Source organism: Phyllobates terribilis, unplaced genomic scaffold (genome assembly GCF_046119375.1).
Source record: "Phyllobates terribilis strain yellow unplaced genomic scaffold, ASM4611937v1 Scaffold_2__4_contigs__length_985480577, whole genome shotgun sequence".
Classification (NCBI taxonomy): domain Eukaryota; kingdom Metazoa; phylum Chordata; class Amphibia; order Anura; family Dendrobatidae; genus Phyllobates; species Phyllobates terribilis.
The window spans coordinates 47,364,019-47,500,540 of record NW_027362762.1 but is presented as its reverse complement, the minus strand read 5'-3'; the positions used below and the strand labels follow the sequence as shown (position 1 = coordinate 47,500,540).

At 43.7% G+C, this 136,522-nt stretch overlaps 1 protein-coding gene across 1 annotated transcript; it reads left to right on the top strand.

The window, feature by feature from the left end:
• Positions 1-15,177: 15,177 nt before the first annotated feature.
• Positions 15,178-98,032, top strand: LRRC32 (leucine rich repeat containing 32). Its single transcript, XM_073669605.1, has 3 exons — positions 15,178-15,357; positions 54,998-55,091; positions 95,871-98,032. Exons 2-3 carry the CDS (start codon positions 55,002-55,004, stop codon positions 97,761-97,763), a joined length of 1,983 nt encoding a protein of 660 aa, XP_073525706.1. The 5' UTR covers positions 15,178-15,357; positions 54,998-55,001; the 3' UTR covers positions 97,764-98,032.
• Positions 98,033-136,522: the final 38,490 nt, after the last annotated feature.

Below are 136,522 nucleotides of genomic sequence, written 5' to 3'. Positions count from 1 at the left end.
CTGGTTTGGCGTGAGGGTGCTGGTTTGTCATGATGGGACAGGTTTGGCATGAAGGGGGACTGGTATGACAGAACAAGGCTAGTATGGCATGAATGGACTGGTTTGGCATGAACGGTCTGGTTTGGCACAATGGGGTTGGTTTGACATAAAGGGGTTGGTTGAGCATGATGAGGTTGATTTGGAATGAAAGAGCTGGTTTGGCATGATGGTGTCACGGATGTGTCAGATATGACAGACAGTCGCCCTGCAGTTGGTTGCAGGAGATCTCTTCGTTTGGCATTACAGACACCTTCTTAGATATGTCTCACTCTAGGACCCAGCGGCTACCTCCCTCTTGCTGATTAACACCCTGGCCTGGGTGTTTAAATACTTTCAGCTTGCAATAGGGAGGGGCCGGTGATATTCACATGTTTCCTGCAAAGGCTTGGAACTGGTGCAGTCTGGTTACTTCCTCTCTGGTGCAAAGAGGACGTGTGTGTAATCTCTCTGAAGTCGGCTCAGCTAAGTTACTTTCCCTCGTGTCTGTCTACCTTGTTGTCTTTAGTTGTTAGTGGAGACTGACTAGTGTTCATTCCCTCTTTCCCTAACCAGGCCCTAGCTCTAGGGAGATACAGGGTTTTAGGTTCCTATGCGGTGATTGGTGAGGAACCAATATAAGGATGATAGGGGAGACAAGGTGATATCAGATCAGCCTAGGAGATCTCCACCCCCCCTTTTCTCTAGTGTCTGGGCTCCCTTTCCCTCATCCCTTCGTGTTGCACTTAATATTTCCCACACCTTGTGTGACAGATGGGTCTGGTTTGACATGATGCACTGGTTTGGCATAAAGGGTCTGGTTTGATATGAAGGGGCTGGTTTGACATGAAGTGGTTGCTTGGACATGAAGGATCTGGTTTGATGTGAAGGGGCTGGTTTGACATGAAGTAGCTGGTTGGACATGAAGGATCTGGTTTGTTGTGAAGGGGCTGGTTGGACATGAAGGGGCTGGTTGGACATGAAGGATCTGGTTTGATGTAAAGGGGCTGGTTTAACATGAAGGGGCTGGTTTGGCATGACGGTGCTGGTTTGATATGACAGGGCTGGTTTGATATGAAGGGTCTGGTTTGGTATGATGGCGCTGATTTGGCATGATGGGGTTGGTTTGGGCCACATTACTACTTCCCCTTAATTTATGTGGCACCCTGCTACACAGGTACCACAGGACCCAAAAGGGTGCATGGATGGACTTCTCCACAAGAGGCCCTCATTACAAACAAACACCTCCACCCTTCCACCTCAAACCACCAGAGGGAGCCCTGTTAGGGATATATATATGGAGGGTGGAGCCAGGCAGTTCAGTCAGACTGTTTAGTCTGAAGAGAGTGTGCTGCCACTGAGAGCAGTGAAGACGCAGCACGTCTGCTGCTGTATTGAGGGCCCCGAGTGTGGCCGAGGAGAGAGGAGTTGAGGGGGCAGAGGAGTATCATAGGTTCACCCCAAGACACAAACTGGACACCGTGTCCGCGCCTACAGGGTCCTCTATACCCAGTAGGGACTACCGGCATACCAGGAGGCTTCCAGACCCCTGGTCATCCTGAAGCTACCAGCAATAACAGGACTAGGAACCACGAAGGCCCCGGCATCCAGGGATAGTGGTTACCAAAGAAAGGTCCTACTACCAAGCGGTCAGGTGAGAGAGCAACATAACACAGAAGCTAGGCCAAGTTCCAGGCTGGCTAGAAGCTTAGAGAGAGGGAGACACGGATCAGGAGGCCTTATACCCGCTCACTGGGGAGAAGTCCTGAAGTGCACCCTTCCTAGCAAGTACCCTGGACCATACCTGCCGTTACATCAGTAAAGGTACTGAAGCGAATCCCCTGTGTGCGTGTCCGTAATTCCCCCTTACCTGGCCATCTCTCACCTGCATCCCTTCCATCAACTCTGACCCGGGGGTCCGCTCCGCCTGTGGGGAGCAGAAACATCCCAGCTGCCATCTCATCACCCCCGGAGGTCTGCAGCAGCGCCGGTAACCATTTCGTGACACAGGTGGTGTCACGAAACAAACTGTACACTAAAACCCCGTTTTCAAGAGAGACCCCAGAGTACGGGCCCGGGAGCTGACTGCCGTGACATCCTAAGCAAGGTAAAAGGCCCGAGTACCGAGTCCCCTATATCCCCCTGGGCGACACATTTACACATATGTATAAAAAAGCCCAATTCTTGTTCGCAAATTGCGACATATAATTTCCGCCGCTACATCCAATCAAATGTAGTCAGAGGCTAAACAAATAATTAATGATCAAAAGGCTTCAATCTTCCGACCTGGAACAAAAAGATTCGGTTACATCAACAGCCGTCCACATCTGCACCGCCTTCCTGAGGGCGCTCCTCGGTTTTGTAACGCTTGATCTCTCTCAGGTGTTTCTATATGAGGGGAATCCCATGGAGCAGAGAGTGGGAAAATTACAGGGTAAAACCTCCAGGCTTGATTTAGGAATTTCAGATGTGGCAGAGCTGGATTTGCCAATTAACCCTTTCAGGTTGCATTCCTTGAGCATGCCATAAATTTACCTGCCATCCTATAACATGTTGTAATATCAGTAAGAAGTGTGCCACGCAGGAGATCAGCTCTGCTACATCTGCTTGTCATATACTAACTACAGCCCCAGATTGTAATTGATTGAGTGATACAACAAGTAAATTACATCCAAAGATTTGGGGTCGATTCACTATTGCATTTGCGCCTTTTTGTCCAGTTTTTCGCAAGTTTTTTGCCGTTTTTCGTTTGTACCTTACTCTTCTTTTCATTTGTTCATTTGGAAGTTTTCTTTATATCTGTTCTATACATAGTTTTTTTTATATTCGTCATTTTCAGATATTTTCATCTGATTCATCAATTACAACTTTTTAAAAAGTCACAAACTTTTTGTGCAAATGTACTTCAGTCCCCTCTACCGCCAGAGTGGGGTTATATACGTCAGAATTAATCGCTCTCTCCCACCACCATCAAATATTGCGATACTTTTGATATTATAGCAAGAGCAACTTTTGCACTAAAAAATTGCAAAAAAAAAAGGTTAAAGAGAAAAATGAAGAGCTTTTTGGATTTTGCAAAAAAATTCATGAACCACGTTTGCCATTTTGAAGAAAACACCCCTGAGGAAGTTGTCTTGGTATGGCGATACGCGTGGGGTAACGTCTCCCCCACACTATTATTTGGATGCAAACTTCATATCACATTTTCTATTTGGCAGTTACTCCATAAATACATGATTTATTTTTTTTTTTTTATGTTTTGGTAATAGTTTTCCTGCTTTTACTAGTCTTTATGCACCGATTTCTTTTTATCTTTCTTACTGCATTGTGAATTTTTATGGCGATTCCTGCATGATCTCTATTACCCTCTTTGTCATGTTTGCATCCTATACGTTGTTCATCATTTTGTGCCGGGAGTTTTTTGGCCCATATAGTTTTGGGGCCAATATTTCGAGTCTCCTACTTTTTAATTTGCTTCTTTATTAGATTTTCCTTAATTTTCCATTTTTCATTATATCAGGTGTGCAGCTACTTATTTGTGTGTAACTTTTTCTTTATTGTGAAATATTTTGAAGAATTTCGCACAAAAAACATCAACGAGTGCAACAAAACAAAAAAAAAGGGAATGTGACCACAAAAAAGCAAGTTATGAATCTTTGACTATATTTCTGAACTTGTACAAGAACCACGGGTCACAATTTTGTAGATATCTTTTTTCCTACTTTGAAGCTGCACATAATGCATATGGTTTATATGTACTGCTGCCGTTATTCCCATCTGTTCCGAGCCCAGTAATGATAACATCCTGTCCATCAATCACCTGATGCTGCAGCCAATCAGAAACCACAACAGTCAAACGAGTGGTGGATGGAACGTCATCATTTCCAGTTTTGGAATAGAACACCAGAGTAACAGCCTGTAGGTCAGGGGATTGATTAAAAATCCCATTCGCTCTTTGAAAGTCTTAGAAAACCCCTATAAATAAAACTCCCATATAGTGTCCATATAATACCACCGTATAAATCTATGCAGAGCAGTACGCAAAGAGGTCAGGGTTGGTGAAATTTTATGCCTATGCTGCTGTGTGAGTGCAGGAACTAACAACAGGGTGGAATATTTTTAGCTCCTTCTTGGGGTCCTATATCAGAGGCCACTTAGAATCAGCCCCCTTGTGTTTCGATGTCCTTCCCCAAACTTTGACCTGAGTGTGGTCTATACAACTTAGGTATATGTTTTCAACTTTGTATAGGTGCATCATTTATAGATGATATATATGGACCGCGCTAACAAAACGGAGATCCATGGAGATGTGAAACGTTTTCTAACACAGGGGTACAGTTTAGTGGAAAGTCAGGGCTGGTTCTACCTGCGGTTTCCTTTTTGGTTTAGCAATAAGACTTCTGGTCAAAGGGTCTCCAGGGATTCCATTCATTAAGCAATTAGATGGCATGAAGAACAAGGAAAAGTATTCTCTGATCAAACGAAACCCCTGTTTAAAGCGAGACTCCCACATCTGGCACCGAGCATGCTCATGAGTAACACGAGGCATGCCAAACCCACAAGGGTTGTTAACATACATGGGGAACCAATTATCAGATGTTTGAACAGCAGATTTTCTGCTCTGATTACAATTCTTCACTTTCCTTTGCAGAACTGATATCCGGATCAGACTTAAACATTACAACCATTAGTTTACTGAATATGTCAGCATTTGGGGTACCGCTGTGCACTATATGGTTAATTTATAGAGATTTTATTTGTAGCTGGTTCAAGGAACGGCATTTTATGGCACCACTGTCATTGAATTATAATTAGAGTTCTGCAAAAAGATCCGCAGGACCCTGATATTTTTGTATAAATTTTGCAACATTTTAGCGCAAAAAACGGTAAAAAGCAAAATTGGAGAAAGCTTTTGATTTTGCACAAAATTAACGAACCAAGTGCGCCATCAATGAATGGCACAAGACAAAAAAAGAAAAGCGACTTATACCCGCAAATGGTGAATTCGGCACATTGTAGCCAATACTACTGCACCTCGTCTTAGTTCATGTCTCTGAAATGGGCTAAACGGAATTGCTGCAAGAGTGGAACAAAAAGATTTGCCGGACCCTGGTCCAACGACCACGTCAGAAATGCATGGCCACCAGACGAGAGCCCTGCGCACTTTTTCCTACCAGTCAGCATCCCCGGTTTCACTCTTCTGCCCAATCACAATTGATGAATCGGCTGAAAACATCTCAGATCCATAAACCCCACTAACAATGGCGAATATTTAAAAAAAACATAAAACAGGAGAACATATAAAATAGATGCACAAAAATAGCAAAGTAAAAGAAGAATAAGATGTAAATAAAAGCAGGAGAAAAACACCAAAACCTAGAGCGATAAAGAAGGCACAAACGTAATAATTAATTGGACTCAATATTTTCAAGTATCAAGACAATAGTAGCCTCACCAAAATGGGCCTAATGGGGTATTTTGGTAGAGGGCATTCAGGGACAGTTGTCCCTTTTATTGGCCAAGATTTATTACCAGAACACTGATGTCATTTATCCTAATGACATCATCAATGGTCCAGCTCGGAATGGCACCTGATGGCCATATACAAAATATATTAAGAATCAGCATGACTCCTACATGACCAAAGTCTCTTAGCTTCCAGTGTTATAGGTATGATGGAAGTAAGGGGTAAATATGTCCATAGTCCACCAGCTATCCCAGTCTGTGAACAGAATCCAACCCAAGGAAGAAGGTGGCAGCTTGGACACAGTCAACGATTTCTTATGTTTTTACATCTTCATACTTATTCTAGCTAAGATGGATTAGGGTAGTTCAGGACATCTTCATTCGCTATCCTTGATGCATAAAGAAGGGGACTGGAGAACCACTTTAGACTATGCAAAATGGTTCTCAGAGGGTTTCCACATTTTTCCCAGACGAGGGTAACATCTATACACTGCAGGATCTAAACACCCGATTGATTTCACTGATGGTCATGGCTCCTTTGTGCTCGGCATCCACTCATTAATAAGTCATAGTATACATTAGCAGCACATCCTGATATCACTTGACCATTAATATCAAGTTGGCGAAAATTTCAACAGATTATCGTTAACATTAGCGATGAACAAATATGCTATAAAATCCACCAGCAATCCACAATCGACTTCTAAAGTTTTGACCAAAACAGTTGTTGGCCCTCATTGACCACATATGCTATGGTGGTAACCTCTGCTTTTGCACCCCCTATACTTGCACCCTTCTGCAATGCTCCTTATAGATATCACATTTTTTATTTCGGAAAACAACCAATTTAGACCAGATCCACCAACAGTGGCAGACCCATGCTTCACAGATGACACTTCAAGACATAGGGGTAAACCAAGTTTGATTTGATTAGACCTGTTGCATTGAATAAAAGGCTCCAGAGGTGTCTTATCAACCGCATATCCTACACTGGGCGGATGATTTTGATTGATGGAAGTGATGCCAAGTCTATGGTCAACGAAGATGTCCTAAACAGCTCTAATTCTTGGCAGTAAGGTCTAATATTCTACTAAATGTTACTTTCTCCCATTGTTCATACGTAGTTTATAAAATCTGTTTTCTGTTACAATGTATGTTGCAATTTTGAGATTGACTTCAAGAATTCCTCAACTACCTGATGTTCCAACATTCTCCATTTGGGAATCGTTTTACGAGACTCTTCTCCACGGGTTCCGCTATACCCAGCGCTTGCTAAACTCCGCAGAAGAGTTCTACTCAAAAGATAGGGAAAATCAAATAAAAGTGTCCAGAAACAACAACGTAGAGCGGAATACCTTACAGATGTCAGGGCTATAATTTTTAATGGATAGCAGCTCCTCGCTGGGTAATGGAGATGTGTTTTTCTTTCCGATCACCTCCCATAATTCAACAACCTTCATGTCAGGTCATTGGTATTGGAACAATGACCTGCTCATAGAAAAATGAATCCGAGTTACTGCGAAGTTGTAGTGAGTAAATGTGGTAGGAATCCCTATAGAAAAGCAAATGGGACGTTCTCCAGATTTTATATCAGATTCTTGGCAGCTCTTCTAATGACCAAAATCAAAACCATCACCATCATCATCATGTTCTCAGTACATTAAAAGGGAACCCTAAGAACTCCATAAAACCTTAAAACTGAACACAATGGTGAAAGTATTAATCCTATAAAGTTATCACATATACAAAGACCAATGAATGACATTATTACTGGGTCATGTCACCATCAAGTGCAGAGGATATCAGCAAATCAAGAATACCCAACTCCTGAGAGGAAGCAAAATGCAGATATCAGACACATTATTTTCAGTATTATAGAAGTTATATTCTTGTACATAGGAGGCAGTATTATAGTAGTTATATTCTTGTACATAGGAGGCAGTATTATAGTAGTTATATTCTTGTACATAGGGGCAGTATTATAGTAGTTATATTCTTGTACATAGGAGGCAGTATTATAGTGGTTATATTCTTGCACATAGGAGGCAGTATTATAGCAGTTATACTCTTGTACATAGGGGCAGTATTATAGTAGTTATATTCTTGTACATAGTGGGCAGTATTATAGTAGTTATATTCTTGTACATAGGGGGCAGTATTATAGTAGTTATATTCCTGTACATAGGAGCAGTATTATAGTAGTTATATTCTTGTACATAGGAGCAGTATTATAGTAGCTATATTCCTGTACATAGGGGCAGTATTATAGTAGTTATATTCTTGTACATAGGAGCAGTATTATAGTAGTTATATTCTTGTACATAGGGGGCAGTATTATAGTGGTTATATACTTGTACACAGGGGGCAGTATTATAGTAGTTATATTCTTGTACATAGGGAGCAGTATTATAGTAGTTATATTCTTGTATATAGGGGCAGTATTATAGTAGTTATATTCTTGTACATAGGATGCAGTATTATAGTAGTTATATTCTTGTACATAGGGGGCAGTATTATAGTAGTTATATTCTTGTACATAGGGGGCAGTATTATAGTAGTTATATTCTTGTACATAGGAGCAGTATTATAGTAGTTATATTCTTGTACATAGGAGCAGTATTATAGTTGTTATATTCTTGTATATAGGGGGCAGTATTATAGTAGTTATATTCTTGTACATAGGAGCAGTATTATAGTAGTTATATTCTTGTATATAGGGGGTAGTATTATAGTAGTTATATTCTTGTACATAGGGGCAATTTTATAGTAGTTATATTCTTGTACATAGGATGCAGTATTATAGTAATTATATTCTTGTACATAGGAGCAGTATTATAGTAGTTTTATTCTTGTTCATAGAGGGCAGTATTATAGTAGTTATATTCTTGTACATAGAGGACAGTATTATAGTAGTTATATTCTTTTACATAGGAGCAGTATTATAGTAGTTATATTCTTGTATATAGGGAGCAGTATTATAGTAGTTATATTCTTGTACATAGGAGCAGTATTATAGTTGTTATATTCTTGTAGATAGGAGCAGTATTATAGTAGTTATGTTCTTGTACATAGGAGCAGTATTATAGTAGTTATATTCTTGTATATAGGGGGTAGTATTATAGTAGTTATATTCTTGTACATAGGGAGCAGTATTATAGTAGTTATGTTCTTGTACATAGGAGCAGTATTATAGTAGTTATGTTCTTGTACATAGGGGCAGTATTATAGTAGTTATATTCTTGTACATAGGGAGCAGTATTATAGTAGTTATGTTCTTGTACATAGGGGCAGTATTATAGTAGTTATATTCTTGTATATAAGGGGCAGTATTATAGTAGTTATATTCTTGTACATAGGGGGCAGTATTATAGTAGTTATGTTCTTGTACATAGGAGCAGTATTATAGTAGTTATATTCTTGTATATAGGGGCAGTATTATAGTAGTTATATTCTTGTATATAGGGAGCAGTATTATAGTAGTTATATTCTTGTACATAGGAGCAGTATTATAGTAGCTATATTCCTGTACATAGGGGCAGTATTATAGTAGTTATATTCTTGTACATAGGAGCAGTATTATAGTAGTTATATTCTTGTACATAGGAGGCAGTATTATAGTAGTTATATTCTTGTACATAGGAGCAGTATTATAGTAGTTATATTCTTGTATATAGGGGGTAGTATTATAGTAGTTATATTCTTGTACATAGGGGGCAGTATTATAGTAGTTATATTCTTGTACATAGGGGGCAGTATTATAGTAGTTATATTCTTGTATATAGGAGCAGTATTATAGTAGTTATATTCTTGTACATAGGGGGCAGTATTATAGTAGTTATATTCTTGTACATAGAGGCAGTATTATAGTAGTTATATTCTTATACATAGGAACAGTATTATAGTAGTTATATTCTTGTACATAGGGGGCAGTATTATAGTAGTTATATTCTTGTATATAGGAGCAGTATTATAGTAGTTATACTCTTGTACATAGGAGCAGTATTATAGTAGTTATATTCTTGTACATAGGAGCAGTATTATAGTAGTTATATTCTTGTACATAGGAGCAGTATTATAGTAGTTATATTCTTGTATATAGGAGCAGTATTATAGTAGTTATATTCTTGTACATAGGGGGTAGTATTATAGTAGTTATATTCTTGTACATAGAGGCAGTATTATAGTAGTTATATTCTTATACATTGGAGCAGTATTATAGTAGGTATATTCTTATTTTTTACTTTTAGATAGCTAGATAGAGATAGATAGAAAATAGATAAATAGATAGATAGATAAATGTAGATCTGCAGGATCCTGACATGGTATTGCTAAAGAAGACTGCTGCTGTAGATATGAAATGTATGCACTACCCCTTTTTTCCCCCCATACAAAACTTGCTCCCAAATCAGGTCCCTCGTATCTTCTGTTCACACACCCCATCAGTTAGACTACTGTGTCTGTACTTGTTCAAATACTGGTTGGTGACTGGTTCATTTAGAATTATGTGATTACCCTTCTTTTTTTTTTTACATTGATGGCTGACCGTACAGTACAAGCAACTGCTACCATCCACCTTTTGTGTTTCCCCTATTTCTTCATAGGTTGTAGCTTGCGAGCAGCAGGGCCCTCACTCCTCTTTGTATCTGTTGATTTATGTGATTATTGTTATTCTGTAATGTCTTTATTGTCTGTACAAGTCCCCTCTAAAATGTAAAGTGCTGTGGAATATGTTGGCGCTATAGAAATAAAAATTATTATTAAATTAGAAATTATTATGTGCTGTGCAGCATTGACATAAAAGTACAGATCCTTAAACAGCAGAGGGCAGCAGTGAGATATGCAGTGCTATAGCCTGAGCGTTAATATGATCACAGCATAATGCTGCATGCTGCTCTGGACATGGCATACACCAAATCCCAGTAACTCCTGGCTTGGCCACATCCTAGCAGAATATTGAATGCAGCTCTGGAGTAAATTACATGATGTGACTCAGGATCAGTAAAATAATGATTGTACACAGTGACTGCACCAGCAGAATAGTGAGTGCAGCTCTGGAGTATAATACAGGATGTAACTCAGGATCAGTAACGTAATGTATGTACACAGTGACTGCACCAGCAGAATAGTGAGTGCAGCTCTGGAGTATAATACAGGATGTAACTCAGGATCAGTAATGTAATGTATGTACACCGTGACTGCACCAGCAGAATAGTGAGTGCAGCTCTGGAGTATAATACAGGATGTAACTCAGGATCAGTAATGTAATGTATGTACACCGTGACTGCACCAGCAGAATAGTGAGTGCAGCTCTGGGGTATAATACAGGAGGTAACTCAGGATCAGTAACGTAATGTATGTACACAGTGACTGCACCAGCAGAATAGTGAGTGCAGCACTGGGGTATAATACAGGATGTAACTCAGGATCAGTAATGTAATGTATGTACACCATGACTGCACCAGCAGAATAGTGAGTGCAGCTCTGGAGTATAATACAGGATGTAACTCAGGATCAGTAATGTAATGTATGTACACCGTGACTGCACCAGCACAATAGTGAGTGCAGCTCTGGGGTATAATACAGGAGGTAACTCAGGATCAGTAACGTAATGTATGTACACAGTGACTGCACCAGCAGAATAGTGAGTGCAGCACTGGGGTATAATACAGGATGTAACTCAGGATCAGTAATGTAATGTATGTACACAGTGACTGCACCAGCAGAATAGTGAGTGCAGCTCTGGAGTATAATACAGGATGTAACTCAGGATCAGTAATGTAATGTATGTACACAGTGACTGCACCAGCAGAATAGTGAGTGCAGCTCTGGGGTATAATACAGGATGTAACTCAGGATCAGTAATGTAATGTATGTACACAGTGACAGCACCAGCAGAATAGTGAGTGCAGCTCTGGAGTATAATACAGGATGTAACTCAGGATCAGTAATGTAATGTATGTACACAGTGACTGCACCAGCAGAATAGTGAGTGCAGCTCTGGGGTATAATACAGGATGTAACTCAGGATCAGTAATGTAATGTATGTACACAGTGACTGCACCAGCAGAATAGTGAGTGCAGCTCTGGAGTATAATACAGGATGTAACTCAGGATCAGTAACGTAATGTATGTACACAGTGACTGCACCAGCAGAATAGTGAGTGCAGCTCTGGGGTATAATACAGGATGTAACTCAGGATCAGTAATGTAATGTATGTACACAGTGACTGCACCAGCAGAATAGTGAGTGCAGCTCTGGAGTATAATACAGGATGTAACTCAGGATCAGTAATGTAATGTATGTACACAGCGACTGCACCAGCAGAATAGTGAGTGCAGCTCTGGAGTATAATACAGGATGTAACTCAGGATCAGTACAGGATCAGTAATGTAATGTATGTACACAGTGACTGCACCAGCAGAATAGTGAGTGCAGCTCTGGAGTATAATACAGGATGTAACTCAGGATCAGTAATGTAATGTATGTACACAGTGACTGCACCAGCAGAATAGTGAGTGCAGCTCTGGAGTATAATACAGGATGTAACTCAGGATCAGTACAGGATCAGTAATGTAATGTATGTACACAGCGACTGCACCAGCAGAATAGTGAGTGCAGCTCTGGAGTATAATACAGGATGTAACTCAGGATCAGTACAGGATCAGTAATGTAATGTATGTACACAGTGACTGCACCAGCAGAATAGTGAGCGCAGCTCTGGAGTATAATACAGGATGTAACTCAGGATCAGTAATGTAATGTATGTTCACAGTGACTGCACCAGCAGAATAGTGAGTGCAGCTCTGGAGTATAATACAGGATGTAACTCAGGATCAGTAATGTAATGTATGTACACAGTGACTGCACCAGCAGAATAGTGAGTGCAGCTCTGGAGTATAATACAGGATGTAACTCAGGATCAGTAATGTAATGTATGTACACAGTGACTGCACCAGCAGAATAGTGAGTGCAGCTCTGGAGTATAATACAGGATGTAACTCAGGATCAGTAATGTAATGTATGTACACAGCGACTGCACCAGCAGAATAGTGAGTGCAGCTCTGGGGTATAATACAGGACGTAACTCAGGATCAATAATGTAATGTATGTACACAGCGACTGCACCAGCAGAATAGTGAGTGCAGCTATGGAGTATAATACAGGATGTAACTCAGGATCAGTAATGTAATGTATGTACACAGTGACTGCAGCAGCAGAATAGTGAGTGCAGCTCTGGAGTATAATACAGGTGTAACTCAGGATCAGTAATGTAATGTATGTACACAGTGACTGCACCAGCAGAATAGTGAGTGCAGCTCTGGGGTATAATACAGGATGTAACTCAGGATCAGTACAGGATCAGTAATGTAATATATGTACACAGTGACTGCACCAGCAGAATAGTGAGTGCAGCTCTGGAGTATAATACAGGATGTAACTCAGGATCAGTAATGTAATGTATGAACACAGTGACTGCACCAGCAGAATAGTGAGTGCAGCTCTGGAGTATAATACAGGATGTAACGATGTAACTCAGGATCAGTAATGTAATGTATGTACACAGTGACTGCACCAGCAGAATAGTGAGCGCAGCTCTGGAGTATAATACAGGATGTAACGATGTAACTCAGGATCAGTAATGTAATGTATGTACACAGTGACTGCACCAGCAGAATGGTGAGTGCAGCTCTGGAGTATAATACAGGATGTAACTCAGGATCAGTACAGGATCAGTAATGTAATGTATGTACACAGTGACTCCACCAGCAGAATAGTGAGTGCAGCTCTGGAGTTTAATGCAGGAAGTAACTCAGGATCAGTAATGTAATGTATGTACACAGTGACTGCACCAGCAGAATAGTGAGTGCAGCTCTGGAGTATAATACAGGAGGTAACTCAGGATCAGTACAGGATCCGTAATGTAATGTATGTACACAGTGACTCCACCAGCAGAATAGTGAGTGCAGCTCTGGAGTATAATACAGGAGGTAACTCAGGATCAGTAATGTAATATATGTACAGTGACTGCACCAGCAGAATAGTGAGTGCAGCTCTGGGGTATAATACAGGATGTAACTCAGGATCAGTAATGTAATGTATGTACACAGTGACTGCACCAGCAGAATAGTGAGTGTAGCTCTGGAGTTTAATGCAGGAAGTAACTCAGGATCAGTAATGTAATGTATGTACACAGTGACTGCACCAGCAGAATAGTGAGTGCAGCTCTGGAGGATAATTAAGGATGTAACTCAGGATCAGTAATGTAATGTATGTACACAGTGACTGCACCAGCAGAACAGTGAGTGCAGCTCTGGAGTATAATACAGAATGTAACTCAGGATCAGTACAGGATCAGTAATGTAATGAATGTACACAGTGACTGCACCAGCAGAATAGTGAGTGCAGCTCTGGAGTATAATACAGGATGTAACTCAGGATCAGTAATGTAATGTATGTACACAGTGACTGCACCAGCAGAATAGTGAGTGCAGCACTGGGGTATAATACAGGATGTAACTCAGGATCAGTAATGTAATGTATGTACACAGTGACTGCACCAGCAGAATAGTGAGTGCAGCTCTGGAGTATAATACAGGATGTAACGATGTAACTCAGGATCAGTAATGTAATGTATGTACACAGTGACTGCACCAGCAGAATAGTGAGTGCAGCTCTGGAGTATAATACAGGATGTAACTCAGGATCAGTACAGGATCAGTAATGTAATGTATGTACACAGTGACTCCACCAGCAGAATAGTGAGTGCAGCTCTGGAGTTTAATGCAGGAAGTAACTCAGGATCACTAATGTAATGTATGTACACAGTGACTCCACCAGCAGAATAGTGAGTGCAGCTCTGGGGTATAATACAGGATGTAACTTAGGATCAGTAATGTAATGTATGTACACAGTGACTGCACCAGCAGAATAGTGAGTGCAGCTCTGGAGTATAATACAGGACGTAACTCAGGATCAGTACAGGATCAGTAATGTAATGTATGTACACAGTGACTGCACCAGCAGAATAGTGAGTGCAGCTCTGGAGTATAATACAGGATGTAACTCAGGATCAGTACAGGATCAGTAATGTAATGTATGTACACAGTGACTGCACCAGCAGAATAGTGAGTGCAGCTCTGGAGTATAATACAGGATGTAACTCAGGATCAGTAATGTAATGTATGTGCACAGTGACTGCACCAGCAGAATAGTGAGTGCAGCTCTGGAGTATAATACAGGATGTATCTCAGGATCAGTAATGTAATGTATGTGCACAGTGACTGCACAAGCAGAATAGTGAGTGCAGCTCTGGAGTATAATGCAGGAAGTAACTCAGGATCAGTAATGTAATGTATGTACACAGTGACTGCACCAGCAGAATAGTGAGTGCAGCTCTGGAGTATAATGCAGGAAGTAACTCAGGATCAGTAATGTAATGTATGTACACAGTGACTGCACCAGCAGAATAGTGAGTGCAGCTCTGGAGTTTAATGCAGGAAGTAACTCAGGATCAGTACAGGATTCCTGCACTCTCTTCTTTGGGCAGCCCATTGACAGAAAGAAATAATAAGTAAAACTGATATAAAGGATGAGATAGTCGCTCTCGCTGTTGCTGATACTTTCCTGATAAAACCCATTAACATTACTAGCACTAAGACCTGAGTCCCGCCCCGCAGTTCACAGCAGAGTCCCATATAAGGATCGCAGGATATTTCCCTGAAAATGTCTTTAGTTCCTGTTCAGTTTTGCAAAGTTTCCAGAGACGCTTTCCACATAGGAACAGCAAGGCACAGTGATGAATGACTTCAAGGAACTGGCAAAAGCCTTTTTTCTTAGAAAGCCAAGGAATCCAATCATCTTCCACTTAATATAAGGTAACAGAAGAAATTAGAGAGAAAAAAAGTGACAAATGTAGCAGAGCTGAGTTTGTCACCCTGTTCTGACAGTTTTGTTTTGTTGCACTAAAAGTAAACTTCTAGTAAGTTCTCATGACGCAAACAAGATACAGCAACTCGACCAGGTCAGCTCTGCTGCATCTGTGCCATAGACTCTGCTGTCTTCATAGGGTTAATTTGCCTTAGGGCTTGTAATGTAATATATTATCACAGCTCCTCCTAGTGCTTAGGGTTGATTATTATTTTACCATCACTAGATGTCATGATGATTATTCACTTTTCCTTTTTGTAATGTTTCTGGTAGTAGCTACAGATACAGATGTAGTAGAGCCGAACGTGTCCTGTATGTTCTATCCAGGAGGATAAGTGGTAGATTAGTGCAAACAAACTCAGCTCTGCTGCATGATGTTTAAGGCTGCATTTTCTGTGCATGTTGACAGCTGTTCGGATAATATTAGATAGATAAATAAATAAATAGCCAAAAAATTCTGTAATATTTTCCATTGCATCACTCAGTGTATCCTGCTGAGACTTGTAGTTCTTCTGCAGCATTGTCCTGGCTGGTGGCTCTGGCAGTTGTTTTCATGTAGCAGTAACAATGTGTCAGTGTCAGCTGAGATAACAATCCCCAGCAGGATACATTGTAGCAGTGTACAGTGCAGAGAAGATAAGGATCAGATAGATATCATGTTACAGCAGCCAGAGGTGGACACTGCTCTGGTCACACACGGTATATACTGTATACAGTCAGTGCCGGGGTCCAGCAGGGCAGGACATCTTGTAGCTTCTGTCCTCCAGCTGTAAGCGCTTCTCTCCAGCTGCTGCATCTGACCCTGATGTGAACAGTCCCTGTACACATTGGCCATATATTGGTAGATTTCACCAATTTAGTTGGTCGCCTGTAAATGTAATATCACCAGAAATATTAGATCCCAACACAGATGGGGTAAAGGTGGACTGGGAAGGAACAATGACTGTGACGTCATGTGGCCGAGGACAGCAGCGCATCTCTCCCTGTCTCTGTCTTTCAATGCATCAAATTTATAAAAACATTGTGCAACAGTTTGTAAATTTGGAGCAAAATCCGATGACTTTGAACTCTGTTCACTTGTCCATTTTTGACTTCCATGCAGCATAAAACATCATTTCACCCGACAAACATTTCATTTATTTGTCGGGTGATCGGCAGCCTGGTTACACTGCACGATTATCAGAAACTCGGCGATCTCGGGAACACGATCACAATAATCTTTCAGTGTAAATGGAGCTTAACAGTTACTAAACAAAGTCTTGAAAATGCCCCTGATAATAAATCATTATCTATCTATTATCTATCTATCAAACTATCATCTATCTATTTATAATCTATGTATCTATTATCGATCTATTATCTATCTATATCTATATTTCACCTACTTCTTACATTACATGAGTGATATCTATTGTAAATTCTACAATACTATACATATAGTGTAATGCACAGCCTATAGTCCTCCATACAGTATAATGCACAGTCCATAGTCCTCCATACAGTATAATGCACAGTCCATAGTCCTCCATGTAGTATAATGCACAGCCCATAGTCCTCCATACAGTATAATGCACAGTCCATAGTCCTCCATACAGTATAATGCACAGCTCATAGTCATCCATGTAGTATAATGCACAGTCCATAGTCATCCATGCAGTATAATGCACAGCCCATAGTCATCCATGTAGTATAATGCACAGCCCATAGTCATCCATGTAGTATAATGCACAGCCCACAGTCATCCATGTAGTATAATGCACAGCCCATAGTCATCCATGCAGTATAATGCACAGCCCATAGTCCTCCATGTAGTATAATGCACAGCCCACATTCATCCATGTAGTATAATGCACAGCCCATAGTCCTCCATGTAGTATAATGCACAGCCCATAGTCCTCCATATAGTATAATGCACAGCCCATAGTCCTCCATGTAGTATAATGCACAGCCCATAGTCCTCCATGTAGTATAATGCACAGCCCACATTCATCCATGTAGTATAATGCACAGCCCATAGTCCTCCATATAGTATAATGCACAGCCCATAGTCCTCCATGTAGTATAATGCACAGCCCATAGTCCTCAATGTAGTATAATGCACAGCCCACATTCATCCATGTAGTATAATGCACAGCCCATAGTCATCCATGTAGTATAATGCACAGCCCACAGTCATCCATGTAGTATAATGCACAGCCCACATTCATCCATGTAGTATAATGCACAGCCCATAGTCCTCCATGTAGTATAATGCACAGCCCATAGTCCTCCATGTAGTATAATGCACAGCCCATAGTCCTCCATGTAGTATAATGCACAGCCCATAGTCCTCCATGTAGTATAATGCACAGCCCATAGTCATCCATGTAGTATAATGCACAGCCCATAGTCATCCATGTAGTATAATGCACAGCCCATAGTCATCCATGTAGTATAATGCACAGCCCATAGTCATCCATGTAGTATAATGCACAGCCCATAGTCATCCATGTAGTATAATGCACATCCCATAGTCATCCATGTAGTATAATGCACAGCCCATAGTCATCCATGTAGTATAATGCACAGCCCATAGTCATCCATGTAGTATAATGCACAGCCCACATTCATCCATGTAGTATAATGCACATCCCATAGTCATCCATGTAGTATAATGCACAGTCCATAGTCCTCCATACAGTATAATGCACAGCCCATAGTCCTCCATGTAGTATAATGCACAGCCCATAGTCATCCATGTAGTATAATGCACAGCCCACATTCATCCATGTAGTATAATGCACAGCCCATAGTCATCCATGTAGTATAATGCACAGTCCATAGTCCTCCATGTAGTATAATGCACAGCCCATAGTCCTCCATGTAGTATAATGCACAGCCCATAGTCCTCCATGTAGTATAATGCACAGCCCATAGTCATCCATGTAGTATAATGCACAGCCCATAGTCATCCATGTAGTATAATGCACAGTCCATAGTCCTCCATACAGTATAATGCACAGCCCATAGTCCTCCATGTAGTATAATGCACAGTCCATAGTCCTCCATGTAGTATAATGCACAGCCCATAGTCCTCCATATAGTATAATGCACAGCCCATAGTCCTCCATGTAGTATAATGCACAGTCCATAGTCCTCCATACAGTATAATGCACAGCCCATAGTCCTCCATGTAGTATAATGCACAGCCCATAGTCATCCATGTAGTATAATGCACAGCCCATAGTCCTCCATATAGTATAATGCACAGCCCACATTCATCCATGTAGTATAATGCACAGCTCATAGTCCTCCATGTAGTATAATGCACAGCCCATAGTCATCCATGTAGTATAATGCACAGCCCATAGTCATCCATGTAGTATAATGCACAGCCCATAGCCCTCCATGTAGTATAATGCACAGGCCATAGTCATCCATGTAGTATAATGCACAGCCCATAGTCATCCATGTAGTATAATGCACAGCCCACAGTCCTCCATGTAGTATAATGCACAGCCCATAGTCATCCATATAGTGTAATACACAGCCCACAGTCCTCCATGTAGTATAATGTACAGCCCACAGTCACCCATGTAGTATAATGCACAGCCCATAGTCCTCCATGTAGTATAATGCACAGCCCATAGTCATCCATATAGTGTAATACACAGCCCACAGTCCTCCATGTAGTATAATGTACAGCCCACAGTCACCCATGTAGTATAATGCACAGCCCATAGTCCTCCATGTAGTATAATGCACAGTCCATAGTCCTCCATATAGTATAATGCACAGCCCATAGTCATCCATGTAGTATAATGCACAGCCCATAGTCATCCATAGAGTATAATGCACAGCCCATAGTCATCCATAGAGTATAATGCACAGCCCATAGTCATCCATAGAGTATAATGCACAGCCCATAGTCATCCATGTAGTATAATGCACAGCCCATAGTCCGTACACGTAGTATAATGCACAGTCCATAGTCCTCCATATAGTATAATGCACAGCCCACAGTCATCCATGTAGTATAATGTACAGCCCACAGTCACCCATGTAGAATAATGAACAACCCATAGTTATCCATACATTATAATGCACAGTCCATAGTCCTCCATATAGTTTAATGCACAGCCCATAGTCCTCCATACAGTATAATGCACAGCCCGTAGTCATCCATGTAGTATAATGCACAGCCCATAGTCATCCATGTAGTATAATGCACAGCCTATAGTCCTCCATATAGTATAATGCACAGCCCATAGTCATCCATACAGTATAATGCACAGCCCATAGTCACCCATGTAGAATAATGCACAACCCATAGTTATCCATATAGTATAATGCACAGTCCATAGTCCTCCATACAGTATAATGCACAGCCCATAGTCCTCCATACAGTATAATGCACAGCCCATAGTCATCCATACAGTATAATGCACAGCCCATAGTCATCCATACAGTATAATGCACAGCCCATAGTCACCCATGTAGCATAATGCACAGCCCATAGTTATCCATACATTATAATGCACAGCCCATATTCATCCATGTAGTATAATGCACAGCCCATAGTCCTCCATGTAGTATAATGCACAGCCCATAGTCCTCCATACAGTATAATGCACAGCCCATAGTCATCCATGTAGTATAATGCACAGCCCATAGTCATCCATGTAGCATAATTCACAGCCCATAGTTATCCATGTAGTATAATGCACAGCCCATATTCCTCAATATAGTATAATGCACCTTCATATATAATGCCCAGTCCATAGTCATCCATGTAGTATAATGCACAGCCCACATTCCTCAATATAGTATAATGCACCTTCATATATAATTCCCAGTCCATAGTCATCCATATAGTGTAATGCACAGTCCATAGTCATCCATGCAGTATAATGCACAGCCCATAGTCATCCATGTAGTATAATGCACAGCCCATAGTCATCCATGTAGTATAATGCACATCCCATAGTCATCCATGTAGTATAATGCACAGCCCATATTCCTCAATATAGTATAATGCTCCTTCATATATAATGCCCAGTCCATAGTCATCCATATAGTGTAATGCACAGTCCATAGTCATCCATGCAGTATAATGCACAGCCCATAGTCATCCATGTAGTATAATGCACAGCCCATAGTCATCCATGTAGTATAATGCACAGCCCATAGTCATCCATGTAGTATAATGCACAGCCCATAGTCATCCATATAGTATAATGCACAGCCCATAGTCCTCCATATAGTATAATGCACAGCCCATAGTCCTCCATATAGTATAATGCACAGCCCATAGTCATCCATGTAGTATAATGCACAGCCCATAGTCATCCATGTAGTATAATGCACAGCCCATAGTCATCCATGTAGTATAATGCACAGCCCATAGTCATCCATGTAGTATAATGCACAGCCCATAGTCATCCATGTAGTATAATGCACAGCCCATAGTCATCCATGTAGTATAATGCACAGCCCATAGTCATCCATACAGTATAATGCACAGCCCATAGTCACCCATGTAGCATAATGCACAACCCATAGTTATCCATACATTATAATGCACAGCCCATAGTCCTCCATGTAGTATAATGCACAGCCCATAGTCCTCCATACAGTATAATGCACAGCCCATAGTCATCCATGTAGTATAATGCACAGCCCATAGTCCTCCATATAGTATAATGCACAGCCCATAGTCCCCCATATAGTATAATGCACAGCCCATAGTCATCCATGTAGTATAATGCACAGCCCATAGTCCTCCATATAGTATAATGCACAGCCCATAGTCCTTCATATAGTATAATGCACAGCCCATAGTCATCCATGTAGTATAATGCACAGCCCATAGTCCTCCATATAGTATAATGCACAACCCATAGTTATCCATACATTATAATGCACAGTCCATAGTCCTCCATATAGTATAATGCACAGCCCATAGTCCTCCATATAGTATAATGCACAGCCCATAGTCATCCATGTAGTATAATGCACAGCCCATAGTCATCCATGTAGTATAATGCACAGCCCATAGTCATCCATGTAGTATAATGCACAGCCCATAGTCATCCATGTAGTATAATGCACAGCCCATAGTCATCCATGTAGTATAATGCACAGCCCATAGTCCTCCATATAGTATAATGCACAGCCCATAGTCCTCCATATAGTATAATGCACAGCCCATAGTCCTCCATATAGTATAATGCACAGCCCATAGTCATCCATGTAGTATAATGCACAGCCCATAGTCATCCATATAGTATAATGCACAGCCCATAGTCATCCATGTAGTATAATGCACAGCCCATAGTCATCCATGTAGTATAATGCACAGCCCATAGTCCTCCATGTAGTATAATGCACAGCCCATAGTCATCCATGTAGTATAATGCACAGCCCATAGTCATCCATGTAGTATAATGCACAGCCCATAGTCATCCATGTAGTATAATGCACAGCCCATAGTCATCCATGTAGTATAATGCACAGCCCATAGTCATCCATGTAGTATAATGCACAGCCCATAGTCATCCATGTAGTATAATGCACAGCCCATAGTCATCCATGTAGTATAATGCACAGCCCATAGTCATCCATGTAGTATAATGCACAGCCCATAGTCATCCATACAGTATAATGCACAGCCCATAGTCACCCATGTAGCATAATGCACAACCCATAGTTATCCATACATTATAATGCACAGCCCATAGTCCTCCATGTAGTATAATGCACAGCCCATAGTCCTCCATACAGTATAATGCACAGCCCATAGTCATCCATGTAGTATAATGCACAGCCCATAGTCCTCCATATAGTATAATGCACAGCCCATAGTCCTCCATATAGTATAATGCACAGCCCATAGTCATCCATGTAGTATAATGCACAGCCCATAGTCCTCCATATAGTATAATGCACAGCCCATAGTCCTCCATATAGTATAATGCACAGCCCATAGTCATCCATGTAGTATAATGCACAGCCCATAGTCCTCCATATAGTATAATGCACAACCCATAGTTATCCATACATTATAATGCACAGTCCATAGTCCTCCATATAGTATAATGCACAGCCCATAGTCCTCCATATAGTATAATGCACAGCCCATAGTCATCCATGTAGTATAATGCACAGCCCATAGTCATCCATGTAGTATAATGCACAGCCCATAGTCATCCATGTAGTATAATGCACAGCCCATAGTCATCCATGTAGTATAATGCACAGCCCATAGTCATCCATGTAGTATAATGCACAGCCCATAGTCCTCCATATAGTATAATGCACAGCCCATAGTCCTCCATATAGTATAATGCACAGCCCATAGTCCTCCATATAGTATAATGCACAGCCCATAGTCATCCATGTAGTATAATGCACAGCCCATAGTCATCCATATAGTATAATGCACAGCCCATAGTCATCCATGTAGTATAATGCACAGCCCATAGTCATCCATGTAGTATAATGCACAGCCCATAGTCCTCCATGTAGTATAATGCACAGCCCATAGTCATCCATGTAGTATAATGCACAGCCCATAGTCATCCATGTAGTATAATGCACAGCCCATAGTCATCCATGTAGTATAATGCACAGCCCATAGTCCTCCATGTAGTATAATGCACAGCCCACAGTCATCCATGTAGTATAATGCACAGGCCATAGTCATCCATGTAGTATAATGCACAGCCCATAGTCATCCATATAGTATAATGCACAGCCCATAGTCCTCCATATAGTATAATGCACAGCCCATAGTCCTCCATATAGTATAATGCACAGCTCATAGTCATCCATGTAGTATAATGCACAGCCCATAGTCCTCCATATAGTATAATGCACAGCCCATAGTCATCCATGTAGTATAATGCACAGCCCATAGTCATCCATGTAGTATAATGCACAGCCCATAGTCCTCCATATAGTATAATGCACAGCCCATAGTCCTCCATATAGTATAATGCACAGCCCATAGTCATCCATGTAGTATAATGCACAGCCCATAGTCATCCATGTAGTATAATGCACAGCCCACAGTCATCCATGTAGTATAATGCACAGCCCATAGTCATCCATGCAGTATAATGCACAGCCCATAGTCCTCCATGTAGTATAATGCACAGCCCACATTCATCCATGTAGTATAATGCACAGCCCATAGTCCTCCATGTAGTATAATGCACAGCCCATAGTCCTCCATATAGTATAATGCACAGCCCATAGTCCTCCATGTAGTATAATGCACAGCCCATAGTCCTCCATGTAGTATAATGCACAGCCCACATTCATCCATGTAGTATAATGCACAGCCCATAATCCTCCATATAGTATAATGCACAGCCCATAGTCCTCCATGTAGTATAATGCACAGCCCATAGTCCTCAATGTAGTATAATGCACAGCCCACATTCATCCATGTAGTATAATGCACAGCCCATAGTCATCCATGTAGTATAATGCACAGCCCACAGTCATCCATGTAGTATAATGCACAGCCCACATTCATCCATGTAGTATAATGCACAGCCCATAGTCCTCCATGTAGTATAATGCACAGCCCATAGTCCTCCATGTAGTATAATGCACAGCCCATAGTCCTCCATGTAGTATAATGCACAGCCCATAGTCCTCCATGTAGTATAATGCACAGCCCATAGTCATCCATGTAGTATAATGCACAGCCCATAGTCATCCATGTAGTATAATGCACAGCCCATAGTCATCCATGTAGTATAATGCACAGCCCATAGTCATCCATGTAGTATAATGCACAGCCCATAGTCATCCATGTAGTATAATGCACATCCCATAGTCATCCATGTAGTATAATGCACAGCCCATAGTCATCCATGTAGTATAATGCACAGCCCATAGTCATCCATGTAGTATAATGCACAGCCCACATTCATCCATGTAGTATAATGCACATCCCATAGTCATCCATGTAGTATAATGCACAGTCCATAGTCCTCCATACAGTATAATGCACAGCCCATAGTCCTCCATGTAGTATAATGCACAGCCCATAGTCATCCATGTAGTATAATGCACAGCCCACATTCATCCATGTAGTATAATGCACAGCCCATAGTCATCCATGTAGTATAATGCACAGTCCATAGTCCTCCATGTAGTATAATGCACAGCCCATAGTCCTCCATGTAGTATAATGCACAGCCCATAGTCCTCCATGTAGTATAATGCACAGCCCATAGTCATCCATGTAGTATAATGCACAGCCCATAGTCATCCATGTAGTATAATGCACAGTCCATAGTCCTCCATACAGTATAATGCACAGCCCATAGTCCTCCATGTAGTATAATGCACAGTCCATAGTCCTCCATGTAGTATAATGCACAGCCCATAGTCCTCCATATAGTATAATGCACAGCCCATAGTCCTCCATGTAGTATAATGCACAGTCCATAGTCCTCCATACAGTATAATGCACAGCCCATAGTCCTCCATGTAGTATAATGCACAGCCCATAGTCATCCATGTAGTATAATGCACAGCCCATAGTCCTCCATATAGTATAATGCACAGCCCACATTCATCCATGTAGTATAATGCACAGCTCATAGTCCTCCATGTAGTATAATGCACAGCCCATAGTCATCCATGTAGTATAATGCACAGCCCATAGTCATCCATGTAGTATAATGCACAGCCCATAGCCCTCCATGTAGTATAATGCACAGGCCATAGTCATCCATGTAGTATAATGCACAGCCCATAGTCATCCATGTAGTATAATGCACAGCCCACAGTCCTCCATGTAGTATAATGCACAGCCCATAGTCATCCATATAGTGTAATACACAGCCCACAGTCCTCCATGTAGTATAATGTACAGCCCACAGTCACCCATGTAGTATAATGCACAGCCCATAGTCCTCCATGTAGTATAATGCACAGCCCATAGTCATCCATATAGTGTAATACACAGCCCACAGTCCTCCATGTAGTATAATGTACAGCCCACAGTCACCCATGTAGTATAATGCACAGCCCATAGTCCTCCATGTAGTATAATGCACAGTCCATAGTCCTCCATATAGTATAATGCACAGCCCATAGTCATCCATGTAGTATAATGCACAGCCCATAGTCATCCATAGAGTATAATGCACAGCCCATAGTCATCCATAGAGTATAATGCACAGCCCATAGTCATCCATAGAGTATAATGCACAGCCCATAGTCATCCATGTAGTATAATGCACAGCCCATAGTCCGTACACGTAGTATAATGCACAGTCCATAGTCCTCCATATAGTATAATGCACAGCCCACAGTCATCCATGTAGTATAATGTACAGCCCACAGTCACCCATGTAGAATAATGAACAACCCATAGTTATCCATACATTATAATGCACAGTCCATAGTCCTCCATATAGTTTAATGCACAGCCCATAGTCCTCCATACAGTATAATGCACAGCCCGTAGTCATCCATGTAGTATAATGCACAGCCCATAGTCATCCATGTAGTATAATGCACAGCCTATAGTCCTCCATATAGTATAATGCACAGCCCATAGTCATCCATACAGTATAATGCACAGCCCATAGTCACCCATGTAGAATAATGCACAACCCATAGTTATCCATATAGTATAATGCACAGTCCATAGTCCTCCATACAGTATAATGCACAGCCCATAGTCCTCCATACAGTATAATGCACAGCCCATAGTCATCCATACAGTATAATGCACAGCCCATAGTCATCCATACAGTATAATGCACAGCCCATAGTCACCCATGTAGCATAATGCACAGCCCATAGTTATCCATACATTATAATGCACAGCCCATATTCATCCATGTAGTATAATGCACAGCCCATAGTCCTCCATGTAGTATAATGCACAGCCCATAGTCCTCCATACAGTATAATGCACAGCCCATAGTCATCCATGTAGTATAATGCACAGCCCATAGTCATCCATGTAGCATAATTCACAGCCCATAGTTATCCATGTAGTATAATGCACAGCCCATATTCCTCAATATAGTATAATGCACCTTCATATATAATGCCCAGTCCATAGTCATCCATGTAGTATAATGCACAGCCCACATTCCTCAATATAGTATAATGCACCTTCATATATAATTCCCAGTCCATAGTCATCCATATAGTGTAATGCACAGTCCATAGTCATCCATGCAGTATAATGCACAGCCCATAGTCATCCATGTAGTATAATGCACAGCCCATAGTCATCCATGTAGTATAATGCACATCCCATAGTCATCCATGTAGTATAATGCACAGCCCATATTCCTCAATATAGTATAATGCTCCTTCATATATAATGCCCAGTCCATAGTCATCCATATAGTGTAATGCACAGTCCATAGTCATCCATGCAGTATAATGCACAGCCCATAGTCATCCATGTAGTATAATGCACAGCCCATAGTCATCCATGTAGTATAATGCACAGCCCATAGTCATCCATGTAGTATAATGCACAGCCCATAGTCATCCATATAGTATAATGCACAGCCCATAGTCCTCCATATAGTATAATGCACAGCCCATAGTCCTCCATATAGTATAATGCACAGCCCATAGTCATCCATGTAGTATAATGCACAGCCCATAGTCATCCATGTAGTATAATGCACAGCCCATAGTCATCCATGTAGTATAATGCACAGCCCATAGTCATCCATGTAGTATAATGCACAGCCCATAGTCATCCATGTAGTATAATGCACAGCCCATAGTCATCCATGTAGTATAATGCACAGCCCATAGTCATCCATACAGTATAATGCACAGCCCATAGTCACCCATGTAGCATAATGCACAACCCATAGTTATCCATACATTATAATGCACAGCCCATAGTCCTCCATGTAGTATAATGCACAGCCCATAGTCCTCCATACAGTATAATGCACAGCCCATAGTCATCCATGTAGTATAATGCACAGCCCATAGTCCTCCATATAGTATAATGCACAGCCCATAGTCCCCCATATAGTATAATGCACAGCCCATAGTCATCCATGTAGTATAATGCACAGCCCATAGTCCTCCATATAGTATAATGCACAGCCCATAGTCCTTCATATAGTATAATGCACAGCCCATAGTCATCCATGTAGTATAATGCACAGCCCATAGTCCTCCATATAGTATAATGCACAACCCATAGTTATCCATACATTATAATGCACAGTCCATAGTCCTCCATATAGTATAATGCACAGCCCATAGTCCTCCATATAGTATAATGCACAGCCCATAGTCATCCATGTAGTATAATGCACAGCCCATAGTCATCCATGTAGTATAATGCACAGCCCATAGTCATCCATGTAGTATAATGCACAGCCCATAGTCATCCATGTAGTATAATGCACAGCCCATAGTCATCCATGTAGTATAATGCACAGCCCATAGTCCTCCATATAGTATAATGCACAGCCCATAGTCCTCCATATAGTATAATGCACAGCCCATAGTCCTCCATATAGTATAATGCACAGCCCATAGTCATCCATGTAGTATAATGCACAGCCCATAGTCATCCATATAGTATAATGCACAGCCCATAGTCATCCATGTAGTATAATGCACAGCCCATAGTCATCCATGTAGTATAATGCACAGCCCATAGTCCTCCATGTAGTATAATGCACAGCCCATAGTCATCCATGTAGTATAATGCACAGCCCATAGTCATCCATGTAGTATAATGCACAGCCCATAGTCATCCATGTAGTATAATGCACAGCCCATAGTCATCCATGTAGTATAATGCACAGCCCATAGTCATCCATGTAGTATAATGCACAGCCCATAGTCATCCATGTAGTATAATGCACAGCCCATAGTCATCCATGTAGTATAATGCACAGCCCATAGTCATCCATGTAGTATAATGCACAGCCCATAGTCATCCATACAGTATAATGCACAGCCCATAGTCACCCATGTAGCATAATGCACAACCCATAGTTATCCATACATTATAATGCACAGCCCATAGTCCTCCATGTAGTATAATGCACAGCCCATAGTCCTCCATACAGTATAATGCACAGCCCATAGTCATCCATGTAGTATAATGCACAGCCCAAAGTCCTCCATATAGTATAATGCACAGCCCATAGTCCTCCATATAGTATAATGCACAGCCCATAGTCATCCATGTAGTATAATGCACAGCCCATAGTCCTCCATATAGTATAATGCACAGCCCATAGTCCTCCATATAGTATAATGCACAGCCCATAGTCATCCATGTAGTATAATGCACAGCCCATAGTCCTCCATATAGTATAATGCACAACCCATAGTTATCCATACATTATAATGCACAGTCCATAGTCCTCCATATAGTATAATGCACAGCCCATAGTCCTCCATATAGTATAATGCACAGCCCATAGTCATCCATGTAGTATAATGCACAGCCCATAGTCATCCATGTAGTATAATGCACAGCCCATAGTCATCCATGTAGTATAATGCACAGCCCATAGTCATCCATGTAGTATAATGCACAGCCCATAGTCATCCATGTAGTATAATGCACAGCCCATAGTCCTCCATATAGTATAATGCACAGCCCATAGTCCTCCATATAGTATAATGCACAGCCCATAGTCCTCCATATAGTATAATGCACAGCCCATAGTCATCCATGTAGTATAATGCACAGCCCATAGTCATCCATATAGTATAATGCACAGCCCATAGTCATCCATGTAGTATAATGCACAGCCCATAGTCATCCATGTAGTATAATGCACAGCCCATAGTCCTCCATGTAGTATAATGCACAGCCCATAGTCATCCATGTAGTATAATGCACAGCCCATAGTCATCCATGTAGTATAATGCACAGCCCATAGTCATCCATGTAGTATAATGCACAGCCCATAGTCCTCCATGTAGTATAATGCACAGCCCACAGTCATCCATGTAGTATAATGCACAGGCCATAGTCATCCATGTAGTATAATGCACAGCCCATAGTCATCCATATAGTATAATGCACAGCCCATAGTCCTCCATATAGTATAATGCACAGCCCATAGTCCTCCATATAGTATAATGCACAGCTCATAGTCATCCATGTAGTATAATGCACAGCCCATAGTCCTCCATATAGTATAATGCACAGCCCATAGTCATCCATGTAGTATAATGCACAGCCCATAGTCATCCATGTAGTATAATGCACAGCCCATAGTCCTCCATATAGTATAATGCACAGCCCATAGTCCTCCATATAGTATAATGCACAGCCCATAGTCATCCATGTAGTATAATGCACAGCCCATAGTCATCCATGTAGTATAATGCACAGCCCATAGTCATCCATGTAGTATAATGCACAGCCCATAGTCATCCATGTAGTATAATGCACAGCCCATAGTCATCCATGTAGTATAATGCACAGCCCATAGTCATCCATGTAGTATAATGCACAGCCCATAGTCCTCCATATAGTATAATGCACAGCCCATAGTCCTCCATATAGTATAATGCACAGCCCATAGTCCTCCATATAGTATAATGCACAGCCCATAGTCATCCATGTAGTATAATGCACAGCCCATAGTCATCCATATAGTATAATGCACAGCCCATAGTCATCCATGTAGTATAATGCACAGCCCATAGTCATCCATGTAGTATAATGCACAGCCCATAGTCCTCCATGTAGTATAATGCACAGCCCATAGTCATCCATGTAGTATAATGCACAGCCCATAGTCATCCATGTAGTATAATGCACAGCCCATAGTCATCCATGTAGTATAATGCACAGACAGCCCATAGTCCTCCATGTAGTATAATGCACAGCCCACAGTCATCCATGTAGTATAATGCACAGGCCATAGTCATCCATGTAGTATAATGCACAGCCCATAGTCATCCATATAGTATAATGCACAGCCCATAGTCCTCCATATAGTATAATGCACAGCCCATAGTCCTCCATATAGTATAATGCACAGCTCATAGTCATCCATGTAGTATAATGCACAGCCCATAGTCCTCCATATAGTATAATGCACAGCCCATAGTCATCCATGTAGTATAATGCACAGCCCATAGTCATCCATGTAGTATAATGCACAGCCCATAGTCCTCCATATAGTATAATGCACAGCCCATAGTCCTCCATATAGTATAATGCACAGCCCATAGTCATCCATGTAGTATAATGCACAGCCCATAGTCATCCATGTAGTATAATGCACAGCCCATAGTCATCCATGTAGTATAATGCACAGCCCATAGTCATCCATGTAGTATAATGCACAGCCCATAGTCATCCATGTAGTATAATGCACAGCCCATAGTCATCCATGTAGTATAATGCACAGCCCATAGTCATCCATGCAGTAGTATGGCCATCGCGTACTCACTGATGTACCCAAAAAAAAATACTCGCCTTCCCTCCGCTCCCCCACCACACGGTGTCCTCTTCTGAAAGCCACCAGATGACTTGCAAGCGACGGAAGTGTATGTCATCACTGCCATGTGCCCCCGGTCACGTGCACGCTGACATCATTTATCTATCTCATATCTATCTTTCTGTCTTTCTTTCTAATTATCTAATTATCTATCTAATTATCTATGTATCTATTTATCTATTAAATTATCAATCTATCTAATTATCTATGCATCTATCTATCTCCAGTCCAATCAGTGATATTTCTCATATTACAATAATGGAGAGTAAAAGGTGGTCCAAAACTCAACCCCATTAGAGGGGAGAGCCAGTGTTAGTTTTGGAAAAATATGAGCAATTGTTCTAGTTTGTCTCCAAGTAAAACATTTCTACATATAATTGACAAGCTCAGAACAAGGAACCATGATTATCTTCACATGGGTCTGATTGGGAAAAGTGCAGGGGTGTCAGCAATTCTGTGCTTTTAAATTTGGCCAAGGTCGAACTTTTGATGTTTCGGGAGGTTTTTATGGAGATGAAAATTCTTTATTTTGATTATTATCCATACTTGGACTGGACAAGGAGCAGAGGGAGCCAAGTATAAGGAGATAACAGCCAACTATATGCTGGCATAGGCAGGTATCTTTCTACTCTTAGGCCCCCATTCGTCAAAGCTTTTATTCCATAATTCTGGCGTGAAAAACGTTCATTTTTTTCAAAATAACTGCGCGATGTGAGGCTGTGCAAAAATGTCGCAACCTTTGGCTTTTTTCATGCCATTTTCACACAGATCTGACAAAGTGGGCAGAGATGGGGCAGGACGGGGACACTTTTTTTGCCAGTGGCCCTACAAGGATCTAATCTCCCTTTCCTGACCATTTAGGAAGGATTCCTCCTCAGCGACTAACTTTCTAATATATGGGAGGAATTTATCACCTGATTTGAACTGTTTTGTTTTTTTTTCATTTTTTTGTTAATATTCGTAAATGAATAAAAAGTCGCAAATTAAAATACAAATCTCGATCTTTGCTTTCTGTGATTGAGAACAATCTTGTTTCCATTCAGAGGCTCTAAACTGATCCCCACTGATCTTATATTGATGTTTTATCCTTAGGATAGGGCATCAATATAAAGGGCTGGACAACTCATTTAAAGGCTTTCACATGGAAAAATGTTAATAGTTACCTTTAGGTAATAAAATTGCACTGAGTTTCAGTCTGCAATCTTTACTCCTTCATTTGCTCGTCTAATTCCCAAATATTCAGTTTACAGACCACGAGTTTCAGATTTATCTCTTGTGGGAGTTTCTTTCGAAGTAATATAGGCTGGATGTGAGGTCTGTGTGTGTCTCCCAGTAATACAGGTTGGATGTAAGGTTTGTATGACCCAGTAATATAGGCTGCATGTGAGGTCTGTCTGTCTTTCCCAAATAATATAGGCAGGGTGTGAGGTCTAAGCATTTTCCCAGTAATACAGACTGGATTTGAGCTCTTTGTATCTCTCCCAGTAATATAGGCTGGATGTGAGGTCTGTGTGTCTCTCCCAGTAATATAGGCTGGATGTGAGGTCTGTGTGTCTCTCCCAGTAATATAGGCTGGATGTGAGGTCTGTGTGTCCCTCCCAGTAATATAGGCTGGATGTGAGGTCTGTGTGTCTCTCCCAGTAATATAGGCTGGATGTGAGGTCTGTGTGTCTCTCCCAGTAATATAGGCTGGATGTGAGGTCTGTGTGTCTCTCCCAGTAATATAGGCTGGATGTGAGGTCTGTGTGTGTCTCTCCCAGTAATATAGGCTGGATGTGAGGTCTGTGTGTCTCTCCCAGTAATATAGGCTGCATGTGAGGTTTACAGTGGTGGCCAAAAGTATTGGCACCCCTGCAATTCTGTCAGATAATACTCAGTTTCTTCCTGAAAATGATTGCAATCACAAATTCTTTGGTATTATCTTCATTTAATTTGTCTTCAATGAAAAAACACAAAAAGAATTGTCCTAAAGCCAAATTGGATATAATTCCACACCAAACCTAAAAAAGTGGGTGGACAAAAGTATTGACACTGTTTGAAAAATCATGTGATGCTTCTCTAATTGGTGTAATTAACAGCACCTGTAACTTACCTGTGGCACCTAACAGGTGTTGGCAATAACTAAATCACACTTGCAGCCAGTTAACATGGATTAAAGTTGACTCAACCTCTGTCCTGTGTCCTTGTGTGTACCACATTGAGCATGGAGAAAAGAAAGAAGACCAAAGAACAGTCTGAGGACTTGAGAAACCAAATTGTGAGGAAGCATGAGCAATCTCAAGGCTACATCTCCAAAGACCTGAATGTTCCTGTGTCTTCCGTGCGCAGTGTCATCTAGAAGTGTAAAGCCCATGGCACTGTGGCTAACCTCCCTAGATGTGGACGGAAAAGAAAAATTGACGAGAGATTGCAACGCAAGATTGTGCAGATGGTGGATAAAGAACCTCGACTAACATCCAAACAAGTTCAAGCTGTCCTGCAGTCCGAGGGTACACCAGTGTCAACCCGTACTATCCGTCGGCGTCTGAATGAAAAGGGACTGTATGGTAGGATACCCAGGAAGACCCCACTTCTTACCCCGAGACATAAAAAAGCCAGGCTGGAGTTTGCCAATACTTACCTGAGAAAGCCTAAAACGTTTTGGAAGAATGTTTTCTGGTCAGATGAGACAAATGTAGAGGTTTTTGGGAAAAAGCATCAACATAGAGGGTACAGGAAAAAAAAGAGGCATTCAAAGAAAAGAACACGGTCCCTACAGTCAAACATGGCGGAGGTTCCCTGATGTTTTGGGGTTGCTTTGCTGCCTCTGGCACTGGACTGCTTGACCGTGTGCATGGCATTATGAAGTCTGAAGACTACCAACAAATTTTGCAGCATAATGTAGGGCCCAGTGTGAGAAAGCTGGGTCTCCCTCAGAGGTCATGGGTCTTCCAGCAGGACAATGGCCCAAAACACACTTCCAAAAGCACTATAAAATGGTTTGAGAGAAAGCACTGGAGACTTCTAAGGTGGCCAGCAATGAGTCCAGACCTGAATCCCATAGAACACCTGTGGAGAGATCTCAAAATGGCAGTTTGGAGAAGGCACCCTTCAAATATCAGGGACCTGGAGCAGTTTGCCAAAGAAGAATGGTCTACAATTCCAGCAGAGCATTGTAAGAAACTCATTGATGGTTACCGGAAGCGGTTGTTCGCAGTTATTTTGGCTAAAGGTTGTGCAACCAAGTATTAGGCTGAGGGTGCCAATACTTTTGTCCTGCCCTTTTTTGGAGTTTTGTGTGAAATGATGAATGATTTGATTTTTGCTTCATTCTCTTTTGTGTTTTTTCCTTGCAAGCAAATTAAATGAAGATAATAAGACCAAAGAATTTGTGATTGCAATCATTTTCAGGAAGAAACTGAGTATTATCTGACAGAATTGCAGGGGTGCCAATTCTTTTGGCCACCACTGTATGTGTGTCTCTCCCAATAATATAGGCTGGATGTGAGGTCTGTGTGTCTTTCCCAATTTTATAGGCTGGATGTGAGGTCTGAACATTTTTCCCAGTAATACAGACTGGATTTCAGCTCTTTGTGTCTCTCCAAGTAATATAGATTGGATGTGAGGTCTGTGTGTCCCTCCCAGTAATATAGGCTGGATGTGAGGTCTGTGTGTCCCTCCCCGTAATATAGGCTGGATGTGAGGTCTGTGTGTCTCTCCCAGTAATATAGGCTGGATGTGAGGTTTACAGTGGTGGCCAAAAGTATTGGCACCCCTGCAATTCTGTCAGATAATACTCGGTTTCTTCCTGAAAATGATTGCAATCACAAATTCTTTGGTATTATCTTCATTTAATTTGTCTTCAATGAAAAAACACAAAAAGAATTGTGCTGCTCCCAGTGATATAGACTGGATGTGAGGTCCGTCTGTCACTCCCAGTAATATAGGTTGGATATGAGGTCTGTGTGTCTATCCCAGTAATATAGGCTGGATGTGAGGTCTGTGTGTCCCTCCCAGTAATGTAGGCTGGATGTGAGGTCCGTGTGTCTCTCGCAGTAATATAGGCTGGATGTGAGGTTTGTATGACCCAGTAATATAGGCTGGATATAAGGTCCATGTGTCTGTCCCAGTAATATAGGCAGGATGTGAGGTCTGAGCTTTTTTTCCCAGTAATATAGACTGGATTTGAGCTCTTTGTGTCTCTCCCAGTAATATAGACTGGATGTGAGGTCTGTGTGTCTCTCCTAGTAATATAGGCTGGATGTGAGGTCTGCGTGTCCCTCCAAGTAATGTAGGCTGGATGTGAGGTCTGCGTGTCCCTCCCAGTAATATAGGCTGGATGTGAGGTCTGTGTGCTGCTCCCAGTAATATAGGCTGGATGTGAGGTTTGTATGACCCAGTAATATAGGCTGGATATAAGGTCCGTGTGTCTGTCCCAGTAATATAGGCAGGATGTGAGGTCTGAGCATTTTTCCCAGTGATATAGACTGGATTTGAGCTCTTTGTGTCTCTCCCAGTAATATAGACTGGATGTGAGGTCTGTGTGTTTCTTGCTGGATATCAGGTATATTTCTCTTCCTCGGTAATATAGGCTAGATGTGAGGTCTGTGTGTCTTTCCAGTAATATAGGCTGTATGTAAGCTGTGTGTGTCACTCTCATTAATATAAGCTGGATATGAGCTCTATGTGTCTCTCCTAGTAATATAGACTGGATGTAAGCTGAGTGTGTATATCCCAGTAATATAGGCTGGATGTAAGGTGTGTGTGTCTTTTCGAGTAATATAGGCTGGATATGAGGTATGTTTGTCTGTTTTGGCAACATAGGTTGGAAATGAGCTCTGTGTGCTTCTCCCAGTAATATAGGCTGGATATGAGGTCTGTGTGCCTCTTCCAGACATAAAGGGTGGATTTGAGGAATGTTTGTCTTTACCAGTAATATAAGTTGGATGTGAGCTCAGTGTGTTTCTCCTAGTAATATAGGCTGGATGTAAGCTGTGTATCTCTTCTAGTAATATAGACTGGATGTAACCTGTGTGTGTGTATCCCAGTAATATAGGCTGGATGTAAGCTGTGTGTGTCTTTCTCACAGTAATATAGGCTGGATGTGAGGTTTGTGTCTCTCCCAGTAATATAGGCTGGATGTGAGGTCTGTGTGTCCATCCCAGTAATATAGGCTGGTTATGAGTTCTGTGTGTCCCTCCCAGTAATATAGGCTGAATATGAGGTTTATGTGTCTCTACCAGTAATATAGGCTGGATATCAGGTCTGTGTTTAACGAGAGTGCTGTTATCTTCACTGCTGAAATATCAGCCCAGTTCTAATACTCTACTTATTTGCTTTGTATGTGATGCTTCCTTATCTACAGCCTGATTTTTCTGCCCTCTCTGATACTGTAGATGCTTTCCCCTCTCCCCACTTTGTGGAGATCTGTGTACAAATGCCTTATCCCCATGATCTATTAGTTGCCACTGAACAGGGTTTGTGCAAAACAGAGAACACTACCTGCAGACCACTGTGGCAGAAATCATCAAACACTTTATGTTGGTGATGATTTCAATGAAAGCCATCCTTCTTTACAGGATGTAGAGATAGTTGGGGATTCAGCTCTATGCCCTGACTATAGGACTATGGGATTTTACTGGAAATGATTGATCTTTCCATGTCTGGGGAAAGGGACTATAATCCATCACTTCTTTACCAATCCCTCTGCTCAGTAGGGATGTAGGACTCTTAATAAGTCAACTTTGAGTCATTGATAAAAACTTGACCCCAAAGCTGAATGTATTTCTCAAAAAGCCTAAAAGACATTGTATAAAGTCTTCTTCTGAAGTGGAGGATACTCGCAGCAAAGCTTTTTGAATGTTGATCTGCTGGAGGACAACGCTCTCCATGTTTCTTTTCTCATTTTCATGGCACAATAAAATGGGAAGGCTCAAACGCCAACCATTGGGAGATGTTGGGACACAGTTTAGCACCCCCTCCTCTTTTCCCATAAACATGGGACTTTTGTGAATCCTGAGCTAATAGAGGGTCATCCTGTATTGATCCTCACCTCTTGGAGTAGAGAGCGGTTACAAAGAACATCTCTCGTTTTGGAGGACCAGTCCTGCATAACATGGACATCAAATTGTTATGAATGGACAATGTGTAATACTGCATTTCTCCTCTGGGGGCACTGCAGGGAAATTGAACACTTTCCCCACTGATGATTATTGTGGATCCCAGTAAGGAGACACTTTGTGTCCAGGGATCCTTCTTGTAATTAGTGATTCTGGAGTGATGTCCTGTAGAACGCAATGTAGGGACAATCTAAAACTCATTGAATACATTTGTCTTAGGGAAAAAAAGATATAACATACTAAGAAGCTGAGGGTGGAAAACAGCTTGAAAAAAAAGGCTTTAGCGAAGGCAAAGGGTGAATGGAAACCGATAACGAAGCTGCAGGTTCAGCAGAACTGTGCTGAGATATTTCCTGTAAAAGTAGCAGGAGGCGAGCGCGCGTCGGTCTGCAATACTATAATTACATCATAGGAGGCTGCAGATAAAATAACAGCTTCAGCCCGATATTACTGGGTGCTAATGAGATTACAGCTTCACATGTGACACAGAAAACACCTAATTCACCCAGGCTTTATGACTCTCCGTCCGGCCAGGATTTAAAGGGAAACCCCAGCAACATAGGTCGAAGTGTTATATTGCATCTGGTTCTGATGTGGAATATTATAGAGACAACTGAAGGTCCAGAACTCAGAGAGATGAAAACCAGAGGTCAAAGATATGTAGTCCAGATGTCAAAGATGGAGTACTGTGCAAAAGTATTAGGCAGTTGTGAATAGGCAGTAAGAATGCTTTAAAAAAAAATAAGTCTCAATAGTTTATCTTTATCAATTAATACAATTCTAAGTGAATGAACAAAAGAGAAATCTAAATCCTATCAGTATTTGCTGTAACCGCCTTTGCCTCCATCAATTCTTCTTGGTACACTTGCACAAAAGTCAGGGATTTTGTAGGATTATAGTCAGTAACAAATTTTTCCAATGAAGTGATAATGATCATCATTTTCATATGTAGGTTGAAACAATTAACTGAAACAGAAATAGTCCTCTAATAGGCTTAGGACTGGGTGAAGAACAGCCAAACTCTGCTACAAAGGTGAGGTTGTGGAAGACGGTCACAACTCATAAACCATGGTAAGACTGAGCTCAATAACAAGACACCAGGTAGTTATACTGCATCAGCTAGGTCTCTCCCAGGCAAAAATTTAAAAGCAGACTAGGCTTTCAAGATGTGCTGATCAAGGTCCTCTGAAGAAGCACCAATATAATTGGGTAATATTGAGGACTGCAGTGTTTAGCCAAGGAAACTTAGTGCAGCAGATGAAAGACACATCATGTTACTTCCCTTCTAAATCGGAAGATGTCCAGCAGTGCCATCAGCTCAGAACTGGCGGCAAACAGTGGGACCCAGTTATACCCATCTTCTGTTCGGAGATTTGGCCAGAAGTCGTAAAATTGAGGTCAAAAGCCCAACAAGGAAACAAGGCCAAGTGACTCAACTATGCACAAAAATATAGAAAATGGGGTGTAAAAAAAATCGCAGCAGGTGCTCTGGACTGATGAATGTAACAGTTTTTTCATAAAGGCTGGAGAGCGGCACAAAAATGAGGGTCTGCAGGAGCAGTGACACAGGGTGGAGGGTCCTGCAGATTTGGGGCTTCAATTTGGCAAATGGAGATGGGTATTTGGTCCGGATTAATGGTATCCTCAATGCTGAGAAATACAGCAGATACTTATCCCCCATGTAATACCATCAGGAAGGCGTCTGATTGGCTCCACATGTATTCTGCAGCAGGACAACAACCCCAAACATCCAATGACAATAATGAGGAGTTCTGGGAGTGATGATCCAGCCCCAGAGCCCTGATCTCACATCATCCAGTTTGTCTGGGATCCATGAAGAGACAGAAGGATCCGCACATTTTTTTACACACCTGCCTAAAACTTTTGAACAAACCAGAAATACAGAGAGATGAGTTCAAAGATACAAAGATCAGAGACACTAGAACAAAGTTCAAGATAAAGGGATAAGAGACTAGAGATATAGAGCTCAGAGATATAGAGACCAGAGATAAGAGAAATAGAGTTCAGAGCTCAGAGATATAGAGACCAGCGATATAGAGACCAGAACTCAGAGATATAGAGACCAGAGCTCAGAGATACAGAGACCAGAGATATAGAGTTCAGAGCTCAGAAATATAGAGACCAGAGATCAGAGATACAGAGACCAGAGATAAGAGAAATAGAGACCAGAACTCAGAGATATAGAGACCAGAACTCAGAGATATAGATACCAGAGATATAGAGACCAGAGATATAGAGACCAGAGATATAGAGACCAGAACTCAGAGATATAGAGACCAGAGATCAGAGATACAGAGACCAGAGATATAGAGACCAGAGCTCAGAGATATAGAGCTCAGAGATATAGAGACCAGAGATAAGAGAAATAGAGTTCAGAGCTCAGAGATATAGAGACCAGAGATCAGAGATACAGAGACCAGAACTCAGAGATATAGAGACCAGAGCTCAGAGATACAGAGACCAGAGATAAGAGAAATAGAGACCAGAACTCAGATATATAGAGACCAGAACTCAGAGATATAGAGACCAGAGATATAGAGACCAGAGATCAGAGATATAGAGACCAGAACTCAGAGATATAGAGACCAGAGCTCAGAGATATAGAGACCAGAGATATAGAGACCAGAGATAAGAGAAATAGAGACCAGAACTCAGAGATATAGAGACCAGAGCTCAGAGATATAGAGACCAGAACTCAGAGATATAGAGACCAGAGATAAGAGAAATAGAGACCAGAACTCAGAAATATTGAGACCAGAACTCAGAGATATAGACACCAGAGCTCAGAGATATAGAGACCAGAGATATAGAGACCAGAACTCAGAGATATAGAGACCAGAACTCAGAGATATAGAGACCAGAGCTCAGAGATATAGAGACCAGAGCTCAGAGATATAGAGACCAGAGATATAGAGACCAGAGCTCAGAGATATAGAGACCAGAGATATAGAGACCAGAGATCAGAGATATAGAGAGCAGAACTCAGAGATATAGAGACCAGAGATATAGAGACCAGAGATATAGAGACCAGAGATATAGAGACCAGAGATATAGAGACCAGAGATCAGAGATAATGAGACCAGAGATCAGAGATATTGAGACCAGAGATATAGAGACCAGAGATCAGAGATATAGAGACCAGAGATATAGAGACCAGAGCTCAGAGATATAGAGACCAGAACTCAGAGATATAGAGACCAGAGCTCAGAGATACAGAGACCAGAGATATAGAGACCAGAGATCAGAGATATAGAGACCAGAGATAAAAGAAATAGAGTTCAGAGCTCAGAGATATAGAGACCAGAACTCAGAGATATAGAGACCAGAGCTCAGATATACAGAGACCAGAGCTCAGAGACCAGAGATATAGAGACCAGAACTCAGAGATATAGAGACCAGAACTCAGAGATATAGAGACCAGAGCTCAGAGATATAGAGACCAGAGCTCAGAGATACAGAGACCAGAGATATAGAGACCAGAAATCAGAGATATAGAGACCAGAGATAAGAGAAATAGAGTTCAGAGCTCAGAGATATAGAGTTCAGAGCTCAGAGATATAGAGACAAGAACTCAGAGATACAGAGACCAGCGATATAGAGACCACAGCTCAGAGATATAGAGACCAGAGGTAAGAGAAATAGAGTTCAGAGCTCAGAGATATAGAGACCAGAACTCAGAGATACAGAGACCAGAACTCAGAGATACAGAGACCAGAACTCAGAGATATAGAGACCAGAGATAAAAGAAATAGAGACCAGAACTCAGAGATATAGAGACCAGATCTCAGAGATATAGAGACCAGAGATATAGAGACCAGAGATAAGAGAAATAGAGACCAGAACTCAGAGATATAGAGACCAGAACTCAGAGATATAGAGACCAGAGCTCAGAGATATAGAGATCAGAGATATAGAGACCAGAGATCAGAGATACAGAGACCAGAGATAAAAGAAATAGAGACCAGAACTCAGAGATATAGAGACCAGAACTCAGAGATATAGAGACCAGATCTCAGAGATATAGAGACCAGAGATATAGAGACCAGAGATAAGAGAAATAGAGACCAGAACTCAGAGATATAGAGACCAGAACTCAGAGATATAGAGACCAGAGCTCAGAGATATAGAGACCAGAGCTCAGAGATATAGAGATCAGAGATATAGAGACCAGAACTCAGAGATATAGAGACCAGAGCTCAGAGATATAGAGACCAGAGATATAGAGACCAGAGATAAGAGAAATAGAGACCAGAACTCAGAGATATAGAGACCAGAGCTCAGAGATATAGAGACCAGAGATATAGAGACCAGAGATCAGAGATACAGAGACCAGAGATATAGAGTTCAGAGCTCAGATATATAGAGACCAGAGATAAGAGAAATAGAGACCAGAGATAAGAGATATAGAGACCAGAACTCAGAGATATAGAGACCAGAACTCAGAGATATAGAGACCAGAGCTCAGAGATATAGAGACCAGAGCTCAGAGATATAGAGATCAGAGATATAGAGACCAGAACTCAGAGATATAGAGACCAGAGCTCAGAGATATAGAGACCAGAGATATAGAGACCAGAGATAAGAGAAATAGAGACCAGAACTCAGAGATATAGAGACCAGAGCTCAGAGATATAGAGACCAGAGATATAGAGACCAGAGATCAGAGATACAGAGACCAGAGATCAGAGATATAGAGTTCAGAGCTCAGATATATAGAGACCAGAGATAAGAGAAATAGAGACCAGAACTCAGGGATATAGAGACCAGAACTCAGAGATATAGAGACCAGAACTCAGAGATATAGAGACTAGAGATATAGAGCTCAGAGAAATAGAGACCAGAGATAAGAGAAATAGAGTTCAGAGCTGAGAGATATAGAGATCAGAGATCGAGACCAGAACTCAGAGATATAGAGACCAGAGCTCAGAGATACAGAGACCAGAGATATAGAGACCAGAGATCAGAGATATAGAGTTCAGAGCTCAGAGATATAGAGACCAGAGATCAGAGATACAGAGACCGAGATAAGAGAAATAGAGACCAGAACTCAGAGCAGAGATATAGAGACCAGAACTCAGAGATATAGAGACCAGAGATATAGAGACCAGAGATATAGAGACCAGAGATCAGAGATATAGAGACCAGAACTCAGAGATATAGAGACCAGAGCTCAGAGATATAGAGACCAGAGATATAGAGACCAGAGATAAGAGAAATAGAGACCAGAACTCAGAGATATAGAGACCAGAGCTCAGAGATATAGAGACCAGAACTCAGAAATATTGAGACCAGAACTCAGAAATATTGAGACCAGAACTCAGAAATATTGAGACCAGAACTCAGAGATATAGAGACCAGAGCTCAGAGATATAGAGACCAGAGATATAGAGACCAGAACTCAGAGATATAGAGACCAGAACTCAGAGATATAGAGACCAGAACTCAGAGATATAGAGACCAAAGCTCAGAGATAAAGAGACCAGAACTCAGAGATATAGAGACCAGAGATATAGAGACCAGAAATCAGAGATATAGAGAGCAGAACTCAGAGATATAGAGACCAGAGATATAGAGACCAGAGACCAGAGATATAGAGACCAGAGATATAGAGACCAGAGATCAGAGATATTGAGACCAGAGATCAGAGATATTGAGACCAGAGATATAGAGACCAGAGGTAAGAGAAATAGAGTTCAGAGCTCAGAGATATATAGAGTTCAGAGCTCAGAGATATAGAGACCAGAACTCAGAGATACAGAGACCAGAACTCAGAGATATAGAGACCAGAGATCAGAGATACAGAGACCAGAGATAAAAGAAATAGAGACCAGAACTCAGAGATATAGAGACCAGAACTCAGAAATATTGAGACCAGAACTCAGAAATATTGAGACCAGAACTCAGAGATATAGAGACCAGAGCTCAGAGATATAGAGACCAGAGATATAGAGACCAGAACTCAGAGATATAGAGACCAGAACTCAGAGATATAGAGACCAGAACTCAGAGATATAGAGACCAAAGCTCAGAGATAAAGAGAACAGAACTCAGAGATATAGAGACCAGAGATATAGAGACCAGAAATCAGAGATATAGAGACCAGAACTCAGAGATATAGAGACCAGAGATATAGAGACCAGAGACCAGAGATATAGAGACCAGAGATATAGAGACCAGAGATCAGAGATATTGAGACCAGAGATATAGAGACCAGAGGTAAGAGAAATAGAGTTCAGAGCTCAGAGATATATAGAGTTCAGAGCTCAGAGATATAGAGACCAGAACTCAGAGATACAGAGACCAGAACTCAGAGATATAGAGACCAGAGATCAGAGATACAGAGACCAGAGATAAAAGAAATAGAGACCAGAACTCAGAGATATAGAGACCAGAGATATAGAGACCAGATCTCAGAGATATAGAGACCAGAGATATAGAGACCAGAGATAAGAGAAATAGAGACCAGAACTCAGAGATATAGAGACCAGAACTCAGAGATATAGAGACCAGAGCTCAGAAATATAGAGATCAGAGATATAGAGACCAGAGATCAGAGACACAGAGACCAGAGATAAAAGAAATAGAGACCAGAACTCAGAGATATAGAGACCAGAACTCAGAGATATAGAGACCAGAGCTCAGAGATATAGAGACCAGAGATATAGAGACCAGAACTCAGAGATATAGAGACCAGAGCTCAGAGATATAGAGACCAGAGATATAGAGACCAGAGATAAGAGAAATAGAGACCAGAACTCAGAGATATAGAGACCGGAACTCAGAGATATAGAGACCAAAGCTCAGAGATACAGAGACCAGAGATATAGAGACCAGAGATCAGAGATATAGAGTTCAGAGCTCAGATATATAGAGACCAGAGATAAGAGAAATAGAGACCAGAACTCAGGGATATAGAGACCAGAACTCAGAGATATAGAGACCAGAACTCAGAGATATAGAGACTAGAGATATAGAGCTCAGAGATATAGAGACCAGAGATAAGAGAAATAGAGTTCAGAGCTGAGAGATATAGAGATCAGAGATCGAGACCAGAACTCAGAGATATAGAGACCAGAGCTCAGAGATACAGAGACCAGAGATATAGAGACCAGAGATCAGAGATATAGAGTTCAGAGCTCAGAGATATAGAGACCTGAGATCAGAGATACAGAGACCAGAGATAAGAGAAATAGAGACCAGAACTCAGAGCAGAGATATAGAGACCAGAACTCAGAGATATAGAGACCAGAGATATAGAGACCAGAGATATAGAGACCAGAGATCAGAGATATAGAGACCAGAACTCAGAGATATAGAGACCAGAGCTCAGAGATATAGAGACCAGAGATATAGAGACCAGAGATAAGAGAAATAGAGACCAGAACTCAGAGATATAGAGACCAGAGCTCAGAGATATAGAGACCAGAACTCAGAAATATTGAGACCAGAACTCAGAGATATAGAGACCAGAGCTCAGAGATATAGAGACCAGAGATATAGAGACCAGAACTCAAAGATATAGAGACCAGAACTCAGAGATAAAGAGACCAGAACTCAGAGATATAGAGACCAGAGATATAGAGAACAGAAATCAGAGATATAGAGAGCAGAACTCAGAGATATAGAGACCAGAGATATAGAGACCAGAGATATAGAGACCAGAGATATAGAGACCAGAGATCAGAGATATTGAGACCAGAGATCAGAGATATTGAGACCAGAGATATAGAGACCAGAGATCAGAGATATAGAGAGCAGAACTCAGAGATATAGAGAGCAGAGATATAGAGACCAGAGATCAGAGATATAGAGACCAGAGCTCAGAGATATAGAGACCAGAGATGACAGCTGGCTGTCATCTACTGCCCCCCAGGATCAACCACCACTTTCTTTGACCACTTCACCACTTGGCTACTTCATTTCCTCTCCGTTGACATCTCCACTATCCTCATGGGCGACTTTAACATCCCCATTGACACTTCCCTCTCAGCTGCCTCTAAGCTTCTATCCCTCACTTCCTCCTTTGATCTTACTCAGTGGTCTTCCACACCCACCCACAAAGACGGCAACACGCTGGACCTCATCTTCACCCGCCTCTGTTCCCTATCTAACCTCTCTAACTCACCTCTCCCTCTTTATGACCACAACCTACTCACATTCTCTTCTCTCTCCTCCCCGGGGCAACAATCCCCACTCCACAAACTCGCATACCGTCGCAGAAATCTCAAACACCTTGACCTATACTCACTCTCTGAATCCCTCCTCCCTCTTACAGACATTAGTTCCTTACATGATGCAGATGTTGCTGCCCCTTTATACAACACCACAACCGCTGCAGCTCTCGATTTGGTCGCCCCCCTCACACATTCCAAGGCTCGCACAATCAACAGACAACCCTGGCACACCAGCCTAACTAAAGAACTGCGACGGGCCTCCAGGGTTGCTGAGCGTAGATGGAAAAGGTCCCACTCCCATGAGCACTTCATCGCATTCAAATAGTCCCTCACTACCTTCAAGTCCACATTCACTGCAGCAAAACAAACATACTTCACATCTCTCATATCCTCCCTGTCTCACAACCCCAAACAACTATTCAACACCTTCAATTCTCTCCTCCGTCCCCCAGTGCCTCCTCCCTCTCCTCTTATTTCAGCCGAAGACTTTGCCTCATTCTTCAAGCAGAAGATTGACACCATCAGACAAAGCTTTTGCCTAAAGCCCCCACAGCCCCTCCCCACACCTACTCAACCCTCTTCCTCCAAAACCACCTTCTCCACCATGTCTGAAGATCAACTTTCCTCCTTACTCTTCAAATCACACCTCACCACCTGTAAACTTGACCCAATCCCATCCCACCTCATCCCAAACCTTACTACTATCTTCATCCCAGCCCTAGCCCACCTCTTCAACCTGTCACTAACAACTGATGTCTTCCCCTCATGCTTCAAACATGCCTCAATCACACCCATCCTCAAAAAGCCCTCCCTTGACCCATCCTCTGTGTCTAGCTATCGCCCCATATCACTTCTCCCCTATGCCTCAAAACTACTGGAACAACACGTCCATTCTGAACTGTCCACCCACCTCTCCTCCTGCTCCCTCTTTGACCGCCTACAATCTGGTTTCCGACCGCACCATTCTACTGAAACTGCACTGACTAAAGTCACCAACGACCTACTAACCGCCAAATCTAAGCGACACTACTCTGTCCTCCTCCTCCTAGACCTGTCATCTGCCTTTGACACAGTGGACCATTCCCTCTTACTACAGACTCTCTCATCTCTTGGCATCACAGACTTGGCTCTATCCTGGATCTCCTCATACCTAACAGACAGGACATTCAGAGTCTCCCACTCACATACCACCTCCTCATCTCGCCCCTATCTGTCGGTGTCCCCCAAGGTTCAGTTCTAGGACCGCTGCTCTTCTCCATCTACACCTTAGGCCTGGGACAGCTCATAGAGTCTCATGGCTTTCATTATCACCTCTATGCTGATGACACACAGATCTACCTCTCTGGACCCGATATCTCCTCCTTACTGACCAAAATCCCACAATGTCTGTCTGCTATTTCATCCTTCTTCTCTGCGAGATTTCTAAAACTTAACATGGACAAAACAGAATTCATCATCTTTCCGCCATCTCATTCAACCCCCTCAACTGACCTATCTATCAATGTCAATGGCTGCCCACTCTCCCCAGTCCCTCAAGCTCGCTGCCTTGGGGTAACCCTGGACTCTGAACTCTCCTTCAAACCACATATCCAAGCCCTTTCAACTTCCTGCCGACTCCAACTCAAAAATATCTCTCGGATCCCCACATTCCTCAACCATGAATCTGCAAAAACACTAGTGCACGCCCTCATCATCTCCCGCCTCGACTACTGCAACCTCCTGCTCTGTGGCCTCTCTTCTAACACTCTCGCACCCCTCCAATCTATCCTAAACTCTGCTGCTCAACTAATCCACCTGTCCCCCCGCTATTCCCCGACCTCTCCCCTCTGTCAATCTCTTCACTGGCTCCCCATTGCTGAGACTCCAGTTCAAAACCCTAACCATGACATACAAAGCCATTCACAACCTGTCTCCTCCATATATCTCTGACCTAGTCTCCCGTTACATACCCTCACGCAACCTCCGATCCTCACAAGATCTCCTATCTCCTCCTCCCACAATCGCATACAAGATTTCTCCCGTGCTTCCCCCCGACTCTGGAACTCTCTACCCCAACGTATCAGACTCTCGCCTACCATGGAAACCTTCAAAAGGAACCTGAAGACCCACCTCTTCCGACAAGCCTACAACCTGCAGTAACCACCGCTCCACCATACCGCTGCACGACCAGCTCTACCCTCACCTACTGTATCCTCACCCATCCCTGGTAGATTGTGAGCCCTCGCGGGCAGGGTCCTCGCTCCTCCTGTACCAGTCGCTGTCACATTGTGTTTAAGATTATTGTAATTGTTCTTGTATTATACCCCTTTTTCACATGTAAAATAATAATAATAATATAGAGACCAGAACTCAGAGATATAGAGACCAGAGATCAGAGATACAGAGACCAGAACTCAGAGATATAGAGACCAGAACTCAGAGATATTGAGATCAGAGATATAGAGACCAGAACTCAGAGATATTGAGATCAGAGATATAGAGACCAGAGCTCAGGGATACAGAGTCCAGAAATTGGTGATATAAAGAGCAGACATCACAGATCGGTGGAAGCTCTTGGCGACACATGGCTTTATTATGGAGTCCTACAGTCCTCTGCTTTGGACACCTGCTTCTTTCTGGCAGGTCTGCAGCTGATTTCGGCTGTTGTCTCTGCATTGCTCCTTCTGATAAGTGTTTATCACGTTCATTAGATCCTATGGGAAACCTTTCAGTCCTCCAGTGTCGGGGGGCTGCCTCCAGCTACAGCTATTAGAGGGGCTCCTCCATCTGAGAACAATACATGTCCTTCTGCAGCCTGGGAACAGCCCGAGTACAAGCCCTAACCCATAAAGCCAGCAATAACCTCCTCGCTTCTGCTATACAATATATAGAGATGCCTTATTGTTTCCGTCTCCGCAGGTAGAGGCGAGGACAAGAGAAAAAACATGGCTGCAATAACAAGGCCACGCTGCGAAACACTGATGTCATTGTCATAAATTATCATCAATAGAGAAATGCCGCAATATGGAGACTATTCCCATCTTCAGATTTCCAGAAAAACAAGTTTCTTTATTTCTCGACTGTTGGAAATTTCTCGTTTTCTTTAAGATGCTTATTTTTTTTTTAAGGAGTGACTGTGGTATCCCGCCTTCCTCATGGATGTCACCTGTTGTAAATCGGTTGCAGGTGTCTGGTCCTGCCCCCCACCCCCAAAAGAAAAATGCATAATGCGTATTAGTGGGGTATTTACCATGGGAAAAGATTCGGCCACACAAAGCCTGTTCTCTACCAACATGTGGCCATGTATGGGGCAATTTACTGCCCAGTCTGATGATCGGGGCAATAATTTAAAGGACAGTACAAAGGCTTATTACTACATCCTGGAAATTGTAAATGTTTCCCACAAGTGTTGGGATATTGCCTTAAGAGGGAGGAACATGGTCTCCAACTATGACCTAGAGCGGAGAGAGTCTATAAAAAGTGTCTCTCTCTGGAGGACTAATCAATACTTGATTTCAATGGACATCATGTGATGCTTCACTTCTCCTGTGGGGGCACTGCAGGGAAATGAAATATCACCTGCAGGTTATAGGTGATCACTGGGAATCCCAGCGGAACACTCTATGATTAGCTAATTTTAAGGAAGTCTCCCCAAAAAGGGATATTCATAAAAGAACAAAGTCGATGCACACGATAGTCAACCAATCGTACCAAAATTGACAGTTTTGGACAACTTTCCTCTAAAAATTGTATCGGGACACTAAAACAAGTCAATCACTCTGCCACAAATACTCCCAGTGCTGTCCTCCAGCAAGTAAAATTCCCTGGCGAACTAGCCACGAAACGTTCCACTGTTTGCCATGTGACCAATTTTCTTTAGCCCCTACATTCTCTACACTTCTCACATCCGGGACCTCCTCCACGGTGATCTCTTCTTGGCGAGGAAGTGGAGGAGATGTGTATTTGTAGCTGACTTTTTTCAGTCTATGGAAGTTGTTGCTTTGGGAGATTCCACATGTACCATAGATTTTAGTGCAGACAGTGGCGTAACAAAAGTCCGATGGGCCACGGTGGAAAATTTGGACCTGGAACCCCAACTGCATTTTAGACAGATGTATGGGCCCTTGTATAGTTCTAGATCCTGTAAAGAAAAATATGTTCTCCCCATGTAGTACTGTCCTCCATCCTGGCCCCATCCTGTAATAATGTCACCCATCCTGTAATAATTTCCCCCATTATGCGCTCTTTCCTGGTGTAATGTACCCCAGTCTGCAAAAATGTCCCGATCCTGGTCTCTTCCTGTAATATTATCTCCCATCATGGGCTCCTTCCTGGTGTAATTTACCCCATCATGTAAAAATGTCCCCATCCTGGCCCCTTCCTGTAATAATGTCCCACACAATTGGCCCCTTCCTGTAGTAATATCCCCCATCCTGTATAAATGTCCCCATCCTGGCCCCTTCCTGTAATAGTGTCCCTCACAATTGGCTCCTTCCTATAGTAATGTCCCCCATCCTGTAAAAAATGTCCCCATCCTGGCTCTGTCCTGTCATATTGTCCCCCACAATTGGCCCCTTGCTTTAGTAATGTCACTCACCTTGTAAAAATGTCCTATCCTGACCATCCCTGTAATATTGTCCCCCACAATTGGCCCCTTCCTGTAGTAATGTCCCTCATTCTGTAAAAATGTCCCCATCCTGACCCTCCTTGTAATATTGTCCCCCACAATTGGCCCCTTCCTGTAGCAATCTCCCCCATCCTGTAAAAATGTCCCCATCTTTGCCCTTTCCTGTAATAATGTTCCCCACAATTGGCCCCTTCCTGGTATAATGTCCCCCATCCTGAGACCCTATTAAAGGGTCAGGTGGGGTCTCAGAAGTGGTATGAGGATGCCCACCAAACTTTTTTTTCCCTCGATGACAATACTATGAATCCCGGTGCTATATATTCTGCAGAAGTAGCTGTAAGTCCCACAGAAGATGTGAACTGTCCCTGTTATTCTTTGCAGAATTTACAGTCGCCATATAAAGGAAAAAAAAAACAACACTAATTTAATAATGACACTATAATAAATATATATATATAATGTATGTAATCATCTGAGTTATGAATACAGGACATGAGTCACTTGTGATTTTACTGGCGACTTGTTAACAAATACCTTGACTTTATAATTAACATGATATTTAATGTCACCTGGAAATCACCTGAAATGTTCAGAAAGTCAGCTGCGAAATATGATCATGTCACATGGGAACGGGTGAGAGGGCACATGGGTATCATAAAAGGAACAATAGTGTGCCTCGTGAGCAGTGGAGGGGGCACTAGGGGTGCAGAAGATACACCTGTTCCGGGGCCCGTATATCCTAGGGGCGCACTGATCCTTTGCCAAATAAAACAACAGCATCAAAGAAACAATGACTTATTATTATGCCCGAGGCTTCAACTTACAGTCATCTCAGTAAATTCACATGCATTTATGGAGGGAAAAAAATCCTTTCATCTGGAAATAGATTTTCACATATTCTGGATTATTAGATGGCCCTAAAAGAGAATATAAACTTTTTGTGTCGCTATCAATCGGAGGATCGTTAATCATTCTATCTCTATCTGACTCTGATCTTGGAAAATTACTTATTTATATTACAATTTATAGAACATCGGATGTTGTCTTACATCTGTTATGCTGTTACAATGCCCAAAAAATCATCCCAAGAAGTTTCATTTCAGAATTTTTTTCCACCTTCAATGTCGTCTATAATCTATACAGATCCATTGAGAAAGAAATTGAATTGTTTCAGGTGGAAAAGGACAAAAAAAAAAACTAAAATAATGTGGTTGCCTATGGCTGCACGCCTTTAAACTAATACTTTGTTTAAGTCCCCTTTGAACTCATGGCAACATTCAGCGTTTTTGGGTCGGGGTCTATCACTATCCCATACAGAGTAAAATGCCTCCTTTGTGAAAATATTAATGACCAGCGCAAGTGTCCTAGAAAACAGTGCCCACATTTTGCTCCACGTGCACCTTTGACTGTCACAATACCCTGAGTGCCCCTGTAACAATAATGCTTAAGTGCCCACTTAACATACAATAATGTCCCGGGTCCCCCACATACAGTAATAATGTCCCCTGCATCCCCCACCATGTATAGTAATTTTATTACCTGAGTCCCCTAATGTACAGCTTCCCTATACACAATGTGATGCCCCCCCCATAGCTCCCCTATACACAGCATAATGCCTCTCACACTGTATCAGTAATCCCCACACTGTATGATGCCCCCACAGTCATCCTATCACTGTTTTATGGACCCCCAGTAGTCCTCACTATGTATGATGGCCACCACAGTAGTCGACACACTGTATTATGGCTCCCACAGTAGTCAGCACAGTGTATTATGAGTTCCACAATAGTCCCCACTGTAAATTATGGTCCCCACAGTAGTCCCATCTGGTGTGATGGCCCCCACAGTAGTCCCCACACTGTATTATGACCTTTGTAAGAAAAGGTTTCCATCTTGCGACCCTACCTCACAGGCCAGACATTTGAAGAATACGATAGATTGTTTTCACATGCAGTGTAAAACCAGTTCTTGCCAGAAATTTCTGCAGCTCCTTTATTGTTGCTGTAGGCCTCTTGGTAGCTCCTCTTACCAATTTTTTTTTGTCTTTTCATAAATTTTTGAGCTACGTCCAGTTCTAGGTAATGTCAACGTTGTGGCAAATTTAAGTCACTTCTTGAAGATGTCTTCACAGTGCTTCATGGCAGATCTAATGTCTTGAATTTTTTTTTACCCATCTCCTAATTGATACATTTCATCAATGAGATCCCTTTGCTGTGTTGGAAGCTGTTTATGGGACATGGCTTTTGCTTAACATGCAACTAAGAAAATGTCAGGAAAATACTCCTAGAACAACGAAACTTTAAATGGAGTTAATCAGAATCCTTGTAACTGACTACTATGTAACATTAGGGTAAATATGATTGGATAATTCTGAACCTCATCCCCAGGTATAAGAGGATGTTCAGACTCATGCAACCACATCAGTTTAGTTCTGCTATTTTTATTTCCATCTCAAAATGATTTCAGTTTCTTTCTCAATGAATGTGTACAGATTATGCATGACATTAAAGGTAGAAAAAGTTATGAAATTATTTTTCTTGTCATGCTTTTTTTTACTTGACAAAACCTGCTATAATCTATCAAGGGTGTGTAGACTTTTTTTATTATCTGTAGTTGTTTTGTTATTGATAACTGTAGTTTCAGGAAGCATGGTGAAGCTTCACTCCAAAACTCTATCACCATGACTGCAGCATATATATATATATATATGTCTGTTTTAAGGGATATTGCGGTCCTAGGAGAACATTTAGGGCAGATCCTGTTGACTAGGTGCAATCTCCAATTCTATGTAGATGTCACATGATGTAAATTATTTAATGGGGTTGTCCACTACTTTCACATTGATGCCCTAGGGCATCAATGTATGATCTAGCGCAGGGGTCTCAAACACGCGGCCCGCGGGCCGCATGCGGCCCCTGAGGCTGCTTTATGCGGCCCGCAGGCACAGACCCCTTGACGATCCCGACCAGGTCCAGGAGGAGCCGCCGACAGCAGCGCTGAATTGCCGCACAGAGACTGTTTCCCAGCACTGCATTTCCAATGCCAGCCGGCCAATCAGAGGCCAGCAGCTGATATCTGCGTGTCGGCGCAGCGAGTATGACGTCATTGCCATATGCAGATGTCAGCTACTGGCCTCTGATTGGCCGGCGGCTGACATTGAAAATGCTGTGCTGGGAGACAGTCTCTGTGCGGCAATGCAGCGCTGCTGTCGGCGGCTCCTCCTGGACCAGGTCGGGATCGTCAAGGGGTCGGACTCTGTGGTGCCTGCGGGCCACATCTGCAGGAAGGCCGCCGAGGGAACGGAGGACTGGTGAGAATCATCTTTTTTTTTTTTTTATGTGTGTGAAGAACAGCACAGGGGGCACATAGCCACAAGAGGGGACCTGGATGGGGCACATAGCCACAAGAGGGGACCTGGATGGGGCACATAGCCACAAGAGGGGACCTGGATGGGGCACATAGCCACAAGATGGGGACCTGGATGGGGCACATAGCCACAAGATGGGGACCTGGATGGGGCACATAGCCACAAGATGGGGACCTGGATGAGGCACATAGCCACAGGATGGGGACCTGGATGGGGCACATTAGTACAAGATGGGGACTTGGATGGGGAACATTACTACAAGATGTTTGCCATTATTACTATATGATGCTAATTGTAAGACAATATTACTGTATGTGGCCAATTGGGGGAAACAAAATTGTAAAAATCAAAAAAATAAAAATAAAGCCTGAAAAAATATTGGGCACTAAAAATGCTGTTTTATATGTAAACTAAAGTAAACACAAAAAAGTGCACGTTTATTATCGCCACATCCATAACGACCCAAGCCATAAAAAAATAAACACGGAAAAAATGTTCAAAAGGTGTATACAAAAAAAAATGGTATCACTAAAAATGTCACATTGAACAAAGAATGCGGCCCCCCAAATTCAAATTTTTTCCATGTGCGGCCCATATACCCAGCCGAGTTTGAGACCCCTGATCTAGCGCCAGCCACTATAACTTGACGGCCAAGCACTGCAGGTAAGGTCTTCTGGACTGCGGCCACCGCCGACACCAATAAAAGCTGGTTGGCAAGGAGGTGCCGCGTGCAGGACCCCGGCTGATCATACATAGGGCCTCAATGTGAAAGTAGTAGACACCTCCTTTAATTTAACCTGAGGGGTCAGCAGAGACCCCATTGTGGTACCCTGTATTCAGTGCATAAAGAAATAATAGGAGCTGTCCTGATATGAAAAGCAGATTCAAGGTGGAGCTATATTAAAGATTTGCAACATTTGGAGAGTGATGAACTTGGCTATTCATTTCCTTATTTTTTTTTCTTTTTAACTGAGCAACAGAAACTAAGAACAATTTCAAAACAGGAAACTTCCTTGGTTTAGCTGAATAAGAAAGCAAACATCCAGAATGTCTTTTGTTGGAATGTTTGAGGAAATGACTGTCCTTTTTGGCTAAGTTGGTGTGAATCGTCCATAAACACATTTCACTTGGAAGATATCTCCCCACAAGTCCAGGGTTTCCTGACTTTGCTCCCTGGAAGATCAAAGGGGGAGTGGGGTAGGGAATGTTCATAGGACATATAATAAAGAAAACAAACTGTGCATATAAACCGGGGTACGGTCCCAGATAGGAGGAAAGTGCACGATGCGTAATCCAGCTGAAGAAAGCAGCATCATATTGTAGGGAATAAATGTAGATAGATAGATAGATAGATAGATGATAGATAGATGATAGATAGATGATAGATAAATAGATGATAGATAGATAGATAGATAGATGATAGATAGATGATAGATAGATGATAGATAGATAGATGATAGATAGATAGATAGATGATAGATAGATAGATAGATAGATAGATAGATAGATAGATAGATAGATGAATATGAGATAGATGTTATATGGTTAGACAGATATGGTAGAGATATTGGATGGATTTACAGTCTCAGTAGTGTATACGGATGGTTGCTATATCTTCTCTCCATGTTTCACTGTGGAATTTACTGCCGCATTCTAAGCAAAAACAAACAATGTCACTTCCTTCACACAGGACGTCTGTATAATAGATGCCGGAGGATAAACGCTTCCTGACTCACTCCTAGGGATGGCATACATTATCATAATGCCTTCTATGTCAATGATTTGTAACTGGGGAACTATAACTCCCAGAATCTCCAACCTTAATGTTTTCTCTCTTTTTTAACAGAGCCATGCTCCTATATCTTCCACTACTACTGATAATGCTGAAAGAAGGATGTTCAACCTACCGGGCCGATGTGAGACCGCCGTGTGTAATATCGGTATGAGCTGAGATTGTTGGTACATATATATTGTGTATAAAATCATTACAGGTTAAGGTCTCTGCTTGTAGCCACTGAATGGGAATTGTTTTCTTCCAGATTCATTGATCACACAGGTGTACTGTGATCATGGCAAGGACAGGTGTCAGTCCCCTGGAAGTATCCATATAATAATATTGATAAAATATAATGAAATCTTATCTGCTAAAATTGTAAGACGCCTATAAATTGTTAATCTGAACATATCTGTCTTCTACTATTAGCGCGTACATACATCCGATCCAGAGCAACAGAAAGTCACTGGCTGAAATAGTGGAGAGATCAGGGGTGCAGATATCAGGGGTGCACGTGTACAGCCGCAGAGGGGCTCCAGAGGAAAAGGGGCGCACTTTCACATTCAAATCAGTAAGCAGGTCCTGACACAAAACGGGCCCATGTACTGTTCTTGCACAAGGGTCCGCTTCTGTCTGTGTCTGCCCCTGGGAGAGATGATGTCCTTCTGACCATAGGGATGATCATGTAGTCACTGCGTCCAGAGAATATTTATCTCCCTCATTACTATCCATCTTTTCTTTCTTTCTCTTTCTTTTTTTTCTTTTTTCTTTCTTCCTTCCTTTAAATCTGTCTTTCAATCTTATCTATCTATCTATCTATCTATGTTCATTATCTATCTATTTATTAACTATCTATCTATGATTTATGTTTATCTACAGTTAGGTCCATATATATTTGGACAGAGACAACATTTTTCTAATTTTGGTTCTAGACATTACCACAATGAATTTTAAACAAAGCAATTCAGATGCAGTTGAAGTTCAGACTTTCAGCTTTCATTTGAGGGTATCCACATTAAAATTGGATGAAGGGTTTAGGAGTTTCAGCTCCTTAACATGTGCCACCCTGTTTTTAAAGGGACCAAAAGTAATTGGACAGATTAAATAATTGTAAATAAAATGTTCATTTCTAGTACTTGGTTGAAAACCCTTTGTTGGCAATGACGGCCTGAAGTCTTGAACTCATGGACATCACCAGACGCTGTGTTTCCTCCTTTTTGATGCTCTGCCAGGCCTTCACTGCGGTGGTTTTCAGTTGCTGTTTGTTTGTGGGCCTTTCTGTCTGAAGTTTAGTCTTTAACAAGTGAAATGCATGCTCAATTGGGTTGAGATCAGGTGACTGACTTGGCCATTCAAGAATATTCCACTTCTTTGCTTTAATAAACTCCTGTGTTGCTTTGGCTTTATGTTTTGGGTCATTGTTCATCTGTAGTATGAAACGATGACCAATCAGTTTGGCTGCATTTGGCTGGATCTGAGCACACAGTACGGCTCTGAATACATCAGAATTCATTCGGCTGCTTCTGTCCTGTGTCACATCATCAATAAACACTAGTGACCCAGTGCCACTGGCAGACATGCATGCCCAAGCCATCACACTGCCTCCGCCGTGTTTTACAGATGATGTGTATGCTTTGGATCATGAGCTGTACCACGCCTTCACCATACTTTTCTCTTTCCATCATTCTGGTAGAGGTTGATCTTGGTTTCATCTGTCCAAAGAATGTTCTTCCAGAACTGTGCTGGCTTTTTTAGATGTTTTTTAGCAGAGTCCAGTCTAGGCTTTTTATTCTTGATGCTTATGAGTGGCTTGCACCGTGCAGTGAACCCTCTGTAGTTACTTTCATGCCGTCTTCTCTTTATGGTAGATTTGGATATTGATACGCCTACCTCCTGGAGAGTGTTGTTCACTTGGTTGGCTGTTGTGAAGGGGTTTCTCTTCACCATGGAGATTATTCTGCGATCATCCACCACTGTTGTCTTCCGTGGGCGCCCAGGTCTTTTTGCATTGATGAGTTCACCAGTGCTTTCTTTCTTTCTCAGGATGTAACAAACTGTAGATTTTGCCACTCCTAATATTGTAGCAATTTCTCGGATGGGTTTTTTCTGCTTTTGCAGCTTAAGGATGGCTTGTTTCACCTGCATGGAGAGCTCCTTTGACCGCATGTTTACTTCACAGCAAAACCTTCCAAATGCAAGCACCCCACCTCAAATCAACTCCAGGCCTTTTATCTGCTTAATTGAGAATGACATAATGAAGGGATTGCCCACACCTGTCCATGAAATAGCCTTGGAGTCAGTTGTCCAATTACTTTTGGTCCCTTTAAAAGCAGGGTGACACATGTTAAGGAGCTGAAACTCCTAAACCCTTCATCCAATTTTAGTGTGGATACCCTCAAATGAAAGCTGAAAGTCTGAACTTCAACTGCATCTGAATTGTTTTGTTTAAAATTCATTGTGGTAATGTCTAGAACCAAAAGTAGAAAAATGTGGTCTCTGTCCAAATATATATGGACCTAACTGTGTATATAAGGAGTTTGTATGTTCTCCCAGTGTTTGCGTGGGTTTCCTCCGGGTTCTCCGGTTTCCTCCCACATTCCAAGACTGATAGGGAATCTAGATTGTGAGCCCCAATGGGGACAGTGATGATGATGTCTGTAAAGCGCTGTGGAATTAATGGCGCTATATAAGTGAGTAAAATAAAAAATAAATATATCTATTTTTTATCTACTGTATCTATCTATTTATGTTTATTATATATCTATCCATTATCTATCTATCTATCTATCTATCTATCTATCTATTACTTGCACAACATCCATTGACAATAGGTGTCAGACTCAGCTCCTCTCCTCCCTCTCACAGCACATGGATCCTCCTCACTTCACTCTTCCATAAAAGTCAAACACTCGTTTCCTGACTCGCTGTTAAACTATTTTTCCTTTTAAAAGTTCTATCCCTTCTGTCTTCTGCCTCCAACCTCCCCTCTGCTGTTGTCAGTGATGGTGACCTGCCTATCTAGTCTCCAGCAGTACAGCAGTCATGAATGTCATCCAGGTGTACCAACTTTCTAATAGTATTCAATCTGCTGATCATTACCTGTGATGGAGCCCTCTAATGTTCACTCTCAGAACAGCAATATTTTAAAAAAAAAAGAAGAAAAATTAGTTTACAAGTATATTGAAACTTTTCAGACATCCACCCAAAATTGCTGTGAATAATGGTCTATTAAGAGGGGTGGGGTCGGAGTGGTCTTTTGGAAAAGTTTTAGTGTATGTCCTATAAAAGAATGCATAGCGAGCCATGAAACACTGCCACCTAGCAAAATAATATTAATATACGGATAATTTACAGATAGTTTTGCATATAATATCTGAATGTTGGGGTCTTATCTTATGGTAGTAAACATTTCCCAGCATATTGAATGCATTATTAACTTTTTTTTTAAGACCAGAAGGGAACACGTTAAGAACCCTCCATACACATCAGGCATTGTGCGCTTCGGTTCCTCTCTACAGTGTTGCGTTGTATTTTCTATATCTCTGGAGGATATTTTTTTCAGTGGAAACTGATTAGTAAGTGATCCATGACAACAGGATTATGCAAGCCGTAAAAATGAATTAATACCAAACACCAAACGTCCTATAAGAAGAAGAACGATGCAGATTCATAAATTACTATGAAAAATTCTACATAAAACAACATCTGTTGCTGATTTTATTCACTGCTGCGAGACATGGGCCGTCCATTACTAAACATTGCTCAATAGTTTACTGTGTAAATCAACATCTAAAATTAATCCTGTACTGACCTCAAGTTACATTCTCACCTCTCACATGGCAATCAGAACAATCAACTGCCCGAGTCATTCTGACACATAAACATCATTGTCACCTTCTATACTCATTGTTCTCTTTATAAACAGCTGAATATTCTTACTGCACAAGTATGGTGTGCTAAATTACTGCTATGTACAAAGATATACCAACCATGTTAGATCAGAGTATGTACAAGAATATAACTACTATAATACTGCCCCTATGTACAAGAATATAACTACTATAATACTGCCCCCTATGTACAAGAATATAACTGCTATAATACTGCCCCCTATGTACAAGAATATAACTACTATAATACTGCCCCCTATGTACAAGAATATAACTACTATCATACTGCCCCTATGTACAAGAATATAACTACTATAATACTGCCCCTATGTACAAGAATATAACTACTATAATACTGCCCCCTATGTACAAGAATATAACTACTATAATACTGCCCCTATGTATAAGAATATAACTACTATAATACTGCCCCCTATGTACAAGAATATAACTACTATAATACTGCCCCCTATGTACAAGAATATAACTACTATCATACTGCCCCTATGTACAAGAATATAACTACTATAATACTGCCCCTATGTACAAGAATATAACTACTATAATACTGCCCCTATGTACAAGAATATAACTACTATAATACTGCCCCCTATGTACAAGAATATAACTATTATAATACTGCCCCCTATGTACAAGAATATAATTACTATAATACTGCTCCTATGTACAAGAATATAACTACTATAATACTGCCCCCTATGTACAAGAATATAACTACTATAATACTGCCCCCTATGTACAAGAATATAACTACTATAATACTTCTCCCATGTACAAGAATATAACTACTATAATACTGCCCCCTATGTACAAGAATATAACTACTGTAATACTGCCCCTATGTACAAGAATATAACTACTATAATACTGCCCCTATGTACAAGAATATAACTACTATAATACTGCCCCTATGTAGAAGAATATAACTACTATAATACTGCTCCTATGTACAAGAATATAACTACTATAATACTGCCCCCTATGTACAAGAATATAACTACTATAATACTGCTCCTATGTACAAGAATATAACTACTATAATACTGCCCCCTATGTACAAGAATATAACTACTATAATACTGCCCCTATGTAGAAGAATATAACTACTATAATACTGCCCCCTATGTACAAGAATATAACTACTATAATACTGCCCCCTATGTACAAGAATATAACTACTATAATACTGCTCCTATGTACAAGAATATAACTACTATAATACTGCCCCCTATGTACAAGAATATAACTGCTATAATACTGCCCCTATGTACAAGAATATAACTACTATAATACTGCCCCCTATGTACAAGAATATAACTACTATAATACTGCCCCCTATGTACAAGAATATAACTACTATAATACTGCTCCTATGTACAAGAATATAACTACTATAATACTGCCCCCTATGTACAAGAATATAACTACTATAATACTGCCCCCTATGTACAAGAGAATAACTACTATAATACTGCCCCCTATGTACAAGAATATAACTACTATAATACTGCCCCTATGTACAAGAATATAACTACTATAATACTGCCCCCTATGTACAAGAATATAACTACTATAATACTGCCCCTATGTACAAGAATATAACTACTATAATACTGCTTCTATGTACAGGAATATAACTACTATAATACTGCCCCTATGTACAAGAATATAACTACTGTAATACTGGCCCCTATGTACTAGAATATAACTACGATAATACTGCCCCTATGTACAAGAATATAGCTACTATAATACTGCCCTCTATGTACAAGAATATAACTACTATAATACTGTTCCTATGTACAAGAACATAACTACTATAATATTGCCCCTATGCAAAAAAATATAACTACTATAATACTGCTCCTATGTACAGGAATATAACTACTATAATACTGCCCCTATGTACAAGAATATAACTACTATAATACTTCTCCTATGTACAAGAATATAACTACTAGAATACTGCCCCTATGTACAAGAATATAACTACTATAATACTGCTCCTATGTGCAAGAATATAACTACTATAATATTGCCCCCTATGTACAATAATATAACTACTATAATACTGCTCCTATGTACAAGAATATAACTACTATGATACTGCCCCTATGTACAAGAATATAACTACTATAATACTGCCCCTATGTACAAGAATATAACTACTATAATACTGCTCCTATGTACAACAATATAACTACTATAATACTGCCCCCTATGTACAAGAATATAACTACTATAATACTGCTCCTATGTACACGAATATAACTGCTATAATACTGCCCCCTATGTACAAGAATATAACTACTATAATACTGCTCTATAATACTGCTCCTATGTACAAGAATATAACTACTATAATACTGCTCCCTATGTACAAGAATATAACTACTATAATACTGCTCCTATGTACAAGAATATAGCTACTATAATACTGCTCCTATGTACAAGAATATAACTACTATGATACTGCCCCTATGTACAAGAATATAACTACTATATTACTGCCCCTATGTACAAGAATATAACTACTATAATACTGCCCCTATGTACAAGAATATAACTACTATAATACTGCTCCTATGTACAAGAATATAACTACTATAATACTGCCCCCTATGTACAAGAATATAACTACTATAATACTGCTCCTATGTACACGAATATAACTGCTATAATACTGCCCCCTATGTACAAGAATATAACTACTATAATACTGCTCTATAATACTGCTCCTATGTACAAGAATATAACTACTATAATACTGCTCCCTATGTACAAGTATATAACTACTATAATACTGCTCCTATGTACAAGAATATAACTACTATAATACTGCCCCCTATGTACAAGAATATAACTACTATAATACTGCCCCTATGTACAAGAATATAACTACTATAATACTGCTCCTATGTACAAGAATATAACTACTATAATACTGCCCCCTATGTACAAGAATATAACTACTATAATGCTGCTCCCTATGTACAAGTATATAACTACTATAATACTGCCCCTATGTACAAGAATATAACTACTATAATACTGCCCCCTATGTACAAGAATATAACTACTATAATACTGCCCCTATGTACAAGAATATAACTACTATAATACTGCTCCTATGTACAAGAATATAACTACTATAATACTGCCCCCTATGTACAAGAATATAACTACTATAATACTGCCCCCTATGTACAAGAATATAACTACTATAATACTGCCCCCTATGTACTAGAATATAACTACGATAATACTGCCCCTATGTACAAGAATATAGCTACTATAATACTGCCCTCTATGTACAAGAATATAACTACTATAATACTGTTCCTATGTACAAGAATATAACTACTATAATATTGCCCCTATGCAAAAAAATATAACTACTATAATACTGCTCCTATGTACAGGAATATAACTACTATAATACTGCCCCTATGTACAAGAATATAACTACTATAATACTTCTCCTATGTACAAGAATATAACTACTAGAATACTGCCCCTATGTACAAAAATATAACTACTATAATACTGCTCCTATGTGCAAGAATATAGCTACTATAATATTGCCCCCTATGTACAATAATATAACTACTATAATACTGCTCCTATGTACAAGAATATAACTACTATGATACTGCCCCTATGTACAAGAATATAACTACTATAATACTGCCCCTATGTACAAGAATATAACTACTATAATACTGCTCCTATGTACAAGAATATAACTACTATAATACTGCCCCCTATGTACAAGAATATAACTACTATAATACTGCTCCTATGTACACGAATATAACTGCTATAATACTGCCCCCTATGTACAAGAATATAACTACTATAATACTGCTCTATAATACTGCTCCTATGTACAAGAATATAACTACTATAGTACTGCTCCCTATGTACAAGTATATAACTGCTATAATACTGCTCCTATGTACAAGAATACAACTACTACTGATGAGCGAGCAATAAAATGCTCGGGTACTCGATGCTCGGGTCGAGCACATTGGAATACTCGGGTGCTCGACCCGAGCAAAAAGCCCAATGTAAGTCTATGGGAAACTCGAGCATTTTTCAGGGGGCTCCTCCCGGCGGTCTGCAGAGGTGTCACGCTGTCTCTGTATACTGGAGGTAGGGGGCCTAAGCTGACCCTAAGCTGGGGCCCTGACTAATCCCTCAACCTGGAGGTACTGTTAAAGGTACAGAGGTCCAGGCCGCCAGCGTAACCCCTACCTCCTGAAGATCCCTGCACCTCAGTAATCTAGTCCTGAGAAGGACCCCGATCACAACCAAAGGGAACAAGAAATAATATGCCCAAACACAGTATTTAGACGAACGAGACAGTACAAGGGAAAAACCAAAACCACCTTGCATACAAACAACTTCTCAACTACAACAGAGGGAAAACCAACGGGAAAGGAGATAAATGATAAAGCGAGGGAAGGGAAAAAACACTTCCAAATACACTTATCTCAGCAACTCCAAACACCACGATCCGCTCTGTCAGTCTGAATGAAATGCTTTCACCGACACCTCCCAAACAGACCAGCAGGTATATGAAGGAGTCTCACTACAGAAGTATTGATTGCAGCTGGGCGAGGCTGGACCTCATCTAGCCCAGAGAGAGAGAGAGAATTAACTCCCTCACTGCCGAGAAACACAAAGCACCAACAAGTCAGCTGCGAGAAGTCAGGCTGTGTACTCGTGACGATCTTCGTGGCAACACACCCGTGACAGTACCCCCCCTTCTACGAGGGGCCTCCGGACCCTCAGGGCCAGGTTTATCCGGGTGAGTCGTGTGGAAGGCCCGAACTAATCGGTCTGCGTTAATATCCGACGCAGGAACCCACATCCTCTCCTCAGGACCATACCCCTTCCAATGAACCAGGTACTGAAGGGACCGGCGATTAAAGCGTGAATCAATGACCCTCGATACCTGGAACTCCAAGTTACCATTGACAACCACTGGAGGGGGAGGTAAAGGTGACGGTACCACCGGCGCCACATACCTCTTAAGCAATGATCTGTGAAACACGTTGTGAATTTTAAACGTAGGGGGGAGGTCAAGACGGAATGCCACCGGATTAATAATAGAACTGATTCTGTACGGCCCGATGAACCTGGGACCCAGTTTCCAGGAGGGAACCTTAAGTTTTATATTCCTGGTAGACAACCATACCCGATCGTTCACACTTAGGTCCGGACCAGACACTCTCCTCCTATCAGCCATACGTTTGTATCGGTTCCCCATAGTATTCAGATTCTTCAGCACCCCTCTCCATACTGAAGCGAGTGATGAGGAAAATCGTTCCTCCTCAGGAACCCCCGAAGAGCCCCCCCCACTGAAAGTACAAAACTGGGGGTGAAAACCATATGCCCCAAAAAACGGGGACTTACCAGTGGACTCGCTCCGCCTATTATTAAGAGCAAACTCTGCCAGAGGTAAGAAAGAAGCCCAGTCCTCCTGGTTCTCTGACACAAAACACCGGAGATATGTCTCCAAGCTCTGGTTCATACGTTCCGTCTGACCATTGGTCTGAGGATGAAAAGCCGATGAGAATGACAACTGCATCCCCCGCCGTGCACAAAACGCCTTCCAGAACTTAGACACAAACTGAGACCCCCGATCAGACACCACCTCGGAGGGTACCCCGTGAAGCCTCACAATCTCCCCAATGAACACCTGCGCAAGAGTTTTAGCATTAGGGAGAGCCGGAAGAGCGATAAAATGTGCCATCTTGCTGAACCTGTCCACTACAACGAGTATGACCGTTTTACCCGAAGACGGAGGGAGGTCCGTAATAAAGTCCATAGACAGATGAGTCCAAGGACGCTCCGGGATCTTCAAAGGTAAGAGGGCCCCAGACGGACGGGTATGTGAGGTCTTAGAGCGCGCACAAACCCCACAGGACGCGACAAAAGTTACCACCTCCTTATGTAAATTAGGCCACCAAAACCGACGCGAGAGGAGATCCACAGTTGCTTTACTCCCCGGGTGTCCTGCAAAAACTGAGTTATGGTGTGCCTCGATCACCTTTTGTCGCAACTGATCTGGAACAAACAATCTCCCTGGAGGTCCAACAGGGGCGTCCCCCTGAGCCTCCAATACCTCCTCCTCCAGCTCAGAGCATACTGCCGAAACCACCACCCCCTCCTGAAGGATAGGAATCGGGTCGTCCGTATTCCCGGCCCCCGGGAAACTACGAGATAAGGCATCCGCCTTTACATTTTTTGACCCAGGACGATATGTAACGACAAAATTAAACCTGGTAAAAAACAATGACCACCTAGCTTGTCTGGGATTCAGACGTTTCGCGGACTCCATATATAGCAGGTTCTTGTGATCAGTGATGACGGTGACCGGATGAACTGCCCCCTCCAGAAAATGGCGCCACTCCTCAAAAGCTAACTTAATGGCCAAGAGTTCCCTATTGCCGACATCGTAATTCCTCTCAGCGGAGGACAATTTTTTAGAGAAAAAGGCGCACGGATGCCACTTACCAGGGGACGAACCCTGTGACAATACTGCTCCCACCCCTACCTCGGAAGCGTCTACCTCTACAATGAATGGCTGAGACGCATCAGGTTGAATGAGTATGGGCGCCGAGGCAAAACATTTTTTCAAAGAGGAGAATGCTTGACAAGCCTTGTCAGACCACCTAGAAAAATCCGTCCCCTTTTTAGTCATGTCAGTGAGAGGCTTAACCATGGACGAGAAATTACGAATGAACTTTCGGTAATAATTAGCAAACCCCAGGAAACGTTGTAATGCCTTAAGATTCTCTGGCCGATCCCACTCAAGAACTGCCCGCACTTTCCCAGGGTCCATACGAAAACCGGACGCTGAAACCAGGAAGCCTAAAAACTGGAGTTCCTGTACGGCGAACACACACTTTTCCCACTTGGCATACAGTTTATTATCCCGCAAGATCTGTAACACCTGCCTAACGTGCTCCTGATGAGACACCAGATCCGGCGAGTAAATTAGGATATCATCCAGATATATGACAACAAACTGTCCCACCAAGCGGCGAAAAATGTCATTAACAAAGTGTTGGAACACCGCCGGGGCATTAGTCAGACCGAATGGCATGACAAGGTTCTCATAATGCCCCTCCGGAGTGTTAAACGCCGTCTTCCACTCATCCCCCTCCTTCATCCTAATCAGATTGTACGCCCCCCTGAGATCCAACTTAGAAAACCATTTGGCGCCCACGATCTGATTAAAGAGATCGGGAATAAGTGGGAGCGGATACGGATCTCGGACCGTAATCCGATTAAGTTCACGGAAATCCAGGCAAGGGCGTAGGCCTCCATCTTTCTTCTTAACAAAGAAGAACCCCGCAGCCACCGGTGAAGATGAAGGTCTAATATGCCCCTTAGCCAGACTTTCTGAGATATAATCCTTCATGGCCTGCCTCTCAGGACCAGAAAGGTTATACAACCTAGCTTTAGGTAACTTGGCCTCAGGGAGCAGTTTAACAGAACAGTCATACACGCGATGAGGAGGTAGTTCCTGACACCCTTTCTCCGAGAATACATCCTCAAAGTCCGCCAGAAATGGAGGTAAGACCCAAGGAGTAACCGCACCAATGACCGTGTTCATGCAGTTTTTATTACAGAATTTACTCCATTGGCTTATCTCCCTGGTTTGCCAATTAATAACCGGGTTATGCTTAGCTAACCAAGGAAGGCCCAACACAATAGGAGTGGGAAGACCCTCCAACACGTAGCAAGACAACAGTTCTTTATGTATTGCCCCCACTTGAAGTTTTACGTCATGCACAACTTGCAAAAAACTTCCCTGCCCGAGAGGCCTGGCATCGATCGAGAATATGGGGATGGGTTTAGCCAACTCACTCAACCGCATACCTTGAACCCGGGCAAACCGAGCATCAACCAGATTAGCCCCGGCCCCACTATCCAGAAGAACAGATATCCTCTCAGTTCTTGTACCCACCACCACCTCCGCCGGTACGAGAAACTGAGACGAACCTAGGGACGAAATACCTACTCCCAGATTGCCGTCCACCACACAACCTGGGATCAACAGTTTTCCGACGACTCTTCACTCTGCAAGGGACGGGATGGACACCCCCCAATAAAATGTCCCTTTCTGCCGCAGAAGAAACACCTTCCTGCCTTATGGCGCACCACCGGTCCCCTCCCCCGAAATGATGTCCCTCCTAATTGCATAGGCTCCTCTGGACTGACCAGGGGAACCACCATATGAGGGGACCTTGTAGGAGGTGGAGTCATCACAGGGGGTAGAGTTATCCCGCACCTCTCCCGAAGCCGTCTGTCCACGCGAATAGCGAGGGCCATAGCGGCTTCCAGAGACACGGGAGAGTCATACTGTGCCAACACATCCTGTAATTTGTCGGATAAACCATGACAAAACTGGCTCCTAAGAGCCGGGTCATTCCCCTGGGTGTCCGTGGCCCACCTACGGAACTCCGAACAGAATTCCTCCGCCGGACGATCTCCCTGCTGGATCCTACGTAACTTAGACTCAGCAAGGGAGATCCGATCTGGGTCATCATATACGAGTCCCAGGGCAGCGAAAAACCTATCCACTGACTGGAGAGCCGGGGAACCCGGGGGAAGAGAGAACGCCCAAGATTGTGGGTCCCCTTGTAGGAGCGAGATGACAATTCCCACCCTTTGTTCTTCACTCCCCGATGACCGAGGCCGCAGCCGAAAGTACAATTTACATGCCTCCCGGAAAACAAAAAACTTGTCCCGCCCCCCAGTGAACCTATCAGGGAGAGCTACTTTAGGTTCTGGTCCGGCTTGCTCCTGAGGATGCCAAACCTTGGACCTAACGTCCGCCAGCTCCATGGACAAACTCTGCAATTGCCGAGCTAGACCGGCTACTGGATCCATAGTAGCTGGAGAAAAACTAAGTTGGTCGGTGAAAATGTCACGCTGTCTCTGTATACTGGAGGTAGGGGGCCTAAGCTGACCCTAAGCTGGGGCCCTGACTAATCCCTCAACCTGGAGGTACTGTTAAAGGTACAGAGGTCCAGGCCGCCAGCGTAACCCCTACCTCCTGAAGATCCCTGCACCTCAGTAATCTAGTCCTGAGAAGGACCCCGATCACAACCAAAGGGAACAAGAAATAATATGCCCAAACACAGTATTTAGACGAACGAGACAGTACAAGGGAAAAACCAAAACCACCTTGCATACAAACAACTTCTCAACTACAACAGAGGGAAAACCAATGGGAAAGGAGATAAATGATAAAGCGAGGAAAGGGAAAAAACACTTCCAAATACACTTATCTCAGCAACTCCAAACACCATGATCCGCTCTGTCAGTCTGAATGAAATGCTTTCACCGACACCTCCCAAACAGACCAGCAGGTATATGAAGGAGTCTCACTACAGAAGTATTGATTGCAGCTGGGCGAGGCTGGACCTCATCTAGCCCAGAGAGAGAGAGAGAATTAACTCCCTCACTGCCGAGAAACACAAAGCACCAAGTCAGCTGCGAGAAGTCAGGCTGTGTACTCGTGACGATCTTCGTGGCAACACACCCGTGACAAGAGGGCCTAAAAATTGCCCAAATGGATGGAAATAGTGCTCAAATGACATGGGGACAGCATGGGGAAAACCCCTAGAAGCATTTCTGACTCCCAGGTCACTGCTGTGAACAATGTTGTCAGAGGTATTACGCCACTTTTACGGACTCACAATAAAACATACCAAAACGAAACCAAAATGGATTTTCCTGGGAAATATGTTAAGGAACATCTTTTCCAGGGTAATGACTTGTATATAAAGCAAAATAAAGAACCAAAAACAAAAATGCTCCTCCACACCTTGGGCTATGTTCACACGTAGCGTTTTTGATGCATTTTTTCACTTTTGCTTTGCTTTCAACCAAGACAAATGCATTTACCAGGAAATGTCATTTTAACATTTTACAATCTTATCTGGCCATGTGGTGTGTGTTGGATATCATCAGACACATCGTGTTTCATTTATGAAGGAGGGACTCTGAAAGTCACAAAGCCTATTTTTATAGGACCATCAGGCGGCCTTTACTATTCTTAAAGGGCCAGCAGTCGGCCCTCACTATTCTTAGAGAGCCATCAGCCGGCTATGTTTTATTGTTCCCATTACTAAAGAGTTGGTCTCCTATACTGTTATTGCATATGCAGTGAGTGGCAGGGCTGCCCAAAATTTGGACACACCCCAATAATACTTTGAAAATTTGGATGCACCCCAATACCCCTTTGAAGAGACTTAGAGCAGGGCCTCCTGAAAATAATGTTCCCATTATTAGGAAGTGGTCTCCCATTGTGTTTGCCTATGCAGTGAATGCAAGGGTTGCCAAAAATTTGGAGGCACTCCAATGCCCCTTGGAAGAGACGTGGAGGAGGGCCTCATAAAAAAATGTTCCCATTAGAAAGGAGCGAGCCCCCTATACTTGTAATGCCCATGCACTAAGTGTATGGGCTGACAAACATTTACCCCTGGGGGGTATACATGAACATACTGTACAAAAAACTTTTTTTACGGGCATCATAAACACCCTTTAAAAAAATTATGTGCGTGTTGCATCACGGACCACGGTCACCCTGGTGATATGGTGGTGGAGGATGAGGAGAAGGAGGAGGACAAGAGCAAATAGCCAAAATCAGGAAGCGTAAACCCATGTGTGGGTGTCAAAAGGTGAATGGGAATACACCTCCCAAAAAAGACACTGGATTTGAGTTTATGTTACGCAGCTATCATTCGGTGGTGTTGAAAAGTCTGGCCCAATCCAGCCCTTATTCATTTTTATAAGAGTCAGCCTGTCAACATTTTCAGTTGACAGGCTGATGCGCTTATCAGTTATAATTCCACCAGCGGCACTAAAAACCCGTTCTGATAAAACGCTCTCGGCAGGGCCGCCCAGGACCTCCAAGGCATAGAGAGCCAGTTCATTCCACGTATCCAGCTTGGATACCCAATAATTATAAGGCACAGAGGAATCATGGAGGACATTGGTACGGTCGGCAAGGTACTCCTTCAGCAGCTTCCCCAACTTTGCACTCCATGTGAGAGTACCTCGCGCCCCAGGGCCTGTAAGATGGGAGGGTCTGAGAAAACTCTCCCAGAACTTTGACAGTGTTCCCCTGCCTCTGCTGGATTGAAGTTATGTCTCTCTCGCCTCTACTCCTTGGTTGTCCAACGAAGTGTGCCCTCTGCCGCCAGCGTTTTCAGATGGGAATTTTTTTAATAGTTCCGCAACAAGAGCCTTCTGGTACAGCCCCATTTTTGTAGACCTGTCCGCCTCAGGAATAAGAGATATAAAGTTCTCCTTGTAGCGTGGGTCTAGAAGTGTCACCAACCAGTAATGACGGTCACCCAAAATTTTGAGAACGCGAGGGTCATGGGAAAGGCAGCGTAACATAAATTCAGCCATGCGTGCCAGACTACTAACAGGCAAGACTTCCATGTCCTCACCAAGAGGATGACTGACCATGCTCTCCTCCTCCTCCTGCTCTCTGTCCTCTGGCCATCCATGCTGAACAGGCAGTATGACAGCTGTGCAGGTAGTATCGTCTATAACGTATGAAACTAGGTCCTGTTCTTCCTCCTCCTCCTCCTCTTCCTCATTGTCACCCAATCCACGTTGGGATGAGATGAGGCTGGGCTGTGTGTAATTACCCTGTATGGTTCCTTGCTCCATCTCATCGTGCTCCGCCTGCAATGCATCCTCTTTGATTGTGGGCAGAGAGCGTTTCAGAGGGCAGAGAGCGTTTCAGAAGACAGAGAAGCGGGATGGTGACGCTAATTATGGCATCATCGCCGCTCACCATCTTGGTGGAGTCCTCAAAGTTTTGGAGGATGGTACATATGTCTGACATCCATGTCCACTCCTGAGGTCTTATGTGTGGAGTCTGAACTGAATACCGACGGCCTTGTTGATGCTGGTACTCAACAACTGCCCTCTTCTGCTCACAAATCCTTCCCAACATCTGCAGTGTAGAGTTCCAACGCGTGAGGACATCACACACCAGTCTGTGAGCCGGAAGCTGCAAACGCTGCTGAAACACTGCAAGGGCGGCGGAAGCTGTAGGTGACTTTCTAAAATGGGCACACAGGCGGCGTACTTTAACAAGCAGATCCGGCAGCTCCGGGAAGGATGTGAGAAACCACTGAACCACGAGGTTAAGCACATGGGCCAGGCATGGTACGTGTGCGAGCTCGCCTCGCCTCAGGGCCGCCACCAGGTTCCGGCCTTTGTCACACACGACCATGCCTGGCTGTAGGTTCAGCGGTGTGAGCCACAGTTCTGCCTGCTATTTCAGAGCTGTCCACAACTCTTCAGCATTGTGCGGTTTGTCACCTAAGCATATTAGCTTTAGCGCAGCCTGTTGCCGCTTGGCCGAGGCAGTGCTGCAGTGCTTCCAGCTTGTGACTGATGTGGTCATTTCGGAGATGGAGGCTGAAGAGGACGAGGCGTTGGGAGCACATGTTCCGTCCCAAGGTCCGATTGGGTCCCGGCTGTCACTATGTTAACCCAGTGTGCTGTCAGCGAGATGTACCATCCCTGCCCACAAGCACTTGTCCACGTGTCCATAGTTAGGTGGACTTTCCCCATAACTGCGTTGTTGAGGGCACAGCTAATTTTTTGGGACACGTGCTTGTGTAATGCAGGGACGGCACACCGTGAGAAATAGTGGCGGATGGGGACCGAGTACCGAGGGTTAGCCGCCGCCATCAGGTTGCAGAAAGCTTCCGTCTCCACGAGCCTAAAAGGCAACATTTCGAGCGCAAGCAGTCGTGAAATGTGAGAATGTAGTAGTGTGGCCTGTGGGGCATTGGCTACGTATTTGCGCTTGTGTTCCAAGGACTGGGGTATGGACAACTTAACGCTGCGCTGGGACAAGGACGTAGACATGCTTCCTGATGCTGCTACTTGAGAGTGTGCAATCACAGGTGCAGGGCAGGAGGTATCTTCGCATGCACCATGGACAGGGGATTGGCTTTCATACACAACAGCGGAAGAAGCCATGGTGCCACCCGCACACACTGTTCCTTGACCCTGGGGTTTGGCCCACAAAGTTCGGTTGCTTTGCTGTCATGTGCCTGATCATGCTGGTGGTGGTCAGGCTGCTAGTTTTGCCACCCCTGCTGATGCTAGCCTGGCAGGTGGTGCAAATGGCCTTTTTGGGGTTATCAGAAGAGTCTTTTAAAAACAACCAGTCTTGGGAAGACCTAACAGTTGTACTGGCAACTTCCTTTGTGTTGGTGTTATGGGGAACGGTTGCCTGCCTTCTGTCTGCGGCCACCACACTGCTTCTTCCTGCCTGTTGGGGTGCTCTGCCTCCCTCCCCCTGTGTGCTGCTGCCCTCTCTCTGCATGTCCTCCTGCCAGGTTGGGTCAGTTACTATATCATCCACCACCTCGTCTTCCACTTCCGCACCCTGGTCCTCCTCCTGACTTTCTGGCAATTGTGTCTCATCATCGTCCACCTCTTGTGACACTTTCCCACCGTCGCCTTCGTGTGACCGTGCCTGCTCAAATATTTGGGCGAGAGGCCTGAATCTAGAAATGGAAAAGTGAACAGCTCTTCAGAGTGTCCAAGTGTGGGATCAGTTGTCTCCGGGCACTGGGCATGGTGGGAGGAAGGAGGATCAGGGTGAGGAATATGCGGTCCAGACTCACGGCTACTGAGACTTGACCGTGTGGAAGACAGGGTGGTGGTGGTGGTGGCTAAGTGACTGGAAGCATTATCCGCTATCCAACCAACAACCTTTTGACACTGCTCTGGGTTCAATAGTGCTGTGCTGCGGTCCCCTAGGAATTGGGACAGGATGGTCAGGCGAGAAGATGTGGGTGTTTGTTGTGGCACAATTTCAGCTTGCCCACGGCCTTGTCCTCGGCCTCTGCATGCACCATTACCATCACGTCCAGTTCCCTTTCACTTGCCATGTGCCTTGCCCATTTTAAATGGAGGACAGTATCTTCCACGCTCACTACAAATGACTGAATTTGGAGCGAACTTATATGTGATCGGTGTGACGGAGAAAACACAGTTTTAAATAGCTGGATTTCTAGCGCTCTGATATGGAAAGGACCTGGCTGTATTCTGCAGTTCCAACAAGAAAACGGCGCAGAAAAAGCGATGTTCTTTGGATTGCTTTTTAAGCAAATAATGAGGATTAAGATCCAAAAAAAGTATTCCTGGCCCCTGAGACCTGGGCCTTTGTATAGAAATATCTAACAGCAGCAGAAGGCTGAACTGGAATGGAGCCTCTTGTGCTATATGCACTGCAGTCTGCTATATACCCTGCCTGCCTGCCTATATACACTGCCTGCCTGATATCTCTGCAGATGGATTAGTCCTCAGAAGGACTGTTTGTTGAGATGGATATGTGTAATATACTTCTGTTCTCCCTACACTACCTAATACACAAGCAAATCTCTCCCTAACGCAGCAGCTCTCCCTACACTGTCTGATCCGGAGTGACTGTGACGATCATGGCGGCGCCAGGTCTTATACAGACCTGATGACGCTGTGCGGCCAGCCAATCACTGTAATGCCCACAACCAACATGGCTACAGCATTACAATGAGTGGCAGGCAATCCCTGCATGTTGATTGGCTCTCTAAAAGGCGCCAAACATGCAGGGAGGAGACCAGAGCATCCACCCGAGCAGCCAGGAAATACTCGGCAAGCTCCGAGCATCTCGAGCAGTGAGATGCTCGGGCGAATACCGAGTACTTGCGAGTATTATCGCTCATCACTAATAAGTACTATAATACTGGCCCCTATGTACAAGAATATACCTACAATAATACTGCCCCATATGTACAAGAATATAACTACTATAATACTGCCCCTATGTACAAGAATATAACTACTATAATACTGCCCCCTATGTACAAGAATATACCTACAATAATACTGCCCCATATGTACAAGAATATAACTACTATAATACTGCCCACTATGTACAAGAATATAACTACAATAATACTGCCCCATATGTACAAGAATATAACTACTATAATACTGCCCCCTATGTACAAGAATATAACTACTAAAATACTGCCCCATATGTACAAGAATATAACTACTATAATACTGCCCCTATGTACAAGAATATAACTGCTATAATACTGCCCCATATGTACAAGAATATAACTACTATAATACTGCCCCATATGTACAAGAATATAACTACTAAAATACTGCCCCATATGTACAAGAATATAACTACTATAATACTGCCCCATATGTACAAGAATATAACTACTATAATACTGCCCCCTATGTACAAGAATATAACTACTATAATACTGCTCCTATGTACAAGAATATAGCTACTATAATACTACCCCTATGTACAATAATATAACTACTATAATACTGCTCTTATGTACAAGAATATAACTTATAACTACTATAATACTGCCCCTATGTACAATAATATAACTACTATAATACTGCTCCTATGTACAAGAATATAACTACTATAATACTGCTCCTATGTACAAAAATATAACTATTATAATACTGCTCTTATGTACAAGAATATAACTACTATAATACTGCTCCCTATGTACAAGAATATAACTACTATAATACTGCCCCTATGTACAAGAATATAACTACTATAATACTGCTCCCTATGTACAAGAATATAACTACTATAATACTGCCCCTATGTACAAGAATATATCTACTATAATACTGCCCCTATGTACAAGAATATAACTACTCTAATACTGCTCCCTATGTACAAGAATATAACTACTATAATACTGCCACTATGTACAAGAATATAACTACTATAATACTGCTCCTATGTACAAGAATATAACTACTATAATACTGCTCCTATGTACAAGAATATAGCTACTATAATACTACCCCTGTGTACAAGAATATAACTACTATAATACTGCTCTTATGTACAAGAATATAACTTATAACTACTATAATACTGCCCCCTATGTACAATAATATAACTCCTATAATACTGCTCCTATGTACAAGAATATAACTACTATAATACTGCTCCTATGTACAAGAATATAACTATTATAATACTGCTCTTATGTACAAGAATATAACTACTATAATACTGCTCCCTATGTACAAGAATATAACTACTATAATACTGCCCCTATGTACAAGAATATAACTACTATAATACTGCTCCCTATGTATAAGAATATAACTACTATAATACTGCTCCTATATACAAGAATATACTTACTATAATACTGCTCCATATGTACAAGAATATAACTACTATAATACTGCCCCTATGTACAAGAATATAACTACTATAATACTGCTCCTATGTACAAGAATATAACTACTGTAATACTGCTCCTATGTACAAGAATATAACTACTATAATACTGTCCCTATGTACAAGAATATAACTACTATAATACTGCCCCATATGTACAAGAATATAACTACTATAATACTGCTCCCTATGTCCAAGAATATAACTACTATAATACTGCCACATATGTACAAGAATATAACTACTATAATACTGCCCCCTATGTACAAGAATATAACTACTATAATACTGCCCCCTATGTACAAGAATATAACTACTATAATACTGCTCCTATGTACAAGAATATAGCTACTATAATACTACCCCTATGTACAAGAATATAACTACTATAATACTGCTCTTATGTACAAGAATATAACTTATAACTACTATAATACTGCCCCCTATGTACAATAATATAACTACTATAATACTGCTCCTATGTACAAGAATATAACTACTATAATACTGCTCCTATGTACAAGAATATAACTATTATAATACTGCTCTTATGTACAAGAATATAACTACTATAATACTGCTCCCTATGTACAAGAATATAACTACTATAATACTGCCCCTATGTACAAGAATATAACTACTATAATACTGCCCCTATGTACAAGAATATAACTACTATAATACTGCTCTTATGTACAAGAATATAACTTATAACTACTATAATACTGCCCCCTATGTACAATAATATAACTCCTATAATACTGCTCCTATGTACAAGAATATAACTACTATAATACTGCTCCTATGTACAAGAATATAACTATTATAATACTGCTCTTATGTACAAGAATATAACTACTATAATACTGCTCCCTATGTACAAGAATATAACTACTATAATACTGCCCCTATGTACAAGAATATAACTACTATAATACTGCTCCCTATGTATAAGAATATAACTACTATAATACTGCTCCTATATACAAGAATATACTTACTATAATACTGCTCCATATGTACAAGAATATAACTACTATAATACTGCCCCTATGTACAAGAATATAACTACTATAATACTGCTCTTAAGTACAAGAATATAACTACTGTAATACTGCTCCTATGTACAAGAATATAACTACTATAATACTGTCCCTATGTACAAGAATATAACTACTATAATACTGCCCCATATGTACAAGAATATAACTACTATAATACTGCTCCCTATGTCCAAGAATATAACTACTATAATACTGCCACATATGTACAAGAATATAACTACTATAATACTGCCCCCTATGTACAAGAATATAACTACTATAATACTGCCCCCTATGTACAAGAATATAACTACTATAATACTGCTCCTATGTACAAGAATATAGCTACTATAATACTACCCCTATGTACAAGAATATAACTACTATAATACTGCTCTTATGTACAAGAATATAACTTATAACTACTATAATACTGCCCCCTATGTACAATAATATAACTACTATAATACTGCTCCTATGTACAAGAATATAACTACTATAATACTGCTCCTATGTACAAGAATATAACTATTATAATACTGCTCTTATGTACAAGAATATAACTACTATAATACTGCTCCCTATGTACAAGAATATAACTACTATAATACTGCCCCTATGTACAAGAATATAACTACTATAATACTGCTCCCTATGTACAAGAATATAACTACTATAATACTGCCCCTATGTACAAGAATATAACTTCTAAAATACTGCTCCTATGTACAAGAATATAACTACTATAATACTGCTCCAATGTACAAGAATATAACTACTATAATACTGTCCCTATGTACAAGAATATAACTACTATAATACTGCTCCCTATGTACAAGAATATAACTACTATAATACTGCCCCTATGTACAATAATATAACTCCTATAATACTGCTCCTATGTACAAGAATATAACTACTATAATACTGCTCCTATGTACAAGAATATAACTATTATAATACTGCTCTTATGTACAAGAATATAACTACTATAATACTGCTCCCTATGTACAAGAATATAACTACTATAATACTGCCCCTATGTACAAGAATATAACTACTATAATACTGCTCCCTATGTATAAGAATATAACTACTATAATACTGCTCCTATATACAAGAATATAACTACTATAATACTGCTCCATATGTACAAGAATATAACTACTATAATACTGCCCCTATGTACAAGAATATAACTACTATAATACTGCTCCCATGTACAAGAATATAACTACTGTAATACTGCTCCTATGTACAAGAATATAACTACTATAATACTGTCCCTATGTACAAGAATATAACTACTATAATACTGCCCCATATGTACAAGAATATAACTACTATAATACTGCTCCCTATGTCCAAGAATATAACTACTATAATACTGCCACATATGTACAAGAATATAACTACTATAATACTGCCCCCTATGTACAAGAATATAACTACTATAATACTGCCCCCTATGTACAAGAATATAACTACTATAATACTGCTCCTATGTACAAGAATATAGCTACTATAATACTACCCCTATGTACAAGAATATAACTACTATAATACTGCTCTTATGTACAAGAATATAACTTATAACTACTATAATACTGCCCCCTATGTACAATAATATAACAACTATAATACTGCTCCTATGTACAAGAATATAACTACTATAATACTGCTCCTATGTACAAGAATATAACTATTATAATACTGCTCTTATGTACAAGAATATAACTACTATAATACTGCTCCCTATGTACAAGAATATAACTACTATAATACTGCCCCTATGTACAAGAATATAACTACTATAATACTGCTCCCTATGTACAAGAATATAACTACTATAATACTGCCCCTATGTACAAGAATATAACTTCTAAAATACTGCTCCTATGTACAAGAATATAACTACTATAATACTGCTCCTATGTACAAGAATATAACTACTATAATACTGTCCCTATGTTCAAGAATATAACTACTATAATACTGCTCCTATGTACAAGAATATAACTACTATAATACTGTCCCTATGTACAAGAATATAACTACTATAATACTGCTCCCTATGTACAAGAATATAACTACTATAATACTGCCCCTATGTACAAGAATATAACTACTATAATACTGCTACTATGTACAAGAATATAACTACTATAATACTGCTCCTATGTACAAGAATATAGCTACAATAATACTACCCCTATGTACAAGAATATAACTACTATAATACTGCTCTTATGTACAAGAATATAACTAATAACTACTATAATACTGCCCCCTATACAATAATATAACTACTATAATACTGCTCCTATGTACAAGAATATAACTACTATAATACTGCTCCTATGTACAACAATATAACTACTATAATACTGCCCCTATGTATAAGAATATAACTACTATAATACTGTTCCTATATACAAGAATATAACTACTATAATACTGCTCCATATGTACAGGAATATAACTATTATAATACTGCTCTTATGTACAAGAATATAACTACTATAATACTGCTCCCTATGTACAAGAATATAACTACTATAATACTGCCCCTATGTACAAGAATATAACTACTATAATACTGCTCCCTATGTATAAGAATATAACTACTATAATACTGCCCCATATGTACAAGAATATAACTACTATAATACTGCTCCTATATACAAGAATATAACTACTATAATACTGCTCCATATGTACAAGAATATAACTACTATAATACTGCCCCTATGTACAAGAATATAACTACTATAATACTGCTCCTATGTACAAGAATATAACTACTATAATACTGCTCCTATGTACAAGAATATAACTACTATAATACTGTCCCTATGTACAAGAATATAACTACTATAATACTGTCCCATATGTACAAGAATATAACTACTATAATACTGCTCCCTATGTACAAGAATATAACTACTATAATACTGCCACATATGTACAAGAATATAACTACCTTAATACTGGCCCCTATGTACTAGAATATAACTACTATAATACTGCTCCTATGTACAAGAATATAACTACTATAATACTGCCCCCTATGTACAAGAATATAACTACTATAATACTGCCCCCTATGTACAAGAATATAACTACTATAATACTGCCCCCTATGTACAAGAATATAACTACTATAATACTGCTCCTATGTACAAGAATATAGCTACTATAATACTACCCCTATGTACAAGAATATAACTACTATAATACTGCTCTTATGTACAAGAATATAACTTATAACTACTATAATACTGCCCCCTATGTACAAGAATATAACTACTATAATACTACCCCTATGTACAAGAATATAACTACTATAATACTGCTCTTATGTACAAGAATATAACTTATAACTACTATAATACTGCTCCTATGTACAAGAATATAACTACTATAATACTGCTCCTATGTTCAAGAATATAACTATTATAATACTGCTCTTATGTACAAGAATATAACTACTATAATACTGCCCCCTATGTACAAGAATATAACTACTATAATACTGCCCCTATGTACAAGAATATAACTACTATAATACTGCTCTTATGTACAAGAATATAACTACTATAATACTGCTCTTATGTACAAGAATATAACTACTATAATACTGCCCCCTATGTACAAGAATATAACTACTATAATACTGCTCCTATGCACAAGAATATAACTACTATAATACTGCCCCCTATGTACAAGAATATAACTACTATAATACTGCCCTCTATGTACAATAATATAACTACTATAATACTGCTTCTATGTACAAGAATATAACTACTATAATACTGCTCCTATGTACAAGAATATAACTACTATAATACTGCTCCTATGTACAAGAATATAACTACTATAATACTGCCCTGTATGTACAAGAATATAACTACTATAATACTGCTCCCTATGTACAAGAATATAACTACTATAATACTGCCCCTATGTACAAGAATATAACTACTATAATACTGCTCGTATGTACAAGAATATAACTACTATAATACTGCTCCTATGTACAAGAATATAACTACTATAATACTGCTCCTATGTACAAGAATATAACTACTATAATACTGCCCCCTATGTACAAGAATATAACTACTATAATACTGCCCCTATGTACAAGAATATAACTACTATAATACTGCCCCCTATGTACAAGAATATAACTACTATAATACTGCCCCTATGTACAAGAATATAACTACTATAATACTGCCCCCTATGTACAGGAATATAACTACTATAATACTGCTCCCTATGTACAAGAATATAACTACTATAATACTTTCCCTATGTACAAGAATATAACTAATATAATACTGCCCCTATGTACAAGAATATAACTACTATAATACTGCCCCCTATGTTCAAGAATATAACTACTATAATACTGCCCCTATGTACAAGAAAATAACTACTATAATACTGCCCCCTATGTACGGGAATATAACTATTATAATACTGCCCCCTATGTTCAAGAATATAACTACTATAATACTGCTCCTATGTACAAGAATATAACTACTATAATACTGCCTCTATATACAAGAATATAACTACTATAATACTGCTCCTATGTACAAGAATATAACTACTATAATACTGCTCCTATGCACAAGAATATAACTACTATAATACTGCTCCTATGTACAAGAATATAACTACTATAATACTGCCCCCTATGTACAAGAATATAACTACTGTAATACTGCTCCCTATGTACAAGAATATAACTACTATAATACTGCCCCTATGTACAAGAATATAACTAATATAATACTGCCCCTATGTACAAGAATATAACTACTATAATACTGCCCCCTATGTACAAGAATATAACTACTATAATACTGCCCCTATGTACAAGAATATAACTACTATAATACTGCCCCCTATGTACAGGAATATAACTACTATAATACTGCTCCCTATGTACAAGAATATAACTACTATAATACTGCCCCTATGTACAAGAATATAACTACTATAATACTGCCCCCTATGTTCAAGAATATAACTACTATAATACTGCTCCTATGTACAAGAATATAACTACTATAATACTGCCTCTATATACAAGAATATAACTTCTATAATACTGCTCCTATGTACAAGAATATAACTATTATAATACTGCCCCCTATGTTCAAGAATATAACTACTATAATACTGCCCCTATGTACAAGAATATAACTACTATAATACTGCCCCCTATGTACAAGAATATAACTACTATAATACTGCCCCTATGTACAAGAATATAACTACTATAATACTGCCCCCTATGTTCAAGAATATAACTACTATAATACTGCTCCTATGTACAAGAATATAACTACTATAATACTGCCCCTATGTACAAGAATATAACTACTATAATACTGCTCCCTATGTACAAGAATATAACTACTATAATACTGCCCCTATGTACAAGAATATAACTACTATAATACTGCCCCTATGTACAAGAATATAACTACTATAATACTGCCCCCTATGTTCAAGAATATAACTACTATAATACTGCCCCTATGTACAAGAATATAACTACTATAATACTGCCCCCTATGTACGGGAATATAACTATTATAATACTGCCCCCTATGTTCAAGAATATAACTACTATAATACTGCCCCCTATGTACAAGAATATAACTACTATAATATTGCTCCTATGTACAAGAATATAACTACTATAATACTGCCTCTATATACAAGAATATAACTACTATAATACTGCTCCTATGTACAAGAATATAACTACTATAATACTGCTCCCTATGTACAAGAATATAACTACTATAATACTGCCCCCTATGTACAAGAATATAACTACTATAATACTGCCCCTATGTACAAGAATATAACTACTATAATACTGCCCCCTATATACAAGAATATAACTACTATAATACTGCCCCTATGTACAAGAATATAACTACTATAATACTGCCCCTATGTACAAGAATATAACTACTATAATACTGCTCCCTATGTACAAGAATATAACTACTATAATACTGCCCCCTATGTACAAGAATATAACTACTATAATACTGCCCCCTATGTACAAGAATATAACTACATAATACTGCCCCTATGTACAAGAATATAACTACTATAATACTGCTCCTATGTACAAGAATATAACTACTATAATACTGCTCCTATGTACAAGAATATAACTACTATAATACTGTCCTCTATGTATAAGAATATAACTACTATAATACTGCTTCTATGTACAAGAATATAACTACTATAATACTGCTCCTATGTACAAGAATATAACTACTATAATACTGCTCCTATGTACAAGAATATAACTACTATAATACTGTCCTCTATGAATAACAATATAACTACTATATTACTGCTCCTATGTACAAGAATATAACTACTATAATACTGCCCCCTATGTACAAGAATATAACTACTATAATACTGCTCCTATGTACAAGAATATAACTACTATAATATTGCCTCTATATACAAGAATATAACTACTATAATACTGCTCCTATGTACAAGAATATAACTACTATAATACTGCTCCTATGCACAAGAATATAACTACTATAATACTGCTCCTATGTACAAGAATATAACTACTATAATACTGCCCCCTATGTACAAGAATATAACTACTGTAATACTGCTCCCTATGTACAAGAATATAACTACTATAATACTGCTCCTATGTACAAGAATATAACTACTATAATACTGCCCCCTATGTACAAGAATATAACTACTATAATACTGCCCCCTATGTACAAGAATATAACTACTATAATACTGCCCCTATGTACAAGAATATAACTACTATAATACTGCCCCCTATGTACAGGAATATAACTACTATAATACTGCTCCCTATGTACAAGAATATAACTACTATAATACTGCCCCTATGTACAAGAATATAACTACTATAATACTGCCCCCTATGTTCAAGAATATAACTACTATAATACTGCTCCTATGTACAAGAATATAACTACTATAATACTGCCTCTATATACAAGAATATAACTACTATAATACTGCTCCTATGTACAAGAATATAACTATTATAATACTGCCCCCTATGTTCAAGAATATAACTACTATAATACTGCCCCTATGTACAAGAATATAACTACTATAATACTGCCCCCTATGTACAAGAATATAACTACTATAATACTGCCCCTATGTACAAGAATATAACTACTATAATACTGCCCCCTATGTTCAAGAATATAACTACTATAATACTGCTCCTATGTACAAGAATATAACTACTATAATACTGCCCCTATGTACAAGAATATAACTACTATAATACTGCCCCCTATGTACAAGAATATAACTACTATAATACTGCCCCTATGTACAAGAATATAACTACTATAATACTGCCCCTATGTACAAGAATATAACTACTATAATACTGCCCCCTATGTTCAAGAATATAACTACTATAATACTGCCCCTATGTACAAGAATATAACTACTATAATACTGCCCCCTATGTACGGGAATATAACTATTATAATACTGCCCCCTATGTTCAAGAATATAACTACTATAATACTGCCCCCTATGTACAAGAATATAACTACTATAATATTGCTCCTATGTACAAGAATATAACTACTATAATACTGCCTCTATATACAAGAATATAACTACTATAATACTACTCCTATGTACAAGAATATAACTACTATAATACTGCTCCCTATGTACAAGAATATAACTACTATAATACTGCCCCCTATGTACAAGAATATAACTACTATAATACTGCCCCTATGTACAAGAATATAACTACTATAATACTGCCCCCTATATACAAGAATATAACTACTATAATACTGCCCCTATGTACAAGAATATAACTACTATAATACTGCCCCTATGTACAAGAATATAACTACTATAATACTGCTCCCTATGTACAAGAATATAACTACTATAATACTGCCCCCTATGTACAAGAATATAACTACTATAATACTGCCCCCTATGTACAAGAATATAACTACTATAATACTGCCCCTATGTACAAGAATATAACTACTATAATACTGCTCCTATGTACAAGAATATAACTACTATAATACTGCTCCTATGTACAAGAATATAACTACTATAATACTGTCCTCTATGTATAAGAATATAACTACTATAATACTGCTTCTATGTACAAGAATATAACTACTATAATACTGCTCCTATGTACAAGAATATAACTACTATAATACTGCTCCTATGTACAAGAATATAACTACTATAATACTCTCCTCTATGTATAAGAATATAACTACTATAATACTGCTCCTATGTACAAGAATATAACTACTATAATACTGCTCCTATGTACAAGAATATAACTACTATAATACTGTCCTCTATGTATAAGAATATAACTACTATAATACTGCTCCTATGTACAAGAATATAACTACTATAATACTGCCCCTATGTACAAGAATATAACTACTATAATACTGCCCCTATGTACAAGAATATAACTACTATAATACTGCTCCCTATGTACAAGAATATAACTACTATAATACTGCCACCTATGTACAAGAATATAACTACTATAATACTGCCCCCTATGTACAAGAATATAACTACTATAATACTGCCCCTATGTACAAGAATATAACTACTATAATACTGCTCCTATGTACAAGAATATAACTACTATAATACTGCTCCTATGTAAAAGAATATAACTACTATAATACTGTCCTCTATGTATAAGAATATAACTACTATAATACTGCTTCTATGTACAAGAATATAACTACTATAATACTGCTCCTATGTACAAGAATATAACTACTATAATACTGCCCCTATGTACAAGTATATAACTACTATAATACTGCCCCCTATGTACAGGAATATAACTACTATAATACTGCTCCCTATGTACAAGAATATAACTACTATAATACTGCCCCCTATGTACAGGAATATAACTACTATAATACTGCTCCCTATGTACAAGAATATAACTACTATAATACTGCCCCTATGTACAAGAATATAACTACTATAATACTGCCCCCTATGTTCAAGAATATAACTACTATAATACTGCTCCTATGTACAAGAATATAACTACTATAATACTGCCTCTATATACAAGAATATAACTACTATAATACTGCTCCTATGTACAAGAATATAACTATTATAATACTGCCCCCTATGTTCAAGAATATAACTACTATAATACTGCCCCTATGTACAAGAATATAACTACTATAATACTGCCCCCTATGTACAAGAATATAACTACTATAATACTGCCCCTATGTACAAGAATATAACTACTATAATACTGCCCCCTATGTTCAACAATATAACTACTATAATACTGCTCCTATGTACAAGAATATAACTACTATAATACTGCCCCTATGTACAAGAATATAACTACTATAATACTGCTCCCTATGTACAAGAATATAACTACTATAATACTGCCCCTATGTACAAGAATATAACTACTATAATACTGCCCCTATGTACAAGAATATAACTACTATAATACTGCCCCCTATGTTCAAGAATATAACTACTATAATACTGCCCCTATGTACAAGAATATAACTACTATAATACTGCCCCCTATGTACGGGAATATAACTATTATAATACTGCCCCCTATGTTCAAGAATATAACTACTATAATACTGCCCCCTATGTACAAGAATATAACTACTATAATATTGCTCCTATGTACAAGAATATAACTACTATAATACTGCCTCTATATACAAGAATATAACTACTATAATACTGCTCCTATGTACAAGAATATAACTACTATAATACTGCTCCCTATGTACAAGAATATAACTACTATAATACTGCCCCCTATGTACAAGAATATAACTACTATAATACTGCCCCTATGTACAAGAATATAACTACTATAATACTGCCCCCTATATACAAGAATACAACTACTATAATACTGCCCCTATGTACAAGAATATAACTACTATAATACTGCCCCTATGTACAAGAATATAACTACTATAATACTGCTCCCTATGTACAAGAATATAACTACTATAATACTGCCCCCTATGTACAAGAATATAACTACTATAATACTGCCCCCTATGTACAAGAATATAACTACTATAATACTGCCCCTATGTACAAGAATATAACTACTATAATACTGCTCCTATGTACAAGAATATAACTACTATAATACTGCTCCTATGTACAAGAATATAACTACTATAATACTGTCCTCTATGTATAAGAATATAACTACTATAATACTGCTTCTATGTACAAGAATATAACTACTATAATACTGCTCCTATGTACAAGAATATAACTACTATAATACTGCTCCTATGTACAAGAATATAACTACTATAATACTGTCCTCTATGTATAAGAATATAACTACTATAATACTGCTCCTATGTACAAGAATATAACTACTATAATACTGCCCCCTATGTACAAGAATATAACTATTATAATACTGCTCTTATGTACAAGAATATAACTACTATAATACTGCCCCCTATGTACAAGAATATAACTACTATAATACTGCCCCTATGTACAAGAATATAACTACTATAATACTGCTCTTATGTACAAGAATATAACTACTATAATACTGCTCTTATGTACAAGAATATAACTACTATAATACTGCTCCCTATGTACAAGAATATAACTACTATAATACTGCTCCTATGCACAAGAATATAACTACTATAATACTGCCCCCTATGTACAAGAATATAACTACTATAATACTGCCCTCTATGTACAATAATATAACTACTATAATACTGCTTCTATGTACAAGAATATAACTACTATAATACTGCTCCTATGTACAAGAATATAACTACTATAATACTGCCCTGTATGTACAAGAATATAACTACTATAATACTGCTCCCTATGTACAAGAATATAACTACTATAATACTGCTCCCTATGTACAAGTATATAACTACTATAATACTGCCCCTTTGTACAAGAATATAACTACTATAATACTGCTCGTATGTACAAGAATATAACTACTATAATACTGCTCCTATGCACAAGAATATAACTACTATAATACTGCCCCCTATGTACAAGAATATAACTACTATAATACTGCTCCTATGCACAAGAATATAACTACTATAATACTGCCCTGTATGTACAAGAATATAACTACTATAATACTGCTCCCTATGTACAAGAATATAACTACTATAATACTGCCCCTATGTACAAGAATATAACTACTATAATACTGCTCGTATGTACAAGAATATAACTACTATAATACTGCTCCTATGTACAAGAATATAACTACTATAATACTGCTCCTATGTACAAGAATATAACTACTATAATACTGCCCCCTATGTACAAGAATATAACTACTATAATACTGCCCCTATGTACAAGAATATAACTACTATAATACTGCCCCCTATGTACAAGAATATAACTACTATAATACTGCCCCTATGTACAAGAATATAACTACTATAATACTGCCCCCTATGTACAGGAATATAACTACTATAATACTGCTCCCTATGTACAAGAATATAACTACTATAATACTTTCCCTATGTACAAGAATATAACTAATATAATACTGCCCCTATGTACAAGAATATAACTACTATAATACTGCCCCCTATGTTCAAGAATATAACTACTATAATACTGCCCCTATGTACAAGAATATAACTACTATAATACTGCCCCCTATGTACGGGAATATAACTATTATAATACTGCCCCCTATGTTCAAGAATATAACTACTATAATACTGCTCCTATGTACAAGAATATAACTACTATAATACTGCCTCTATATACAAGAATATAACTACTATAATACTGCTCCTATGTACAAGAATATAACTACTATAATACTGCTCCTATGCACAAGAATATAACTACTATAATACTGCTCCTATGTACAAGAATATAACTACTATAATACTGCCCCCTATGTACAAGAATATAACTACTGTAATACTGCTCCCTATGTACAAGAATATAACTACTATAATACTGCCCCTATGTACAAGAATATAACTAATATAATACTGCCCCTATGTACAAGAATATAACTACTATAATACTGCCCCCTATGTACAAGAATATAACTACTATAATACTGCCCCTATGTACAAGAATATAACTACTATAATACTGCCCCCTATGTACAGGAATATAACTACTATAATACTGCTCCCTATGTACAAGAATATAACTACTATAATACTGCCCCTATGTACAAGAATATAACTACTATAATACTGCCCCCTATGTTCAAGAATATAACTACTATAATACTGCTCCTATGTACAAGAATATAACTACTATAATACTGCCTCTATATACAAGAATATAACTACTATAATACTGCTCCTATGTACAAGAATATAACTATTATAATACTGCCCCCTATGTTCAAGAATATAACTACTATAATACTGCCCCTATGTACAAGAATATAACTACTATAATACTGCCCCCTATGTACAAGAATATAACTACTATAATACTGCCCCTATGTACAAGAATATAACTACTATAATACTGCCCCCTATGTTCAAGAATATAACTACTATAATACTGCTCCTATGTACAAGAATATAACTACTATAATACTGCCCCTATGTACAAGAATATAACTACTATAATACTGCTCCCTATGTACAAGAATATAACTACTATAATACTGCCCCTATGTACAAGAATATAACTACTATAATACTGCCCCTATGTACAAGAATATAACTACTATAATACTGCCCCCTATGTTCAAGAATATAACTACTATAATACTGCCCCTATGTACAAGAATATAACTACTATAATACTGCCCCCTATGTACGGGAATATAACTATTATAATACTGCCCCCTATGTTCAAGAATATAACTACTATAATACTGCCCCCTATGTACAAGAATATAACTACTATAATATTGCTCCTATGTACAAGAATATAACTACTATAATACTGCCTCTATATACAAGAATATAACTACTATAATACTGCTCCTATGTACAAGAATATAACTACTATAATACTGCTCCCTATGTACAAGAATATAACTACTATAATACTGCCCCCTATGTACAAGAATATAACTACTATAATACTGCCCCTATGTACAAGAATATAACTACTATAATACTGCCCCCTATATACAAGAATATAACTACTATAATACTGCCCCTATGTACAAGAATATAACTACTATAATACTGCCCCTATGTACAAGAATATAACTACTATAATACTGCTCCCTATGTACAAGAATATAACTACTATAATACTGCCCCCTATGTACAAGAATATAACTACTATAATACTGCCCCCTATGTACAAGAATATAACTACTATAATACTGCCCCTATGTACAAGAATATAAGTACTATAATACTGCTCCTATGTACAAGAATATAACTACTATAATACTGTCCTCTATGTATAAGAATATAACTACTATAATACTGCTTCTATGTACAAGAATATAACTACTATAATACTGCTCCTATGTACAAGAATATAACTACTATAATACTGCTCCTATGTACAAGAATATAACTACTATAATACTGTCCTCTATGTATAAGAATATAACTACTATAATACTGCTCCTATGTACAAGAATATAACTACTATAATACTGCCCCTATGTACAAGAATATAACTACTATAATACTGCCCCTATGTACAAGAATATAACTACTATAATACTGCTCCCTATGTACAAGAATATAACTACTATAATACTGCCCCCTATGTACAAGAATATAACTACTATAATACTGCCCCCTATGTACAAGAATATAACTACTATAATACTGCCCCTATGTACAAGAATATAACTACTATAATACTGCTCCTATGTACAAGAATATAACTACTATAATACTGCTCCTATGTACAAGAATATAACTACTATAATACTGTCCTCTATGTATAAGAATATAACTACTATAATACTGCTTCTATGTACAAGAATATAACTACTATAATACTGCTCCTATGTACAAGAATATAACTACTATAATACTGTCCTCTATGTATAAGAATATAACTACTATAATACTGCTCCTATGTACAAGAATATAACTACTATAATACTGCTCCTATATACAAGAATATAACTACTATAATACTGCTCCTATGTACAAGAATATAACTACTATAATACTGTCCTCTATGTATAAGAATATAACTACTATAATACTGCTCCTATGTATAAGAATATAACTACTATAATACTGCCCCTATGTACAAGAATATAACTACTATAATACTGCCCCCTTGTATGTGGGACTGGAAGTGCTTTATATAATTCCATGTGTACAATCCCCTCTGCGATATACATATACGGTATATACTTGAGCACTTATGTCATTTTCCATGCTCTGCTATCCTGGAGATATAACAATACACAGATCTGAGCCAGATTCCTGTAAGAAAAGGAATCCGTGTAGAAGAGATGGGAGTATTTCCTCTGGGAAGCTTTCGTCCGCTCTTTGCTTCTGCAGATTTCTGGGCCGTTCGCAGTGAGGAAATGTCCCGCGGGACCTGAGGTGCATTCAGCCAGTTTTTCAGAAAAAGAAATAAACTCCAAGAATCTGTCATGTTTCCACCTCCTGAAACTGCGCAGATTGAAGCCGACATCCTGAGTTCTAGGAAATCTCTGCAGCTGAAGAGATACAACGTCACGTGACAAGAAACAAGTTGTTACATTGTTGCCACCATGTGCAGCGATGTATTGGCCCTGTGGGGGGCAGCATGTGCAATGCAACACCAGGGAGCTACATGGGGTAAACTGCCCCTCCAAATGTTTCCAGATTCATAAGGGGAGAATATTCTTATATTTCGGCACTACACTTGGCACTATATGGTGGTATTTGGTTCGCCCACCAAAGGCGTAATATGAAGTTCCTGGGTTACAGCAAAATCTGTAACAGGCTCCCTGGTACCATCTGCAATTTATAATAATGGTGACATGTTATATAGTAGTGGGTCAGAGAACTGGGCTACCCACATGACCACCCACTGGACCAATTATCATGCCAGTCCATGCAGAATTTTTGGGAATTTGGGTTGTCCTGGATTAGAAAAATATTGTTACTTTCTTCCAATAACTGCGTCATCTTTTTTTCGTATTTAAACTTAGCCCCCCATCAATTCCATATAAATGATGCAATACCACATACAACCTGTGCACCGGTGTGGCGCTGTTTCTGGAAGAAAACAGTTATTTTAAGCTACTATAACTCCAAAATACCCCTTTAGAAGTGTGCACCGTCATGTACAGTAAAACTGGAGGATGGATCCTTTATCCGTTGGGTTGAGTATGACATAACTGCTCCATCTTGGCCAAGAAATCTTGCATTCCCAGTGACATGAGGCAGCGGTGGTCTCCGGAGAGTACTTAGGAAGTGTTGCTCTTGGAAAGTAAACTCCATCTTCAATGGAAATATTTACCATTCTTTAACTGCGGCAGATTACTCCCAGCATCTGTTCTCTGACTATAACCTCCACCGGAGAACATCAAAGTGCCCTCTACACAAACATCAGCTGCAAGAATGTGCTTCATGTCCTGCTGGAATCTCATAGAGCTGAGTGATATCCAGAAAATAGCAATTAACATATCTCACGACCCATAAATCCACCTTCCCCATTAACATGTTCATTATTAGAGAGGATTCTAATTACTGCTGATTCCCTTGGAGGACCATGCATTGCAATGCCTCTTATGTCCTGCGGAGGCGCTGCAGGAAAACTAAGCAGGTTCTCTCACAGACCACAGCAGAACTCAGGGTTCCCCGCAGCAGAGCCCACTATGAGCAGCTTATTTTCTGGAGACTATTGAAATAGGGATAGTCCAAATCTGAGAACCCCTTTAACAAACTTTTTTTTTTTTAAATAAAGTAAAATTAATCAATTTAAAAAAAAAGTTTTTCTTTTTTGTCCCATAAACACCATCACTCTATTGCATGAGTGCTGTCTGGCATTGCAGCTGGTTCCCAGTGAAGTGAACGGGACTGACCTGCAATACCAGACGCAGCCTGTATCTAAGAGTGGCGCTATGTCTGGGGAAAAAAAAACAACATAGAATTAAAAGTTTTTTGTGGTTTTTTTTGCAAATAAAGCCTAATCATTGTAAATGGAAAACTTTTTAATAAACTTTTTTTGTTCAAAAACTCTGCTTGCTGTCAGAAAATAGGAACATCAGAAGACATTAAAAAAAAACTGCAACAATCTAAAATTTCTCATAGCTGAGGGGTCGTTGCAATCGCATCCAGAGGGAAAAGTCTCTGAGTTGTACATTTCAGCATAAATCTCTCTCCTGTCCTGATGGTTTGTTACAATGTATCAGCTGGCGATACGGATTACTCCACGCTCTGAGGACTGATGTGACAATGTGGCAAATCTTCAGTTGTGAGAAGAATTAGATCTGGACGACCCCTTTCATAAAGGCAACCTGTCAAGTGATTCATTCTTCCACCATGAATCCCCTGATAGGTTCCCTTTAATTATGGCTGCTGAATTTCTAGTTGAGAACAGCGGCCACTGCAGGACAAGTTTGGAATTACATCGTCTTTGTTGCGGCTCTAGATTCTGAGTATAGAAATATCTAGATAATATCTAGATAAGGACGGTTCTGATAAAAACACATACTTGAAGAAAAAAAATGGAAGGACGGGAAATTGTGGGGAGGAGATTTTTTTCTACAAGCTATCCTCTCCATTCCCTCCATACCACTGGGCGCCCATGGTGGGGTGAGGGATTGCTCTGGATTGCATCCCTCTTCATCATTATGACCTCTGTACCTCTGGTGATCAAAAGTTTACTGCCCCCTAGTGGATACTTTTTAGAAGGGAAAGGCCTCCATGGTTTACATCAAGTCTACCCATCTTTCCACCCCTGTCCTCTTGGCCAGCTGGACCGCAGTACAGGGGGTCAGTGGGGTAGGACCACCAAAAATTGGCTTTTCAAGGAAACCAGAGCAGCCAACACTTCTGTTACTCCAAGAGTCAACAATGGGCAAAGATCTTTGTCCTTGGAGCCAATAGGAAAAAAACAGCAAAAGTAGAAGGGGTCTTAAAGCGGTTGTCCACTAATGGAAAAACCCCAGCTCAATCATTCCAGGTCCCCAATTAAAATAATAATGATCAGTACTTCCTTTCCAGCAATGTCGGTGCCGCTTTTCCCGGAGAGTGACATGACTTGTTGTGTCTCGTCAGCTTCAGCCTTTACTATTTCGGCAGAGCGGACGTCCACCCTGATGGGATATTGATGAGCTGCAGCCAGTACATTTGCTGTACAACAAGTCATGTCACTCTTCGGCTGCATTGATACCAGTTCGTACTCATATGGAGTACAGATGATGGCAGTGCCTTCATCACTGCCATCATCTGTACTCCAGTTCTGATATTAATGCAGCTAAAGTCGGCAAATAGAATGGGGAGAGTCTGGTTTTGGAAGTTGCTTACGTCAATTTTTTTTTTGATTTGCAAACTTTCAAAACTTTCCAAACTGGACAAAAAGAGAATATATATATATAAGTTTAGTTACTCTTTAAGGATAGGCAACTGATCGGTCTTGAGTGATCCTGACTGTGGTTGGTGCAACCCCAAGTATAAAAACTGTCAAATTCCACCTTCCTAAAGGGTCCCACCACCAGGCATTATCCTTGATGTTGTGACTTCCCCTTTAAATCTCATATCCATCCATGCGATAGTCATTGCTGCCACCATGTATACATGCGTTACGATGAGAACATATGTAAGTCCAGCGAGAGGCACACAATTGTATTCTACAGCCCCATCTGGCTCCGCGGCGCGATGTTTGCAGGACTCATGTGAAGCAGATGTCTCTCCACAGCTTCAGCAATTAGCACAAACTCCCACAGCTCCGGTCACGGGGATTTTTCTTTGGTGGATTTGCCAAATGGACGATGCATTGAAGATGGGGCTGTGATAGATTAACCAAGCCGAGCTCTGTATCTGGAGAATGAGCCGCTCCGGGGGCAACTTGTTAATAACCACATTTAGGGAAAACATGAAGCAGAAGTATAATGAAGAGCAGCGCTCGTTACACAAAACTCCTGTAAACTGCGGAGGAGAGCGAAGGTTTTGGTTGTGCCGTCTATTCCATCGCTCAGGTCCCTTTAAAGGTGCAAAAAATTAGGCAGAAGTCAATTAACCAAAAAGGCTTCCCTTTCATTTACTATGGGGCCCTTAGAGGGGGGGCCCCACTCCATCGATGGAGGTTCCAGCTTTGGCACCCCAATACTAACATAATAGGGTTGAGGAAACCCACTCAGGGGTCAGTCCACCCTACCATTGTGGCAATTTTAGAAAAGATAGTGGCAGCCTTAAAAGGAAAAGCTTCATTTGGCCACAGACTCAAAGGGATAATCCAATTAATCCACAGGATAAATGTGTGATCGATGGGGGGAATCCAACCACGGAGTACTTCTCGATCTAGTCGTGCCCATGCGTGTCCAGCACTGTGTTCACTTCTTTGGTTCTGTGTGAGTGGTAAAGCGCATGTGTGTCCAGGGTTCCTAGCCATAGTGTCACGCAAGGTGTGGGAAAAACTTAGTGCAATTCTAAGGGAAGAGGGAAAGGGAACCCAGACTCTAGGGAAAGGGGGGAAGTGGAGACCCCATAGGTGGATCTAGCATCACCCTGTCTCCCCTAATGTCCCAATATTGGCTCTTCACTAATCGCCGCACGCGTGCCTCGCCCTGTCTTTTGCTGGCGTATGGCTAAGGCTAGGGAAGGGAGGAGATGAGCACTAGTCGATCTCCACTAAACACTATAGACAACAAGAAAGGACAAACAGGGGAAAATTGCTTAGCTTTAGACGACTCCAGAGAAATACACGTCCTCAAGCTCCAGAGAGGGCAAAGCCTTCACAAGTAGTAATGAATATCGCCGGCACCTCCCTCTGAAACACAGCAGGTATTTATACACCCAAGCCAGAGTGTTAAACAGCCAGAGGGAGGTAGCCACTGGGTCCTAGAGACAGCCTCTAAGAAGATGTCTGTAATGCCAAACGTAGAGATCTCCTGCAACCAACTGCAGGGCGACTGTCTGTCAATTCTGTGGAGTGGTGGTCTTATCGCTTAGTTCACACAGAGACCCCATGACCAAGTGTCCTCTGATGATACATTTAGCTTCTATCCTGAGGATATGTGGTGGGTGGAGCAACCCCTTTAAACGGATTGTGTCATCTATGCACCCCCTGTACACACACCCTGTTACTATTTGTGGATGTCATATTTATGGGCTCACGGCTTAGGGAAGGAACTGAACTCCTCGTTGCTGATTTATGACCACAGACCACATCAAAGTTGAGCTGAAATTTGATGTGGTCATAAAACAGAAGAGATCTCAGAAAAAAAAGAGCTCCAAAATCTATTTTAGAGAAAAAGATCACTGATGGATTCTCAACTTGCAATGTGTAGGAAAACAAAGAGGTCTAGGAGCTTTGACGTTCAACATAAAGTCAAAAAGCCTAAATTCTGTTGAAATGGGTTTGATAAAACTCTTCTGCATCTCATTCCATATCATGTTGCTCCTATTAATATTTTTCTGTTTCCTCTTCCCTGACAGATAAACACGGTGGCACATTGTCAGAACAAATCTTTTCAAGAGATTCCACTAGGACTTCCCGTGAACATTAATATTCTCTATATGTCTAAGAATGACCTCCGCAACCTCACCAAGACCCCGCTGGCTCTGTATTCCTTCATAGAGACCCTTGATCTAAGCAGCAACAAGATACAATATATCCAGCCCGATACCTTTGAGGACATGATCAATTTGAAGGAAATCAATCTTTCTGATAACTATTTGGACAAATTTGCAAGCTATGGGTCACCAGACGTAGGTCACTTACCCAACGTCCAAAAGTTGGACTTGTCAAGGAATAGCTTGTACGACGATATTATCGGACACTTTTTAAAACATGCTCCTCTCCTTCGTTACCTTTCTCTTTCAGAAAACAGCATCACAATGATTTCTCCGGAAATGTTTTCAGGGACGCCATCTCTAGAAGAACTCGACCTTCATAACAATATCATCATGGACATCGAAGAAGGTTCTTTTGAGCACCTTGTTCATCTCAAAAAAATTAACCTTGCCATGAACTCCATCACCTGCATCTCTCAATTTAACCTCCGACAGCTCGAAAGTCTAAATCTCAGCAAAAACAGTCTGCAATCATTTTACACCTCTGAATCCGACGAAGAATATCAGTTGAGATACGTTGACCTCAGCGACAACAAACTAGTACGTTTCCCAGTTTTCCCAAATGTCAACAATATAATTTTCTTGAACTTATCTATGAACTTTATCCGGTGCGGAGAAGAAATGTCTCAGAAGAAGTATAGCTGGTTGGATGAGGATGGTGGGAGGAATGCAAGTATGGTTCATTTACTAAAACTTACTCATCTAGACTTGAGTTACAATAACATCCAGTCCATCGCCGAAGACATCTTTACCACCATGCCGATGCTGAAATTTGTCAACCTGAGCAGAAATTGCCTTCAGTCTTTTCAATTTGGAGACATAGTTAGACTGAATTCTTTGGAAGAACTGGACTTGAGTGAAAATTCGATACAGAACATGTCCCTTGGTACAGGCTCGTTACCATCTTTGCAAGTCCTCTACTTACAAAATAACCAACTTCAGGTGGTGGAATCTAGAACCTTCCAACATCTTCCCAGCATTGCCACCATTGACCTTCAAAACAATAATGTTGACTTGTGTGGCATGAACTTGGAAGCTGCGAAACAAAAACCAAAGACCTTCGCTTGTTTATATTTTTATAACATTCCGACTTTACAATATTTAAACCTCCAGCAGAATATGCTGAAAACTCTACCGCAATATGCGTTTTTCGGCACACCGTTGACTTTTCTTGACATCTCAATGAACCTTGGACTTACCATCAAACCAAATGCCTTGAAGGGATTGGAAAGTTCTCTTGAAGTTCTACACATTGAAGATAATTCTCTCGTTCAGGTAAATGTTGACTTGCCTCTTTTAATCCAACTTAGGTATCTAAACCTCTCAGGGAACCAATTGACGTGGCTTCCATCTTGGAACAAGAATTGTCTTTTGGAGACGCTAGACTTGAGTAATAACAGCTTCAGCAATCTGAAGGAAAGTAATATCCCTGTTTTGGAAAATACTTTAAAAACTCTTTCTTTGTATGGAAACCCTCTTAGCTGCTGTGCAAATTCTTGGATCACCCATATGGTGAGACGGAACATGGCGGACATCATAGGTCTTGATGCCACCATGTGTCAGAACTCTGATGGGGAAAGAGTAGAGATACTTCTAGGTCAGAACGATTCCGACAACTGTGAAGAAGAGGAGATGAAAGACACCAATATAGTCATTATTATAACTATAGCCCTGGTCTTACTGGTTACTGCCATAGGTGTGGGATTGTTGGGTTTTTACTGCAAACAAAAAGTCACCCAACAATTTAAAGCTTAATATGAAGGACCAGTTGAGGACTTGTCAAAGGTTCTTTACGGCAGCTCCTTGACCTTGAAATACAACGGCATAATTGGAAACCAAAAGACTTGATTTGACCCAAACGCTAAGGAACTTTGAATGTTTTTATTTGTCACCACGGTAGGTGATCGTCTCTGGACTATGAACTATTTTGCATTTCTGCAGAAGCCCATATTTTCTGAGAAAATCCTTTATTTTGTACTTCCTATGGCAGGTTTCAATATAAAGGAAAACATTTATAAAATACAGGTGGTGGTTCTATTTTTTTATACATTATATAGAGTTAAAAAAAGGACATAGAATAAATTGTAGTATTTGTTGAGATTTGGTTTGCAAACCCCTGGATGGAGGGCATGGGGCAAAAACAGAAAAATAAGTCAATCGTGGTAATAAATAATGGCGTCCATTGAGTTTCTCTACATACGGTGGTCTGTAGAATAGAGAGCTGGTGCCCAGGATGGGCCGGTTCCCTCCTTTCTCACGATTGTTCAGGGGTTCCTCACCAGTTATCCTACACTATTTGGGTACTAAATTATTACCAAAATATGAAGATGGGTTTTGTGCCCAAGCCAAGTGGGCTGGTCATGCTATATGCCAGGATGGTAGCCGGGATGGTAGCCATTCCACCATAACCAGCGTAGTAAAAGGAGTATTTGCTCCGATTGCCTCCTGTTCCTGGCTGCCACCGTTTTGCCGCTGCTTCCTGACATTGCACCACCCTACTGTAGGAAACATGTATATGTGGACCTCTTGAACGAACAGTAGGGTCGAATTGCCATCCAACATCAAATTACCCTGGGTTTTATGAAAGACCCTCACCATTGCTTTGAGACTTTAGGCTCCTGTCCTGTTGGCCTGTATCTCCTGACCATGTCTACCCATCTGTTGCCAGTCCTTGACCCAGTGTGTCTGACCATGAATGACCAAACTAACAAACCGGATTCTGTGATGACTCTCAATTTCTGAAAAGAATCCCACAGATACTTAAAGGGATTATCTGGCTCCCCTCATTTTGGCATTGGGTGGTGTTCCCGACCCACAGCTATCTATCGGCAGGGATCATACACCTGTCCTAATGAATCCTAATGACTATGACAGGTGCACTGCAGATATCTGTGGATGTAAAGTCACCTCCCAATATTAAAGTGAGCGCAGCCAGATTACCCCTTTGAAGGAGTTGCACAGAAGTAGAGCGGCAATGGGTTTTTTCCAAATCACATTAAAAATAAAAATTAGAAATCTTGCAATTCTCACACTGGTCACTAGGGCATGTTTAGACTACAACTTCCTCTTGTTTCAGGAAATTAACATTTACATTAGCAGCAATGAAAAGACTCTGACCCTGTCTTATGTATTGAAGCATCTAATGAGTGTGTGCAGAGATCATTGAGAAGGGAGGAAGAGCAGTAGAGCTGTGACATCACCTATTGTGAATGGTGGATCCTGTGTTATCTACTGTATATAGTGGTGTTATCAGTCATTGTACAGGAGGGGGAGGAGGTGAGCTGTGACATCACCTATTGCGAATGGTGGATCCTGTGTTATCTACTGTATATAGAGGTATTATCAGTCATTGTACAGGAGGAGGTGAGCTGTGACATCACCTATTGTGAATGGTGGATCCTGTGTTATCTACTGTACATAGTGGTGTTATCAATCATTGTACAGGAGGGGGAGGAGGTGAGCTGTGACATCACCTATTGTGAATGGTGGATCCTGTGTTATCTACTGTATATAGTGGTATTATCAATCATTGTACAGGAGGGGGAGGAGGTGAGCTGTGACATCACCTATTGTGAATGGTGGATCCTGTGTTATCTACTGAATATAGAGGTGTTATCAGTCATCGTACAGGAGGAGGAGGTGAGCTGTGACATCACCTATTGTGAATGGCTGATCCTGTATTATTTCCTGTATATAGAGGTGTTATCAGTCATTGTACAGGAGGAGGAGGAGGTGAGCTGTGACATCATATATTGTGAATGGTGGATCCTGTGTAATCTACTGTATATAGAGGTGTTATCATTCATTGTACAGGAGGAGGAGGTGAGCTGTGACATCACCTATTGTGAATGGTGGATCCTGTGTTATCTACTGTATATAGAGGTGTTATCAGTCATCGTACAGGAGGAGGAGGTGAGCTGTGACATCACCTATTGTGAATGGCTGATCCTGTATTATTTCCTGTATATAGAGGTGTTATCAGTCATTGTACAGGAGGGGGAGGAGGTGAGCTGTGACATCATCTATTGTGAATGGTGGATCCTGTGTAATCTACTGTATATAGAGGTGTTATCATTCATTGTACAGGAGGAGGAGGTGAGCTGTGATATCACCTATTGTGAATGGTGGATCCTGTGTTATTAGCTGTGTCATCGTAATCCTGCCTTTGATGATAAGGAGCCTGCTGAAAACGCTTCCTGAAAGGACAGGAAGTACGAGTCTAAAAAAGTCCCATTGGCCAGTGTGAAAATTGCAAGATTGCTAATTTATTTTTTTTAATAAAAATTGTGATATGAAAAACAAAGCATTGTCAAAATAATTTTTAATAATACCTGTAACACAAAAGAAAGAATTAAACAACATCATTTTCTGTTGAGAGCTTCGCTTTAATGAAGAGCAGAGAACCATCGTATTTACTGCCATTCTATATTCCACTTTCCACGAGGCCATGATCCTGTCGCCCCCCATGGAGCATCACAGACCTTATCTCCGATGGTTTCAGTCTGGCGTCCCTTGTGCATTTCACTCCCCAGATGTATTTGAGTAATACGGGCAAACTCCAAGGAGACGCCTGAGGTTTCAGAAAAGACGAAAGTTCTCTGCAAGAACCCAGAGGAGCGGTGGCCTCCTCCTAATGTATACATGGCTGACAGCAACATGCGAAGAAGTGGGGTTTCTGGATTCAGGCCAGTTCGCTTCTCTGAGTATATACACAACCTCGCTCTCAGATTCCATCAAATTAATCTCGCTGCCTAAAAAAAAACTATTTGTGTAATTTTTTCTTGTCGTAGACCCTGTGCAGGTGTGGAGCCTTCAGCTTCATGTTAACTCATGCGGTCGTCTGTAGAAGATCAGGATTATCAGATGTGTCCACCGCTATCTTCCTAATTTCTTTTGATACAAGTTTGACACATTATCGTGAAAAGGTAGCAAAGCTCCCAACAAGCTGCAAAGCACATCACAACCACCAGGTTGCCAAATATTGACACATATAGCATAAACATCTCAAAAATATCATGGTTTGTTTGGTTTTTATCATCTTTTTTTTTACACCAAAAATCAGCTTTGAAATTGTTTTTTTTTTAAAGATTTTGCACCATTTTCCCTCTGTGTTGCACTGTCTATTGCTAGCTGCAGAATGAGTTAACTGAGATTCCATCAGTGAGCTCATTTTTTGGGGGGTGAGGGGGGGTTCTAACTCTCCTATCTGTCTTTTTCTGAGCTTCTCTGAACTGATTTATGACCATAGACCACATCAAAGTTGAATGTGACGGGGAAACAAAGAGTCTTTAAAAAGCCCCCCAAAAAATGTTAATAAAACTCTATTACAAAACTGATTTTTAGCTCAATATACATGAATTTAGGAGAAAAAAAAAGACAACCCCTTTAGGGAAGGTATCAATTGTAGGCAGATAGCTAAACCCATAGATCAAAGGGATACTTACAATAAAGGCAACCCATGCATGTGCTATGACCCTTTGAAGAAGAGGGTCCAGCTCTACGGGCACCAAAATGCTAACAAATACAGGTACATAACTGAGCAGGGGGTCACATGATCTTTATTCCTACAAGTTATAAGAATAAATTGGGGGGCAAGTGACCCCTGGGGCCTCCACATTGCCGTTTGGTTGGGTTTGTGCCAGCATCACGGGGCCCAACTCTTTCTCCACTGAGCCGATGGAGGAACTTGACATATGAAGTCATAAAGCTCTTTTGTTTTTGGTCCATTCGTCGTCCAGGCCTTTAGGCTTCTCCCTCAGCTCTTAGAAATGGGGCAAACCCAAGGATATGTATAAGGTGCTACTGGAGGCTGTGTATAAAGGACGTGACATGGAGCTTGGGACTCTTAGCATTTGAAAAGTTGGGGTCCATATATATGAATACGGTCCTAAATAAGTGGGAGGGAGTCCAATTCTAATGGCTGAAGAACCTGGACGCTTCTACATCCATACAACTGTTCCAGTAGAGTTTCATTGCTTAGAAAAGTACCCAGCTTACACCCCACCCCTTCTTCTGTAAAAATAACCCTTTCTGTCTACCTGTCGCCTCAATAGGACAAGGGATCAGTAAGTACTACCCATTTTATCACCATGTCATCCATTCCGGATGGCAATAGTAGGTGTTACACACCTGTCTCGGGTCCAGGCTCTGCTCCCTTCACCCCTGTCAGCTAAACTTTCTTGTGCTCCATGTCTGGCTTTACAAGTAACCAAGCGTGCTCCCATGTGATCATCTACCCAGGCCCATATAAGGCCTACTAAGACACACACTTGAGTCTTCCAGCACCTCTGCTTTCCGGTCTCCTGTCTGCCTGCGACTTCCAGTACCTCTGCTTCCTGTCTGCTGTCTCCACGATGTCTCCCGTCTGCATGCGGCTTCCAGTACCTCTGCTACCCGTCGGCAGTCTCCAGGATGTCTCCCGTCTGCGAGCAGCTTCCAGTACTTCTGCTACCTGTCTGCAGTCTCCAGGATGTCTCCTGTCTGCCAGCAACTTCCAGTACCTCTACTACCTGTTTCCCCATTTCCTGTCTGCCTACGGCTTCCAATAGCTCTGCTGCCTGTCTGCGGCCTCCAGGATGTTTCCTGTCTGCTCGCGACTTCCAGTACTTCTGCTATCTGTCTGAAATCTCCAGGACGTCTCCAGTCTGCCTGTGGCTTCAAGTACATATGCTACCTGTCTGCAGTCTCTAGGATGTCTCCTGTATGCCTACGCTTCCAGTACCTCTACTACTTGTTTCCCCATTTCCTGTCTGACTACGGCTTCCAATAGCTCTGCTGCCTGTCTGCGGCCTTCAGGATGTTTCCTGCTGCTCGCGGATTCCAGTACTTCTGCTACCTGTCTGAAATCTCCAGGACGTCTCCTGTCTGCCTGTGGCTTCAAGTACCTCTGCTACCTGTCTGCAGTCTCCAGGATGTCTCCTGTCTGCCAGCAACTTCCAGTACCTCTACTACCTGTTTCCCCATTTCCTGTCTGCCTGCGGCTTCCAATAGCTCTGCTGCCTGTCTGCGGCCTCCAGGATGTTTCCTGTCTGCTCGCGACTTCCAATACCTCTGCTGCCTGTCTGTGACGCGCCCAAGGGATGGGGACGACTCGTGACCCGGGCCTTTGCCTGGTTTGGGGATGTCGCGGTGGTTGGCTCCCGGGCCCGTACCCTGGGGTCACTCTTGAAAAAGGGTATTGAAACTTGGATAAAATAAATAAACAGTTTGTGACGCCACCTGTGGTACCTGGTAATGATTACCAGCGCTGCTTCAGACCTCTGGGGTGTTGGGATGGCAGCTGAAGTGTTTCTGCTCCCCACAGGTGAAGCGGGCCCCCGGGGCAGGGATGGTGTGAAGGGATGCAGGAGAGAGGGGACCCAGCCGGGTCAGAGGAAGAACAGACACGCACACAGGGGTCGCTTCAGTACCTTTACTGGTGATGGTAGTCAGGTACGGTCCGGGGTACTTGTAGGTGGTGTGCACTTTTGGACTTGCTCGCCAGTGAGCGGGTGTAAGGCCTCGTTTCTGTATCTTCCTGTCTCTCTCCCTGGAGCTTCTGACCTGCCTGGAACAGGGTCTAGCTCCCTTGATGTTTCTCTCACCCGTCTTGCTTGGCGGCGAGGGCTTTCCCACTGGTTACCACGATCCCTGGACGCTGGGGCCTTCGTGGTACCTAGTCCTCTGAATATGCAGTATTCACGGGTGGACTGAGGGATATGAAATCCTCCTCAGTATGCCGGATTCCCTACTGGGCATAGAGATCCCAATAGGCTCGGGCCCGGTGCCCGGCTTGCATCAGGGGACGAACCCTCTGTGGTTCCTCTGTCCCTCATGGCTCTTCTCTTCTTCTTGCCTTCTAGACCACTCTAGGCTCTCACTGGCCAGACTAGCCCACAGATTGGGCCTAGCCTGGCTTTCAGCCACACAGACTTCAGCTTGTCTGGTGCTGCAGCATTGTGTCACACTCACTGCTTCCTACTGACTGACTTCCTGAACTCCACCCCCCAGTATATATATCTGACAGTGCTCCATCTAGTGGACTTGGGTGGAGGTGTCTGCATGTATTGAGGCCGCTGGGGAGAACCCATCTGTGCAACACCCAGGAGTTCTGTGACAGCCTGCAGCCGCAGGGCGTCACATCTGCGGCCTCCAGGATGTTTCCTGTCTGCTCGCGACTTCCAGTACTTCTGCTACCTGTGTGAAATCTCCAGGACGTCTCCTGTCTGCCTGTGGCTTCAAGTGCATATGCTACCTGTCTGCAGTCTCTAGGATGTCTCCTGTATGCCTGCGCTTCCAGTACCTCTACTACTTGTTTCCCCATTTCCTGTTTGACTACGGCTTCCAATAGCTCTGCTGCCTGTCTGCGGCCTTCAAGATATTTCCTGCCTGCTCGCGGCTTGCAGTACTTCTGCTACCTGTCTGCAATCTCCAGGACGTCTCCTTTCTGCCTGCAGCTTCAAGTACCTCTGCTACCTGTCTGCGGTCTCCAGGCCCTCTGCTACCTGTTCCCGGACACTTGTCTGTCTACAGTTTCCCGTACCTCTGCTACCTGTTCCCGGACTCCTGTCTGTCTACAGTCTCCCGTACTTCAGCTACCCGTTTCCTGCGTGACTCAACTGCCTGCTGCACCGACGCCCGTGGCCTGTGTGCCCATCCAGACTTTGGTCTTTGAGGATGCACCTCATCTAGTGAGCCTAACAGTAAGGTTTCTGTTGCTGGTGGTTCCTGTTGGCTTGAGTAATATAGATGGCCCAGTTTGGAGACCAATTACCGTATTTTTCGGACTATAAGACTCACCGGACCATAAGACACACCTAGGTTTTAGAGGAGGAAAATTGAAAAAAAAATGTAAGCAAAAAATGTGGTCATGATGCCCTGTTAAGGGGGAGGGGGTCTGCTGCTGACACTGTTATAGGGGTAATGTCCCCCAATTCTGTTAATATCCCCCATCCTGGTATATATGCCCCCATCCTTCCTGTTATACGTGGCCCTCATCCCCTTCCTGATATGCATAGCACCCCAATCCACCATCCTGGTACGCAAGGCACCCAATAACCCATCCTGGTATGCATGGCCCCCTCATCCCTCTTACTGGTATGTATGGCACCCTTCATCCTGTTATGTATGGCCCCCTCACACCCATCCTGGTATGTATGGCACCTTCATCCCTCTTCCTGGTATGTATGGCACCCTTCATCCCTGTATGTATGGCCCCCCTCATTCTGGTATGTATGGCCCCCTTCATCCCTGTATGTATAGGCCCCCTCATCTTTCATCCCTGTATGTATGGCCCCCTTCATCCCTGTATGTATGGCCCCCCTCATGCCTCATCCCTGTATGTATGGCCCCCCCTCATCCTTGTATGCCAGGCCCCCTTCATCCCTATATGTATGCCCCACCTCATCCAGGTATGCTTGGCACCCCTTGATCCCCGTCATGCTGCACAGAAAAAAAATAAACAATCATACTCACCTCCTCTCTCCTCCAGAGCTGTGTCCAGCTCTGTGCCGGAATAGTCACTGCTCCCCACGCCGTGACAGCTTTCGTGGGGAGCAGTGTCCATTCATTCTCCCTAATAGCGTGCATGCTGTAGCCGCAGCGCGGCTTCTGCTGCGCTCGGCTGTCAGCGTGTCCGCTATTAAAGGCCATGAATATTCACCACTCCCATGGGTGTGGACTATTCTGGCACAGAGCGGCACACAGTGCTGGAGGAGAGAGGGGGTGAGTATGATTGTTTATTTTTTTTCTGTGCAGTGTGACAGGAATCAGGGTGTGCCAAGCATACCTGGATGAGGGGGGGCATACATACAGGGATGAAGGGTGCCATACATATCAGGAAGAGAGATGAGGGGGCCATACATACCAGGAAGAGGGATGATGGGGCCATACATACAGGGATGAAGGGTGCCATACATACTAGGAGCCGGGCTGCGGGCACAGTGGGGAGCAGGGAATATTCATTTTCTTTAGTAGTGGGCACAGTGTAGGCTGCAGCAGGCGGCTGCTGCCTCCTGTGCACCGCTACTCCGCCACTGTCGCTTCCCCCACATCCCCCACCACCCACAGCCACAGTATTTATGTATATCGGACTATAAGACGCACCCCCCACTTTCCTCCAAAATTTTGGAGGAAAAAAGTGCGTCTTATAGTCTGAAAAATATAGTAGTAATAATAATGCTGAAAAATGGTGAAAACATTTTTCATCTTGCAATTTTGTTTTAGTGGGATGATGTTTCCAATGAGTCAAAATAGGTATTTTTTTTACTCACTTTTGTAGTGTTTTTGTGACAATTCTTTAGTGGTTTTGATACTTTATGTTACATTGGGCTACTCTTGGTTGCATTGAACGGTCTAATTCCTGCAATACCAAACTGACCGGGAAGCATTATATTTCACCCAGAGGTGTAGCTAGTAGTGTTGAGCGAGCACTAAAATGCTCGGGTGCTCGAAGCTCGGGCCGAGCTCGCCGTGATACTCGGGTGCTCGACCCGAGCAACGAGCCCAATGTTAGTCTATGGGAGACTCGAGCATTTTTGCGGTGGCACCCCCGGCAGTCTTTTAAAAGCCTAACAAGTGCCCAAAACGATAGTGACAGTGCTCAAATGACATGGGGACCAGGGGCGGAACTACCGCCCGTGCAGCCGGTTCATTGAACGGGGGCCCCGAGGGAGAGGGGGCCCCTCCAGCCTCCAGCAGGGCCGCCATCAGGGCAGACAGACTCCAGTGTGGGGCCCAGCCGGTAGGGGCCCCTTTGGAGCCCCGTTGGGGGACCCCTCTTGTTAGTCTCTCTCCTCATGGGGCCCCCGGCCCCATGCTAAGCGCCGGGTCCGGGACATCTCAGCGCTGCGCTGCGCTCCTGCGGCAGCTCCTTCATGATTCCCCTGATTTCCGGTCATGTGACGGCGCCGTCACATGGCCGGAAGTCAGGAGAACCTGCTGTCAGCGATTTGGACGAGCGCCAGGATTCTGCAGGGATCGCATGGGGGTAAGTATAACAAGTTTTGTTTTTTTCAAAATACAATTTACTAGGAGTGGGGGGAATGGGAGGTGTGTGTGTGTGTGATAAGAGATGCACATGGGGGGGGGGGAGATGATAAAAGATGCACATGGGGTGGGGGGGATGAGAGAGGTGCACATGTGGGGGGAGGGGGATGAGAGAGGTGCATGTGGGGGGAGGGGGATGAGAGAGGTGCACGTGGGGGGAGGGGGATGAGAGAGGTGCACGTGGGGGGGAGATGATAAAAGATGCACATGGGGTGGGGGGGATGAGAGAGGTGCACATGTGGGGGGGGGGATAAGAGATGCACATGGGGGGAGATAAGAGATGCACATGGGGGGGGATAAGAGATGCACATGGGGGGAGATAAGAGATGCACATGGGGGAGGGGGATAAGAGATGCACATGGGGGGATGAGAGAGGTGCACATGTGGGGGAGGGGGATGAGAGATGTGCACATGTGGGGGGATGAGAGATGCACATGGGGGGATGAGAGATGCACATGGGGGGATGAGAGATGCACATGGGGGGGATGAGAGATGCACATGGGGGGATGAGAGATGCACATGGGGGGATGAGAGATGCACATGGGGGGATGAGAGAGGGGCACATGGGGGGGGGATGAGAGAGGGGCACATGGGGGGGAGGGGGATGAGAGAGGGGCACATGTGGGGGAGGGGGATGAGAGAGGGGCACATGGGGGGGTGGTGAGAGCTGCACATGGGGGGGATGAGAGAGGGGCACATGTGGGGGAGGGGGATGAGAGAGGGGCACATGTGGGGGAGGGGGATGAGAGAGGGGCACATGTGGGGGAGGGGGATGAGAGAGGGGCACATGGGGGGTGGTGAGAGCTGCTCATGGGGGGATGAGAGCTGCACATGGGGGAATTGGGAGAAAATGAGCTGCACATGGGGGAATTGGGAGTAGGGGGATAATGAGCTGCACATAATGAATGTGGGGTGGGGGAGAGTAAATGATAAATGACGATGGGGTGGGGAGAGCACGGACATGATATAATGAATTGGGGCAGGGGGTGCATGTAAATAATGAATGCAGGGAGCAGGAAGTATAGAGTAGAGGTTCTAATTAAATTATATATTAAGTGCCTATTTACAGTTAATGGGGGCACCGTGGTGGATTACAATTTATATTTGGAATGGTAGGTTGCATAATAACTAACCATATATTGATGGTGGATACACGTCTGTATTCAGCTGCGTAATGTAGAAGTTGAGGAATGTGCTCTAGATAACTGTGTTATTTTATGCAGAGACGAGTCCTGGCTGGAAGACGTGATGGCGGTCTGTGCTGGATGAAGGAGAAAAGCGTAACTGAAGGACTTCACCTAGAGACGTCACCAGTGAGTCAGTGCATTACATGTACACTTACACTATATACTATGTACCGGGCTCCTGTGTATAATGTCACTGGTGATCACTGTATTACCTGTACACTATATACAGAGCTCCTGTGTATAATGTCACTGGTGATCACTGTATTACCTGTACACTGACACTATATACAGAGCTCCTGTGTATAATGTCACTGATGATCACTGTATTACCTGTACACTGACAATATATACAGAGCTCCTGTGTATAATGTCACTGGTGATCCCTGTATTACCTGTACACTATATACAGAGCTCCTGTGTATAATGTCACTGGTGATCCCTGTATTACCTGTACACTATATACAGAGCTCCTGTGTATAATGTCACTGGTGATCACTGTATTACCTGTACACTGACAATATATACGGAGCTCCTGTGTATAATGTCACTGGTGATCCCTGTATTACCTGTACACTATATACAGAGCTCCTGTGTATAATGTCACTGGTGATCACTGTATTACCTGTACACTGACACTATATACAGAGCTCCTGTGTATAATGTCACTGGTGATCACTAGATTACCTGGACACTTACATTATACATACCATGTATAGAGCTCCCGTGTATAATGACACTTATGGTAATATTAGTAATGTGGTGGTAATATTAGTAATGTAGTGGTAATATGTGGTCTGGTCATGGTGTGGCAGTTTTTCTCCCTTCTGTGTGGTATTATTCGGTCACTATGTTGTGGTAATATGTGGTCTGGTGATGGTGTGGCGGTATTCCCTGTATGTGGTATTATTGGTCATTTTAAAAAAAAATGTATATGACACATTCCCTTAAAGAAAACTAAATAAAAATATATCTAAAAAGAGTATTGGATATTTTAAGAAAATTTTAATAGGTTAGAGTAGGGCCCAGCCAGAAGAGTCTACCTTATCGTGGTGGCGGCTTTAAAAATCTTTTGGCCAAAACAAAAGCTGTTGGCTATGTATGTGGCACCGTCACATGGCCGAACGTCAGGAGAACCTGGTGGCAGCGACGTGGACGAGCGCCAGGATTCTGCAGGGATCGCATGGGGGTAAGTATAACAAGTTTTATTTTTCTTAAATACAATTAATTAACTAGGAGTGGGGGGGATGAGAGATGCACATGGGGGGGTGAGAGATGCACATGGGGGGGGTGAGAGATGCACATGGGGGGGTGAGAGATGCACATGGGGGGGTGAGAGATGCACATGGGGGGGATGAGAGATGCACATGGGGGGATGAGAGATGCACATGGGGGGGGTGAGAGATGCACATGGGGGGGGTGAGAGATGCACATGGGGGGGATGAGAGATGCACATGGGGGGGGATGAGAGATGCACATGGGGGGGTGAGAGATGCACATGGGGGGGTGAGAGATGCACATGGGGGGGTGAGAGATGCACGGGGGGGGGGGATGAGAGATGCACGGGGGGGGGGATGAGAGATGCATCCGGGGGGTGAGCTGCACATGGGGGGGTGAGAGCTGCATATGGGGGGGTTATGTTTACATAACTTTGTTGCCTTATGAAGCGCAGGGGGGGGCCCCCAAAAATTTCTTGCACAGGGGCCCACTACAGTCTGTGTCCGCCCCTGATGGGGACAGCATGGGGATCGCCCCAGGAAGCATTTCTGACCCCCAGGTCACTGCTGTCAACAACGTGGTCAGAGGTATTAAGCCACTTTTACAGGCTCACAATAAAACGAAAGTGAAACTTTTTTCCTGTGAAATATGTTAAGGAACATCCTTTCCAGGGAAAAGACTTGTGTATAAGTTAAAATAAATGACCAAAAACAAAAGTACTCCTCCACACCTTCGGCTATGTTCACAAGTAGCATTTTTTATGCGTTTTTGCACTTTTGTATTGCTTTCAACTATGACAAATGCATTCACCGGGAAATGTCATTTTAACATTTTACAACCTTATCTGGCCATGTGCTGTGTGACACATGCATAAAGTGCTGAAAAGACATGGGAACAGCATGGGGAAGACCCCTGGAAGCATCTCTGACTCCCAGGTCACTGTCTAAAAGTGTGCCCATCATAAGTGATCCTTGCCGCATCAGAAGATACAGACTTGCAACTATCCCCATGCAAGTTCTAGTCCCAGGGCAGTGTTCAATTGTACCTCCCCCATTCCTTGCAATACAAGCGCAAGTATGCAGCCTGCCACCCACCCACCCCCAGGCTGCAATACCATACTGCTTGCTTGCTTGAACTTGAAATTGGGCCTTTTAGGCATGTGGAGGCGGAATCTGGCCACCACGTCATGGCTGTGTTGGCGGCCTGGAATCCATACTCAGTCCCCAGCCGCCCGGCGGCCGAGTGTCCATACTCAGTCCCCAGCCGCCCCGCGGCCGAGTGTCCACACGGTCCCCAGCCGCCTGGGGGCAGTCGGGTGTCCATAAACGGTCCCCAGCCGCCCCCATTTCTCCTTGGAACATCCCCCCACACACTTTTCTTAGCCCGGCCTGCTTTAGGCAGCATTGGACGAGCCCACCAGAGAACCAGACTCCTCCGGTGGGCCCTGACTTCTCCATCGGTGGAGTTGAGAGTGCCAAGGTGAGGAGCATGATGATGATGACAGAAGTTAGCATCTGCTATGTTTTCTTTTAATGCAAGTGTAAGTGTGCAGCCTGCCACCCACCCACCCCCAGACTGCAATTCATACTGCTAGCTTGCACTTGAAATAGGGCCTTTTAGTTTAGAGGAGGCCGAAGCCACTACCTCATGGCTGCTTCGGCAGCGAGGTATCCATACTCAGTCCCCAGCCGCCCCTATTTGTCCTGGTGTGCCTTATACATAAGATTAAGCGCGTATACCAAAACATTACCTGTGCCCTCCCCAGTGCATTTAGTGGGAAGGAGAGCCTATTCCGCTGTAGTGTGTGCATGCCAAACCCGTGTTCATGGTACATGCGAAGATGCCTCCCACCTTGCACCTGTCGTTGCAGACTTGCTACTATCCCCATTCAAGTCCTTGTCCCAGGGCAGTGTTCAATTGTACCTCTCCCATTCCTTGCAATGCAAGCGCAAGTATGCAGTCTGCCACCCACCCACCCCCAGGCTGCAATACCATACTGCTTGCTTGCTTGCACTTGAAATTGGGCCTTTTAGGCATGTGGAGGCGGAATCTGGCCACCACGCCATGGCTGTGTCGGCGGCCTGGTATCCATTCTCAGTCCCCAGCCGCCTGGTGGCCGGGTGTCCCCGCTTGCTCCCAGCCTCCAGGGGGTGGCCGGGTGTCCATACTCGGTCCCCAGCCACCCCTATTTGTACCGGTAACCTTTCCCACACTTTTCTTAGCCTGGCCTGCTTTATGGCAGCATTGGCCGAGCCCACCGGACTATCAGACTCCTCCGGTGGGCCCTGGCTTCTCCATGAGGGGAGTTGAGAGTGCCAAGGTGAGGAGCATGATGAGGATGATAGAAGTTAGCATCTGCTTTGTTTTGTTGTAACGCAAGCGCATGTATGTAGTAGCGGCTAGGCCTGAGGTGGTCAGCGTTTTGGCGCATATCCTACCTCCTCCGAGGATTGCTGGATGTTTTCCTGCTACTTTCCAAGTTCTATGACTCCCATTAAAACAAAGCTTCAGGTGATAAATGATGGATGAGGTAGTGGCAAAGGAGAAAGAGCAGGAGGAACAGGGACCATTCACATCAATATCAGGCCAGTCAACCAGATATGTCTTGTAGGATATGTTTCTGTAACAAAAGGAGCGGTTCGGCTACACAGTTATAGGGCATACAGTGAGTGCAATGCCTACCAAAAATTTCGAGGCACTCCAATGCCCCTTGGAAATGACATGGAGGTCAGAGGGCGTTAACTAAACCTTTTTTTCCATTTATAGCAACTGGGTCTCCTGTGCACTGTTGGCCTAAGCAGTGAATGGAATGCTTTCCAAAAATTATGAGGTACTGCAATGCCCCTTACAAGAGCCATGTGTGGCACCCCAGGGGTCTGGTCACCACAGTAATAGAGATTACGTCGGAGAGCAAGTGGGAGGTTTCCTGGTCAGGATCCCTTAAACATGCAACATCCTCCTGCCACAGTCCTGGGAGGGGAGAATTCTCCCCTTATAAACTGGATCTGGGGCGGGGTTGAGCGAGTCAGAGAACAGAGAACAGTCAGAGTCAGAGTGAGAGCAAGGGAAAGTAACAGCAAGGAGCTCTGTAGGAGCTAGGAGCTAAAGACGAGGGGCTGGAAGCTGAGCAGAGCTCGGTCTGGCAGAAGACAATAGGAACCGGACACAGGAGTCCGAAGCTGTGAGGACTTATATATCCAGCAGCAGAAACCAGCCGGCAGGGGATTTCAGGTTCTCTGGCCATAGAAGCCCGGAGGCTCAGTCACAAGCAAGGGACCAGCACCGCCGTTGTGGAGCGGAGGCTAACAGAAGGCCCCAAGTCACCAGCCATACGGGTGAGCACTACACGGTACACTCAGGGACGTGGGCTACTTCTACCCGCTTACAGCAAGGTAGCCAGGAAGAGTGCAGACAGACGGGGAGGCCTACAACTCCACCTGGCCAGGGGAACTCCTGCTTGCTCACAGACTGACCAGGCCTCTTATGCTAGCCAGTACTCCTGGGAGGGTCTACCTTATAATCATCAGTAAAGACCCTGAACTGCACTGCAAAGACTCTGAGTCATTCCTGCTGCGCTCGTGCACCATCACCCCCATCATCCACACTCACTGCCCTGAGGCTATACTCCTCCCGAGGGGAGTTATCCCATTCTATGCTGCGCACACAACACCAGCCTCAGCGGTCTGCCTCGCAGCGGTGGTACTCCCTGACCGCAATCCACGGGTGACGCAGTCGGACAATTAACCTCAAAACCTAAGAAAGACTGCCACTGGTTTGACCAGCCTGAGCCACGGGACCGGGTCACCGCCACGGAGACTACAAACCCCAGAGACCCGGCACCGGGTATCCCACACACGTGTACACACGGCCCAGGGGGCGCGTCGCATGCAGTACAGCATATTACAAACATAAGTCCCATTATTGGGGAGTGGGTCTCCCATATTATTTGCTTATGCTTTCCCAGCAAAAGCTGCCAAAAATTAGGACGGAGCAACTTGCAATGCCCCTTACAAGAGCCATGCAGTACAACATATTACAAACATAAGTCCATTATTGGGGAGTGGGTGTCCCATGGTATTTGCTTATGCTTTCCCAGCAAAAGCTGCCAAAAATTAGGACGGAGGAACTTGCAATGCTGGCACCCTGGTGGAATAGTGGTGGTGGAGGCTGAGAATAAGTAGAAGAAGATTAAACAGCCGAAACGAGGAAGCGTATACCCATGTGTGGGTATGAAGCGGTGCATGTGAATACACCTGCCGAAATAACACAGTGGATTAGACTTTATGTTACTCTGCTGTCATTTGGTGGTGATGAGAAGTCTGGCCCAATCCAGCCCTTGTTCATTTTGATAAGGGTCAGCTTGTCAGCATTGTCAGTTGACAGGCGAGTGCGCTTATCAGTTATAATTCCCCCAGCGGCACTAAAAACACGCTCCGATAACACGCTAGCGGCAGGGCAGGCCAGGACCTCCAAGGCGTACAGAGCGAGTTCATTCCAAGTGTCCAGCTTGGATACCCAATAATTAAAAGGCACAGAGGAATCACGGAGGACGCTGGTACGATCGGCAAGGTACTCCCTCACCATCTTTTGAAACTTTCCACTCCTTGTGAGAGTACCCCGCGCCTCAGGGCCTGTAAGCTGGGCGGGTGTCAGAAAACTGTCCCAGAACGTTGACAGTGTTCCCCTGCCTCTGCTGGATTGGAGTTGCATCTCTCTCGCCTGTACGCCATGGTTGGGCAACGAACTGTGACCTCTGCCGCTAGCGTGTTCAGATGGGAATTTTTTTAAGAGTTCTGCAGCAAGGGCCTTCTGGTATTGCCCCATTTTTGTAGACCTCTCCACCTCAGGAATAAGAGAGTGAAAGTTCTCCTTGTAGCGGGGGTCTACAAGTGTCACCAACCAGTAATGACTGTCACCCAACATTTTGACAACGCGAGGGTCACGGTTAAGGCAGCGTAACATAAAGTCAGCCATGCGTGCCAGACTGGTAACGGGCAAGATTTCCGTGTCCTCACCAAGATGACGACTGACCATGCTCTCCTCCTCCTCCTCCTCCTCTTCCTCCTCCCCCCTGTCTTCAGGCCACCCACGCTGAACCGACGGTATGACACTTGTACAGGTACTACCGTCTACAACGCATGATAGCAGCTCCTGTTCTTCCTCCTCCTCCTCCTCCTCCTCCTCTCCCTCATTGTCCCCCAATGCACGTTGGGATGAGATGAGGCTGGGCTGTGTGTAATCGCCCGCTACGGCTTCTTGATCCATCTCATCATACTCTGGCTGCAATGCCTCCTCTTTAATTCTCTGCAGAGAGCGTTGCAAAAGACAGACAAGTGGGATGCTGACACTAATGATGGCGTCATCGCCACTCACCATCTTGGTGGCTCCTCAAAGTTTGTCAGGATGGTACATATGTCAGACATCCAGGTCCACTCCTGAGGTCTTATGTGTGGAGTCTGACCTGAATATCGACGGCCTTGTTGCAGCTGGTACTCCACAACTGCTCTCTTCTGCTCACAAATCCTTTGCAACATGTGGAGGGTAGAGTTCCAACGTGTGGGGACATCACACACCAGTCGGTGTGCCGGAAGCTGCAAACGCTGCTGCAACACAGCAAGGGCGGCGGAAGCTGTAGCCGACTTGCGAAAATGAGCTGACAGGCGGCGTACTTTCACAACCAATCTGGCAACTCGGGGTACGATTTAAGAAACCGCTGAACCACGAGGTTAAGCACATGAGCCAGGCATGGTACGTGTGTGATCTCACCTCGCCTCTGAGCCGCCACCAGGTTACGGCCATTGTCACACACGACCATGCCGGGATGTAGGTTCAGCGGTCTCAGCCACAGATCTGCCTGCTCTTTCACAGCTGTCCACAACTCACAAGCAGTGTGAGGTTTATCACCTAAGCTTATGAGTTTCAGCACAGCCTGTTGCCGCTTGGCGGAGGCAGTACTGCAATGCTTCCAGCTTGTAACTGATGTGGTGATATCTGAGATGGAGGCTGAACATGAGGAGGAGGAGGAGGAGGATGTGCAGGAGCTGTACACTGTGGGGGCAACTCTGACTGACATAGGGCCCGCAATCCTCGGTGTGGGGAGGATGTGTTCCGTCCCAAGGTCCGACTGGGTCCCGGCTTCCACTATGTTTACCCAGTGTGCCGTCAGAGAGATGTACCGTCCCTGGCCACAAGCACTTGTCCACGTGTCCGTTGTTAGGTGGACTCTCCCAGTAACTGCGTTGTTGAGGGCACGGCAGATGCTTTGGGACACGTGCTTGTGTAGTGCGGGGATGGCACACCGGGCAAAATAGTGTCGGCTGGGGACCGAGTACCGAGGGACGGCCACCACCATAAGATTGCGGAAGGATTCCGTCTCCACCAGCCTAAAAGGCAGCATTTCCAATGCAAGCAGTCGTGAAATGTGCAAATTTAGGACTGTGGCCTGTGGGGCGTTAGCTGCGAATTTCCGCTTTCGTTCAAAGGTCTGGGATATGGACAATTGAACGCTGCGGTGGGACGTGGACGTGGACGTTGATGCTGTTTCTTGAGAAACTGCCATAACAAGTGAAGACTGAGAGGAGGGGGCATCTTTACATGCAGTATGGACAGGGGATTGCCTTGCACACACAACAGGGAGTTCTATTGCACGCACAACAGCGGAAGAAGCAGTGGTGACACCCGCTGACACTGGTCGTGGACCCTGGGTTTCGCCCCACAAAGTCGGGTGCTTTGCTGCCATGTGCCTGATCATGCTGGTGGTGGTCAGGCTGGTAGTTTTGTCACCCCTGCTGATGCTAGCATGGCAGGTGGAACATATGGCCTTTTTGGGGTTATCAGCAGAGTCTTTAAAAAAATTCCAGACTCTGGAAGACCTACCGCTTGTACTGGCAACGTCCCTCGTGTTGGTGTTACGGGGAACGGTTGCCTGCCTTCTGTCTGCGGCCACCACACTGCTTCTTCCTGCCTGTTGGGGTACTCTGCCTCCCTCCCCCTGTGTGCTGCTGGCCTCACTCTGCATGTCCTCCTTCCACGTTGGGTCAGTTACTAGATCATCCACCACCTGCTCCTCTTCCACTTGCGCACCACGATCCTCCTCCTCACTTCCTGGCAATTGTGTCTCGTCATCGTCCACCTCTTGTGACAGATTGCCAACGTCGACTTCCTGTGGCCGTGGCTGTTCAAATATTTGGGCATCGCAACATGGGATCTCCTCTTCCACCACTTCAAGCGTATCAGGCGAGGGGCCCAAATATGGAAATGGACCAGTGAACAGCTCTTCAGAGTGTCCAAGTGTGGGATCACTTGCTGTCTGATGACACTCGGCATGGTGGGAGGAAGGAGCATCAGGGTGAGGAGGAGTATGCGGTCGAGACTCACGGCTACTAAGAGTTGACCGTGTGGAAGACAGACCGGAGGTGGTGGTGCCCAGGTAACTGGAAGTATTGTCTGCTATCCAATTAATAACCTGTTCACACTGATCAGTTCTCAATACTGGTGTTGTTCTGTGCTTCCCTAGTAATTCGGTCAAGAAGTGGGAGCGAGAAGATGTGGCTGTTGGTTGTGGCACATTTTCACCTTGGCCACGGCCCCGTCCTCTGCACAAACCATCACCAGAACGTCCACTTCCACGTCCCTTGCCACGCGCCTTGCCCATTGTAAATGAAGTAAAATAGCTTACACTTGCACTATCAATGGAAAAAGGGTAATATAGAGTAGATTAGAACCGTGGAAGAGGAAAACCACAGTTATTGTTTACTGGGGTATACCACACTTTTTTAAATAGAGATATTTGCGGCTGAACAGTGAGCGACACACTCAAACTGCTTTTTTTTTAGATACCAAAGGCCCAAAACTGGATAGTACAGCGATTTGACCCGTGGAACTGCGAAACCACACTGGGATGTCGGGCCTACACAAGACTATTTTCAACAGATATATTTTTGTGTCACAACAGTCAGGAGACACTACTGTTTTTCTTTACGGAAAAAACTACCAAAACCTGAATAATAGAGATTTTTTACCGTGGAACAGCAAAACCACAGTTATAATTTACTGGTGTATACCAGGCTTTTTAAAATATATATATATTTGCGGCTGAACAGTGAGCGACACACTCAAACTGTTTTTTTTAGATACAAATGGCCCAAAAGTGGATAATACAGAGGTTTGTACCGTGGAACTGCAAAACCACACTTGTATTTCTCGGGCCTACACCAGACTATTTTCAACAGATATATTTGTGTCTGAAAAATCAGGGAGACACTATTTTTTTTTTTTTTTTTTACAGCAAAAAATACAAAAAGCTGGATAATAGAGATTTTTTACCGTGGAACAGCAAAAGCACACTTCTGTCTCTCTGGCCTACACCAGACTATTTTCAACAGATATATTTGTGTCTGAAAAATCAGGGAGACACTATTATTATTTTTATACAGCAAAAAATGCCAAAAACAGGATAATAGAGATGTTTTACCGTGGAACATCAAAACCACAGTAATAATTTACTGGTGTATACCAGGCTTTTTAAAATATATATATATTTGCGGCTGAACAGTGAGCGACACACTCAAACTGTTTTTTTTAGATACAAATGGCCCAAAAGTGGATAATACAGAGGTTTGTACCGTGGAACTGCAAAACCACACTTGTATTTCTCGGGACTACACCAGACTATTTTCAACAGATATATTTGTGTCTGAAAAATCAGGGAGACACTATTTTTTTTTTTTTTACAGCAAAAAATGCAAAAAGCAGGATAATAGAGATTTTTTGCCATGGAACAGCAAAAGCACACTTCTGTCTCTCTGGCCTACACCAGACAATTTTCAACAGATATATTTGTGTCTGAAAAATCAGGGAGACACTATTATTATTTTTATACAGCAAAAAATGCCAAAAACAGGATAATAGAGATGTTTTACCGTGGAACATCAAAACCACAGTAATAATTTACTGGTGTATACCAGGCTTTTTAAAATATATATATATATTTGCGGCTGAACAGTGAGCGACACGCTCAAACTGTTTTTTTTAGATACAATTGGCCCAAAAGTGGATAATACAGAGGTTTGTACCGTGGAACTGCAAAACCACACTTGTATTTCTCGGGCCTACACCAGACTATTTTCAACAGATATATTTGTGTCTGAAAAATCAGGGAGACACTATTTTTTTTTTTACAGCAAAAAATGCAAAAAGCAGGATAATAGAGATTTTTTACCATGGAACAGCAAAAGCACACTTCTGTCTCTCTGGCCTACACCAGACTATTTTCAACAGATATATTTGTGTCTGAAAAATCAGGGAGACACTATTATTATTTTTATACAGCAAAAAATGCCAAAAACAGGATAATAGAGATGTTTTACCGTGGAACATCAAAACCACAGTAATAATTTACTGGTGTATACCAGGCTTTTTAAAATATATATATATTTGAGGCTGAACAGTGAGCGACACACTCAAACTGTTTTTTTTAGATACAGATGGCCCATAGAACTGCAAAACCACACTTCTATTTCTCTGGCCTACACCAGACTATTTTCAACAGATATATTTGTGTCTGAAAAATCAAAGGCACACTTTTTTTTTGGGGGGGGGGGCACCAAAAGGTTAATAAGATGGGTATTTGTACATTGTGAAGGAGGAAAAAAAAAAGAGGATTTAGATTAAAAAAAAGGATTTTTCCTGGCCCCCGGGACCTGGAGCTAAGTCCAGCAATTTCAGCAACAGGAGCAGCACACAGGACTGTAATGCAGCGTTTGCTGGTATAACCACTGCGTCTCCTATACAGCCTGCCTGCCTGATATACCTGGGATGGATATTAGTCCTGAGAAGGACTGTTTGTTTGATCTGGCAGCCTTTACAGACCCTACACTAACTATTTTGCAGGATATATCTCTCCCTAAATCAGCAGCGCTGTCCCTACACTGTCTGATCCGGAGCGACTGTGTCCAAGATGGCGGCTCCAGGTTTTAAATGCTCGAGGTGACGCTGTGCGGCCAGCCAATCACTATAATGCCCACAAACAACATGGCTGCGGCATTACAGTGACTGGCTGGCAATCCCTGCATGTTCATTGGCTCTGTAAAGAGCGGCAAACATGCAGGGCGGAGACCCGAGCTCCCGCCCGAGTAACCCGGAAATGCTCGGTGCTCGCCGAACATCCCGAGTAGCGTGATGCTCGGGCGAGTACCGAGCAGTGTCGAGCATGTTCGCTCAACACTAGTAGCTAGGGTTTTGGTTCGGGTGGGCGAAACTTCTGAGTGGGCCCCTAACCAGGTAACCCTGATTACAACTATGGTGGCGCACCCTAATAGTGGATGTAGGAGAACCTCAGCAGATGACTGCGGTGTTACAAAAAAAAATCTGTATACAAAGACCAACACTGATATTACCGCCCTATGGTGACCATATAGTGGTAGATACCAGTCCGGCAGAACACTAAAGAGATTACAGCACAGGTATATATAGTACCTTATAGCTGACGTTCTTTCTGATGAAATTGTTCACTTTTCCTGTATTTTCCAGCTGGCCCAGACCGACACGACAACGTCTCCATCCAGGACTCGTCTACAGAGATCACAACAAAGACACATTTGACTCCTTACATTTCAGGCCCCGTCCCCTTCTATTCCCAACCAGCACAGACCCCTCATCCTGCTGATACCCCAATACTGAGCCGCTGCTGCCAGGTCCCTATTACTGCACCTGCTGTGCGCCCTCTAGATGGTAAAACAAACCTCTAGACCAGTGTTTCCCAAACTCCAGTCCTCACGGCCCCCACAGGTCAGGTTTTCAGGATTTCCATAGTGATGAACATGTGAGAGAATTCCTGATGCCTTGATGATTCTTCTATCACCTGTGCAATACTAGGGAAATCCTGAGACCATGACCTGTGGGGGTCCATGAGGACTGGAGTTTGGGAAACACTGCTCTAGACTATAGAAATGCCGTGTGCAAGTGTAGCACCCTGAGGATTCGGCTGCTACAGGAGTATTGCACCTCAACCCAGAGGTGTGATATTCCACTCCCGGGTAAGGATGGAGTGTGGATCTGAGCTCGGTAGGCTGCATGCACTACATACATCCCATTTCCGAGGAGCAGACCGACGGTACTCCCACTTAGAAATGTGCAGGTACGACCGAGTCTGTTCCTGGCTGGAGTGGGAGGGGGGTGGTACATCCCATGTAGTGTAGGGGCAGATAGGGGGAGCAGCCTGGGTAAAGTTAGGAGCTCATTGGGTGCTGGTCACCTGAGCTCACACATAGAGGGATATATAAGGTGGGCACCAACTAGAATCAGGGTCAGATGCAGAGGATCAGATGCAGAGAGGATCAGCTGCAGAGAACAAGTTAGGAGAGGAGAGAAGAAAGACCAAGACCCAGAGTGAGAGAGGAGAAAAGAGAAAGACCCAGAGCACAGAAGAGAAGGGACCCAAGAACCCAAATCAGAGCACCGGGTGAGGAGTCAGCAAAAGGGTACCGGAACCCAAACTGGTGGGGGTAAAAACAATCCCCAGCCAGAGACCGGAGGCCGTGGGCAGCATCTGCCACGGCCACCCACCACATCCACCCCGAAGGCACACCACATGAAGGGTCAGGGAACCCAGGGCCAAGGGTGTCCCAACAGAAGGCCCGAGGGAGCTGGACCTAGGTGGATCACTGGTGGGGACGGCTGAAGAAAGGACAGAGGGAGAGCTCAGGGCCACGCTCCGGACTTGTTTGGGGGTTGGCTGGATCCAGGACCTGGTGGACGCAGCACGGCTCGGGTGGTCACTAGCAGCTGGAGTGACCAGTACAACATCTGCAGTAAGTAAACACCCTTAACTGCACTACCCGACTCTGTCTTCATTGCCGTCTGCACTGCACCACCACAACCCCCATCCTCTGCACCTGTCCCCCCTGAGGCTATACCCCACCCGTTGGGGGTTATACCATCACAAGCTGCACCTACACCATCAGCCTCGGCGGACCCTGCTGCAGCGGCGGCCATAGTGACCGCAACACAACGGGTGGCGTAGTCGACATTAAGAACTAATAACATCTGTAGGACTGCCACATAACACTGAGCTTGACGCCCTGGGCACGGGGCCGGGTCACAGCCGCTCGGAGACTACAACCCCCCCATCTGATCCGGTGCCGGGTATTCCCCTCAAAAAGGAATATGTCCCAGGGGGCGCGTCAACTTTGGCGTAGTCGGCAGGATTACGTGCCCGCAACACCCGGGTACTGCGTGCCTGAAGAAAAGTGCAAGTTTACCTCAGAAAGAAGTCTCCCGCCGGTTCCGGAGGGTCCACGCCATCGGACTCCATCACCAGTCGTTTCCCGCCGATTGTCCGCCATTTCCAGCTTGTTCCCGCCATCTGCAGAGTTTCCCGCCACTGGGCGACGCTTCCCGCCAAAACCGCAGATTTCCCGCCTTGGAAGAGCAGCGGACGCCATTATGGGCGTGCCAAAGGAGGGCAGGAGGCCACCTCCCATCGTGGGCCGGGACAGAAAGTGGCGCCAAAAGTGGAAACCGCCCCCACCAACAGAGACTGTGATGCTGGAGGTGTCTGTCAGCGTGAAAGAACAGCCCCTGGAGCTGACAGTCACCGAGTTGCCCCGGGACCGCCCTCGAAGTGGGAGGAGACGAAAGAAGAGAACAAAGATGGGTGTCGCCTGGAGCAGTCTAGAGCGAGCGCACCCGGAGGCAAGAGGTCTAATGAGGAGTAGCGGAGGAGCTCACCCGGAGATGGAGAGAAAGCAGAACAGCACCGGCCCGCTGGCCAGGAGTCTGCTAGAGACGGAGGAAGGAGGGCAGAGCAGCACCGGCCCGCTGGCCAGGAGCCTGCCGGAAGAAGAGCAGAGCAGCACCGACCCGATGGTCAGGAGCCTGCTAGAGTCCACAACCCCGCTAGGTCTAGCGGAGATCTTAGCGCAGCTCCCCCGAGACCGGGAGTGTGCACAAACTGCCCTGGAGGGCCTCGCACGGAGGATGGCCCGGGTACAGCGTGAGATACTGGCGGAGTGGAGCCGGGAGATGGCCCAGCAAGCTGGAACCCGTCCACGGAGCATGCTCCCCTGGGAGAGGACACCAACTGCCTCTACGGATGACGCGGGAGGACCCAAGGTCGGAGACGGGGCTGAGAAGGGAGCCGAACGTATGAAGGCAGGTAAAGGGGACGTCTACACCCCAAGCCGGGACACCGCTTACCTGCCCCAGCTCCCCGTCGCAGAGCCCGAAAGTCCCCCTGCTGTGCCCGAAAACGCCATGTCACCGACGCAGACTAGGCCCCAACCGGAAGCCGCCGCCGCGACCCCTGTGACGTCACACGCCTCGACCCCGAGCGTGACCAAGCAGGGAGTACCACCAGCCTGGTCGCAGGGCCTAGAATTCCCGGGCGCCGCAACACCAACAGCGCCCCCTACCTCTGCGGAGCCTCCGGCCTGGTCGCAAGGCCAGGTAGCCCAGGGTGCCGCCGTATTAACGGTGCCCTTCACTTTCCAGGTGCCCCAGGCCTGGCCGCAAGGCCTGGGCAACCCGAGCGCCACCACCACCGCGCCCGCACCCGTGAAACCAAGGGTGCCGCGTCTGGGAGAGGACTTGTTCAGCCAGCTCACATGGCCGGACGGGCGGCCCTTCATCTGGCCCGAAGGATACCATGAGCTGGAACGGCAGCAGAGACTAAGACCCCTGGATGAACCCCTGATTCCGGCTCCGAAGCCCGTGGCACGAATCTCGCCCCCGCTAGCGGAAGCGCAGTTTGAGTGGGACCCCACCGGAGAAGATCTAATGGGGTTCACTCAGGAAACTCGGGCAGTCGCCGCTGAGCGTACTGAGTGTTGTCGTCAGCAGCTAGCAGAGTTTGCAAGAGAACGGGAGGAGAGGCGGGTCAGAGAACAACAGGCCCAAATCCGGAGCGCGGAGCAGAAGAGCCGGACTAGGAGGAACCCCCGTGCAGCGCACTGTCCCCGCACCATCGGGACGGTGATAAAGTTCAACCCGCAGCATGGGTGGGGCTTTATTCGGGACCGTAACAACCGCGGTGACGTTTTTGTGACTCGCAGAGACGTCGAGTCCCACCTGCCGGAAGGTCACAAAGGCCGTGACCTCTACGTCGGAGACGAGGTCACTTTCACCCGGCACAAGTGTGCCAAAGGACCTTACGCCCTCCACGTACACCGCTTGACGGAGGAGGAGTTGCGGTACGGGGAGGAGGAGCCAGAGGACCCGGACGGGTCTGAAGCAACACCATATCAAGAAAAAGCAGGAGTGAGCCGTCGTTGAGGACGGGAATAGAGACTGTATATAGTTGCCCATCGGGGCACAGTGAACCGTTGCTGCTAAAATGGTCCCCGTTGGGACCAGTGAACTGTTTACCCGTTAACCCCTTCATCCTACAGGCTGAGGACTGTGAGCAGCCATTCCCTTCCCTCTACCTGGCCGAGGACTGAGAGCGGCCAACTTCCCCTGTATATAGTTGCGCGTCCTAAAGCGCCCCCTACCGGTTTTATAGAAAACCAGTTTTTCTAAGAGACTGTCGCACTTTTCCCGGACACACGTTGCACAGTGTCCGAAGGAGGAACCAGAAACAAGAGACGACGAGAAAGTTTTATCTGCTAAGATATGTTATTTATATAGTGTTTTATATGTTTATTATGTTTATATGAAAAATTTTGTATGTTTTGGTGTTTTTGTCTTTACAGCCCGAGGACGTGCTGTTGTTTACCAGGGGGGAATGTAGCACCCTGAGGATTCGGCTGCTACAGGAGTATTGCACCTCAACCCAGAGGTGTGATATTCCACTCCCGGGTAAGGATGGAGTGTGGATCTGAGCTCGGTAGGCTGCATGCACTACATACATCCCATTTCCGAGGAGCAGACCGACGGTACTCCCACTTAGAAATGTGCAGGTACGACCGAGTCTGTTCCTGGCTGGAGTGGGAGGGGGGTGGTACATCCCATGTAGTGTAGGGGCAGATAGGGGGAGCAGCCTGGGTAAAGTTAGGAGCTCATTGGGTGCTGGTCACCTGAGCTCACACATAGAGGGATATATAAGGTGGGCACCAACTAGAATCAGGGTCAGATGCAGAGGATCAGATGCAGAGAGGATCAGCTGCAGAGAACAAGTTAGGAGAGGAGAGAAGAAAGACCAAGACCCAGAGTGAGAGAGGAGAAAAGAGAAAGACCCAGAGCACAGAAGAGAAGGGACCCAAGAACCCAAATCAGAGCACCGGGTGAGGAGTCAGCAAAAGGGTACCGGAACCCAAACTGGTGGGGGTAAAAACAATCCCCAGCCAGAGACCGGAGGCCGTGGGCAGCATCTGCCACGGCCACCCACCACATCCACCCCGAAGGCACACCACATGAAGGGTCAGGGAACCCAGGGCCAAGGGTGTCCCAACAGAAGGCCCGAGGGAGCTGGACCTAGGTGGATCACTGGTGGGGACGGCTGAAGAAAGGACAGAGGGAGAGCTCAGGGCCACGCTCCGGACTTGTTTGGGGGTTGGCTGGATCCAGGACCTGGTGGACGCAGCACGGCTCGGGTGGTCACTAGCAGCTGGAGTGACCAGTACAACATCTGCAGTAAGTAAACACCCTTAACTGCACTACCCGACTCTGTCTTCATTGCCGTCTGCACTGCACCACCACAACCCCCATCCTCTGCACCTGTCCCCCCTGAGGCTATACCCCACCCGTTGGGGGTTATACCATCACAAGCTGCACCTACACCATCAGCCTCGGCGGACCCTGCTGCAGCGGCGGCCATAGTGACCGCAACACAACGGGTGGCGTAGTCGACATTAAGAACTAATAACATCTGTAGGACTGCCACATAACACTGAGCTTGACGCCCTGGGCACGGGGCCGGGTCACAGCCGCTCGGAGACTACAACCCCCCCATCTGATCCGGTGCCGGGTATTCCCCTCAAAAAGGAATATGTCCCAGGGGGCGCGTCACAAGTGCCCTAGAAAACAAAGCCCACATTTTGCCCCCTATAAAGTAATAGTGCCCTGTTTGCCCCTTTGACAGTCACAATAACCTGAGTTCCCCTATAACGATAAGTCCCCACTTAAAATGTAATAATATCCTGAGTCTCCCCCCCATGTACAGCTCCCCTCTACACAGTATGATGCTCTCCTATACACAGTATAATGCCCCCTCACTGTATAGTACCCCCACACAGTATACTGACCCCTTAGTAGCGTCCAAACTGATGGCTCCAACACTGTATGATGGCCCCCACACTGTGCACATTATCTCCCACACTGTATAATGGCCCCCTAAATAGTCTACATATAGTATAATGCACTAGATATTCCTACATATAGTATAATACACTCCCCATAGTCCTCCATATAGTATAATGCACCTGTAGCACCCTGAGGATTCGGCTGCTACAGGGGTATTGCACCTCAACACAGAGGTGTGATATTCCACTCCCGGGTAAGGATGGAGTGTGGATCTGAGCTCGGTAGGCTGCATGCACTACATACATCCCATTTCCGAGGAACAGGCCAACGGTACTCCCACTTAGAAATGTGCAGGTACGACCGAGTCTGTTCCTGGCTGGAGTGGGAGGGGGGTGGTACATCCCAAGTAGTGTAGGGGCAGATAGGGGGAGCAGCCTGGGTAAAGATAGGAGCTCATTGGGTGCTGGTCACCTGAGCTCACACATAGAGGGTGTATATAAGGTGGGCACCAACTAAGAACAGGGTCAGTCTGTCAGCCTTTGCAGAGAAGTAAGAAGCAGAGGAGCAGAGAAGCCCCAGAGAGAGAGAGAGGAGAAAGAAAGAGAGACCCAGAGGGGGAAACAGAAGAAAGGACTCTAAGACCCCAAATCCAATCCACGGGTGAAGAGTCGGCATCAGGGTACCGGAACCCAAGCTGGTGGGGGCAAAAACACACCCCAGCCAGAGACCGGAGGCCGTGGGCAGCGTCTGCCACGGCCACCCACCATATCCACCACGAAGGCATACCACGTGGAGGGTCAGGGAACCCAAGGCCAAGGGTCTCCCAACAGAAGGCCCGAGGGAGCTGGACCTGGGTGGATCAATAGTGGGGACGGCCAGAGAAAGGACTGAAGGAGAGCTCAGGGTCACGCTCCGGACTTATTTGGGAGTTGGCTGGATCCAGAACCTGGTGGACGCAGCACGGCTCGGGTGGTCACTTGAAGCTGGAGTGACCGGAACATCAGCAGTGAGTAAATACCCTAAACTGCACAACCCGACTCTGTCTTCACTTAACATCTATGCTGCACCACCACAACCCCCATCCTCTGCACCTGACCCCCCTGGGGCTATACCCCACCCGTTGGGGGTTAAATCACCAAAGCTGCACCTACACCACCAGCCTCAGCGGACCCTGCTGCAGCGGCGGCCACAGTGACCGCAATACAACGGGTGGCGTAGTCGACAAACAAAGAACTTAATAACATCTGTAGGACTGCCACATACAACTGAGTTTGACACCCTGGGCACGGACCGGGTCACAGCCACTCGGAAGACTACAACCCCCATCTGATCCGGCTCCGGATATTCCCCCTAAAAGAATATGGCCCAGGGGGCGCGTCAACTTTGGCGTAGTCGGCAGGATTACGTGCCCGCAACAACCGGGTACTGCGTGCCTGAAGAAAAGAACAAGTTTACCTCAAAAAGAAGTCTCCTGCCGGTTCCGGAGGGTCCCCGCCATCGGACCCCATCACCAGTCGATTCCAGCCGGTTGTCCGCCATTAACAGCGTTTTCCCGCCATCTGCAGAGTTTCCCGCCACTGGGAAGCGATTCCCGCCATTTCCAAAGGTTTCCCGCCTTGGAAGAGCGGACGCCATTATGGGCGTGCCAGAGGGTGGCGAGAGGCCACCTCCCATCGTGGGCCAGGACCGAAAATGGCGCCAAAAGTGGAAACCGCCCCCACCAACAGAGACTGTGATGCTAGAGGTGTCTGTCAGCGTGAAAGAACTGCCCCTGGAGCTGACAATCACCAAGTGGCCCCGGGACCGCCCTCGAAGTGGGAGGAGACGAAAAGAGAGAACAAAGATGGGTGCCGCTTGGAGCAGTCTGGAGCGAGCGCACCCGGAGGCAAGAAGCCTGGAGAAGAGTAGCAGAGAATCTCACCCGGAGATGGCGAGAGAGCAGAGCAGCACCGGCCCGCTGGCCAGGAGCCTGCTGGAAGAAGAGCAGAGCAGCACCGACCCGTTGGTCAGGAGCCTGCTGGAAACCGCGACCCCACTAGGCCTAGTGGAGGTCCTTGCACAGCTCCCCCGAGACCGGGAGTGTGCACAAACTGCCCTGGAGGGCCTCGCACGGAGGATGGCCCGGGTACAGCGAGAGACATTGGCGGAGTGGAGCCGTGAGATGGCCCAGCAAACCAAGACCCGGAGCACGCCAGCCAAGATGAGGAAGCAGACCGCCTCTGAGGATGGCGCGGGAGGACCCAAGGTCGGAGACGGCGCCGAGAAGGGAGCCGAACGCATGGAGGCAGGTAAAGGGGACGTCTATACCCCAAGCCGGGACACCGCTTACCTGCCCCAGCTCCCCGTCGCAGAGCCCGAAAGTCCCCCTGCTGTGCCCGAAAACGCCATGTCACCGACACAGACTAGGCCCCAACCGGAAGCCGCCGCCGCGACCCCTGTGACGTCACACGCCTCGACCCCGAGCGTGACCAAGCAGGAAGTACCACCAGCCTGGTCGCAGGGCCTAGAATTCCCGGGCGTCGCATCACCAACAGCGCCCCCTACCTCCGCGGAGCCTCCGGCCTGGCCGCAAGGTCAGGTAGCCCAGGGCGCCGCCGTCCTAACGGTGCCCTTCACCTTCCAGGTGCCCCAGGCCTGGCCGCAAGACCTGGGCAACCCGGGCGCCACCACCACTGCGCCCGCACCCGTAAAATCAAGGGTGCCGCGTCTGGGAGAGGACTTGTTTGCACAGCACACGTGGCCGGACGGGCAGCCTTTCATCTGGCCCCAGAAGTATTACGAACTGGAGCACCAGAGGAGGGTTGGGGCCATGTGTGCACCCCTGATTCCGGCTCCGAAGCCCGTAATAAGGATCTCGCCCCCGCTGGCGGAAGCGCAGTTTGAGTGGGACCCCACCGGAGAAGATCTAATGGGGTTCACTCAGGAAACCAGGGCAGCTGCAGCGGAGCGTGCTGAGTGCTGCCGCCAACAGCTCGAGGAGTTTGCGAGGGAGCGGAGAGAGAGGCGGGTCCGGGAACAGCGAGCTCAAGTAAGGAGCGCGGAGCAGAAGAGCCGGGCCAGGAGAGACCCCCGTGCAGCGCACAGTCCCCGCACCACCGGGACTGTAATTAAGTTCAATATGCAGCATGGGTGGGGCTTCATCAGAGACCACAACACCCCCGGCGACGTCTTTGTCACGCGCAGAGATGTGGAGTCCCATCTGCCGGAGGGGCACAGAGGTCGTGACCTTTACATCGGGGACGAGGTCACCTTCACCCGGCACAAGTGTGCCAAAGGACCCTACGCCCTCCATGTACATCGCCTGACGGAGGAAGAGCTGCGGTGTGAGGAGGAAGAACAAGAGGACCCGGACGGGTCTGAAACTAGAGTTAAAGGTAACCATAAAGCAAGAGCAGGAGGACGCCGTCGTTAAGTACAGCGAAGTAGAAGCTGTATATAGTTGCCCGTCGGGGCACCGTGAACTGAAACTGTTACTGTTGCTAATATAGTCCCCGTTGGGACCAGCAAGTGTGAACTGTTACCCGTATTTCCCTAAATCCCACTGACCGAGGACTGAGAGCGGTCATTCCTCCCTAATACCTGGCCGAGGACTGAGAGCGGCCATACCCCTTGTAAATAGTTGCGCGTCCTAAAGCGCCCCCTACCGGTTTTATAGGAAAGCCATGAGTTCCAAAGACTGTCGCACTTTACCCGGTCACACGTTGCACAGTGACCGGAGGAGGAGCCAGAGGCGACGAGAATGTTTTATAAGAATGTTTTGCTGCTAATGTATGTTATTTTATATGTTTATACGATGTTGTTGATATGAAAAAAATTTTGTATGTTTTGGTGTTGTTTATGTCTTACAGCCCGAGGACGTGCTGTGATTTACCAGGGGGGAATGTAGCACCCTGAGGATTCGGCTGCTACAGGGGTATTGCACCTCAACACAGAGGTGTGATATTCCACTCCCGGGTAAGGATGGAGTGTGGATCTGAGCTCGGTAGGCTGCATGCACTACATACATCCCATTTCCGAGGAACAGGCCGACGGTACTCCCACTTAGAAATGTGCAGGTACGACCGAGTCTGTTCCTGGCTGGAGTGGGAGGGGGGTGGTACATCCCAAGTAGTGTAGGGGCAGATAGGGGGAGCAGCCTGGGTAAAGATAGGAGCTCATTGGGTGCTGGTCACCTGAGCTCACACATAGAGGGTGTATATAAGGTGGGCACCAACTAAGAACAGGGTCAGTCTGTCAGCCTTTGCAGAGAAGTAAGAAGCAGAGGAGCAGAGAAGCCCCAGAGAGAGAGAGAGGAGAAAGAAAGAGAGACCCAGAGGGGGAAACAGAAGAAAGGACTCTAAGACCCCAAATCCAATCCACGGGTGAAGAGTCGGCATCAGGGTACCGGAACCCAAGCTGGTGGGGGCAAAAACACACCCCAGCCAGAGACCGGAGGCCGTGGGCAGCGTCTGCCACGGCCACCCACCATATCCACCACGAAGGCATACCACGTGGAGGGTCAGGGAACCCAAGGCCAAGGGTCTCCCAACAGAAGGCCCGAGGGAGCTGGACCTGGGTGGATCAATAGTGGGGACGGCCAGAGAAAGAACTGAAGGAGAGCTCAGGGTCACGCTCCGGACTTATTTGGGAGTTGGCTGGATCCAGAACCTGGTGGACGCAGCACGGCTCGGGTGGTCACTTGAAGCTGGAGTGACCGGAACATCAGCAGTGAGTAAATACCCTAAACTGCACAACCCGACTCTGTCTTCACTTAACATCTATGCTGCACCACCACAACCCCCATCCTCTGCACCTGACCCCCCTGGGGCTATACCCCACCCGTTGGGGGTTAAATCACCAAAGCTGCACCTACACCACCAGCCTCAGCGGACCCTGCTGCAGCGGCGGCCACAGTGACCGCAATACAACGGGTGGCGTAGTCGACAAACAAAGAACTTAATAACATCTGTAGGACTGCCACATACAACTGAGTTTGACACCCTGGGCACGGACCGGGTCACAGCCACTCGGAAGACTACAACCCCCATCTGATCCGGCTCCGGATATTCCCCCTAAAAGAATATGGCCCAGGGGGCGCGTCACACCCCATAGGCCTCCATATAGTATAATGCACCCCCATAGTCCTCCATATAGTATAATATACTCCCCGTAGTCCTCCATATAGTATAATGCACCCCTGTAGGCCTCCATATAGAATAATGCACCCCCATAGTTCTCCATATAGTATAATACACTCCCCATAGTCCTCCATATAATATAATGCACTCCCCATAGTCCTCCATATAGTATAATACACTCTCCATAGTCCTCCATATAGTATAATACACTCCCCATAGTCTCCATATAATATAATACACTTCCCATAGTCCTCCATATAATATGATACACTCCCCATAGTCCTCCATATAGTATAATGCACTTCCCATAGTCCTCCATATAGTATAATGCACTTCCCATAGTCCTCCATATAATATAATACACTCCCCATAGTTCTCCATATAGTATAATACACTCCCCATAATCCTCCATATAATATAATACACTCTCCATAGTCCTCCATATAGTATAATGCACTCCCCATAGTCCTCCATATAATATAATGCACTCCCCACTGTAGCATCGGTGTCTCTGCCCCCTGCCAGGCAGAGACGCCGTCCCTCTCACCTCCCCGCTCCCCGCGCGGCGTCCTCCTGCGCTCCTCTTCCTGCTGCTGCCGGAGCGCGCAGCTTCCCGGGCACTGTGCTTAGGGCGCGTGCGCTACCTCTCTCTTAAAGGGGTCGCGCGCGTCATCCTAAGGATTCCCCGGCCAATAGCCGAGGGTCCTCCCATATATAAGGCACCTCCTCCAAAATGGAGGTGCCCTAGCAAAAGTTGATGCACAGCATACTTACCTCTGCTTCAGCCCTCAGGTCCAGTTGCCAGCCTGACTTCTGTTCCAGTCCGCAAGTCTGACTACTCTCCAGCCCGACAGTCTGCCTTCCGTTCTACCCGCCAGTCTGTCTATGGGCGAGTCCGCCTGCTTACCAGGAAGCACCTGCCAGTTACCTGCCTGCTACCTGCCATGCCTGCTAGCCCGCTCACCTGGGAGCACTCGCCTGTTACCTGCCTGTTACCTGATAGCCTACCTGGAGGCTCCTGCTGTCACTTGCCGTGACTACCCGCCTGCTAACCTAGAGACTTCAGCCTGCTTGGCCGTCACTTACCGTAGCCTACCTGGAGGCTTCTGCTGTCACTTGCCGTGACCACCTGTCTGTTACCTAGAGACTTCTACCTGCCCTGCCGTCACGTGCCGTGACCACCTGTCAACTATCCAGAGACTTCTGCCTGCCTGTTGTGTCCATCCGCTATACCGGTCAGTCCCAGCCTGCTGACCCGTGGGAGCCACCTGCTCTCTTACAAAGTCGTCCCCAGAGTAGCACCTGGTCCCTCTGCTCGGTCCCTCCCTGGTCACGGAATCGTTAGCCGCCGTACGACCAGGGTCGGTCTGAGTTGATACTTAGTTACGCCCCTCTGGGTCCCTCCTTGCACCGTGGCACAGAGGTTCCACCACCCAGATCCGTAACACCCACAGTCCGCCATATAGTATAATGCACCCACCATAGTCCTCCATATAATATAATGCACCCCCATAGGCAGAGTATATAGTATAATGCATTCCCCAAAGGCAGAGTCTATAATATAATGCACCCCCATAGGCAGAGTATATAGTATAATGCACTCCCCATAGGCAGAGTATATAGTATAATGCTCTCCCATAGGCAGTCTATATAGTATAATGCACTCCCCATAGGCAGAGTATTTAGTATAATGCAGTCCCATAGGCAGAGTATATAGTATAATGCACTCCATAGGCAGAGTATATAGTATAATGCAGCCCCATAGGCAGAGTATATAGTATAATGTACTCCCCATAGACAGAGTATATAGTATAATGCACTCCTCATTGGCAGAGAATATAGTATGATGCACCCCCATAGGCAGGGTATACAGTATAATGCAGCCCCATAGGCAGAGTATATATTATAATGCACCCCAATAGGCAAAGTATATAGTATAATGCACCCCCATAGGCAGAGTATATAGTATAATGCACTCCCCATAAGCAGAGTATATAGTATAATGCACCCCCATAGGCAGTCTATATAGTATAATGCACTCCCCATAGGCAGAGTATTTAGTATAATGCAGTCCCATAGGCAGAGTATATAGTATAATGCACTCCATAGGCAGAGTATATAGTATAATGCAGCCCCATAGGCAGAGTATATAGTATAATGTACTCCCCATAGACAGAGTATATAGTATAATGCACCCCATAGGCAGTCTATATAGTATGATGCACCCCTATAGGCAGAGTATATAGTATAATGCACTCTCCATAGGCAGAGTATATAATATAATGTACTCCCCATAGGCAGAGTATATAGTATAATGCACTCCCCATAAGCAGAATATATAGTATAATGCAGCCCCATAGGCAGAGTATATAGTATAATGCACCCCCATAGGCAGAGTATATAATATAATGCACTCCCCATAGGCAGAGTATATAATATAATGCACTCCCCATAGGCAGAGTATATAGTATAATGCACTCCCCATAGGCAGAGTATATAATATAATACGGCCCATAGGCAGAGTATATAGTATAATGCACCCCCTTAGGCAGAGTATATAGATAATGCACCCCCATGGGCAGTCTATATAGCATAATGCACCGACATAGGCAGAGTATACAGTATAATGCACCCCCATAGGCAGAGTATATATTATAATGCACCCCTATAGGCAGAGTATATAGTGTAGCACCCTGAGGATTCGGCTGCTACAGGGGTATTGCACCTCAGCCAGAGGTGTGATATTCCACTCCCGGGTAAGGATGGAGTGTGGAACTGAGCTCAGTAGGCTGCATGCACTACACACATCCCATTTCCGAGGGACAGACCAATGGTACTCCCACTAGAGAAACGTGCAGGTACGACAGTGTCTGTCCCTGGCTGGAGTGGGAGGGGGGTGGAACATCCCAGTAGTGTAGGGGCAGATAGGGGGAGCAGTCTGGGTAATGCTAGGAGCTCATTGGGTGCTGGTCACCTGAGCTCACACATAGAGGGAGTATATAAGGTGGGAACCATCTTAGATCAGGGTCAGTCTGTCAGAGTGTAACCTGAGGAGCAGAGCAGAGAAGCTCAGCCAGCTCCAAGGCCCAGAGAGAGAGAGGAGAAAGAAGGACCCAGAGGGGGAGAAGAGAGAACTCCAAGATCCCAAAATTAGACCAGAGGGTGAAGAGTTGGCACAAGGGTACCGGATCCCAAGCTGGTGGAGGGCCCTAATCCTTAGCCAGAGACCGGAGGTCGTGGGCAGGATCTGCCACGACCACCCACTAAATCCACCCGGAAGGCAGACCAGGAATAGGGTCAGGGAACCCAGAGACAAGGGTTTACCAACAAGAGGCCCGAGGGAGCCGGACTTAGGTGGATCCCTGGTGGGGAAGGCCAGAGAGAAGGACAAGTCAGAAAGGGAGCTCAGGACCACGCTCCAGAATCACCTGGGGGTTGGCCGAGTCCAGGACCTGGTGGACGCAGCACGGCTCGGGCGGTCACTCAAGGCCGGAGTGACCAAACAAAAGCAGTAAGTAAAAACCCTGAACTGCACAGCCCGACTCTGAGTCTCATTACCATCCTCACTGCACCTCCACACCCACCATCCTCTGCAACTGACCCCCTGAGGCTATACCCCTCCCGTTGGGGGTTATACTACCTGAGCTGCACACACATCACCAGCCTCAGCGGACCCTGCTGCAGCGGCGGCCGTATTGACCGCAATTCAACGGGTGGCGTAGTCGACATAAAAGAACATCTTGTAACATCTATAAGGACTGCCACGCACTGAGCTTGACACCCTGGGCACGGACCGGGTCACCGCCACTCGGAGACTACAACCCCCATCTGATCCGGCTCTGGGTAATCCCCCAAACAACACTGGCCCAGGGGGCGCGTCAACTTTGGCGTAGTCGGCAGGATTACGTGCCCGCAACAACCGGGTACTGCGTGCCTGAAGAAAAGTTCACCATTACCTTAACAAGAAGTCTCCCGCCGGTTCCGGAGGGTCCCCGCCAACGGACCCCATCACAGGTCGTTTCCCGCCGGTTGTCCGCCATTTACAGCTTTTTCCCGCCATCCATGGAGTTTCCCGCCACTGGGAGACGATTCCCGCCATTTCCAAAGATTTCCCGCCTTGGAAGAGCGGACGCCATTATGGGCGTGCCAGAGGGTGGCAAGAGGCCACCTCCCATCGTGGGCCAGGTCGAAGAATGGCGCCAAAAGCGGAAACCGCGCCCACCAACAGAGACTGTGATGCTGGAAGTGTCCATCAGCGTAAGAGAACTGCCCCTGGAACTGACAATCACAAAGTTGCCCCGGGACCACCTTCAATGTGGGCGGAGACAGAACAAGAGAGCAAAGATGGGTGCCGCCTGGAGCAGTCTGGAGAGAGCGCACCCGGAGACAAGAAGTCTGGAGAGGAGTCCAGAGAAAGCCTACCCGGAGATGGAGGGAGAGACAGGCAGCACCGACCCAGTGGTCAGGAGCCTGCTGCAAGCAACAACCCCACTAGGCTTAGTGGAGGTCCTGGCACAGCTCCCCCGAGACCGGGAGTGTGCACAGACTGCGCTGGAGAGCCTCGCACGGAGGATGGCCCGGGTACAGCGAGAGACGTTGGCGGAGTGGAGCCGAGAGATGGCCCAGCAGACCGAAACCCGACAGCGGAGCACGCCACCCGAGACGAGGAGACAGACCGCCTCTGAGGATGGTGCAGGAGGACTGAAGGCCGGAGACGGCGCCGAGAAGGGAGCTGAACGGACGGAGGCAGGTAAAGGGGACGTCTCTACCCCGAGCCGGGAAACCGCGTGCCTGCCCCAGCTCCCCGTCGCAGAGCCCGAAGTGCCCCCTGCCATGCCCGTCGCTGCATCGTCACCGCCGCCGACTAGGCCTCAACCGGAAACCGCGGCCGCGACCCCTGTGACGTCACGCGCTTCGACCCTGAGCGCGGCAAAGCAGGAAATACCATCAGCCTGGTCGCAAGGCCTAGTACCCCCGGGCGCCGCCATTCCAACAGCGCCCCCTACCTCCGCGGAGCTACCAGCCTGGTCGCAGGGCCGAGTAACCACGGGCGCCGCCGTCCTTACGGTGCCCTTTGCCTTTAGGGTGCCCCAAGCCTGGTCGCAAGGCCTGGTCAACCCGGGCGCCGCTACCATCAACGCGCCCTCAACATCTAGAGTGCCGCACCTGGGTGAAAATCTATTTGCCCAGCATACGTGCCCGGATGGGCAGCCCTTTGTATGGCCCCAGGAGTACTACCAACTGGAACTCCAAAGAGCAAGGCCCCTGTGCGAGCCCCTGATTCCGGTTCCGAAGCCCGTCAGGAGAACCCCGCTCCCGCTAGAAGAAGCACAATTCGAGTGGGACCCCACCGGAGGAGACCTCATGGGGTTCACTCAAGAAACGCGGGCAGCTGCAGCAGAGCGAGTGGAGTGCTGCCGCCAGCAGTTGGCAGCCTTCGAGCAAGAGCGGAAAGAGAGGCGGATCCGTGAGCAGCGGCTGCAGGAACAGAGCGCAGGGCAGAAGAGCCGGACCAGGAGGAACCCCCGTGCAGCTCATGGTCCCCCTTCCACCGGGACTGTGATAAAATTCAACATGCAGCATGGGTGGGGCTTCATTAGAGACCATCATACCCCCGGCGACGTCTTTGTAACCCGCAGAGACGTAGAAAGCCATCTGACGGAGGGACACAGAGGTCGTGACCTGTATGTAGGGGACGAGGTCACCTTCACCCAGCACAAATGTGCCAAAGGACCCTACGCCCTCCATGTGCATCGCCTGACGGAGGAGGAGCTGCGGTGTGAGGAGGAGC

What these genes read in the sequence shown, in the direction of transcription:
- LRRC32 (XM_073669605.1), top strand. Translation starts at nt 55,002, where the DNA reads ATGCTCCTATATCTTCCACTACTACTGATAATGCTGAAAGAAGGATGT. An exon ending in GACCGCCGTGTGTAATATCG is followed by an intron (nt 55,092 to 95,870) that starts GTATGAGCTGAG and finishes CTTCCCTGACAG; the next exon opens with ATAAACACGGTGGCACATTG.